This window comes from Dipteris shenzhenensis, chromosome 6 (assembly GCF_047967505.1).
Source record: "Dipteris shenzhenensis isolate YYH24624 ecotype China chromosome 6, Dip_SZ_1.0, whole genome shotgun sequence".
NCBI lineage: Eukaryota > Viridiplantae > Streptophyta > Polypodiopsida > Gleicheniales > Dipteridaceae > Dipteris > Dipteris shenzhenensis.
Window position 1 is genome coordinate 38635617 of NC_141601.1, and position 144179 is coordinate 38779795.

Below are 144179 nucleotides of genomic sequence, written 5' to 3' on the forward strand. Positions count from 1 at the left end.
CAATTACCACCATCGGGCATTTGCTGCATGATTACCAACTCGTTTGGGGTGGTGCCTAAGATTCCACCACAGTGGCCTGCAATTAATATGGATGGAACCCCAAGCCTCCGAGCCTCCAGCCACCACGATGGCTTGAACTTTATAATATATAAGATCCAAAAGCTACAGTAGCCAATTGAAGATCGCAAATGATGAAGCACAAAGCACAACACAAGAAGGTAGCAACTATAGGCTCTCTAAGGAAGCTCGGCCTTCTAAACATCAGGTGACGCACACTACAAAGGAAGACACAGCAACCAAGGCTATCACCTACTCATAGCTATCTATCCTTACGCTTCGAGATGTTTGACAAAGTCAAACTTTAATGGTAGAAAAAACACAACTAAAGGTGTAGTGAGGCTATAAAATCAATACTGAAGACATAATGTTTGGGAGACTCCCTGCTTTTTTCTGATGTTGGTCTATGAATCATTGTAGACTTGCATTAGTCAAGAGTTTGGAACGCCAGAAATTAGATGCTAATTTGCTAAAGAAGTATTGACATTGGCACAACAATCGAGAGCCTACATTGCAACTTGCTTGGTCCTTAGAAATTTGGTGTGTGTCAAACCCTCTCTATCACACGCTAAGTCTAAAGTCTCCTCTAAGTTCTACCATAGAGGAAAAATATATGCAAGCACTAGACTTGAGTCTCTTCCCTTCTTTCATTTTCTCTTTTAGCTTGACAGTCTCTCAAACTAATTTCATGAATCATAAGCAAATTACAAGAGACCATCTTTCCTATGGGAGTTTACCAAAACTTTGATACTGCTGTAATGAAAATTGAAATTCCAAGTCCACAAATTCAAGAGCCACTTAAATCATGATCCAAAGAACAAGAAAACCATAAACAAGGAAAGGGGAGGGAGACCCTTTTGAGTCTATGAAGGATGCCTATGCAAATGATTGAGACTTTTTAGAAATTTGGCATAAAATTAAGCAAGCCAATGGTACCCCTATGGCCCCATATTCCATTCATGATGACTAACTTTTCTATGAAAAGCACTTGTGCATCACTGCATCATTTCATCGTTTGGTACTAAAAGAGGTGCATCTACCACTCTACATGGGGCATAGAGGTATTGCTACAACGTATCAAACTGTAGTTAAAGATTTTTTTTTGCCCAAGCTTAAAGGGAAAGTACAATGCAATTGTAGTCTCCGTCAAGAATGAGATTATACCCTCAAATGGCTCGCCCGGTATCAGTGTAGTCGTAGCATTCATATGAAGTGAATAGCTCACTGTCCCACCCTCGTCGGTTGCTTTTGGAAAAATGGTCGCTCCCTTGATATGGTAAAATGATTCAACCTCTAGATAGTCCCTATATTGCTCCACAAAGGTGTGGGGCACAACTAAGGTTATTGTGTTATAGTTGCATCAGTCGTTTAGTCTGCATGAATGCACACAGTGGGATTGCGGGCTCGAAATGCACCATATTTTGCCAATAACTTGCACTCAAAAGAAAAATGGTGGCATATGGATTCAGAGTTAACATAAATGCAAATTGTGAGCAATGAGTCTCCTCTAGGCAAGCGATGGGCTGAGGTAGAATCCAAGTGATCTCGTGTACGCTCGGGCTACATAGAGATCGGGATGGTGCCATGAAAGGGAGTGCAGAGGGGTGCACCATAACTAACAAAGTTTTCACTTAAGGTAATAATAGGGCCCACACTATAATGACCACTATGGAGAGGTGGTGCATCGACCGTATACTTATCTCTCAGGGATGCATTTGAGGTTGCATCATCTTTCGAATCTATTTTAATACATGACCGCTTTGAGACTGAAAATTTGAGCAATTAAGCAAATAAGAATACTATACTAACACATCAAATAAAAACTAGATAATCATGTTTGTATAAAATGATGTTGCACTGTTATAAAGAGTGCAAAGCCACTGAATTAAAGTGAACATAAATTTTGAAATTATCACAAATTAATATTCAAGAAGAGACTCAATATCGGAGACTCACAGGAGAAGGATTGCATGTGAATTTTGTAAAGAGCTCCTCACAGGACATCACATAACTAGATAGGTAGCAAACAAACCATGGAAGAGAACTCGAAAACACGGGACGAAGCACATGTAAAGTGAACAAACACAGGAGGAGCCAAGCACTTCTCAATTCTTCAAAATAGTTTAGTATATAATTGAAGATAGTTTTGTTTGTATAGTCAACATCAATACAATAAATAAATAAGGTGGAGGGAAAGAGTTCTCCATGAGATGTCTGGTGGGTGTAAGCACCTCACATAGCAAAGCCGACTCTCAAAACAAAACAAAACACACCCTACAATCAGAATGAATTTTGGTCTCTTTTCTATAGAGAGTTGCCTATATAAGGTGTGGGGGTTAAAGGTCACTATGCCTTTACCCCGGTTATGTACAATACTCAAACACATATATAAATGAATGAAAAAGAAGATTAGGGTGGTTCTGCACCCACCAAAAACTTGTGTGGCTCTCTGTTTGTCTCTCTCCCTCTTCCGTTCTTGCTTCCATTGAGAGCACTCTCAATTGGTATCAGAGCCCAAGTGATCTAGCTAAGCGTGCATGAATGCCTGGAAGCTCAGCAACTCTATGGGAGGAAGGAGAAGCTTTATGAGAAGCTTTGTGGGTGACTTTACTTGCATCCGAGTGTGCAAAGACCTTGGAGGAACCTTTGGAAAAGTCACTTTGGTTTTGCGAAGTGGTTTTGAGAGCCTGTTAAGTGTTTTCAAAGAAAAAGTCATTTTTTAAGCTTTTCCCTATTTCGTTCGATGACAGAGACTCCGTATTAACTTGTAGAGGCAACTATTGCTTGCTTTTGGTGTCCACTTCACTTCAGAAGCTTAGAAACACCTTCATTCTTGAATCTGGGATCATTTCATTGGATTTCTGACTCACTGTGTCAGTTTTTGTGTTTTTCTGCCCGGGTGTTGGAACTCAAGTTTGGAGCAACCATTGGCAGATCTGTCAGTTTCGATGGACTCAGGAGGTCCTAAAACTTCTATGTTGCTCATCATTCGCACTCCGGTGGAGTTTACAAATAGCTCTGTTTCTAAAAACGTTTTTCAATCCGTGTGTTGGACCCAGTGATTGAGACCACGGTTTCCAAAACCGTCTATCCCATTGCGTTCCGGACACCCAAAAACCACTACCTGTCAGTTCTTACATGATTCGGTGGATGATTTTCAGAGTTATAGATCTCTGTGTATTCGATTTCGTCTCTTTGTTATGCATTTTTCATTCTAAGGTTTTGAAACCTTAGATTTATGCCACATGGCAGTGGATAAGTGTTGACTCCCATTTCTCACTCATCGGTTGGGATTTTGGAGTTCCGACAGAAGAGAGATATTTGCAGATTTTCTTGCTGAGTCTGATTATGCAATGGCGCCCATGTTTTGAGGCATCTCAAGTTCTATTTTCAGTAGTGGTCATTACCGTGGGACCATGATTTCTTGAGCATACCTTATGCAGATCACTCTGGTTGCAGTTTGAGCAGTGTGCACTCATTTGTGGTGTGCATTGGGTTGCAATGGATGATTTATAGGCCATTTGGATGCATTGCGATCCTTATTGGATGCGCTGATAGGCCTAAATTGCCTTGTGGAATGCTATTTTTTATGGACGCCTTGCACATGGATGCTATTTTATGCTAAGGGATAGCCTTGACACATTGCAGGTGATGCACTGATAGTGCTATGCTCTCTTGGATGAGATATTATTAATGCATATGCTAGTGGACGGTGTTTATGCTTGAGTCATTTGGGAATTATTGGCATTTTGGATTGCCATTGCACTTGGCATTTTCTTTTGGGCCGGATTTACTCATATGGATGCATAGTATACGCACATGAGTCAGATGCTTTGAGACATGAGTTTTGGTGATATTTCACTCTATTATGGCATACACATTTGGGTGCACTTGGTATTTGGTGTGATTCTCTCTTGTAGGCACTAGCATTTGGGATTTTTGCTTCATTTGCATCATGGCATCCTCTTCCATGTCTGAAAAGCAGTTTTTTAGCATTAAAAAGTTTGATGGGACAAACTTTTCTTTGTGGAAAGAACAGATAAGGGATGTGCTTATTCAAAAGAAGCAGATTAAACCCTTGGCAGGGATTGAAGCTAAGCCTGCAAATATGTCTGAGGATGATTGGAATGAGTTGGATGCATTAGCAAAGTCTACTATTAGACTTCATCTTGCAGAGTCAGTTTATTTCACAGTAGTAAATGAGCAGACTACGGAAGATTTGTGGAAGAAACTGTGTGCCACTTATGAGAAGGAAACTACCTCTAATAAAGTTTACCTCATGAAGAGGTTGTTTGAGTTGCAGATGAAGGAAGGGGTCTCCATTGCTTCTCACTTGAATGAATTCAATATTATTTTCAGCTAGCTTCAGGCTCAGAAGATGAATTTTGATGCAGAGACTAAGGCAACATTTCTCTTATGTTCATTGCCATCCTCATGGGATACCTTCCGTACAGCTGTTAGTAACTCTACACCTGGTGGAGTACTGAAATTTGATGATGTGGGAAGCTTGTTGGCCGAGGAGATTAGACGCAAGTCTATGGATGGCAAGAAGCAGGATGCAGCCTTAAATGTGCAAAGGGGTAGATCACAGTTCAGGGGGAAGTCCCAAGAAAGAGGGAAGTCTCGTAGCAAATCCAGGGCACGGAACATTGAGTGTTACCACTGTGGCAAGAAGGGCCATATGAAAAAGGATTGCTACAAGCTGAAAAGAGAGCAAAAGGATAAGAAAAAGAATGCAAATTGGGGTGCAAATCAAAAGGAAGAGAGTCCAAGGGAGGACAAAGGAAAAGTGAAGATCAAGGAGATCAATGCAGTCACACATGATAGTGACAATGACGTTCTCTTCATGTCTAGTTTATCTGCAGAGTTGCTTACCACTTCAGATGATGCATATTCCCAGGATTGGATTTTGGATTCTGGTGCTTCATTCCATGTTACTCCCCATAGGGAATGGTTCTCCACTTATGACAGTGGAAAGACAGGTTGTGTGCATCTTGGAAATGACTATGCATGTGACATAGTGGGAGTAGGTGACATAAAGTTTTCTTTTGCAAATGGGTCTGCATTTATTTTGAAACATGTGAGACATGTGCCTAAGTTGACCAGGAGTCTTATTTCAGTGGGTCAGCTAGATGATGCTAGTTTTCACACCACTTTTGGCTTTCAGAGTTGGAAAATTCAGAAGGGCACTATGCTTTTGGCCAAGGGTGCCAAGTGTGGGATTTCGTATCCCTTACATGTATCAGGGGTATTTGATCATGTTGTTGCAATAACCGAGCAGCCAAGCACTTCTTTGTGGCATTGCAAGTTGGGGCACATGAGCCAGAATGGAATGAAACTCTTATGCCATTTGGGTTATGTACCGCATTTGAGTTTCTCTGATTTTGAATCAGCACTATCTCTATGGGAAGTAGACTAAATCAGCCCATAAAAGAAGGGGAAAGAAAGACTTTGAAAAGCTTGATTTGGTGCATTTAGACGTATGTGGTCCCATGCCTACACGGTCATTAGGCGGGGCTGAATACTATGTGACATTCATTGATGATGCAACTCGGAAAGTGTGGGCTTATGCTATAGCTCGGAAGAGTGATGTGTTCCAGGTATTTCAGAAATGGCTGGCCTCGGTTGAGAATCAATCAGGTAGAATGCTTAAATGCCTATGGACTGACAATGGTGGAGAGTATCTCTCTCATGACTTTCAGCATTTTTGTGATACACGTGGGATTAAGAGGGAGTTCACATCCCCTCGTACTCTAGAGCAAAATCCAGTTGTAGAAAAGATGAACCGTACCATTCAAGAAAGGTTGCAATCCATGCTTTCCAATGCAAGTCTTTCTGGTGGTTTTTGGGCTGAGGCAATGAAGACTGCAGTGCATGTGGTCAATAGATCACCTAGTAAGAGTTTGGATGGTGGTATTCCTGAAGAGGCATGGAGTGGCAAGAAGCCCTCTTACTCTCATTTGCGTATATTTGGGTGTGAGGCATATGCACGTGCCAAAACAGCTTTGAAAGAAGCTAGATCCTAAGTCTAGGAAATGCATCTTTCTAGGTTATGGTGAAAGTGGAGAGATGGGCTATCGTCTCTAGGATCCAGAAGCAAAGAAGATCATACACAGCCATGATGTAGTCTTCAATGAGAAGAAGATGCATAAGGCACCCATGAGGGATGTGGAAATGAGGAGAATCACTTTCCAGGATGTGAATCCACCTACATATGTTGATAGACAACAAGCTGTCCATGCACCAAATGTGCAAGAAATGGTACCACCAAGTACTCCCACAGGTATACAATCAAGGGTAGATGATGGATCATCTATTGGTGGAAATGATGAGCCAAATGTGGCTAATATGCAGGTGGGACAGCAAGCTGAAATGCCCTTGAGAAGATCATCTAGATGTCTAGACCGCCTGACAGGTTTGTTCCAGGGGTAGACTATGTGATGCTTACTGATTGCGGGGAGCCTTCTTGCTACAGAGAGGCTATGATGCACGAGGATCAATGCAAGTGGGAGTATGCTATGCAATCAGAGATGAGTTCATTTATGAAGAATAAGACTTGGGACTTGGTTTCTTTGCCACACGGAAAGAAAGCATTGCCATGTAAATGGGTCTACAAAATGAAGGTCACAGGTGATGATGTGCCTAGGTACAAGGCCCGTTTAGTCACTAAAGGGTTCAAGCAAGAGAAGGGTGTGGACCTTGATGAGATATTCTCTCCGGTTGTGAAGATGCACTTAGATGCATGCTTGGACTAGTGGCATCAGAGGATATGGAGCTTATGCAGATGGATGTCAAGACAGCTTTCTTGCATGGGGATTTGCATGAGGAAATTTACATGGTGCAGCCGGAAGGCTTTGAAGAAAAGGGCAAAGAGCATTTAGTTTGCAAGCTGAAGAAGAGTCTCTATGGTCTTAAGCAAGCGCCTAGAGAATGGTATCAGAAGTTTGATGCTTTCATTCGGTCCTAGGGTTTTAGAAGGAGTGAAATTGATCACTGCCTCTACACTAAAAGGGATAAGGATAATAGCCTGATAATCCTGGCACTATATGTGGATGATATGCTATTGGCTAGCAAGAATACTTATGAGCTAGATGCATTAAAGGCCAAGTTGCATGAGGCCTTTGATATGAAGGATTTGGGACTTGCAGGTCATATTCTTGGTATGCGCATCACGCGTGATCAGAGTAGGAAACTCCTTTGGCTTTCACAGAAGGAGTATGTTACAAAAGTATTGCAACATTTCAATATGGAGGGGGGGAAGGCAGTGAGTACTCCATTGCCTCCATATGTGAAACTAAGTCATATAGATAGTCCCAAATCAGATGAGGAAAGGCCATGATGGCCAAGGTTCCTTATGCATTAGCAATTGGGAGTCTTATGTATGCTATGATAGCTACTAGACCAGATATTGCATTTGCAGTGGGAGTTGTTAGCCGATATATGGCTAATCCAGGAAAGAGGCATTGGGAGGCAGTTAAGTGCATCATGAGGTACATGAAGGGTACCAAGGAGATATGCATCTACTTTAGTAGAGGAGACATGCATGTACTTGGGTACATAGATTCAGACTATGCAGGGCATGTGGATAGTAGGAGATCCACTTCTGGTTATGTGTTCACCTTTGCAGGTGGTGCAGTGTCGTGGATGTCTCGCGCACAGAAGTGCATTGCTTTGTCTACCACAAAGGCTAAGTATGTTGCAGCCAAAGAGGGTTGCAAGGAGGCTATATGGCTTGATCGGCTAGTGGGCGATTTGGGGATTCATATAGGTGTACCGACATTGCATAATGATTCCATGAGTGCTATTTAGCTAGCACGGAATCTGGTCTTTCATGCAAAGACCAAACACATTGAGGTCAGGTACCATTTCATCAAGGAGGTACTTGAGGACAAGCGCATAGAGCTTGTCAAGGTTCATACAAATGATAACCCTATAGATATACTGATGAAGAGTCTACCTAGTCAGCGGTTTGAGTATTGTCATGTATTGATGGGCATTGGATAGTATGCTCACTAGTTGTTCTCCCTTAAAGGCACATTGTCCTTTTAGTGGGAGGTTGTGGGGGTTAAAGGTCACTATGCCTTTACCCCAGTTATGTACAATACTCAAACACATATATAAATGAATGAAAAAGAAGATTAGGGTGGTTCTGCACCCACCAAAAACTTGTGTGGCTCTCTGTTTCTCTCTTTCCCTCTTCCGTTCTTGCTTCCGTTGAGAGCACTCTCATAAGGGATCCATGTAACAAAGCCTGCAGGAAACACCAAGTCCCTAAACAATACATCGGTCAACAATGGGTTCTCAAAGTGAATTTAAATGGACAAATTATCTAAGAAGAGCCTGCGTACGTCATGCAATAGGCATACAATTGAGGATTCTTGAAAAAGTAGGTTGCATAGGAGGTGCCAGTCAACATTTGTTTTGCAAGGATGGTTGAAAGCTAAGCAAACACGAGAGGAAGAATTTGTGGACGGTAACAAAAGAGGGTAAAATAGAGCCTACCTTCTCCATATGGAAATTTGGCTGCATCTTGAAATGCTCTCTTCAATGGCTTTTTGAACTTCTCAATTGGTGAATGTTTTGGCACGGTTGTTTCCCTCACATGACGTGAACATGCAGCCACATTTGTAGATACAGTACCAACAGGTTGTTGATACCCGTTACCACCGATGTGCGGATGGGAGAGCCTGCTAGAATAGAAACTTATTATAAAAAATAGTCGACAGAAGATTGAAACAGCGAACATAGGTGCTCAATAGAATGGCACCACCAACACGCCTCCAAACCTTGTATGGTTGGAGTTCCCCCCTCCTTCAGTACAATCCCTGCTTGCATGCTCAACAAGTTGGGAGAGGCTGTGGTTGCTCAATCAGAAGAATCCTCATTATCGTTCGTTTGTCTTTTGTGGGAGCTGCTCGTTCATGGGTCCCTCCTTCTGTCAATGGGCCTGAGGATAATGGAGTTGCCACAACGGAAGATTGAAGGTGAATTCCACCACCACCCATTTACCCACAACCCGTTTTACCACAAGGTTACCTACTAGGTGCCAGGGATTTCGAAAATCCCACTGCTGCTCTCCATCGCTCCGTGTTGCTGCGCTCCCTTATCCGGTTGTGCTCCATCGTCCCTGCTATTGTGCTGTAATATCCTGCTTCGCTCCATCTCTCCCTTATCTTGTTGTGCTCCATTGTCCTTCCTCATAGCCACCGTTTGTTGCCTCTGCATTCTGTCCTAGTCCAACCACCGACCTTGGCAGCCGCACCCAGCCACAAGTTCGACTCCCTTCAGCTTTGAAGGAGAGTACAAACGAAGGGTTGAAGTTGGAAGTGGCGTGTCGAAACACCAACACTCCATTTGTCGCTCCACCAATACTCCATCTGTGGCAGGTAGGAAAATCATATTTATATTTTATACCTTCCTCCCCAAACAGTACTTCCCTCCATTAATCACCCCCTCCTTAGCCCTTATTTGTTAGCACCGCCCGGCTACGAGCAGGCTATAGCAACGAGAGAGTTGCCCTTTGAGGGCCTCTCTAAAGCGGACTTGCTAAGGTGGATTTTTGCATTGGAAAAGGAGACTTTCCACACAAAAAAAGGTTAGCTCTCTACTCCCTCTCTGCCTCTCTCGCTCCTCTTCTCCTCTCTGTTGGCTTCATATGCAACATGCAAACACCAAACAAGTAAGTCGTGTGTCGACCAGCTGTATTAGCATCCAAACATAGAAAAGTGGATTGCTTCCCTCTTTTCCATCAACACTGGAACATAGTAGCTTCTGGTCCGAATCTGTTTGGCTCGATCGGCCTAGTGTAAGCTATTTTGAATCTCTCCAAAAGATAAATTACTCGAGTTGACGTTTGGGAAAATACAAGTTTGAGAGGTACCCCTGTAAGTCCCACACCCAAAATGGCCTCATACTTATGTCAGCAGTAGTGCCAAAACTCGAAAGTTAGATGCTGTAGCGTGTTGATAAATACCTTTAAGAGCTGGAAGGTCTTTCTCTATGCTCTAGTTGGATGTGCAGCTGTGGAAACCTGCATTGAGTGCTCTTTCGCTTATCCGTTCTCTTTTGCGCTCAGTGGATTCTTCTTCGTATCACTTTAGAGTAGCTATATACGCCTTTCAACAACACGCTCAGTGATAAAATATTGCACAGATATTTATAGATCGAGAGAGAGAGAGAGAGAGAGAGAGAGAGAGAGAGAGAGAGGGAGGGAGGGAGAGAGAGAGAGAGAGAGAGAGAGAGGACTTTTTGGAAAGCGCTTTCTGCTAACATGAAGGCTTTTTCACTGTAGTATTGACATATTTTGTGTTCTTATGTGAAAATTTTCACCTCCAGCATTTGTCTTTTGTTTTATTTTGTTGACTGTCGAGAAAGGAATGTGCCTTTTGCCCTCTACTAGAGCATGGATATAGCTGCTAAGGGCTAGCAAGGATCTGTTGATGTTTGCACCCTCTAGTGACCTGACAGTGCACTGATCCGCTGCTAAAGCTCTCTTTGGACCAGCCAAGTCAATCAGCGATAGCTTTCCAACGCGAGATGCCAGAAGGGAGTCTTCTTGCAGTTGCATTATGTACTCTACACTAACCTGTGCCAGCCATGTTCAAGCAGAGTCTTTACCCCTAAATTCGAATTCAAAATTCACATCATGAGAACTCGTTTTGTGAGGCAAGTATACCTACAAGATCGCAGGGGAACAAGGTGAAGTCTCATTCACTCTTGTTGGTTCTATTTTGATTGCCCTGCTGAAGCAATGCCATTACCTATGTGCATCCATACCCTATGAGATCTTCTCTCTCTCTCTCTCTCTCTCTCCACATATGTAATTGTAGTAGTGTTGTGCTACAAGAGCACCAAACTCATCGGTGGAACAGGCTCGATATTGTGTGAGCGCTGCCGCAATAATGCCTTGCATAGCCTAAAACTTGCTAGTAGTAGTAGTTGTGTGCTAGTATGGTTTTATGCAAATGTTTCCTTATGCATAGCAAGGTGATGGGTCCAGCCGAAAAGAGAAGAATGGAGGAGGAGTTCTAGCGATTTGAAGCCTACAAAGACTCTTTTTGTGTGAATAAGCTCTTCCCACGGGACTTTGTTCTTGTGAGCCATCACGGCATGTGGTTTCGGAAGTTTGATCTTGTGCTTCAGGAGAGAAGCTAGGATTTGCTTGGATGCAATGCAGTGAAATGCAGGCTAGACTATCGGAAAGTGAACAGGCTCCTGTGCTGTAGAGCAGAAGGGGAGAACACTTAATGTTAATCAATAGGTTCCCTTGCTTTTGAAGAACCGGGAAATATGCTCTCTTTGGAAGGTGAACTTTCTTTTATATTTATTTATATTTTCTAATAGGGAAGGTTCCATGTGGCACTAAGAGGAGAGAGGTTCTAGGCAAAGGAGGACTCGAGGTGGCGAAGGAGAGAGAGAGACGAGAGAGAGGAAGCCCATCATAGACAGGTCGATTTGCTCGTTTGAAGAACTAGGAAATATGCTCTCTTTTGGCTATAGGGATTCAGGAAAGATAATGTTTTTATAGTGCATGGACCGCTATTCCATTTCATAGGTGCTTCTCTCATAAGAAACATCGTCTATCAAATCAAATTCATTTGTCCTTTATTAGCGCTGCTGCTCGCTAGGGGCAGGGCTCTAGCTACTAGAAAGTTTCTCATTTGAGGCCCTTTGAAAGTGGAACAACTCAGCCCACTGGGGGCAGTGCTCTAGGCAAGTGTGCCTCTTGTTCTATAATTACTTCAACTTCTTTCAATCTTGGTCTCCACGTTGCAACTTCTTCAATTTCTTCTCTATAGGTCCGAGGGGGTAGTTTAAGGTGGGCATCATGCAAAGAATTACAAAAGCATCTCTGTGAAGATTACCCTCCATTGTCGACCCCATGGCTTCCCTGCCAGTGATTGCATATGTTGTGCCTTTCTTTTTAACAATGGTGGTTGTGTTTTTAAAAAATCCTTTTTACCTCTTTCTAAACTTCTTCAATAATAGGCTTCAAGACATTGAGAAAAAATCAATTTTCTTGAAACCAACCTATTCCAGATACCATATTAACAAATTGTAGACACCTCCCATTGGGTTATTTCATGCGAGCAACTTGCATTGGGATCTTGTTGAAGACCTTGGATCTTGATACAAGGTTTGTCGCATAGCATACATCAGCATGGATCGTGTTGATGACTTCATTAAGGGAGAGAGCCAAAACTCGATGTTCCCTATGAGCTTTTGCATCCAAAAGATAGAACATAGAAAGGATGGTTGCCTTAGAAAGTCAAAAGACATTCTTGGTTACTTAAAAAAATGTAAGCTCTTATCAATTTATGTTGCTTTCGATCCTTTGTTGTTAATAGGTCCTCCCTCATTGCAATATGGGTATGGTGTAGGTATTGGTGCTCCTTTGGTCCCTTGGATGCTAGAAATACTCCGATACTCCCTGTCGATCCCAACAAAGTTCCAAAGTTAGGAAAAGGATCTAGGCCTCATGCAATGCATGAGTAGAATGCAATAGGATGCCAGTTCCATTTTGTGGTAAAGCAGTTGTAACATTAGGTTGATGTAGCATGCATTTCATACATTCACATGCATCACACTGACTTGGATGACATTATTTTCCATGGAAATTCTATGGATATTAGAAGTGATCCCAATCATACTTTTGCCCCATGGCTATCTTCAGACAGAAAACAATGGATATTCTATATGTTGTGTAAGGGGTTCACTCCCTCATAAGTTTTGGACAAGCACATTGCAATGGTGCATCAGAGGCAACAATTAAGCCCAGATTATGTTTATCAAAGAGGCAACTTTGTTTCCATTAGGGATGTACTCAATATTGTGAAGCATTTAGCTTCGAGTACTTATGAACTACATTCCAATGATGCCCAAAGCATACGAATGTGGACAATCAAGAATAGAGACCATGTCTTCCTATACCAAGAATAGGACAATCACCATGACTTCATCCTTGGTATCCAAATGCCTTGGCAACTATAGAAGATGAGTGAGTTTGGAATTTATAACTCGGTAGCATTAGACTCGACCTTTGGAACAAATGTGTATAAGGTAAGATTTTATATTTCTCTCCACCTTGTAACTACATATTTCATTCTCATTCTCATCCTATATTTCATTCATGTTCTGGTAATATAATGATAGCTACACTTTGGCTACCTTGTAGTTTCAATTGTACATTGTGCTGGTTTTTGATCCACATTGTAATGGAGTTCCAGTTGCTTGGGTGATCACCTCTAGCTCAACTATGGATGTGGCCAAATATTAATTGAGAGTGCTATGCAACCATGTCCTTGACTTTAACAAGTCGTGGGATATCAATGCCTTTATGGTAGATGAAGCAGTTGCAGAAATCCAAGCTTTGAGATATACATACATATTGGATAATGTCTATTGTCATTTAAAGTGAGCCTTCGACAAGAGCTCCCTTAGATGACTCTTATGAGCATTGGGGCTCCTCAATAAAAGGGAAGTCATTCGAGCGATCATCCCGGCCCCTTGGTTATGAAGCATGCCCATCATGGCATCAATGTGGACATCTTGGTCCTCATTATGCTTGTAGGCCTTTCCTTCAAGCTTCTATGTGGAGGGGCCAATATTCCTGCTAAGGAAGTGATAAAGGAGGGAAATATGGGAAATATGAGTTGGTTACTCATAATAAACACTTAGTGATGAGTGAAAATCCCTCTTCACAATAACCACCACTCTTTTCCCTCTTAATCCATAGACAAATACTTCTAACAAAAGAAACCCATGTGAACCTACTGAAATCATCAATCAGCAAGAGCTCCACTTGAGTCACGATCTACATAGGACCAGAAAGATATGTTTACATCATTTCTAGGGGTTTCTAAACCCGTATCAACCGGATTTAGAAAGGCTTCTTTGTGCTACTTCCTACTTCCCAAAGCAAGCAAACCATCAACCATGTGCTCCCAAGTAGCTCGCTATTAACACATCCATGTTAAGGAGACCATACTTGAAATGCCACAGTTCATCAAGAGGGGTTCAAGTGATGGAAGAGAGAGCCATGAGCTTGTGGAGGCCATTTTCCACCGAGCCATTTTACACAATTTTTAATCCCAAGTCTTCATCGACTTCCACACGAGTGCCAATCTTATAAACCTCATGAATGAAGAGCAAATGAAAGTCCAAGGATGGAACAAATAGTACCTTGGAGGAGTGCTTCCCCCCTCTACCATCCGGGATGATCTCAAGACTTCCCTCTACACAAACTTTGATTGTGGAATCGTCGTCCATGTATACATCACATGCCCCTCTACTAATCTAAGAATCCGAATAGCTTACTTACTTTTTTTCTGAATGCATGGAGACATGTCTTCAATGTACCTATATATTTTTTCCTTTGGCGTGTTCGACGCTGTTGGTTACAACATGTCATTAAAAAGGTCAACGACTGGCCCAAGCATGTTGAGATTTTTAAGAGGCTGGGATTAAACATGCATATGGGATGTGATAAATCATGGTATGACAAGCAATTGATGGTTGACGCTGAGATGGAGATTGACCAATTCATAGAAGACTTTGTCAAGGAATCGAAGTTCCTAGAGTATTTTCAAGACCGATGTACCCATCGCTTACGTAATTTCTCACATATCCATATACAAGGTGGTGTTTTTTCCCTACATGCTGACTTGTCTATTGGGTCTACAAATCTTGCGTAACCTCTCACATGCTTAGTTGTGCTACAGCTACGTGGGTTGGAGCAGCACGCACTCTCCCACATGCAAATCAAGACACGAACAGGGCAATTGAGTCACACCACGCAACGCTGAAGTTTAGATTGGCTGGTACATAAGCTTACATCAGCTTGCTCACCCTACTTAGAATGGTATATGGATATTCTTAAAGAGAAGGGATTTAAGCATAACTTTAATATTGAATAGCTAATAGAGCACTCTCTCACAAGATCCCTCAATATTAGCGATGCATCCGTTACATTTTCAAGGGATGGACGCATTGCATCATTTCTAATTGAAAGCAAACGCGAGCATTATTACACCATGTACAATGCCACCTCCGAATGGGTTTGCTACAATTGTAATTGGTCCAAGAAAAGGAATGTGTGCAATCATCAAATCAAAGTTATGCTTCTTCAAGGCTTAAAGGTCCTACAACTTGTACCAGGATGAGATTGGTGCTTCCTCTTCATCACATGCTCCAACAACAAGACCATGTACATGACTCGATGCTACATCCTAGATGAACATTTAGATAAAGGTACACATAATATATCCATGAAATTATGTCATTTTCTTTTGCAATGAGATGTACACTTGGTCCAACACCTAAACTTCAAGTCCACACATATGCTTGCATGTAGATACTTTGTACGAGGGTCGACACAAGAGAGAAATGTTATTGAAGTCACTTATGTCGGACTTGGATGAAGCAATCGAGATCATAGGTGATTTTTATGCATGCATGTGTGCCATTGCTCAAAGGAGTTTACATTCATGGGGGAAGGGTGTGAGCAAAGAACATTCTTTAATGGATTTGTGCATGCTTGTAGTAGACATGTTCTTTGAGGGGGCACCAAGATTAGTTATAGTAAAAGCTTGTGCCTGGATTTTCACCTTCAAGGAAAAGACAAGAAAGTTGCCTACCATTTCATCAAAGGAGTCACATGAGACTGATATGGCATTAAGCCCAGATGGACTTGAATTGCATAATTTTTCGGTTCATGCACTAGGTATTCTTTAGTAGGGTCAGAGCCAAGGTGTGGCAATGTGTAGAAAAATACATTCAAATGTGCTGACTTGTGTGCTTTTATGTACTTGTAGTAGATATGGAATCGACCTTGGAAGGGGAACCTGAGGAACACATAGCAATAGACCATATTGAAATTTCTATCTTCAAGCACTACATGGGAAAGTTACCTTCTAGCATCAAAACAAAAATATATGGGCTTGTCCAAGCCTAATCAAATTGGGAGTATGGTCTTCCATTATACTACATGCCAAAATCTCCATATACAAGGTGGGTTTACATCTTGGAAAAGAAGTTTCAATTTTATGAGCAAAGCATAGGACGTGTGGATCAAGATTCCTATGCTGGCACCACAAAGAAGATTGCGCATTGCCATGCTAGGGGATCCCAAAAGTCTAGGTACAATGTCCAAGAGAAGCTTGTCATAAATCATTGTGTGTCTATTTCACGAAAAAGGCTTACCTCTTGTATACAACGTGTGGCTAAGGCAACCCTATTTTGGCAGAGTTAGAGGTGAATTTGCAAGATTTCATTGATGGCATGGCTAGCATTCCCAAGCACATGCAAAAAATAATCTTTCACAAGCCAGATGAAAAAGTGCCATGGATGTATGGTTTCCCAATGACATACATGCCAAGTGATCCTCATACCAGTTGGGCTTTTTGGTTTGAATGTGACTTTTGTATTAGGCCACCCCAAAATTTGGGACATTTGCTCCCTCTTTGCTCTTATGGATGCTTTTAGGAAAGATTCAAGTAGCATGTTTTGTATTGTATGGAAGTGAAAATAGTCACTAGATTGAATGTCATATTAGGCAAAATATTCCAGGGCACTTCCTATGCTTCTTGCAAAACGGAGTGACCCACTTAGAAAATGGCGAGTATAGGTGAGTAGGGAATTGAAGTTCATTTGTATGTTAGTGTTGTCGTAAAAATTTGGAGAGTCTCTATTTGTTTTTTAAGAAAATGGTGAGCCTCTAATTTTTAAATTGACTACTTGGTGTTGACATGAGACTACTTCAGCATATGGCATCCCTAATGAGGTGAATGAAGCATAAATTTTGTGATGTAAAGGCTGCTAGCAAGGCGACAAATTGTGTACTTCAGTTTCAGGCTGTGGAAGATGGTTTTGATAATAGCATTGTTCGAAAGAAGCCATTTGTGGAACGGAGTCTTGCTAGGCAAAGAACACCACATGATAGTGCAAAGCCTTTCTAAAGGCCCAAGAAGAAGGCTCCTATAACCATGCAAAAAAAACTAGACAAGCAAGCTGCATCAAGACAACCTAATTGTTGATGTTACTATAAATCTTGAAACATTGAATTGATTGTCAATCTTATTGATGAATGTTAAATTCTCTTAAATTCATTTCTCCTATTTGATTAATCTTGTAGTGCTCTTATTTGAATAATCTAGAATGTGGTATTATAGTACAATGTGCTATTAAGTAGAGACCAAGGAGAATTCAGTGCCCACTTGCTATTTTCTCCTCTCTCTCTCTCTCTCTCTCTATATATATATATATATATATATATGGAATGTGATATTATAGTACAATGTGCTATTAAGTAGAGACCAAGGAGAATTCAATGCCCACTTTCTATTTTCTCCTTTGTCTCTCTCTCTCTCTCTCTCTCTCTCTCCCCCTCAGCTTTCAACTCATTATCTCTCGCAATTTCAGATTTATAATGGAATAAAAATCAAAATGGTTACATATAGAACTTGAGTTGCATAGCAATATTAAACTTGGAAGAAACATGATAAAGAGTAGAGACTAAGGAGAAAACACTACAAAATACTTATAAAGGTGGAGATGTTATAGCCATACTAACAATGTATCTACACCAAGGTGCAGATGCATTTTTTATGTATCTGCCTTAATGCAAAGCATTATATGATTAAAAAGATCAACATGGATAACAAAGGAAAGCCTTGCATTATGACTCATGATAAATAAGACGTACAATGTTGTTTTAAAATAGAGAAAATATTAGATAAATTTTGAATACGAAGCACAAGACACAAATAGGTCCTTAGTGACAAAATATGAAGAAAGGAGAGGAGAAGAGTGGAGATGAGGAGAGAGGGCATAGCTAGAGCAGACCACAAATGACTAACTGTACACTAGATTTAGTTGAAAAAATAGAATATATACAAACCCATTTAGGGTTAGGGTTAGGGGATCTAACCCTTTCCTTTATAGCACTCTATAAGGTTAGTGCTATGCACATATGGTCATGTGATGATGCTATGCACACATGATCACATGATGTTGAGCGTGAACTCTCAACACCTTCCCTCAAGATCAACATCATGAAGTAGGCCTTTCCTCAAGATGATGATTCAGGGGAATCGAAGAAGGACTGAGCATTACATTCCATCACACCCCTTTAATGGGAATGTCCTTCCTTTGCATCAAACCAAGAGCTAGTCGGTGTTTCTTGAATAGCTCTTTACCGAGTGGTTTGGTAAAGATGTTTGCAACATTTTCTTTACTATCACAATGCTACAGTGTGATGTCACCAAGTAACACTCTTTCTCTGATGAAGTGCTCTCTGACATCAATGTGCTTTGTCCTGGAGTGATATACTGGATTTCTGGCCAATGCTTGAGCCGATTGATTATCATAGTATATTGTTGTTGGCTTTGACTCATCAAAGTAATCTGTTTTTGACAATAGTCTTTTGAGCCATATAGCCTCACATGCACCTGTAGTGAGTGCTCTATATTCTACTTCAGTCGAAGATAAAGAAACATTTGGCTGTTTGTTTGACAACCATGATATAGCAACTTGACTAAGGAAAAATGCATATCCCTGTGTCGATCTCCTAGTCTCATGATCTTCGGCATAGTCACTGTCACTGACTTCCTCTGTATTCTATCCCAAACTATCTTATACCTCTGATGTATCTCAAGACTCTTTTGGCTGCATTCCAGTGAGACTGTTTTGGATTTGCCATAAACTGTGCTAGCGAGCTTATTGCATAACAAATATCTGGCCGTGTGATTGTCATGAAGGGCAGGAGACCTACATCTGAGTACATGGCAAAGAGGACTCGGTTCTATAGATGCTTGAAAGGTGTTGTAAGCAATACGCAAGGCATACCAAGTAATAAGGTTGAGGCAAAGGATTTGAACACCGCCGTTGCAAGATACAGGGATGTTACTTGCATTGTCTTATGTGAGGACTCAGTGTTTCAGAGCATGGTGGATGTTTGCCAAGCATATGAAATAGGTAAGATATCCTTTGAGGCACCAGAGCACACTGTAACTCAGATGAAAGAAATAAAGAAACCAATGTCTATTGTTTGGTGGAGAGCATTAAGGTTTGTTCCAGATGCAATAACAGAGAAGAAGTATGCAAGAAGTCCTAAGTGGTGACTGGTTCTTTGGAAAGAAGAGCAAGCATAGCAACTTGGATGAAGTGGTAACCCGAATGATTCAAAGTGAGGCTGCTCTCTCAGCACTATTGTTTTTATTGAAATCTGATGATGAGTTAGCTGGCAAGTCAATTGATGTGGATAAGAAGAAAGCACTTAGCCTAGGTCAACTCCTTGATAAGGCATGGGCTAGAAAGTGGTTGGCTTTAATGGATGCAGATGCCACACCAACAAAGGATCTAAGAGCTAAAATGCCAAAGGTTGTTGAGACAGAATATATGGACATCAAGAAAAAGGCCATGCAGTCCACTGCCCAAGGTAGAGCAATTGGTGGTTTAGATGATGGTTCTCCATTCAGCTTCTCCTATGATATCCTGCTATCAGAGAATGATACAAAATTTGCACACATCAATGGCATTGATACAGAGCATTTCATAACAATGAGCGGTCATGCTTGGGAGAAGCCATGCGTATTTTTCATAGATGAATTGCAAGACCTTGCAATGTTATGGATAGTTAAACTTGTGCAGTTTATCGTAGAAGGTCCTATGGCAAATAAGAAAAGATCAACATTGGTCCTATTCGTGACAGAATCACAAAGGGATGCCTTGTATGCGAGTTTGACATCTACATTAGGGTATTTACTTTCAAAAGTATACCATGGTATAGTCCTATGCAATCATATGACTGTCTTGGAAGGCACTGCCATTCAAGTCTTGCAGCCTTTCTTGATGTGCTTCTTATCCAAGGGTCGTGGCAATCTAATCAAAATTCCTTTAAGGACTCTCGAGCTTCATTACTTTGAGGACAATAAGGTTAAGCTTGATGCAGCAATGGTGGATTACAGAAAGCCGATGGATCCTGATGTGATACTAGAGATGACAAAGAATTTATTGAATGATGGGTGGGAAGTAGCATTGTATCGAATGGGTTTTGCTGCTGAGAAATTGCTATGCCAAGGTAGAAATGTAAATGTCATTGATACCCCCCATCAAATTGAGTTCTTTGACACATATTATAGTTGCATTACCTTCTTTGAAGAGGAAAATGTCAAAGAAGAGGGTAGTGAGAAAAATGTCGAAGACGAGGGTAGTGAGTCTGAGGGTGATGATTCTAGCTCAGGTGATAATGAGGATGAAAGCCCTAAATCCGATGACTTACGCTAAGAAGAAATCCGCACAAAGAATAAGGGTGATCAATTATCAACTAGAGTCAAGGAGGTTCCACTCATCATATGGGAAGGCTCGCAGTAGCAAGAAGTAGTAGTACAGCATGTCACAGGAAAAGGTAAGGCTAAAGAGGTGGAAGCACTTCCCTTGAAATTAAAAGTGAGGAAGGCACCCTTGATCTTGGGTGAAGGACATGCAAGTGGATCAAGAAAGGAAGCCTTACTCAAAGAAGGTATGGACGAGGCAAAGCATGATTAGGAGGAGTTACCAGGAGGCATAGATGGTTCTTCAACCATGACCTTACAGACTCCAAAGTAGCCTACTAGTCAGGAACCCAGTAGCCAGGTCCCTACTCACCAAGAACTTGGTCATGAGACTCTAGAGCAGCCTACTAGTCAGGTGCTTGGAACTGAAGAGCAAACTACTGAGGACCTTGCTACTGAGACTCTAGTCTTAGAGCAGCCTATTAGTTAGGACCCTGGTAGTTAAGGGCCTGGCATTGAGGACATTGGTACTGAGTAACATGATGGCTGACGGCTTTGTAATCACAAGTTTTGAACTTCTATGTAAACCGAATATCTAATAAAAACTTTACTACTTTTTTGATTTCTTTACTCTCATTATTGTGTATAAAGATTGTTTATGAGGTCCATTTATACTTAATGGTGTATTTTAAACTTTATGTCAAATGTATTTTTATAGTTAAGGGTGTTTTTTAATACCAAGTGAGGTGTATATATACACCACCTTTCTAAAAGAAATGGTCATAAAGGTGTGTGCACACCACTTATACATAAAGGTGTTTATTTACACCACCTTTCTAAGAGAATTGGTCATCTATTGATGTTCTTAGGTGATAGTAGCTCAATTCACAAGAAGTTATGACGATGTTTATGTAGACCACCTTTGTAAGAGATTTTTGTGAAGTTATGAAGATGTTTATGTAGACCACCTTTGTAAGAGATTTGGTTATGCATTGATGTTCTTAGTACTTAATCATCAAATCTTTTGTTTTGAGTCGTCAAATCTAGTTCAAAAAACAACATTACTAGTATATTCAAAATTTTTGGACTGTTTTTTAGTCCATTTCTCAAATTGGACTTTACACAAGTCCAAAAAATTTGAATAGTGTGTTAGATGCCCAATGTGTGGCTTGTGTCCAATGAATGCTTCATAAGGAGTCATACCCTGTATCCGTTTGGTAGGAAGCCGATTAAGCAAGTAGCTCGTTAAAGCTATTGCTTCTGCCCAATACTGATTTGGAAGATGATTTTCACTAAGCATTGCTCTAGCACTATCTGCTAAAGTCCCATTCTTCCTTTCAGCTCTTGCATTCTGCTGAGGAGTATTTGCACATGTGAATTGTCTTCGTATGCCGTGATTTTTGCAAAAATTCATGAATGCTGAAGACATATATTCACCTCCTCTATCTGATCTCATGACCTTGATCTTTCTGCGTGTTTGGTTTTCTACCATGGCTTTGAATTCTTGAAATCTGGAAAACACTTCAAATTTCTATTTCAGAAAGTAGACCCAACAATATCTGCTGTAGTCGTTGATGAAAGTCAAGTAATAAAGTGAACCATTAATGTTGCGGGTCTGGGCATAACCCCGTACATCTGTATGAATCAAATCAAGAATGCCTCATGCACGAGAGGTACTTCTGACAAAGTTGGTTTGCTTTTGTTTGCTGAAGCAGCATGCTTCACAAACTTTTCTAAGAAACTGTAGCTTCGGAATCCCAATTGCCATATTCTGATTCCTGAGATCTAACAAGTACTTGAAATTGACATGACCATATCTCTTGTGCCATTTTGCAGATAGTGGCATCTGTTGTGGTTGAGCTGACATGGCATGCTTATCTAGTACTATAGCTAGCATTCTGTATAAGCATCCCTCCTTGACACCTTTTACTACTAACTGACATCTTTTGGATTTGTCTCTGATAGTGCATTCATCACCTTCGAAGATGACTTTGCAATTGTGTTTCGTCATTTGACCTACTGACAAAAGGTTCTTATTGAGCTTCGGAACATATAGCACATCTTTCAGTAATCCTTTTGTACCAGTGAAATTGTTCATAGGGATAACACCTGTCCCTTGAACTAGATTCGGTGTATTATCTGCTGTGTAGATGACATTTTTCTGTCCTTCTAATGGCTTCATTTCTATGAACCATTCCTGATGATTTGTCATGTGAGATGATGCACCGCTGTCGATGTACCAAGGATCCTATTCCACTTGGTCGACTTGATCGCTGTAATCCTCTTTAGGATTGAAATTAGTGTGTCTAGGTACACTGTATCAGTTTGATGCAATTTCTTGCTTGCAAGAAACATATTTCCATGTTCATTTGCAAAATGACTGTGACTAGAATGTCCACCACTATGATTTCCTCTGCCTCGATAATTCCCTCGACTACCGTGCTAGATTGACCGCCTTGGTCGTACTGCTTCTTGCGGCAATCTCTTTCATAGTGTCCAAACTTGTGACAGTAGTTGCACTAAATGTTTGACATGTTGGTCGATGCATTCCCTCGTCCTTGGAATGATTTCCTCTTTGCTGATTTTGATGTTGCTAAGGATGATCCTGATGTTGATGCTGATGCTGACTTTGATTTTGTTGCTGATGATGACCACTTTTCTGATATGATCTACCTCTGCCTTTGCCTCTGCCTCTGCTTCTGTGTGAAGCTGTGAATGCCTGATCATTAGAATGACCTTTTCGAGCTTGAATAGCTTGAGTTCTGAGTTCTTCACCAAGTAGAACTGACTGAAGTTTTTCCAGTGTCGGAATTTGCCGTTGGATGGTAATACTCTAGACTAGATTCTCGTATCCCTCTCCTAGTCCATTCAGAATGACTTGAACCATTTCTGCGGTGTTCATAGTCTCTCCTGCTGCTGTAAGTTGATTGTTGTAGTCTTTTATGCGGAGTACATAAGCATAACCAGTTTCACTGCTATTGCGAAAAGTTTGGTTGATCTGGTTTCTCAGGGTGAGAATTTTGGATGTGTTCTTGGACTTGTAGAGAGCTACAAACATATCCCATGCCTCTTTTTATGTGTTGACTGTGTTGAGCTATCCTAGCATTACATCTTGCACATTCTGCTTGATCAGGTGATAGGCATACTTGTCTTTCTTATCCCATTCAGCCTAAGCTCGAGCAATGGCAGGATCAAGGCCTTGTGGCTCGTTGGAGCCGCTCAGGTGTTGTTTAGTAATGCTCGTGGTGCTATTGACTGTCGTTGGAGGTCGGTTGCAGGAGGTCGGCAAAGGCTTTGGAGCCTTCGGCTATTGAGTCATGCTGGATATGTAGAGCGCGTTGGAGTTTCGCTTGCTTTGGGCCTAAGCGTGGCTGTTTCTTTTGTCGATGGAGGTGCCTGGCTCAGAGGATCAATCGTCTTGGGCTTTGAGGACCTTGTTATAGAAGCAGAAGCTCAAAGGTTCGAGCACTACAGTCGCCTAGAGCAGGGAGCCGCGAATGGTGGAGTGTAGCTGGCAATGGCGGCTATTGGAAGCCCATTATGGAAGCTCGACTATTGAAAGCCCGTTATGGTTGAAAGGGAGAAGTCATGAGGGAGCCGGATGAGTTGTTTACTGAAGTCAAAGGAGCCTCTTGCACTTGGAGTAGAATTCCTCCTCTCACAATTGGAATAGAGCTTATGGCTAGCTACCTTTCACACAACTCAGAGATTTAGTCTCTCTCGAAAGCTCTCTTTCCCAATCTCTCAATGGTCTCTACCTCTTTCCCTATCACTCAAATTTACAAAGGAAGAAGAGCACTCTCTCTCACAATAGATCTCTCAAGAAACAATGAATCGAATGGAAGGAGATTAACGAGAATCTCTCAATCTCTCTCATGGATGAAAATTTCTCTTAAATGGACGGAATTTTCTCTATGGAAGTGAACTCTCACAAGAACACTCGAGAACTCACAATCTCTCTCACACTCTCAAGGATCGCAATGCCTCAGCGGAAGGCAAGGGAGCTCTGATACCATGATAAAATATGAAGAGGGCAGAGGCAAGGGAGCTCTGATACCATGACAAAATATGACGAGGGCAGAGGAAAAGAGTGGAGATGAGGAGAGAGGGCACAGCTAGAGAGCACACCACAAATGACTAACTGTACACTAGATTTAGTTGAAAAATTAGAATATATACAAACCCATTTAGGATTAGGGTTAGGGGATCTAACCCTTTCCTTTATAGCACTCTATAAGGTTAGTGCTATGCACATATGATCACGTGATGGTGCTATGCACACATGATCACATGCTGTTGAGCATGAACTCTCAACACTTAGTCCTCCTCCAAGGAATCATCAACGAAAGGGTTATCATAGTTTGACTCTGGGACAAGGGATGTAGACATAGAGGCCTAACGGGCTTGTTTCTTTCCAAGAAACTTCTCGAAAGTTTGAGACAAATGCTTCTCCTTACGAGCTGGAGCGTCCTAGGTAGCCATGATACCTTAAACATGCTCCTCAATCCACTATGCTTCATCTATCCCTTCTTTGCAAGGCAAGGTCTTCCATAAATTTTTAGCACTAAGCTTTGCCCTGTATTTTGCTTGAGCCCTGCAATTGGCATACCTCTCTTCAACCGAAAATGAGCACTTTATAGAATGTTGTAGGTGGCGGGCGAGAAGCACATGATGCATCTTCACTTTTCTTGTCTTTTCATACTTGTTTATCTTCGGACCATGCTTCAAGCGTGGAATAGGAGACATGTTGTGTATAATTCGCCTATGGTTGTTAAACATCCCCAGAGCTGTAAACTTCTTGCATTGAAGTGAGCATTTTTTAACCAAGCAAACAAACCAATAGCACCCTTCATCCTTCACTCCACGCTTGAAATTTTTATCGGCCATGGCGGACGTTGTTGGCTAAGATAAACTCATACACATCTCCACACCAAATTCACATGGGTGTGTGATCTGTTATGGAAAAAAAAAAAGTTCTTAACGCAAAAATTATATTCACACATCATGCTATTACATGCAACATTGAGAGAGTGGCCAACAAAAGGTAAAAGAGATTGGGGATTTTAAAATTTTTGACATTTAAAAGAAAACCCCATGAATAACATAGACAAAGAGATTATATTCATAGAGTGCGTGATTACATTCATGAGTGCGTGATTACATTCATGAGTAAATCTCTCCCTCAGACTAAACAAACGGGTTAGCAGAGTGTTTACAATTTTGGCACCAATAGTAGGGTAAGCAGGCTGAGTTGCTTACTTAGTTGGAGGTGCGTGTTCTCCAAAAGCTTTCCTTTTGCTTGGATGTCGGGCCAGCGAGCCTTAGGAGCCATTGCTCAGCGAAGCTTGGAGCGAATGAAGGGTGAACCTTGGAGGTGGTGCAGCCAACGCGCACCTTGGAGGTCAAGCAGCCAGCGAACCTTGGAGCAAACGTTGGAGGTCAAGCAGCCAAGCGCACCTGGTAGGGAGGCCTCAGGCTGGATGCAGCTAGCTGGATAAGGGAGCGCAGCAACAGGGAGCAATGGAGCGCAGCAACAGTAGAGAGCGATGGATAAAGGAGCGCAGCAGCAGCGAGCGATGGAGCGCAATAGCAACAGGGAGCAATGGATAAGGGAGCGTAGCAGCAGGGATTTCGAAATCCCTGACGCCTGGCAGGTAAGCCTATGGCCAGGTTAAGAGCGCGGCCACGTGCAAGGCGATAGAGACGAATAATAACGGTTTAGGAGTTCAAAATCTGGCCACGTGCAAAAAATTGGAAGAGATCAAGCCCTGCCAAACACAGATCAAACCGGAGGTTTTGGAGGTGTCAAAAGTGCACGCTTGACACAGTACTATGCCTTGAACTCCACCCTGTTGAAGAACAACGGTATGGATGCTCAATGGAGGTGCCAAAACCCCCCGCCGTTGGACCTCCATACCTCTGTTGAGACTTTGTGGCTGGAAATCAAGGTAACGTACCGTCCATTTTGAAGCTTTATGGGCAGGTGTCATGTGCTCCTCATCTCTGCCTTGTTCTCTGCCAAACCGAGACCAGTGTGCTCGACCAGGCTCCCCTTGCTCCATCATTGTTTGATCACTGCTCTTTTGCATCTGGTCAGATCCGTTTCACAACTGTTTGCGATGTGTTTGGAGGTCTACCGCTGTTCAGATCCGTTATCAGCGGTTTAGAGGGCTACATGTGGCCGCGCTCTAAACGGGTGGAAGTCACCTTCAACCTTCTGTTGTGGCGACTCCGTTATCCTCAGGCCCGTTGACGGAAGGAGGGACCCTTGAACGAGCAGCTCCCACAAAAGACAAACTAAGGACGATGAGGATTATCTTGAGGCGCGGTTACTAAAGCTCTTGCATCGCGCAGTCAGAGGTCTCCACCTCCTCTTTTATTTTCACAGAAGGGTCATCACCTGGCAAGAAACAAGAATAGTTTGTGAGGTGACGATAATTGAAGGAAGTAGCTTACATGCACAGTTAGAAGTGCATGAACTCGTACCGATTATGTCTTCGTCGTTTGCATGAGTACTAGGTGATACGAAAGTGGGATCACAGAGCTTCTCCAATTCTATACAATGGAGAAATTTTCATCAGGATATAAAGTGAAACAAGGAAGGAAGGAAGATATCGCGCCACAATAAGAAACTGAGAAACACAAATACCCCTGTCAAAGGTCTTGCTATCACTTTCCATGAAATCGGTGGGAAGATCTCCATAGGAAGCCATTGCTACAATAACAAGCAGAATATACAGTTTGCAGAAGGCTGAAACCAAAATGATATGGATGACGGAAAGACATGCTGTGCTTATATAGGCACCCAGAGCAGTGGAACCGCCTACAAGCAAACACACAAATTTGGAAGCCTCTGCGAGTGAGTGGAGAAGTGGCGTCGTAAGGAGAGCAAGCTCAGCAGTTGGAAATCCGTTAACAATTGTTGCTGAGTTGCGCTCTTCACCCTCACCGCTTCAAATACAAACAGAATGTCTGATGTGTTGCTCTCTTCCACTGCCATGTACATTGTGATGCAACAAAAATGCAGTTTCTTACGGTCGTACACAGAGGTCACTACGCAAGGGGTGTGACCAAACGAGATCCATTGAAAGGTTCCATGCGAAAAGGAAGTAAACGAAAGTAGAGGAAGCGCAACGTAGATCATGCATTAGAGAGCCCCATGCAATCCGAGACAACCATATTGCCACATCCACGAGATGCCACATGAAATTGCGAATTAAAAACCACCAAACATTTAATTTTCCTTTCACCACACGGGAGGCCCTTCACTTAAGCCTACCCCTAGGGTAGCCAATAATAATAATAATAAAGGTTGACTTTAAGTGTTGTTGATCAAAGAAGGGATCATGGGACACAACATAAGGATGTCATCTATTATAAACCTAACGTAGCACGCCCAATCGAGTTGTATGCATGATGGCACATGCTCCAAAAGACAAAAGAGATAAGTTTGATGCCAAAATAAAGACATGTGTTATGATTGGTATGCAAAAGGAATAACAATACAATCTTCACAATTCAAGGACCTATAAATAATAAGATGTTTGCTTTCAAGATGTTGTGATTTGTGAGATGGTAGGGTATGCTACTTACTACCATGGCTTTGAATAGTTAGATTGTTGGAGAAGAATAGTGGAAGGAAGGCCAAGCATCCTTATGACAGACCTTGGCTAAAACCCATTATGTTGCATCCAAGAGGGTGATTGACTCACCCACTTTCGATGAGGCTTAAGATAGGGAAGATGGAATGTATCATATCTCAAAGATCTCTTGATTGATAGGTCAAAGTGGGATACTAAGAAGAGGGATAGAGGCCATGCATTTATGCATTGATAAGGCCATTCTAAGGCCTCAAGCAACTCCTTATTGTGAATGACACCTCCAAATAAGCTCATCATGCTCTTCAAAAGACCACTGTTGGGGAGCCAGGCCCAAATATCCTCCCAAGTTATCCTTACCTTGAAGGTGGGGACCGGACCTTCCCTGAACTATTTCCTATAAAAGGATGTAGCCATCTATAGGATTTCTTCAAGAAACCAAGTGTATATGATCCTTGTGGATCTAGACCCTATGGTCTAAAAACCTTGTGGCTCCCAAAGCTTTGGTGAAGCCACTCCTTTGCATGTCCCAATTACCAATACAAAATGAACCTAATCACTTTAATAGGCCATTGATGTCTGAAGGAAAAACTAAACTTTGAGTTGAGATTGTTGAGAGAACTCTAGCTCGCACCATAGACCCTACTACTAAAGAAGAAAGTAAGTTGCTCCCATGGGACCCTCTCCAATTGGAGACCATGTGCCCCCTAGATTCTCTTATGCAAACTCTAGGCATACATTTGACGATGGAGGAATGAAGTCAACTCTTTGCGAAATTTTCATGTTTGGACTAAAGAAGAGTTGAAGGTGGTATATCATGAGGAGAGGGATACCTAAAGGAGAAGTGATTCTAGATATTAGAGACACATTTTGACTTGTATTGATGAGGGATTATCAATAGCTTTTTCCATCAAATGAATTATTGAACTAGATCCCTGAGACTGTAAAGGAGAATGTAAATTGCTCCCATGAGACCCTCTCCAATTGAGGATCTTTGAGGAGGATGTGTCCCCTAGCTTATCTTATGCAAACTCTAGGCCAGGTCATACATCCGATAGGGACAAACGTAGCCAAATCTTTGGGATGATCTCATATTTGGACTAAAGACTAGCTAGAGGTGGTATAGCATGAGGAAAGGGATACGTGAAGGAGAAGTGATTCCAGATATATTTTCATTCATAGCAAACACATTTTGACTTCTATTGGTGATAGTTTTTTCCATCAAATAAATTATTGAATCAGATCCAAGAAACGGCAAAGATTGGGGATGAGCATATGTTGTGAGGTGGAACAACGAGGATTGAGAAGCACCAATATATCAAGCTATCATCTATAATTCAAGAGTCCACATCTCACAACAACCTATGAGCTGAAATGAAAAGGAACCCCTCTACTATTGTAGATAGAACTTTCAATATTCAAATACTAATCCAAAGGTCTCCACCTCATAAGTGCATCCACACAGCATGACCTCTCACAAAATCACGCTCATCAAAGACCTCAAGACCAACAATTGGCCTATTGAAAGGCAAACCCCTTGCTATGACCAACTATTAGGGACCACCATATCCTAACAGAAGTTGTGTTCTCTTGCATATGTGTACCACTAAGAACATGTGCTCCTCAAGCATAAGAACATTCATGAAGTTAACAAAGGCTCTTTATGAAACTTGTGCACATTCCAACGCACTTCTATCCAACTTAGGGTAGCAAACACGGCCACCGTGGAGCTCAATGCCTAATGGGAATATTCCAATCTAATAACCAAAAAGTGTTTTAAGAGTGAGTAATCCATGTCTGTGTACTACCATGCACAAGGCATCAACGATTCCACACTTAGCTTAGGAAATAATTCATCAACATGATATAGCTAGGGCATTGGCAAGACCAAATGGGGAGCGAATCTACTTCTAAAATAGTTTTATGGACATCCTGTGCACGAACTCTAACCTGATGGCAGCCATACTTAAGGTCAATCTTGCCAAAAATACAGCACCATACAATTCATTCATGACATCATCAATTCTTGCCATGGGATATCTATGCTTAACAGTAATATTGCTCGACCCTTGATAGTTGATAGCAACCAAGAAGTATCAGATTCCTTTTTCTTCGATGGCTAATGAGGCCATCTCCCATCTTGGGTGCAAGATTCAATACGTGCATGACGAAGAAGAAAAAACTTACCTGAAGTAGTTTGAACTTCCATAGTCAAGATCATAGGACCTTGAGGAAGATCCTCCTCACTTCCAAGAATATACAATCTGTCTAGTTCGAATTTGTAGATGTGCTTCTCACATAAGGTTTTCCTTGTCACTCTTCCCTCCATTATCATTACTTTCTCCCTCCTTTCCCCCCCCTTCGAGCTCCTTAGAATCCCCTAGTCTTTGTTCTTACTGCTTCCTCTGTCTCTCTCCAATAGTAGATTTTAATTTTCAAATTCAAGAAAGTGCTTTCAAATGGTGAACCTCCACATTTGACTAAAGGAGCCCAAATGGCAACTTCCTCATATCTTTATCTTCTAAATCACTTTATCACCAGAGGATAAAAAGTAAGATGAGCAAGTAGTTTAGGAGCTTATGTACAAGGTTGAGTGGGGTAGAGGGTATTCACCGGGGGAACGTGCGGGGTGGAGGGTATTCAATGTGTGGACACTTGACAAGTTATCAAGTTTGTGTGGGGCGTCTAGGGGTTCTTGCCTTAAATTGGGAAAAGATAGAGAGGATTCTTGTTGAGCATTAGCATGAGGTTTGGATGGAGAGAGACTATTTCTCCGACCTCGGTAGTGAGTAGGTTGTGTTATTTCTACTTTGTATTAGTTCAGACTAAATGATGTGAATTGGCTAAAATGGGGCTTTGTGGGCTCAAATCATCACACTTTTATTTTGCTTGGTGCACATTTCAATCAGGAAGGACATAGTATGGAATGTTCAAATATTCTTCAAGCCCGGAAAGAACAAATGAGTTATCATAGGCAAGATATTCGCAGCATCATTCCATTAGAATTTGCATTAGTTGGGTTAGTTTAGGCGATGTTGGAGTACGCACAAGACGAGTGTGAGGTTGATATAGGCTCTATAGAATTTTGTGAATGAAGTCTAAGTGCAAAGAGACAACTGTCATTGTTAACAAGCAAACAACTCAAACACTACCTCAACTTCCGTCAAACCACCACACACATCAGTGATCTTTTGGCAAACATATCAAAAACACCAATCAAGGACACAATCAAAGAAAATTAGATTTGCCTAAGAGTCAGAGAGAGAGATCAAAGGTGCAACGGCAACAACACTTGGAACAAAAACTAGGAGGGATTTGATTTTTGGATTCATTTGTGCCTCGGTGAAGAGAACTTTACCAATTGTGGTTCATATTCAGAGTCTTTTTATGAGTCGTCAAATTTCGAACAATTGTTTGCTTTATCGGCCAAACATCAATTCTAGAGTGCTTTTTGGTTTCTCAACCTTCATTGATTCAAAGTTGCAGTCCGTTTGATTTGTCGGCTTGAGATATCTTTGAATTGGTGCCATTTGCATGGAGAACAAAATCAAGAGGGGATATAGGGTGATGTGGTAGGCAAGACCCGACACCTTCCTTGCAACCTCTTTTGCATACAATCTAAACAAGCAAAGGATTCTGGAATTTGAAATGGTCTAGAACTTGTGGAATCCTTCACGACCTTATTTGTCAAGTGTTTTGAAGAATTCTTTCCTTTTGCTTCTTGTTTTCTTCCCTTAGGAGCACAAGGGGGTCAAACAACTCTTGCATGCATTAAAAGCGCATTGGGTTTAGGAGCCCACTTATCCGAGCTATTGCATGGCACAAGAAGCATTGTATCTTCAAAGATCAAACAACTCTTGCATGCATTAAAAGCGCATTACTTATCCGAGCTATTGCATGGCACAAGAAGCATTGTATCTTCAAAGGATTAGTAAAAATGATACTGTAGAGAGTGTGTCAACCCCTGCACGAGTAGAGTGGAGTGCTCGAGCCCAAATAAGACACTTATTGAATCCTTGATCATTGATGGATATGTGATTTAGTCTACAAAGTAGATCAAGGTCATCTTGGACAAGGGACCTTCCTTTCTTCCATTTCAAATTCAGCTTTGATTAGACCTTAGCTATTTTATTTTTTAAAATCACATTTATTCTGATTGCAGTTTGTTTCCCTGGTGTACCGGAAGCACACTTGGTTTTATTTTAGAGGGAATTTGTTTTTTAATTTTAGTAGACCAATCAAAATCAGAAAGGGAAAACCCTATAAATATGGAGAGCAATAATCAGGAGGAAATGAAAATTGAGGATGATACCTCGTGTGTGGCTCCTAGTGTTAGGACTTCAGCCAATACAAAAGGTACTGCACCCTAAGGCACAAGAATCTCCTCCGATTAGAAGGAGAAGGCAAGAAAATAAGGTTTGTATTTGGATGCCTTCAAACTCATTTATGGAATAGCTGTTCGAAAAATAAGAGCCGTCGCATGGCTGAATTAGAAACTGTTTATGTATTTTTGTTCCTAAAACCTTAAGAATGCACCTGATAATATCCTCTCTAAACGAGCAACAACGGAGTATTCATATTTTTCCATAAAAGAATTGACAAAGACGGATGGGGCAAACTGCAGGGCACAATGTCGTTGTTCTGTTTGACTCAGCATCAACACATAACGTTATTAATTCCAAAATGGTAAAAAGACTAAATTAAAAACCACTCCATTCGACTATATAGTCCAAATGGCAGATGGGAGGGAGTCCAACTGATGTGTTGGACCAAAGGGTTACACATTTGGAGCTATGCATCCAAGACTATGTGGAGAAACTGGATTTTGAAATTAGGGAGGAAGAGGCCGCACATAGAAGAGCAAAAGGGATGGACAGGAAAACCAGCAATTAGGGGAGGGATGAAGAGCCCATACACTAAGGATGGAACAACGAAAAAGGAATGGGATACAATACGGGAAGGGAGAGCATTATAAAAATTTCAGAATGCCAAAGTTTCATTGGACAAACAGAAATCGGTATTATCAGTTAGCATCGTACTGAAAAAAGTTAGTTTCAGTTTCGCAAATGGCATCTTCTTTGTATTCTGGTCATGCAATGCAAATCCATAATGAGAATTAAGGTTGATCTAAGAAGTGGTATCCCAAAGTTCTCTTATCAGAAGAGCTATCAGAAGTGATGGGGTCACGAAGGGTACTAGTAGCCCACATCAAAGTAGACAGCTATATTACTACTATTACAAAAGGCCACAGCTTACAAGGTTTACTATTATGAAAGTACTATCCCACACAACCAAGGAAAACACCAATTTAAAATAGACAGGATGCAGAAAATGTATAATACATTCAGAGGGCACATCTGAGTGACTATTCCACAATGCATGTAATATTTCTTGAATATATGTACAATTTCTCTACGGAATTATTTACAAATACAGCTTCTTTTTCAGCGGGGTAGGCATCCTTGATAAGTGACACTATTTTGAAGCCAATAGAGTTGCTATTGTCTCACCTCCAAAACTGGAGACAGAAACTGCAGGGACTCCACAGTGCTTCTTGATGTTCTAGTATTGTTCTTCCCAGTGAACCAAAGGGGTGAAAGTATCCACTGAACTTCTAATTGTGGCCGAGTGAGCTGTAATTCAGGAACCGATTTCTGCATATTTGCCCTCACTTCCTCTGCTATTTTTTTGGAAACAAATAGTGGTGCATGGCATCGTAAAGCCAAAGCAATGCCATCAGAAGGCCGTACATCAACACTTTTCCCATCTGAAATTGAAGATTGCATCATGGATGATTTTGTTGTTGGTGATAAAACTACTCGACTGTAAAAAATGTCACGCTGAAGGCTGGTAATGGCAACTCTATCAACCTGAACATCACAGGCAACACAAAAGAAATGTGAAATTTTATATGCAGGAGCAGAAAATAAGCTTTTGGCCTGAACAGCACTCCCCCAATGTAAGAAAGGAAACCAATTAAATGGAGGAAACACAAAGCAGTTATCTTGTCTGCTAGTGACAACTTGTTGTATTAAGATCTTTTCCAGACTTGGAAATCATGTTTTATCAAGATCTTTTCCAGCCTTACCTTCCAACCAACGGCAGCAAGACTTGAGCCCCAAGCCTCGTGAGTAACTGGCCTAAGGGAAACACGTTCCTGAGCAGCTGTTAACACAGCCATGGCTTCAGCTGCACCAACAACCATTTGCAAAGGTTTTTCATACCCATCAATCCTGGAGCAATTCAAACAAGGTACAATCCCCCTTACTCATAAGAATGGATGGGAAGAGATCAATAGATTTGACTTGGCACAAAGCTCAAAAGAAGAAAAAATCAAATTGCAAAACAACTTTCTTTCCTTCTGCAAAAAAATAAATTCTATTAAGTATGACCAAAATACGGAAATCCAGGATCATCTTCTGTGAGAACCTCATACAGAAATCATGCAGAAAAGAAATGAGGTTCTTGCAACCAATATAGAGAATGGAAGTGCCACAAGGGGATTGTGGGACTATGCATGAAGAATAATCCATGGTTCCATTCCTTGATAAAAGATGCCCTCCTGGCCTCCGCGGTACAACAGAAACCTTGAATTCTGCGCCAAGTTGCCATGCCTGCCAAATAATACAGAGATATTGCAAAATAAAGGTTTGAGTGTCATCTAGAGTCCCTATACATTTAGACCACCGTGGGAGATAACCACATAGCACCTCACCCAGTGGATAAGGCCACGTCAACACGCCATGTCATCATGTACATGGACAAGGAAATGCTATACCACATCCTCTAGGCCTCTCATGGGATTGACGTCTGATGATCCCGTGAGGGTCCTAGCTTGTGGTCTGATGTTTAAAAATTCGTCGTCTTCTTCTTCTACAACCCCAAATGCAATATTGGATGGACTTTGTTGCTGTGAAACATTGTGGGCATCAGGGATCTGCACCAAATGTCTGTCTTTAGCGCGGTTGACTGGGAGTCCGCCCTGCCGGAAGAGCTAAAAGAACATGGAAATTCGCCTCTTCTAGTAGGATCTACACAGCCATCTCTAGAATGGGCGAGGCGATGCCAAAGCTCTCCTAGTGTGCTTTCTAAGTAGGTATCCCTCTAAGCTTTGTATCTGGTGCTGTAAGCGTGAGCTGAATACCCACGATGAATTAGTTCTGGGCCAATTCGTAAGTAAATTCCTTTTGGCACATAGTTCTCCAATCTTAGTAAAGAAGTCCAGTTTGGCTGACCAACTTGATTACCAAATTAAACCTAAATTTGCAAAGCGTGCAGGTTCAGATGCTTTCCAATGGAGGCACCCAATCGACCATAGCAAATCTTGCATAATTCAATTTGGGTGAGGGAACATACTTCTTGCTATCTACATCCAAGTAAAGAGTGCTCAAGACGCAGGGCAGAAAATTAGTCATCCCACTAGATGATAATGTATGCATTCATGTAATCAGAATGAGGATCCTCTAACTGTTGCAGGTGATCACCAAGTGTAAGACCTATCACACAAAGTCTCTCACATACGTGTGTATCAATACATGTGTAAAATAAAAATGATAGAAAATAAAAGTATTACCAAGGTAATCCAATGCAAATAACTATAGGGTTTTTCATTCTCCAACATCCAATTGTAGGCAAGGAATACACTAGCAATTCTTGAATCCATATCCCTAACTAGATATGATACCTTACTCTCGCCTTCAAGCATCTCGCCATCCACAGCTTTGGAGATAAATACATATCTTGCAAATAATTGATAATGCTATCTTGCAAACAATTGATAATGCTATGATGGGGTTACTTTCTAGGCACCAAATCTCAACGAAGCTCAAGATTGGGCCAAGGTAAAGCTACTCCACAATAACCATGTAGTTCCACATCAAATCATGTAGACAAATTCTGGAGCATCACCGTTGTAGTTGGACATAGTTTCTTCCCAGCTCGCCGAGACACAAGATGGTTCATGAGGATGGACAACTTGTCCCTAATATAGTGCATTCTCGATCCCAAACCATGCACCTGGCTCAATCTTCAATGCCTTCGAAACCTTAACTCAGTTCCCACGATCAAAACACACCTCCCTTGGAATTTGCACTTAAGGGAACAAGGCCAAGACTGGCTAGGAACCAAATCGCTCCAAGGGAAGTCAATTTGCAGCACTCAAGAACAAATCGCACTTGAAGGAGGGATCCATTTGGAAGCCCGAGACTCTAAACTGTGAGCAAAGAAACAATTCGTTGTAGGGAGAGAATGAGGGAGTAGAGGGGAGAGAGAGAAAACATAGCACTCGGGGCTAGAAAGAAGGGCTGCCCCCCCCCCCCCAAAAAAAGGTTTTTATGGCAATAGAATAACTTTGTATAACTGGCTCACAGAGGGAGCATGAAGCTAAGTACAATTCTCAATACTACCTGGAGCTCAAGGGATCTTCTTTGATAGACTAGGCCTAGCTTGTGCTTTTCCAAAAGGTAAACCTACTTTCTAGCCTAGAATAGGCTACTTTTTACAAAAGCTAGCTTTAACTTCTTTTCTCTATAAAGAAAATGCTCTTCTCCAGTGGGACACTTTTTATGGGCTTTTGACTCTAGTGGGCCCTCCATGAAGTGAGGCACCACTTATTCTTGTGCTTTGGCTCTTGTGGGGCCTACTTTTTGGCAATTGGTTTGGGCTTTTTTGCACTCTTCTTGGTCCAACACATTCAATCAACATTTTCCAGCACTTCATCAAATTAGAGGTTAGTCAAATGCACTAATTCTAGTTCTTGGACTAATCCTAGTCCCTTGTGGGTGTCCCCATAGTTCTCTTTTACCAGTGCAAAGCAAAGTAAATAAAACTTATTATAGTTAACCAAAGTCGACTTTCTTTGACGGAAGTCAATATAATAAAGATTTCTCCTTATTTCTTGGGAGAAGTACCCATTAGGGACATCTCCTCGGATTCTAATTAGTTGCCCTCAACTGAAAAGCTTCTTGATACAATTGTAAAACTTGACAATACTCCGAAAAGAACTCCTCAGCTACCCACTTGGCATCAAGTGCCAAATAGTTCTTGAACTTGACAAGGTACCTGCGGGCAACCTTGGCTATGGGTCCTTTCTTCTCCAAGTGATATACAATTTGTTCTGATTGGAGGATCTCCTCCATCTCTTTCACCTCTGGTGGCTCTTCTTGAATTGGTTCTGTGGGTTTTGGTCCTTGGTACTTCTTTAGAACACTCACATGAAAAGCATTGTGAATCTTCCAAGTCTCTGGTAGCTCTAGTCGATATGCGACTTCATTTATGGGCTCACTAACTCAGAATGGCCCATAGTATCTAGGAGACATTTTCTTTTCCTTTCATCTTTGTAAGTCTCGCTTTCTTGAACTTAAGAAGTACCCAATCTCCTTCTTGGAGGTTCATCTCCCTCCTATGCTTATCTGCAGCTTTCTTTTGCTTTTGATTTGACCTTTCTATTGCTGTCCAAACCAAAGAGAAGGTTGTATCGAGGTCTCGAACATATTGGTCATCAGCAAATATCTGATCCTTGGTTTGTAGAATAGGTGGTGAAACCACCTTCCCATATATTACTTCAAAAGGGGCTTTTCCTGTAGAGTTGTGCGTGGTGTTATTGTATGCAAATTCCACTAGTTGAAGGTACTTTTCCCACTCAAATTTCTATTCAGACACATAATGTAACCCAGACCAGATGAAATCACAATTCACTTTGGTTCCGTGGGACAGTTCGCAATCAACGCGGGACTCTTCTAAAGCAAATCGCGATATTGATGATCATCTTTCATGAGAAATCCTTCTTTCAGTGTATACTGGCTGGATGATACTCTCTACTGAATATTTCTCATGGTCTCTCCGAAATCTGGATCTTGTAAATAAAGCTCTTTCATGGCCTCCAAGTCCCGGTGATATGCTATGGTGACATTATTCACTTTAGGCCTTCTAGATAAAGCATCCACAACTCTGTTCCGAGCTCCTGGAGTATAAACAATCTGAAAATGAAACATGGACAGAAAATTTGCCCACTTCATTTGCTTTTCAGAGATCTTGGTCTGAGTCCCTTCCTTGGAAATAATGTCTCCAAGATAATGAATCTCATCAAGAAAGAATTCACTCTTTTTGGCATTAATAAAAAGCTTATGATTTCTGAGTTCTTGAAACACAGTAGCCGAGTGTTCTTTGTGCTCTTCTCCTGTCTTAGAAAAGACCAAAATATCATCAAAGGAAGTGCCTGTAGGATCTGAAAACTCTGTCCATCATACGATTGAAAGTGGTTGGTGCATTGGTAAGACCAAAAGGCATCACCAAAAACTCATAAAGTCCAAAAGTGGTCCGAAAAGCTGTCTTATGGACATCTTGTGGGTGGAACCTTATCTGATGATATCCACTTTTTAAGTCAATACGACTGAAAATCGTGGCCCCTTTCAATCTGTCCAAAATATCACCTACGCGAGGATTGGAAACATGTTCTTGACTGTCATTTTATTAAGAGCTCTATAATCCACACACATACGATAAGAGCCATCCTTCTTTTGAACTAAGAGCACGGGGGTGAGGAACTGGGCTTGATAAGTCCTTTGGAGAGCAAATCTTGTACCTGTGCGAGGCTGTGCCATAATTTCTTTAGCCTGGGCTGCGCTCACACGATAAGGCGGCCGATTCGGGGGCTCACTTACTTTACCCCCATGTGAGGCAAAGTTTTTGGTTTCCTGGTTCTGTGGTTCCGCCCAACATATCTGGGACTCCTCCCGCCACAAGCTTTGGCGGTTCTCTTGGTGTTTTCTGCTCCCTTGGACCCACAGGCCTTTCGAGGCACTGGGCAGCCACATGCCCTTTTTTTTCCACAATGAAAACACTTACCCTCCTTTCGGAAGGTTTCAATCTGTTCTGGAGTAAACTTTGACTTCCCTTTGAAAGGCTCCTCCGCTTCTGAGGCTGAAATCTCTGTGAAACTTGGGTTGGTGCCACAACCCTCTTGCTAGTATCCACACCCTTCCTTTTTTCTGCCATCGTGTGAACGAGGTCTTCCCTTAACAGTTCAACCACATAAGTTGAATGCATCAAATCTCGAAGCTTCATTTTCTTTTAATCAATGCTTACTTGAGTTCCTATGTTGGGAAGCAATCCCACTCGATACTTCCTAAGCTTCGTCTTTTCTTTGAAGGGTGTGATATGAAGATAAGCTGTCCAAAATTTTTGATTATATGTCTCCATGGTGTCAGAGACTGCCATGCACACACTTCCCAGGTTGTATGAACATCATCAAAGAAATTCTTGGGCAAAAATTGCTCACAAAACTGCTTCTTAAAGTCTTTCCATGTCTTTGGAGTCTCTTCCGCAACTAGAAGAGCTCCCCACCAAGCACTGGCACTGTTTGTCAGGTGAAGACTTACAATCTTTAACTCGTACTTCTCGCCATAGTGCCCTGTTTTGAAGGCTATATCAAACTGACGAATGAATTGCAAAGCATTTTGAGTGGCTCCATACTTTCCATTAAAAGTAGAGAACTTGACCGACTTACCACCTCCCTTGAAGTCTCTGCTTCGAGATCTGGATCTCCTTCTTCTGCGCCTATGACAAGAGCATCCCTACGATAGAGAAGAAGATAAGGAAGAGGAAGAAGAAAAAGAAGAAGAAGAAGAACTAGAAGAGGATGGGCTTGAGCTTGGAGATCTACTTCCATGCTTTCGGCTTCATCTCCCGTGAGGCTTCGAGCTCCTCCCTCTTTTTCTTGAAGTATGACGCTTTTGGTACAATGTAGGACTCTGGGAACACTTCCTTGAAGTATATGAATGCACAGAGAGGTCTTTTGATGGAGAAGTAAGAGAAAGCTCTTGATCTCCTTTTTCTTTTGGTGATATTGAAACTTGCTTGGTCATCATCTCCTCAAATAGATGCTGAAATCGAGGCTTTCGCTTCAGAGACTGAAACTCCCTGATCTTTGCTGTCACAAATCCTTCACTAAGGTTGTCTTCAGATCCCTTAGAATGCTTCTTACTGGATTGTCTAAAGGCTGAGCTGGGCCTTATGGCAGCGGAACTCCCGTGCTCCGAAACCATGATGTGGGAGATGGAGAATTTAACCCACCGAATCGACTTGACTAGGCCTAAAGCAATCATCTGCAAAGCCCCTACTCCTTTCAAGGAGGTAAACGCTTACGGGTGAAGACGGGAGCCGACCCGATGCGCAATGAAGTATGGGTCGGTGTGGCTCTTGGTTGTATGGTTCAACCACTAGTCCGGAGTATGGCCCAAAAAACAGAATAATATAATATGTGAATTCTATTCCTGCGTCTACAAGGCGTCTGAATATGTGCGAATATGCGAACTCTGTTTGCTTGCACAATCCCACGCACTTAGCCTCTGTCCGCAAGCCCACTGAGTGCCGTCGTCGTGCAAAAGCCTTTACCAAGGTCTCCCGATATGCGCATGTCGGACATCTTTATCGAGGTTTGTGGACTGTTTCTACCAAGGAAAGTAGCAAAACCGCACTCTAATACCACTGTAACCCCGATTGGATGAAATCGCAATTCACTTTGGCTCCATGGGACAGTTCACAATCAACGCGGGACTCTTCTTAAGCAAATCGCGGTACCTGAGGCAAGATGCCTAGCGTTGGAAATTCCGTACACTCCTAGGGAAACGTGATGAAACAGTAGAAATCGGATTGGGCATGTTATGTCGAAGATTTATGCGGCAGCACTTGACACTCGTGTTACCCGAGAGGTGAAGTGTGATGGATTCAAAGTGATGGGGCACGTAGGCTTTCGGGCAGATCATGCTACACGAGACCACATCTTTACACTAAGAGTTGTCATTGCGGAGGCTCAAGCACAAAATCATAGAGTTTATTATTGCCTTGTGGACATTCGCAAAGCCTTTGACACTGTACCATCAGCCCGACCATTTAGACAACTACTTGATCTAGGATACAGTCAAGACATCGTTTCGTTACTTTATTAGGCAGAGTCAAGACTTTGATGGAGTGGACAGAGAAGATCATAAGCATGATTGGGGTTAAACAAGGTTGTCCATTATCATCGACCTTGTATCAGTGAGCTCGAGCCCTTCATCACGACTCTGCCTTGATTTCAGTGACTCATTTTCCTCTTGAAGCTTTTGGAGGTGTTCTTGTAATTCATGTATAAGGAGTGCAAGTTCCCCCCTAGCTGGCTCCTTGATCGCGATTCTACTATAAACAGATGGCGTGGTCCTACTCTCTGTTAGCACCTATGTGTTGGGAGTGTAGGGTGACACCTTAGGTGTAGGCCCGGGGCACTTTTTACTCCAACTAGTGGAGGTTTTTTCCCTCGAGCTTGGCAGGCACACTTCCATGTGACCTGCAGGGTGTGCTTAGTAAGCACAACCCTATCCATGTATATGATGTGACTTTAGTCACATCTTCTCTATCATTCATTCCAATCATTGCTATTGCACTTGCTTACTCCTTGTGTGTCTTGTCTCTGCACCAACAAATGGTATCAGAGCATTCTCTGTGACGTGACATCCTAACGTGCAGCCACCATCTTCCAGCCGCCATCCCCCCATCGCCTACTCGTGGTGTAGCTGATATCGTGGAGTAGCCTGTTGCTGTTCGAGAGGAGCACTCTGTTGTTGTTCGTGTTCTGCCGCCCTGCGCCGTGGAGCTAGTCGTGGAGAGCTGCTGCCGTATCTGCTCTGCCCTGGTCGCTGAGTGCTGCTACCTACACCTGGCCGTCGCCCCTATGCGTGGAGCTGCTCCAGCCTAGTGGACGTGCTGTCCATCAAGCTCAGGCTCCCGCTCAAGCCCGTGGACGTGAGCCTGCTGCAGGCCCCCGCTTTGGCCCGTGGACGTGAACCTGCCTATGGTGGCCGACGCCTGCTCGTGCAAGCTGTTGCTGCCTTGCGCCGTCGCCCTGCTCGTGCAAGCCACTGCTGCCTTGCACCGTCGCCCTGCCTGTGGAGGCCGTCGCCTAGCTCGTGGAGAGTTGCTACTGATAGCTGCTGCCATCATCCTACGTGGAGCTAACGCTTCATCTTCCAGCCTCTCCAGCCTAGTGGTCGTACTGCCCACCGACTAGCTCAGGCCCCCGTTGCACGTAACTTGCGCCTACCCAAGACCTGCGCCGTGTTGCTGTTCGTGACGTGCAGCTTGTTGCCGTTCTTGAGGTGCGGCCTGCTCCTATTGAGGTGCGGCTGGATCTGGTGCGGGTAGCCCTGTGCTACTGTGGAGTGGCCTGCTTCTAAGGAGCGGCCGGAGGTGGTGAACACAAGCATCGTCTTGACCCTGTGAGGCTTATTTTTGTGCGGCCCTGCGACTCAGCCAGTACTCGTGCTGTCCTGTTTTGGTGCGGGCAGCCTTCTATCCACGTCCTGTTACTGGTTTGTAGCATCTTGCTTGACGTGCTGGTGGTTTTGGCCCGTGTGCCTCGGGGTATTTCTTTATTTTTAGGTACACAATCATTCAGGGCAGAATCAGAGGGATTTTTGCATTTTGGGAAAATTCTGTGCAATTGCAATGGTAGAAAGGGATGTTTTTGGATTGCTCTCTGTAGAAGATAGTTGGATGGCACCAACTATCCTCTCTCGTCGCACATGATGCGACATGTGCTTGTGGCCAAAGGCTTTTGGGGCATTGTGGATGGCACTCAGTTGCGTCCACATGCACCAACAACCGCTCCTTCACCCAGTTCAGAGGGTGAGTCATCTCGGATTACAGAGATATCACATGCACCTACTCTAGAGCAGAGTCGATGGGATGGCCGAGATGCCAATGCACATGCCTTGATTGCATTATCTGTTAAAAGAAGCATTATTCCTCACATCCGGTCATGCAAAACAGCAAGGGCAGCTTGGGAAAGTTTGGCAAACTTGTACCAAGTCAAGAATGAAGCTCGTGTGGCATACTTGAAGAAGAAATTGGAGACTCTTCCTATGCTTGATGGTGATTCCATGGATGATTATCTCACGAAGGTAAAGGATTTACGGGAGCAATTAGCATCTGTGAATGAGATTATTCCTAATGCCTCGTTGGTTTCTACAGTGTTGCAGGCCATCCCCGACACGTATCAGAATGTGTCCACTACTATGCGGCTTATGATGAAGGGTAATCCCAATTCAATTACCTTCGATGAGCTTGTTTCTGTACTCTTGCAAGAGGAGCAGTCCAGACATAATAGGACCGTGATGCGTGTGGCTCATCAGGCTTTTATTGCCAGCCAGAAAGGCAAAGGTAAGCCTAGTTTTAGGGGGGCAGCAAGCCCAAGAAAGATGCAGGCCAGCCATCTGGAAAGTATGAAAAAGAGGGTGATAAACCCAAGAAAAAGGGGAAGTGCAACTATTGCAAGAAGCCAGGACATTACATTAATGAATGTCGCAAGAGGCTTGAGAAGGAAAAGAGCAAAGAGGCCAGCATGGCAGTGACGGATAATGTCCCCAAGTCGGATAACAAAGAGGCTGCAAATTACACTTATACATCCTCCCATGATGGGGAATGGGCATCTACACTGTTATGCAGTTACAATCCGTCTGTTTATGATGCATGCCTATCTGTGAGTGACGCCAATGTATGGTATTTTGACAGTGGTGCTAGCAAGCACATTACCTCACAGAAGGATTTGTTTACATCTTATGCAGCTGGTTCTCATGGAGGCACGGTGACATGTGCCAACAACTCCTCCCATCCTGTGTAAGGAGTGGGAAAGATTGTACTTACCGCAGCAAATGGTAGTGCATTTACACTCTTTGATGTGCTATGGGTGCCTGGTATCAAAAAGAATTTGCTTTCAGTTTCAGCCATTGCCCGTGGTGGCTTAATGGTGAAGTTTTTGGATGACAGATGCACCGTACATGACATTAGTGATGGTGATACAATTGTGGCTTCTGAACTTTATGCCATGGTCTTTACAGACTTGATCACTATGAGAGTGCTTTGCATGATGCTTTATTCACCACCACCCCATCACAGTTGGCAAATGCTGAATTATGGCATGCTCGATTTGGCCATCTCAATTTCAGAAGTTTGCTGCGTTTACACAACCATGAAATGGTGTCCGAGATGCCACACATACATACTCCGACTCGCCATGTATGCGAGGGATGTATCTTGGGGAAGATGCATCGCACACCGATTCCCAAAGATGGGACTGTCAGAGCTGTCCGGAGATTACAGCTTATACACAGTGATGTTTGTGGTCCTATGAGGACTCCATCTATTGGGGGATATCTGTATTTTGTCACTTTCATTGATGATTTCTCTCGTTTCACGTGGCTCTACCCATTGAAGGAGAAGTCAGAGGTGTTTACAAAATTCAGACATTTTATTACTCAGGCTGAGAATTATGCCTAAGAAAAAGTGGGGACACTTCACACTGATCGAGGGGGGGAATACATGTCCAAGGAATTTCATGCATATCTTGCAGAGAGAGGCATCATCCATCAGTGTACCACTCCATACACCCCAGAGCAAAATGGGCTGGCTGAAAGGAAAAACAGGTCGGAAATGGAGATGGGTAGATGTATGCTCAAAGGCAAAGGTTTGCCAAACAGGTTCTGGATGGAAGCTCTCATGTGTGCAAATTATGTGCTTAACAGATGTCCCACAAAGGCCTTACAAAATCTCACCCCGTATGAGGCATGGCATGGTAGAAAGCCTTCTGTTGCTCATCTCAGAGTATTTGATTGCTTGGCCTATGCACATGTGCCACAGCAACATCGTATGATAAGGCTCTCAAATGCATTTTCGTGGGGTACAGTGTTGAAAGCAAAGGGTATCGGCTGTATCATCCATCCAGCAGGAGGATTATTACAAGCAGAGATGTCATTTTTGCTGAGGATTCCACTCAGCCATTGCTGTCCTGTCAAAAACAGCCTGATGTCTACTCCAGGGATGTGTTTGAACAAATGCTGCCCATGACAACTGAAGGTCCCTCATTTTCAGAACATTCCAGTTTGATTCCCCATGCTGTTACGCAGGCCGGTACAGCACCTAATAGCCTATTGTGGCTGAACCACATATGCCTATGGATGAGGCAAATATTGACCAGGCGGTTGATGAGGAAATGACAGCCATTCAGTCATCCAAACGACAGCCATTCAGTCATCCAAACGGGTGCCCAGGTGGCTGATTGAAACATTACGGGACAGCAGGTTACATACTCCTTTACCTGCGAGGACTCGTGCAAAATCTCATCATGCATCTGGGTTGTTTACTGATTATGCCTTTCAGAGCACATGCAGTGTAGAAAAACCTCTGACATTTGAGGATGCTGCAGAGGACAGTAATTGGATGGCAGCCATGCATTCAGAATATGATTCTATCATGCAAAATGAAACATGGCACTTGGCTGAATTGCCTCCAGGCAAAAAGGCCATTGGTACTAAGTGGGTTTACAAGATTAAGCGGAAGGCTGATGGTTCAGTACACCGCTTCAAAACAAGACTCGTTGCGAAAGGGTATGCTCAGCAAAAGGGTATTGATTTTGATGAAACCTTTGCCCCTACCTCTCGCATGACCACTATCAGATGCATGATTGCCATGGCAGCCCATCATGGATGGCAAGTACGTCAGTTGGACATCAAAACAGCGTTCCTACATGGAGACTTGCATGAGGAGGTTTATGTTACAAGCCTCGTGGATTTGTGCAGGATGGTCAGGAACACTTGGTGTGCAGGCTTCGCAAAGCTCTGTATGGCCTTAAGCAGGCACCTAGAGCTTGGTATGAGAAGATACACACTTATTTGGTTGCCCAGGGATTCCGCAACAGTCCAACTGAGAGTACCCTCTATGTTAAGAGGACTCAGGATATTGTTTTGGTCATTGTTTTATATGTTGATGACATGCTGCTCACAGGCCCCAATGAGCAAGATATTGCAGCCTTCAAGGCTGAATTACATTCCTCATTTGAGATGAGTGATCTGGGCCCTTTGCATTTTTATTTGGGCATTCAGTTTATACAGCAGGATGATGGTATTGTTCTGAAACAAACTAAATATATCCAGAAGTTGCTTCAACGGTTCTCTTTCCAGGATTGCAAGCCAGTTGCAACTCCTGTGGAGCCTGGCATGAAATTCAGCATTGAAGATTCTGGAGATGCCTTTGATCAGACATTGTACCAGCAGGCTGTGGGCTGTTTGATTTATTTGTGCAATACACGGCCAGATATTCAGTTTGTGGTCTCCTTATTGAGCAGATTCATGCATTGCCCAGGAACTAAGCATTGGCAAGCTGTTAAGCGGGTGTTCCGCTATTTGCACGGTACTATGCACCTTGGTTTATTCTTTCCCAGGGGGCCTGATCCACAGCTGCATGCTTTCTGTGACTCCGATTGGGCAGGATGCTTTGACACAAGAGTGTCCACCTCAGGTTTTTGCTTCTACTTTGGGCAGTCATGCATCTCTTGGTTGAGTAAGAAGCAACCCTTCGTGGCCACTTCCAATTGTGAAGCTGAGTACAGGGCAGCTTTCACAACCACCGTTGAGTGTATTTGGCTCAGGCAATTATTTGCTGATTTGGGTATGAGACAGGAGTCTGCTACTTCTATTTTTACAAACAGTCAGACTGCTTTGGCAGTTGCGAAGAATCCCGTCTTCCATGCACGCACAAAGCATATTGAGGTTCATTATCATTATGTCAAAGAGAGATTGTTTGCCTCAGAAATCAGCATGATCTATGTGCCTACACATGACAATGTGGCAGATATATTCACCAAAGCATTGTCTCGTGAGAAGTTCGAAGGCTTTCGCAAGCTTCTGAACTTACTTCCTTTTGGTGATTGATATCACATTTGTCTTGTACATTGTCACCACTTCACTCCAGGGGGGGTTTGTTAGCACCTATGTGTTGGGAGTGTAGGGTGATACCTTAGGTGTAGGCCCGGGGCACTTTTTACTCCAACTAGTGGAGGTTTTTTCCCCCGAGCTTGGAAGGCACACTTCCATGTGACCTGCAGGGTGTGCTTAGCAAGCACAACCCTATCCATGTATATGATGTGACTTTAGTCACATCTTCTCTATCATTCATTCCAATCATTGCTATTGCACTTGCTTACTCCTTGTGTGTCTTGTCTCTGCACCAACACTCTCCTTCTTGGTTAAGAGTCTCCAGTGGCATTTGAACGCACTCCAGTCTTTTTGCAAGACACATGATTTGAAGGTCAACTTGGGTAAAACTAAGCTCATGATCTTCAACGCATCCTAAGTATCCATGCACAAAGAGCAATTCCATTGATGGGGCTCTAGGAGGAGATTGTTGCATCTTATAGATACCTGGGGGACTCTTTTGCAGGACCGATCCTCACGATGCAACCAGCCATTTGAATAGGGGATATGCCGCACTAGCCAGACTCGAGCATCAGTGCTTTCACTCACATTTTCGGGAACCCCTCATTCGTTTACCCAAGGGGATGTTTGGTAGTCTCTTTTGGAGGACAAACTTATCGAAGACTGACTAGTCCTACATAGAGAGACTTCAAGTGCTCGATGATCTACAGCAAGCCATCGATCCCACATCAGATCACACTAGTAGAGTTTGGGGCTATGCCTCTGCAGCTTGATGTAGTCTTTCAAGTGGTCACTTATCTCCATAGGGTCGCAGATTGCCATGGCTAGCCCTAACTTCATCTATTGCATTGGAAGCAGAGGGGTATCAGAGGAACTGGTATGCTCGGACACACAGATGGTTTGTAGGCTTGGGACTACAGATGGACAGACTGCCACAGTTTCAGTTTAGCCTTGAGGCTCCATCCATTCCGCCCAGGTGTCACGAGGTGAACCAGATCGTCAGAGGGGATCTCTTGCAGCTTCACACATACTGGACCTAGTTAGTACCTACTGAGCTTCGAGTTAAACTCAGCTTCTATAGAGATCACTATTCACGATCTCATAGGAGAGGTTAACCAAACCTCGGCCTACACCCAGATTCATCTCCCCATGCACTCAGGATCTCTATTGGTCAGTTTCAGGTATCTTCACATAGACTACGCGTTGAGACAGGACGGACAGAGAGCATCCCACGTGAGATGGATCTTTACTTTATGTGATATGCACGAGACCAAGACTGAGGATCACTTTGCATTCAGATGCCCTGTGTACTATGAGATCCATAGACGACATCATTGTCTTTTCAGTAGCAATTTTGATGTCCAATACAGCATTCCCTCGGGGCTCTTCCAGATCAGGACACCTTGAGCATGTTGACTGGTCAACAGCATCCTTCCAAAGTACAAGGAGACCAGGTGACTTTGCTACCACACGTGCAGGTGAAGCAAGCTTTTCAGATTCAGGGAAACCAGGACTTAGGCTGGTTGAAGGAAGGACCATCAAAAGGATTTGGGTTTGGGAAAGGAATTGCACCGTTCATCTGAGCCACATAAGCTGCAATATCCCTGCTAGCCAGGCTTATCTACTGATCAACAAGCAGAGCACTGTGAACATACTTGTCAAGCTTACAATGCTGATACAAGCAATCAGAAGTTGTCAGTAATGATGAGAGTTTGGCATCAGCGCAAGCAATAGGGCAGGCAGCTCAATTGATTTGTAATTAGTGAATAAGGCATAATGGACCATAGTCATATCCTGAACTTGATGGAACCCACGAGAAGGGTTGTACATGATGATTTACTACCAGGTCTGCAATTGAGGGAAGGTGAGCCTTAATATCTGACTCCATTGGAGATGAAGTTCTAAGCAGTAAAGGAGAATTTTCCTTTGCAATATGTAGCTCAGATTGTGCAAGCTTATCCACCTAGGAGGTTTGAAAACTTCTATCCATCTTCTGTTAAAGAAGGGGTGGGTGGAATTAGTCACTGTTAAAGAAGGTGAGCCTTGTGGATGAATATCTGACTCCATTGGAGATAAGTTCTAAGTGCAGTAAAGGAGAATTTTCCTTTGCAATAAGTAGCTCAGATTGTGCAAGCTTATCCACCTTGGAGGTTTGAAAACTTCTATTCATCTTCTGTTAAAGAAGGGTTGGAATTACTCACTAAATAATAATCAGCCCGGTAGGAGATAGGGGTTGTCTTGGACAATGCTCTCTGGCTGCCATGAGTTCTCATCTTTAGGGAGTCCTTGCCACTTGATAAGATACTCGGTGTAGACTTTGTTTCGGAGTACGTGATCCTTGAAACCCATGATGCGCTCCGGAACATAGAGTATGTGGCCCTCCTCATCCATAGGTGGTAGCTTAGGAAGGACTTGGACATGTTGTCCGACATGTGGCTTCAGCAAGGACACATGGAAAACATTATGAATCTTGGAGGTCTTGGGTAGCTCCAACTCATACGCCACCTCGCCAACTTTGCGGATGATCCTATAGGGACCGTAATACCTGTGAGCAAGCTTCGTGTTGGTGTAAGAAAGGAGAGAAGGGATGGGAAGGGGGGGGGGGGTTGGCAGCGTTGCGCAACGGCGGGGAGGGGGAGGAAGGGGGCGGGGGGGTGGTAGCGCAACGCGAGGGGAGGGAGGCGGGGAGAGGACGGAGGGGCGGAGAAGGAAGGAGAGGGGGGGGGGTGGCGGGCGGAGAAGGAAGAGAGGTGGACGGAGGAGACGCGGAGGGCGGATGCGAGCTGGGAGGCGGCGGAGAGAGAGGAGGGGGAGGGGAGAGGGGGCCGCGCAGCGCGAGGGGGGGGTAGACTGGAGCGAGGGAGGGGTGGGAGCATTCGCAGGAGCTGCGTAATCCTAAAGCTTTGTGAGGTGAGTATTCATAGAATCTCCCTCATCCATATGTGTAGGAGAAAGCTCTCTCTTACAGAAGGAAACTCTGGCATCATTTTGTTGGAATGGTCACCTCCCAGGCTGCTACATGGGCAGCACACAACAAAAGGTAAAGGTTGCCACATGGGCAGCACACAGGCCGCCATGTGGGCAGCTATCTAGACGTGGCCATGGGGTAGCAAGAAGGGTACCTGGCAAGTCGTGGAGCTCCTGATGTACAGGGCAGACATGTGGACATCAGGGACCTGCAGCAGACTGATTGCGGAGGGATTTCCAGCAAGGACAGATGGCGCTTCAGTACGGAGAAGGTACGGAATGCATACGTGGCTGTACTGGGCTGGTATAGGCCTGGCAGGAGGCAAGGATGCTGCAGCAGGAAGGCGCCTGCATGTAGAAAGATGCGGGGCAGATGGCAGAGGCTATGGGCAGCTGTGAGGCCTGCAAAAGGCCCTGAATCTAGGGCAGTAGGGCCCTGGCCAGTGGCGCAATGCCATGTGGCAGGTCGGCCCTGCAAATGGCCCTGAAGGGGCCTAGTTTTGTGAGCCCATGGGGAGGGCTGCTGGGTCGGCCAGTGGACCCCACAATGGGTCAGTTTTGAGCAGACTGGTCGGCCACTAAGGGGCTGCCAGTCAGTTACTTCAGGGGGCCCTTGAGGGCCTATAAAAGGAGAGGCCTCAGGCCTCATTTCACATCCAACAGTTCGGCAAAAGCAGGAGCAGACAGGAGCAGCCAGGAGCCACTCCGTTGGGCCTCACACTAGGGGTGAAGGAGAGTTGAAGGTGTGCTGCAGACTGAGTTCCCTAGAGGCTGGACCTTGGCTGTCTTCTAGGGCAGCAAGGTGTTGTAATGGTAGCTAGTTGGTTGATCCTAGAAGCTAAGGAGAAAATGATGCACTCAATGCCAAGTATATCCTTGTTGAGCTTGCAAAACTGGCGTATTATCACAACAGGTTATGCTTTCAGTGCCTGCTTATGAGGGGGAGCTTCTGACCTCAGAGTCCACAAAACAGTTGATGCAGTCCAAGCTGATGTTTTGGACCAGATATGATCATTTTCCAGCTATGTGGAGCTGCAGAGACTGTCTATTCCACCCATTGATCTACCTACTGCTCCAACACCGTTCTTGCTGTTGGAAAGGTCACCTCCCCATCTCTAAGCCCCCAAATGAGGAGAGAGTGGGGGAGGGAGACCTAGGGCAGGATGTGCCCAAAGAGAGAATACCTGGATGTGTGGATCTGGGACAGATCTGGAGCATTCATGGTTGGTGGGGTATCCCAAGGAGGGAGGGTACCTGGCTGATCTGCAGGAGCATAAGGTGGAGCAGAGGACAGCAGTAGGGACCCAAGAGAAGAGGCCATGAGCTCATGGATGACGTCAGCAACAGTACGGAACAGTACGGAGCTGAGACGCACACGTGTGGGCAGATCAGGGAGCCAAGAAATAGCGCAGCATAGTGGGGGTCTATGGGCAGGTATACAGCCTGCAGCAGGGTCTCCAGCAGCAGCAAAGGGGAGCCTAGCAGCAGCCCAAAAAGGGCCTGGCTAGGCCCTTATATAGGGCTGGTTGGGCTGAGCCAACCAGGTCGGTTGGGCCAGCCAACCAGGTCTGTCCAGTCGGCCCATTTAGGGCTGGCTGGTCGGTCCATTTGAAAGGGCCTTGAGGCCTATAAAAGGAGAGACACTTGCCTCATTTCATTATCCAGCAGCCAGCAGCTCCAGGGCAGAAAGGAGCAGCAGGAAGCCTACTCTCTGGGCCTATCTACAGTAGGTGAGAGAGTGCAACAAGGGCTGCAGACTGTGAGAGAGTGCAACAAGGGCTGCAGACTGAGCCAGGAAGGGCTGGACCTTGGCTGTCTTCTAGGGCAGCAAGGTGCTGAGATCATCATCACTTGCAGCAGCAAACAGCCAGCAGATAGGAGCAGCAAAGGAGCTTCCCTTGGGCCTATGTTCAGGAGGTGAAGGGAGCACAAGGAGCTGCAGACTAAGAGCTGAGAGAGCTGCCCACCTAGGCTGGTGCAAAGACAGCAAGGTGGAAGGGATCTGGACCGATAGTCTATAGAAGCTCGAGGTGGAGCACGCGGACTCGAGTCTAGAGATAACTGGCTGATAGGAGAAGGACCTTGTGGTAAGATCAGAGGACCACACCATTGGTGGGACTCTGGATCTATATCTTTTGTATTGTGTCCATAGTTTTGGACGGAAATATTATTTGGTGGTTTCTCTATCTGGCTGGTTCATTGTCTATTGATGAGTCTGCACATCTATGTGATGCACATTAAGTAAAGAAGTTTGTGATTCCACACCCCACACCACACTGTGTGAGCTCCTGGGCATTACTATAAGTCTTCCGCTGTGTGTACCCTCTGTTGGGTCATTTCTAACACTTGCTGCAGTTCAGCATATTTTGGAGGGGTTTGTTGACAGCTGGACTCATTGCAACTTACACGCTATACCCAGATATGATCTTCTCTTTTCATGCTATGGATGTAATTCCTTGTTACAGCTCCCTTGCAAATTTGAGGGCAAATTTCTTATGGGCAGAGTGGGCTATAATAAAGGTCAATTTTCTTTAGTTAATTTCTAGTTTAGTCAGCCTTGTATGGCTTATAAACTAGTAGTACTTTTAGTAAGGAAGCCTTAAGTTTCCATGTGGCATCTTAGGGTGGCTATCCCATAAGCACTATGGTATTTTTGCCCAGTCCTATGCCTATATAAGGGGGCCCTGCTGTACCTCATCTCATACATTCATTCTTGAAGTGCAATCTAATTCTCATCCATTTCCAGCTGAACCTCATTGCTCTTGGCTGAACTGAACTGAACTGAACTAGGACTACCACTACACGACTAGAAATTCCTTCGTAGCATGCAGCCCCTCACAAGCTGTGGATTCCACAAGGATTCCAGGTACTTTTGCTGATTAAGCACATGGATTCAAATGTTTTCTTGCTGTCCTATCCATCTACTGCTGTCATTTCTGTTAGCCTAGACTATGAAATTAGGGTTGAACTAGCATGTTGTAGGCTGGTTTAGCTACATAAAGCTCCACAGTGAATAGTTGGTGCCATCCAGAGTGAGGAATCCAAACATCACCAAGAGTTTGAGCCATCTCAGATAGATGCACAACTATATGACCTCTAGCAAATTCAAATGCTGTGAATTAAATTGCACCAACAAGATTCGTTGCTCGAGCCTGCTCCAAAAGCCAATGCTTGACCAAAGTTTGCACAACCTGGCTGAAATCTGACTTACCTGCAAATAAAAATCCCCTTGTCACGAGGGGCAGCAAATACAAGCAATGGAGAGTAAAAGACCAAATTTTTTTAGGGCAAAGGGCACTCCAAATGCAAGCAGATATGAGGCAAAGCTGAGCACGAAAGTTGCAGCTCTAGAGCATCCAAACAAACAACAGTAATCTCCTCCAAAGCAGCTCCATAACAAGTCGAAACTGTTCAGAACAGCAGCATGTATTGTTTTCAGATTAGGCTTCACCGAAGGAACTTCAAAACAGGAGGCAGCCTATATGAAACCCCAACAAAAAGATCAAAAACCCTGAGAACCGGTTTGGAACAGATTGAAACTCCTAAAACAGGTTTGTAATCATTTCAAAACAATAAAATAAATGCTCCCATGTACGGGCAAGTACACAAATCTCTGAAAACCAATCGCCAACTGATGGAAATCTGTCAGCAAAATCGGATTGCCCAGGTAAAGACAGTTGCAGCTCAGTAAAACAGTCCCGAAACTGCTCGAAACTGTCTACTAAGACAGGTGATATTCTGCAAATCAACTCAAATCTTCCTCGACAGAAAAAAAGGGTCACACTAGGGGGCCAGTTGATGGTTTTCTCCAAACCAGGGGCGACTTGCTCTGGAACACCTCCAAGAGCACTTCAAACACCAAAAAAGCTGGAAAAACGTTCTCCAGCAGGGTTTCTTGCGACGAAATCGACGGTTTTCATGACATAAGTGCTTCCCAAGGGTGCGAGAGGCAACCTGCTCTGATACCACTTTGTGAGAAATGGAAGCAAGGTGCACAACAGTGGAGGATTGAAGTGTTGTATTGAGAGTGAGAGGAATTGGGGCTTAGGCCCCATACTAACACGCCACTAACCATAGTAGAGGGAAAAAGACCACAATGAGGGAAAAAGTGCCCTAACCTTCCTACTAATCTAATATTGACCATTGCCTTGATATTTCCAACAATAGGTGCATTTGCCCATCATAGAATCCTGCCAAAGCGATGTCTTGGTCTTTTTGAGAGGATGAGAAGGCATACCCAAGAGTCCGATCAGATTCCTTTTCCCTTAATACTAGCGGCACTCGAAAATTATCACCTCAGTCTTCTTTTTCGACCATTCGAAAATTCATGAAGTAGCCATTGCCAGCTCTAGGGTGTGTCTTGTGTTGCATGTTGGAAGCATAATTTTCCCTCTTGATATAGCCTAGTTTAAAGTGGTTTTTTTTTGCAGGAGAGGTAGAAAAAAATCTAGACTTTCATGAGCATCGGTTGAGAATCATCTGTGTTACCTAAGAACCTGATTAAATGGAAAGATTTACGAGTGTTAGATCACAGTCCAAAAAGTTTTCCCAATTGCAAAGAGGATGTTGATCTCTCTTAAGGGGATGTTAATGTTATACCTAGAGTCTCAATGATGTATTGGGAACAATAACGAGGGTTTTAAATCTGTTAGAGTCAACCTCTCTAGAGTGTATAGGGATATCAATTAGTGAAACTTGAAGATCTAGGTTGGTGCTAATGGAATAGTGAGGAACAAGCACAGCAATGAGGTGTTGTAATAGTCGTCACAAATTATCATGGGCAAGGGCTGCCATTGGCCATTCTTTCTTGCCTCATAAACTTGGCTCATGAATTTTTTAGCTGCATCTTTGTTAAGTCTTCCCTTCAGCATAGCTTTCTTGCTGAGAGATCCCTCTGCCTAGCCCCGACTGTGTCAATTGGACAATTGCATAACATAAATGCAGGAGAAACTTGACTATTGCTATTGCAAAGACACTCAATTTAGATTGCGAACCCGCTACTTGTTGACATAATCCTCAGCCTTCTCTAGAACAAATTCAGAAAGATAGATGGCATGCAAACCAGTTTGTTCATCACAAAAAGCTTGCTCAGAGATACCCTATGTGATACTCACCCCAAAAACAGCACAGCACCCTCTCCAGCTTGTGCCAGAGCAATAACTTTTGCAAGTGCATATTGCCCAGCATTTTCCCCTAACCCATCGAATCCAAAAGCATCAGTCTCATGCACAACTTTTTTTTGTTGCTCCATACCTGCCAGAACAAAACAATCTAATGTTAGGTAAAATATTATTTGGTATCCTCAAACTTACATTGAATTTTGCAAAAGATGGTCCTAACAAGGCTATCCAGAATTAATAAAAACCCATGCTTCTCCTTGGACAGTAGCTTCTTTTATGTAAACAACACCTGTACATCGAATAAAAAATTGTCCATCAATACAGAGGCAGAATGCACTCAACATTTCCATCACCTAGGAACATTTGCGCCATAATTACAGGAAATGGCACAAAGGTAGTTAAAAGTGTGCGCCTCCTCCCAAGATTATTGGGCAAGTTCTTGGCTCTGCATAATGGTTGTCTGCTCTCAGTTTGGTGCTGCTTTCTAATGCACAAATCCACGTGAACTGTTGGAATATGAAAACTGCAACTGCATGTTGGTGAGGTAAAGAGCTCATTGTAATTTTTGTGTTTTCCTCTCTGTAACCTTCTATCAAGGGTAGAAGGCTCATATAGTGAGGTAAACCTGCTGGCAAACAAAGTGTGTCATGAATTCATTCTAAGTAACACATATCCAACATGGAGTATGAATGTTGCAAAGATGTTTCAAAAACCATCAAGCGAAGTCACTGGTAGAAATGCAGAATGACTTCTGTAGAAAACAGCTGAGCCGCTTAGAGAAGACATGAATATGCAGTGTGCACAACAAATATCCATCCAGATATAGCAGTCACTTCCAATTTATAGAATCAAATAAAAAATTAGCTCGTGGTAGTTAGAGAAGGCTCATGTCACATTCAAGTCGTGAGTTAGTGATATGCTCAAACTGGTGGCCAAAAATTGAGCCTAATAGCTTGATAATCTTGGTATTCTTAACATTACTTCAGGAAATGTCAAAGGGTGAAAGCATTGCGTATATGACCCTCTTAGAATTTAAAAAGATGGAAATAATATCATCATGCAAAACATGAATCAACAGGAGTGTAGAGAAGGGAGAGTGCCAAACTTTTGGGTTTACCTAGACTTTCTTAAGGCTTAAAGCCTAGGCTAGAGGGCTCAGAATTAACCAAAATTTCCCCAATAGATTCCTAATGCATGCTAGCATGCACTCAACCAAATGTCCCAAAGACCATGTTCATGAAAACTCCCATACACTATTGGTCTCAAGTTCCCTTGTAGAATTTGTATCTCCCCCACTTGTGGAGGGTGATTGGGCTATGATCTTTGTATGACCAAAATCAAGTCTTTGTACAAATCCTGAGCCTCCACATGCTTCTAAATCCCTCGGCAAGGTATCCACCACGTGCACGAGCCTAAATCTCACTACTGGTCATCAAATATCTTTGATCTTCATACTGAAAGTTAAGAGAGAACTTAAAACCAAAGTTGTAAACCATGGTCATGTAGAGTCTTGCCAAAAAAGGAAACCTCCACACAATATCAATAGCATGTGAACAAAATAAAATAAATGTAGAAACTGAGATATGGAAGTATCAAAACAAAATGGTGGATGTATAAATAATGGTGTACGAGATGCTGCACAAAATTGCTCCATAATAAGCATTCATCATAGTAAAGCATGCCTTTCAATGCTAATACTGGCAACATCCTCTAAATGCTCGACAAATGCTGAGTCCACATAGACCTCTTGATACACTCAAATTGGTGATCTCTTTGATCAGGTAAAGCAACCAATTTAAAATAAATAGAATGCTCGAGCCCCATTTAATCATGATATGTTTGACAAACTTGTCCTTTCCGTATACACACACTGAACACAAAGCAAATGGCAATTATGAGCCACAAAGCAATGGCTACATCAAGTCCCCATCCAAGTATTAGGGTTTGGACACTAGAGATAGAAATGATATGGTACTTGATAGAAGATTGCCACTACTTTTTGAAGCCGGCTAGGCACATGGTGACTGAATGGCCCAAACATTGACTTCTATAGAAAAACCCTTTTGCCTACAAAATTTGGGCATGTGTGTCCCGATTTTAGCAAAGCGCCAGCAATTCTAGGGGTCTCTAGAATACTAAGGGGAGGAGTTGGTCCAATGCCCGGCCTCTAAACCACAAGCCTCTTCAGACTATCTAAGAACAATTACCCAAATCATTGCTTCTCTCTAGGGAACTCTTTGCTTTCAACTCGATGGGCTGCAGATGGGTGGTGGATCCAAACTTTAAAGAGCAGTTTGTAGATCAACTCCAAGCTTCTTTAAAGATACAACCTCAAAAGGTTGGAGGATCCATCATTGCATGCTTGGGACGTTTACCAAGGCAGCTCTTAAGAAGAACCCCGATATATCAAAGCATTCACCTCTTGCTTTTAAGCACATGATTGAAGAGAAAGTTCCCCCCACACAATCTGCTGCTACTTTTGGCTCCTACCCCATGAGAATTCTCTACATAACTTGGCTCAACACTGCCTTTGGGATTGCCAACGGTTGATTTGAATGGGAGTCATCAAGTCTTCATAGCTTCACAAGTGCATCCTTTCCCTATTGTAGGACATAATGGAATGGTTGCACAAACCCTTCATGGTTGTTACCCATAAGGAGTCCAATGGACTAGAGGCCCAAGGATCTTACTTCTTTCCATCACAAGCAACTAAGGTATGAAATCAAGAGACATGGCAAACGATGTGCGTATTTTCACCAAAAAAGAAAATGGTCAACCAAAGTTCCAATGGCAAAGACAACATGTCTAGAGGTACAATGCTAAGTGCTATCCTCAATGGCAAAAGAGAAAACCCATACACAAACAGGATCCCTCTTTACCTTAATCTCCTCTTAGTTGAAACTCAATATCAAACATGTAGGACATCCACATCTAAATCTCCATGTATGTGCATTCAAATGAACGAAAAGCTCAACCAATAAGCATTTGCTCGAACTCTTCCAGATGTTAGCTACATCTTGCCCCCCCTCCCCCCCCCCCCCCAACAAAACTCTTCCCACTTCTCTTTTAGGGGCCTTTCATAGCCCCATTTGGAGTCATTTTGGCTCCATTTTGAAGCCTCTTCATCGATCTTCCTCTCGAGTTCTCCATTGGCCTTTTTCGTGGTTCTACACGCTATATCAGATGCCAATTACAATAGGGTTTTGCTATCCTGTGGCAATCACCATGCCACCCAAGCATGCCCCTGGAGATACATTGCATGATAGTGATGAGGCTGCTCAGCATGAGCAATTGCCTTCCACAGTGGGTGCATCCACTTGTGGTACAGAGATCCCTACAACTCAGCCTCTATCTCTTGCATCATGAGAGGCGCAGGCAACGCGGACACAGTTTTTGGATACCCTTGCTTCTATGCTCCAAGGTGCTTTCCGCCGGATGGGACAAGAGTTCAGCCAACAACTTACCACGGCCATGGCTATGCAGGACACGACTCTTGCCCAGATTGGACATCAGCTTGAGCAGCAGATTGGCCAGGCTATGTAAGACACGGGCAAGCAACCCGCACCCCAGCAAGGGGACCACTCAAACAGTCAGGACGTTTTGTCTGCTCCACGCAAGGGTTTTATGGCAGATGCCCACCGTGCCTATGAGCATCAGTCTTTTGGACCGTTGCATGTACCCCAGCATGGGGATTATCTAGATTTGGATGATGCATTCTCTGTGCCGCAGAGCGCCTTCTTGCAGGATGTCAAGCCATCTTTTGGCTCACAGTTTTTTGCATCTATGCAAGCCAAGCCATCTCTTTTGGGCAGACCCGTTGGTATGCATCCAGTTAGTGCTCCTTTCACCCCACTAGCGAGTATACATGGCATTGGTTTTGGTTTATATGGCAACCCACACCCTAGGAGAGAGGCCGGTCCTCTTCTTAGCCCTTTGGCATGCCATCATTCCGGAGAGATGCATTTGGCAGAGAGTCCCAGCCAGGGGTTCATGCACCTATCGCTCCGCCAGTGAGCACATACAGCCAGACGCAGTCAGTGCATTAGATGGCAGTAGCTACTACGCAACAGGGGGTTAATGGTGGGCAGCAAGCCACTTTTGATGAGATGTTGGCAGATTCCTTGCATTCATATAAGGTCCTACCTGAGGCCATCAAACTTAAGATGTCTTTCTCCGATTATGTGAACCTCAAGCGTGATGATGCCCGCACTTCTGGAGGTTACGCACACAGGAATTATCCAGCCAAGGATGTTAAGGACAAACTCACAGTGCATTAGTTCAAAGGGGACACTCACACACCTAATGAACTTGAGGAGTGGCTTACGAAGCTGGAAGATTATTTTCTCTTGTACCCTAAGCAGGATGAGGACGGCATAATCTTTGGGTATGCACATGCAAGACTATGCAAATACTTGGTGGCGTTATATGAGGGACTCGCCTCAGAGGCCAGCCACATGGAAGGAGTTCAAGGAGCTGATGATCACCACGTTTGTATCCCCGCTCATGCTGGAGCAATATCTGGCTGAATTCTATGCAGTGCCGCAGACTGGCACCGTCCAAGAGTACTTGCAGCGCTTTTGGAGACTTTCCTTGTTTGTACAGGTCGTATCTGAGAGAGGGAAGTTGCTGTGTTTGAAGGGGAAGAAGGGGGAAGAAGAGCAAGAGAGTGAGAGTGAGAGAGAGTGACACTCAAGTGTGGGTGTGAAGAATGATAAGCCACACCACAAACTCACTTGTGTTTTATTAGGATTAGGTTTACCCTATGACTGTTTTAAGACAGTCATAGGTGTCCTATCTTTTAATGAAGGGTTGGCAATGTGCCTTTACCCCAACAACCTCCCACCTAAAGGCCAATGTGCCTAAAGGGGAGAAAAGAATAAAATTACAGCAATATACAGTTACTGTATACAAGACCATAAAGTAAGAATGGTCTCATCCTAATCCCATGATGTGGCGGCAATGTGCAAACCGCTCTGTAGGCAAGCTCTTAGTGAGCAAATCTGCAGGATTATCATCAGTATGCACTTTCACAAGCTCAAGTCGCTTGCCTTCCAGTACCTCCCTGATGAAATGATATTTCACTTCTATGTGCTTGGTCTTCTAATGAAAGACCGGATTCTTTGCCAACATGATAGCACTCTGACTATCACAATGCAAAACTGGCATATCTCCTGTAATGCCCAAATCTCCCACCAGCCGAGTAAGCCATATTGCTTCCTTGCAGGCCTCAGTGGCTGCAACATATTCAGCTTCAGTGGTTGACAGTGCAACGCATTTCTGCAACCGAGACACCCATGATATAGCACCTCCTGCAAATGTGAAAATATAACCGGTAGTAGACTTCCGGTTATCTGCATTCCCTGCATAGTCTGAATCTGTAAAACCATGCACCAATGCATCCTGCCTACCATAGCATATGCACAAGTCTTTGGTACCCTTGAGATACCTCAAGACACCTTTCACTGCCTCCCAGTGCCGCTTGCCTGGATTTGCCATATACCTGCTGATGACTCCCACCGCAAAAGCAATATCCGGACGAGTGGCAACCATGGCATACATCAAAGATCCAACTGCAGATGCATACGGAACCTTGGCCATTTCAGCCTTATCATCATCTGATCTGGGGCTGTCCTTACTGCTGAGTTTTAAATGTGGAGGCAACGGGGTACTAATGGACTTCCCCCCCTCCATTTTAAACCTCTGCAGTACTTTGTCAATATACTCTTTCTGTGACAGAAACAAAAGTCCCTTGGACCTGTCACGAGTAATACGCATGCCAAGAATATGATTTGCATCACCCAAGTCTTTCATGTCAAAAGACTTATGCAGTTGTTTCTTCAAAGCACTAATCTCATGCTGAGATTTACTGGCAATAAGCATGTCATCCACATATAGAATGAGTAGCATCAAACTGCCATCCTTTGCCCGTTTGGTGTACAAGCAATGATCGGTCTCACACCGATGATACCCTTGGGACTGCATAAAGGCATCAAACTTCTTGTACCATTCCCTTGGCGCCTGCTTGAGTCCATACAAGCTCCTCTTGAGCTTACACACAAGCTGCTCTTTCCCTTTAACAGCATATCCCTCTGGCTGACTCATATAGATCTCATCATGAAGATCTCCGTGAAGAAAGGCTGTCTTCACATCCATCTGACATAAATCCATGTCGTCATGAGCAACAAGAGCTAACACTACTCTCAAAGTAGTCATCTTGACTACAGGGGAAAATATCTCATCAAAGTCAATGCCCTTTTCCTGCTTAAATCCCTTGGCAACCAATCTGGCCTTATACCGAGGTAAAGCATTTGAATCCACTTTGACTTTGTAAACCCACTTGCATGGCAAAACCTTTCTGCCTGCAGGTAACTGCACCAAGTCCCATGTATCATTCTGAAGTAGGGAGTCCATTTCTGACTGCATGGCTTTCTCCCACTTCTTTTTCTATGTTCTTCCCATAGCTTCCTTGAAGCTGGAAGGCTCACCACAATCTGTCAGCATGATAAAATCAGCCACATTATTGGCTCCTGGAACAAATCTGGCAGGAGGCCGTTGTGTACGGGTGCTTCTCCTAACAAAATGTTCCGGATTAGGCTGCTGTCCAGCCTGTTCTTCATGCATGACGGGTGGCTGTACCACCATATCTGGCTGATCTACAGCCCCATCTGTTGGCATATCCAGTGGTACATCATTGGCAAAATTATCTGGCTGATTTTCAGCCTGTATACCCTCTTGCACAGGGTTATCTGCAGCAGCCTGCTGCTGCATATGAATGGGCATTCTTTGCTGTCCAACATCATCATAAATAACCCTCCTGTATTCCACAAGTTGCACGGGTTCCTTGTGTACACTATCTTCTTTAAAGATGACATCATTGCTGCGTATAATCTTCCGTTTAACGGGATCCCATAACCTGTACCCCATTTCACCTTCGTCACCATAACCCATAAAGATGCATCTGATAGACTTTGGATCCAGTTTGGTGCGCAGTTCTTTGCGTACATGAGCAAAGCACTCGTAGCCAAATACACGTAAGTGCTTATATGAAGGTGGCTTGCCAGACCACACCTCCTCTGGCACTTTCAACTCCAAAGCCTTATTTGGTAACCTGTTAATAATGTGAACTGATGTTTGCACGGCTTCTACCCAAAAGCCATGGGGTAATGCAGCATAAGACAACATACATCGAACCTTCTCCTGAATAGTTCGATTCATACGCTCACTTGCACCATTTTGAGATGCATTATGAGGGGCTGTGAGTTCCTGTTTGATGCCCTTAGCTTGGCAAAACTGCACAAAAGCATGTGACACATACTCACCCCCATTATCGGATCTGAGGCATTTCAGCCTGCGACCTGTCCGATTCTCAACCTAAGCGACAAACTTCCTGAAAGCATCTAAGGCATCTCCCTTATGCTTCAAGAAATAGACCCACACCTTACGTGTGGCATCATCAATGAAAGTAATAAAATATTTTGCACCCCCTAGTGATAACTGTGGCATCTCACACAAATCAGTGTGCACTAGATCAAGTGGTGCTCTATTCTGGGGAGTTCTCCTCTTATGAGGAGTGACAGAGTGCTTGCCAAATATACAATGATCACAAGTAGGCAAATCTGAAAAAGAAAGAGGCGGCAGATAACCCAAACGTGACAATTCTTGCATTCCTTTAACAGACATGTGTCCCAACCGGCTATGCCACAATGAAACCTTTGGCAGCTCGGTTATGGCAACAACATGATTACCCACACTGGAAACATAAAGAGGGTACAAGGTATCACTCTTAAAACCCTCAGCCACTACAGTCTAGCCATCAGTAATCACCCATTTGGAATCCCCAAATGTGGTGTGGTAACCACTGTCATCCAATAAGCCAGTGCTAATCAGATTTTTCTTGATTTGCGGCACATGGCGAACACCATCAAGCATAAATGACCGTCCATCAAGAAATACTATCTGTATACTGCCAATCCCTGCAATCTGACATGCATAGTTGTTCCCAAGATGAACAACTCCATGAGTACCTGTGTAGGAAGTAAACCACTCCCTATGAGGAGTAACATGAAAAGAGGCACCTGAATCCAAGAGCCAGGTGTGCATGTCATGGCCATCAATAACCAAAGCATGTGCTATTACAGCAGAAGAGCATAAAACATCATGTATGTCACTGTCACTGTCCTCTGCTGCAACATTCACTGCATCCAAGTCATCTGCCTTGGCCTTGCCTTTGCCTTTGCCTTTGCCTTTGCTTGTATTTCCTGCATCCTTTGTTTCAGCCTTCTTGGCTTTCTGATCCCGTATGAACTTGAAGCACTTAGACTTCACATGCCCCTTCTTGCCACAATAAAAGCATTCAATGTCCTTTTTGCCACGGGACTGACTGCGGGATTTGGACTTACTAGCAGATCTCCCCTTCTGCTGAGTCCTGCCTCTGTCCTGTACCTGCAAAGCATTTGAAGACTTGCTGCCCCCATTATTCTTCCTGCTCATCTCCTCCATAAGGAGAGAGCTCTCTACATCAGCATAAATAAGAGTGGCATTCGAGTTTGACAGGGTGGTCTTGAAAGTGTCCCAACTCTCGGGGAGGGTACACAGCAAGAAAGTAGCCTTGAACTCCTCATCAAGGTTCAACCCCTGTGCAATCAGCTGTGTAAAGATGGCATTGAACTCACTCAAGTGTGAGGTCATAGCTGTACCTTCCTTCATGCGAAGATTGACCAGCTTCTTCAGCCAATAAACCTTATTGGCTGAGCTCTTTTGGGCATACAATTCTTCTAGTCTTTGCCATAGACCATAAGAGGTCTTTTCAGCCTGTACATTGAACACAAGAGTGTCTGAAATAGTGAGCATGATAGCTGCCCTCGCAGACAAATCAAGCTCTTCCCAGTCATCAGCTGCCATGCTAGATGGCTTGACACCCTTCACCCTTATGGGCTTAGCAATCTTCTTTAACAGAAGTACATTCAAGCACTGTTCTGCCCATGATGCATAGTTGTGTGCTCCTTCCAGTTTCTTTATGTTCAGAATTGAAGAATCACTTCCCCCTGATGCCATATCAGATGAGGAAAGTACCTGACTCCCTGGAAGTAAAAAGACTGAATAAAAATTCTGATTTCTCAGAAAGACCTGCTCTATTCAAGAGCCAGAAGCACTCTCAATGGTGCTGTTTTTACTGTCAGGAAAATCTGCAGCAAAACAGTAAATGACCCTGCAAATACTGTACCTTCTGACACACTGTACTGTGCTCAAAGAGGCATAAAAACAGTAATTTCAGACTGCTGCAGCTGCTCAACAAGTGCTTAATAGTGCATAATCATCTGACAAACCACAAACACTGCTGTAAACACTGCTGTACTGACTGTACTGATCACTTCTCCCACCTCAGATGAGGTATTGCACTGAGTTAAATTGCAGAAACCACTTGACAAACACCCAAAAAACAGTAAATGACCCTTCAGCCTGTCACAAAACCTGCAACAGTAAATGGGATAAATCCCTGGCAATCACCCTTATACCAAGGGGAGAAAATGCATCTGAAGATCTCTGTCGGTAACCCAAGTGCTATCAAACAAAGTCTGGGCAAAGGCCCCTTGATCTGACACCTGAATCAAGTGGAGAACACCTCAACACTGAGGTAGCATGCAATATGAAAATCTCTCTGACACTTTTACCTGACAATGTGCAATGCATAGACTGCCCCTGTGTACTCAGTAACAACACAAATCACAAAGTACAAACACCAAGAAGAAAATCTTTTGAGCACTGTCAACGATGGGCAGTTAGGGACCGAGTAAACTCGATGCGCCCTGACCAAGCGTGGCTCAACTGAGATTTTCAAAGTGCGTACAAAGAATGTGACCTGCAACAAATGTCACCAAATGCACTGTGGAAACAAAGCAAATGTGTGCTCCCTGGCTACACACTGCCTCAAGGCATATACTGCAAACACTTCCAGGCAAAAGCCCTTTGAAATGGTCACCCAAAACTGAGTATTGCACTCAGTAAATGCATAGAAGCTTCTGCAAAACAAGCATCTGACCTTCCTGAAAGACAAGTAACTGCTCAAACACCACCACTGTGGCACAAGTCACCTCAAGCGTGAGTGACACGAGAGTACCTGCTGTACCTCAACAAATGCACAGTATACAGCTGAAATGCTTCAGGAATGCTTCATGTACTGCGCGTACATGCATGTACCACGCACAAAACAGAGTGCTTCAGCACTATTCCTCTTCCAAAAAAAAATTTGTGTGCCTGCTATACTTTTCTGTACCTGCAGAGTACCTGCTGTACTTTTTGTCCCTGCAGTAGGCACGCTTCCCCAAAAAAAAATTGTCGAGTCTTTTCAGCAAAAAAAAATCGAATGCCCTGATGGAACTCCCTGCAGGTGGGAGAAGGAGTCGTCCGTACAGTTGTACGGCAGTCCGTACGACTGTACGACAGTCCGTACGATTGCCTTGGAGTAGCTGCGCTGCTGCACAGCGCCGCTTAGCAGCTATGCAGCTGCTCTGCAACTATAGCAACTGCTGTGCAGCTGCCTGATGCAGCTCCGCCCTGCTGCGTACAGCAGCTGCTGTACAGCCGCGACTCGCCTCGCGTCGTCGCCCGTGCCCACGCCACAGCTTGCGTCCACGCCCGCGCCCGTGACCACGCCCCAGCCCGCGCCCGCGCTGTCGCCCTGCAGGCGAAATGCGCCGCCGTACCCTGGTCCGCTGACCTGCGCAGATTTGGCCGCTCGAGGTCCGTCCGTACGGTTGTACGGACGACGTATGGCCGTACGGCTCTGTCCGTACGTCCGTACGGGAAGGGTTGGGTAGGCTAGGGAGAGGAGGCTAGGTAGGCTAGGGAGGCTAGGTAGGCTCTGATACCAATTGAAGGGGAAGAAGGGGAAAGAAGAGCAAGAGAGTGAGAGTGAGAGAGAGTGACACTCAAGTGTGGGTGTGAAGAATGATAAGCCACACCACAAACTCACTTGTGTTTTATTAGGATTAGGTTTACCCTATGACTGTCTTAAGACAGTCATAGGTGTCCTATCTTTTAATGAAGGGTTGGCAATGTGCCTTTACCCCAACAGTGTTTCTTCCAGGGATTGAATCCTTCTATACTACAGATGTGAAGACACATAACCCTCAAACAACTGAGTGTGCAGCCCAATTGGCGGAGGTGTTTGAGCCCAAATATGCCAGCAAGTATAAGATTCGCAACGGGCAGTGCATATGGGAATGCAAATGAGGCTGAGAAGAAGCCTAAGGTGACTGATTGGCATGATAGGAAATCAGCAGTAGCACCATTTCCAAGGATTCCCACTGTTACAGGCAGCAAGATGCCATATGCTAAGCCATACAAGTCATTTGATGCTAAGCCAAGAGCTAAGCCAAATGTTGGAAATGAAAAATCAGAATTTAAACAATACACCAGGGCTATTACTGACAGCAGAAAGCAGGCAAACTTATGCTTTAAGTGTGGTGAGAAGTGGACTCCTGAGCATCGGGAAGTTTGCAAAATGTGTAACAGTGGCACTGCAAAATTCAGCATGATTATTGAGATATCGGATGATGAGGATTTAATGGATGCTTCTGAGACTTTGGATGCCACTCATGATGATTCAGAGGGTGCACAGGACATGGAAGAAGCTCCAAAAACTGGAGCCACGAAGGGGGCTGATTTCCCCTTTGATCCCAGTGGTACTATTGAACATAATATGCATGGTATACAATCCAATGACACTCAACCCACCTGTGGCATGCGAGGCCGTTGGCCTACAGCCTTTCATGTGGAGTATCACGTTGCTATGCCTTTTCACACGCGAGAGGATGCAAGTGGAAATGCTCCTGTGGATGAGGAGATCTATTGGGATGCGCAGAAAATAATTTATGCTATCTCTTTTCATGCCTTGATGGGCGCCAAAAGTGGTGAAACTATTAGATTTAAAGGGCAAATTAATGGCAAGACTGTTCACATGCTTGTGGATAGTGGTAGCACTCATAGTTTCATCAATTCTAAGACCTTACAAAAGGTGGGACTGGTCGCTACTGAGATTGATCATGGGCTGAGAGTAGAGGTGGCAAATGGAAAGCATTTGATCGGTAAATTTTGTTGCCAAGATGCAAGGATCAAGCTCTCTGGGGATTATGAATTTGCTGGGGATCTCTTGGCACTGGACATGGGCCCAATCGATGCTGTCCTAGGTTGCAATTGGCTAAAATCTTTGGGTAAAATCAGCATGGATTTAAATGCCCTATCACTCAGCTTTGTCCACAAGGGTAGAATTGTAGCATTGGATGGCATTGCCACTCCTAAATTGCAGGTCATTTCAGCAAGGCAGTTGGCCAAAGAGCTCAGGAAGGAGCATTCCCTCTATGCATTGAAAGTGTCGGTATCTCAGGGGGGTAGCATTTCCCGTGTTGAGGATTGTGATATGCAACAGTTGCTCTCGGAGTTTGCTGATGCATTTGCTGATATGCCATCCCAATTTCCTCCCAAGAGGGATGTGGATCATGCCATTGTTCTAGAACCTAGCAGTAAGCCCATAAACAAAGCCCCATACCGTCTCTCTAAGGTTGAGCAGGAGGAAATGGCAGTACATGTGCGGGAATTGTTTATGAAGGACTTCATCTCTCATAGCACTACTCGTTTTTCCTCCCTAGCGCTTCTGGTGAAGAAGAAAGATGGATCGTATCGCATGTGCATTGATTACAGGGATCTAAATAAGGCCTCTATCAAGAACAGGTTTCCAATCCTCAGGATAGATGACCTGTTGGATGAACTCAAGGGTGCTCAGTTTTTTACGAAAATAGATTTGAGGTCTGGTTATCATCAAATCAGGGTGAAAGAAGTAGATGAGCACAAGACGGCCTTCCGCACGGGGCTTGTATGAATTCAAGGTGATGCCTTTTGGATTGACTAATGCACCGGCCACCTTCCAGGCGTTGATGAACAAGATATTGCAGCCACTTCTTTTCAGATGCGTGTTGGTTTTCTTTTATGATATCCTCATTTACAGCAAGGATAGACAGGAGCACATTAAGCATGTGAAGCAGGTGCTGGAAATTTTCAGGATGCATCAGCTTTATGCAAAAGCCAGCAAATGCACTTTTATGGCAAAGGAGGTTGAGTACCTGGGGCATATTGTGAGTAGACGTGGCATTCGGGTGGATCCTACAAAGGTGAAATGCATCAAAGATTGGCAACAGCCACAAAATCCCACCCGGTTGAGAGGATTTTTAGGTCTTGCTTTTCTTCTACATGCGCTTTATTCACAAATTTGCCAAGAGGGCTGTCATGTGCACGGATTGGTATCTGACATGTACTGGGTACACAAGACTAGCTCAAGTAGCCTGGGGAGGCTTGGAGCTAGGCAGGCTTGATTCTCGGGTTGAGTGGCAGGGGTCTTCGCTATTTTTGGCGCTTGGGGCCCGAGTCTATAAAAGGGGCCCAGGGGTTCAGTTCTCACAGAGCCGATGGGAGCAAGTTTCGTTCCCAGGTGCTAGGTCTCATCCTGGATTGAGTCGCGGACGCGCGCCTGCATCATAGCGTAGCCCAAGGCCCAGTAGCAGATCCCAGGCTTCACAGCGCCACCTGGTGGTATGGGACACCAGGCTGGTTTGGATCTGGTTGGGAGTTCGTGCCAGTAGCTCAGCTCGTGGCTCGGAGGGGACATCTCTTGATTCGGGATCACATCCCGTAGATGTCATGGTTGGGTGGTGAGCAGCCTGCTCAGTTTCTCACGTTGTGTGTGTTCTTGTGTTTGCTTGCAGATCAGAGGTTTCAGGAGTGCTGGGACGTGTCAGTTGGTATCAGAGCTAGCTCTTGAGGTAGGAACTTCTGTTCCAAGAATTTTGGACGATTTGTTCCTCCAAGTATTCCCTAATCTCGAAATTTGTGCTGCAAGTTCTTGTTTGGTCCATCGGTTATGGGAAGTGGTCAAGATTTAGGGAAAAGGTCGGAAGAAGAGAGTGAGTGATGAATTCGAGATTGCTGAAGAGTTTAGGTGAGAGAGGGTGTGAGGTGTAGCTAGGAGAGAGTGGAGAGGATTGGAGGAGAGGTGTGAGAGGGGCTGTTGGGTAGACGAAGGGTTGACGGGAACCCTAGGGGATCCCGTGCTTTGGTCAGGGCTGCGCAGAGGTTAGGTGACGCAAGTAGGTGAGGCTGAGTGGTGCGCCATAGGCTGGAGCGTGATTCGGCCAGGCAGGGGGGTGCGCCATAGGCTGGAGCAGGATGCGGCCAGGCTGCTCGGGGAGGTTGATGCGAGAAAAGCACCACCCTCCAAGTTGGGAGGGTGGGGCGAGAAAAGCATCGACCCTCCAAGTTTGGAAGGGTGTGCATGCTAAAAAAAGCATCAACCCTCCAAGTTTGGGAGGGTGGGCTTTTCTAGAAAGCATAGCTTCCTAGAATAGCTGCACCGTCTCCTTTATAGCCTGGCGAGATCCCAAGCTCAGTCACAGCTTATGCTAGTGTGCGCAAGAAGATCCCTCCACACCCCTAGCCGATTTTCGTCACCTAGGTACGGCTTGCAGCAGATTACCGTACGGTACAGCCAGCAGCAGAACCAGCAGGGGGAGTCTCCGGGTTCACCTACTCGAGCTGATCGTCAGCTTTGTACCCCTTCTCTTCAGCCAGCTTCTCTTCTTTCGTCACCTCCTCTTGGGACAGTTTTTCTCTCTGCTCCACTCTCCTTCAAGCTTCGATTCCACCAGTCACTTCTCTCAGTTCACTACTCTTTTCAGATCAGATTTCAGACATGGCTGATTCTGTAAATCCTGAGTTTGCGATGGGTGACCAGGATTTGGACTACCCTGCGGAGGAAGACCAAGGTCTCTACAACGATCTGATTACGAAGAAAGCCTTCAGTGAATTCACCACTGCTCTTGATGGAAAGTTTGAGCAAGTTAATGCGAATCAAACGGGGTTGACACAGCAACTCCAAGGGATTCAGTCTACCCTTACACTTTTGACTAGCACTGTTCAGGCGCTCACGCATGTGGATGCCATGGCTTCAATGTTAGGTCCGAACATCACTCCAGATCCTTTTCCCGAAGATCAGAAGTCCCGTACCAAGGAGGTTGTTGACACTTGGTTGCACAAGTGGCAAGTACACTTCCAGTTTCACCCGAATCCAGATGACAAGAAAATACAGCTTGCAGTCGAGTTCATGTCAAGAAAGGCTTTATTGTGGTGGAAGGAACTCCAACCCAAGCCTGCAACATGGATAGATTTCGAAGGGGTCTTCAGGAAAGAGTTTCTGAAGACGGAGGAAGATTATGATATCGTAGGCAAGCTCAAAGCCCTCGATATGTCCAAGCTGAACTTGACTTTTGAGGTTTATCTTAAGAGGTTTCAGGATTTGCAGACCAGAGCTACAAAGATGGATCCAGTGACCTTGTTAGGTTTCTTTGTGGATGGTTTGCCTGACTCGTACAAGTTGCAGATCAAGAACAACAAGTGTACCACATTGCAAGAGGCCATATATTACGCGCGTATTTATGATGATACCATGGCCAGTGCAAAGGGAACCACAGTTTCCGACACGAGTGGGAAGAACAAACGGAAGTTCTTCCAGTCTACCACTGGTACCAGGGAGACGAAGTCTATAGACAACGCCTCCAAGAAACACTTAACTCAGGCGAAGAATGGTCGTGCCCATTTCCTTCGTACCTTGAAGCTAAAGAAGGAAGGACGTTGCTTCTTTTGCGAGGAGCGGGGCCACACTAAGAATGATTGTCCTAAGCGCAAGAACCAAAAGCAAGCGTTGGGACCGAAGCTCCAGGCAGGTCCGGGTACCAAAGCCAAGGGAGCGAACCAAGTTTCGATGACAGGTATTTCTGCCCACTTTCTTGTAATTGCACTTTTAATACTTCGTTATTTGGTTCCCATGATCTTTTCCGAGTTTATGGAGAAGTTAGGGACCAAAGAATTCACATTCTCTTTGACCCGGGCAGCTCTCACAACTTTGTTAATTACAAACTTGTGCAGAAGATGGGGCTGTCCACGATACCTAGCGATCACACCTATGAGGTGCAGCTTCCAGCTGGGAAGCAGTTTTGGGATCGTAAGATTGAAGCGCTTTCTATCCGGATTCAAGAATACACAGCGGCTTTTACGTGCTATGTTATGCACTTGGAGCATGTGGACTTGTTAATCGGAATAGAGTGGTTTAAAACCCACGATATTCGGATTGGATGGAAGGAACATACCCTTTCTTTTTTGGATAAGGACACCCAATTTTGTATTCAGTGTGATAATATTCCCTCTTCTCAGGGACCTATTGTATCTGCGATGCAGCTTCGGAATATATTAAACACTTCTCATTATGATGTCTATCAGTGTGTTTTGATTCCGCTTTCTTCATTTGTTGTCTCTGTAAATAACAAGAATGATTTAAGTGTGTTTGAACACCGTGAATTGAGAATGTTGTTAGATGGTTTCAAGGATGTATTCCCTGCTCAACTGCCGGAAGGTTTACCTCCAGAATGGGCAGTAGATCATCGCATACACTTAGTGGATGAGCCAGCTTGAGGAGGATGAGCTAGCTTCACAGCTACAAGATTACTTGAATATGGGCTATATTCGCCCAAGTAAATCACCTTGGGGAGCACATGTCCTCTTAAGAAAGAAGAAAGATTCTACATGGAGAATGTGTATAGATTATAAACAATTGAATAAAGTGACAATTAAGAATCGATACCCTCTACCTCGTTTCGATGATCTAATAGACTGTTTGGCCGGAGCGAAGTATTTCACTAAGATTGATTTGCGTACGGGTTATCACCAAATCCGTATCTATGCTAAACACATAGATAGAACCGTATTCTGAACTAGGTATGGCCAATACGAGTTTCTTGTATTACCTTTTGGTTTGACCAATGCTCCTGCCACCTTCCAGCAAATGATGAACAATTTGTTCCGAGATTTTCTCGGCAAATTCGTTGTAGTGTTCTTAGATGACATCTTTGTATATAGCCGAACGCTAGAGGATCACATAGGACACCTCTGGATTGTCTTAGTTATTCTAAGACAGCATAAGCTCTATGCCAAGATGAGTAAATGTGACTTCTTTATGAAGGAGATCATTTACTTAGGACACAAGATTTCTTCTGAAGGTATTAGCATTGATCTGGATCGTATCCAGAAGGTTTTAGAATGGCCTATCCCTCAGACTGTGAAACAACTTCGTTCTTTCCTAGGATTTACGGTATTTCTACGGAAGTCTGTGCGTGATTATTCACATATCACAGCACCCCTGACAAACATATTGAAAGGTCGTGGACGCATGTCTACCCAGCCGATCTCTTGGAATGATGCATTGAACAAGGCTTTTGAAACCTTGAAGTTTTCTATCAAGGAAGCATCCGTTCTTGCATTACCCGATCCTACCCGGCCTTATGTTTTAGAGGCCGATGCGAGTGATTTTGCGATTGGGGCAGCTCTTTTCCAAGAGGGCAGACCTGTAGCTTTTGAGAGTAAGAAGCTAGACGACACCCAATATCGTTGGCCCACACTAGAAAAGGAACTCTATGCTATAGTGTATGCCCTTAAGGTTTGGAGACACTACTTGTATGGTTCGAAGTTTCTTGTATTGACTGATCATCAGTCAATTAAGTATGTGTGTGATGGGTCTGAATTGAGGGGACGGAAAGCTAGATGGGCAGAATTAATGCAAGATTTTGATTTTGAAATACGTTATCGAAAGGGTTCGTTGAATAGTGTGGCGGATGCCTTAAGTCGAGTCAAGTTTGTAAATGCTATGTCATTTACGGAAATATCCTCAGACCTATTTCAATCCTTAAGAGGGCATTGCGCAACTGATAGTCATTTCAGTTCTTATTGACAGAGAGTCCAGGATGGGAGCTCCATGATTGACCAGGACTCAGGGATTGTGCCACCTACGGTACAGGCGGCGGGAGGTCAGTGGATGATTAGGAACGGCTTGCTGTTTCGGAATGGAAAGATTTGTGTGCCAGATGTTCTGAAACTTAGATCCAAGATTCTCTGGGAGTGTCATGATGCTCCTAGTGCTGGACATCCGGGTATACATCGGACTCTGTCTCTTGTGAAGCATACCTTTTATTGGCCTAAGATGCGTGCATTTATTGAAAACTATGTAGTAGGTTGCCGGGTTTGTCAGGTTACTAAGGCAAAACGCCTTAGAAGCGCCGGTTTATTACAGCCATTACAGATTCCAGGTAATAAATGGGAAAGTATTTCCATGGATTTTATTACTGGTTTGCCTCAAACGCGCAAGGGTCATGACTCCATTTGGGTCATAGTCGACCGTCTGACAAAAATGGCTAGATTCTTACCTACTAGAACAACTATTTCAGCTGTTCAGCTAGCTCACGAGTTTGTGGATCACTTGTTTGAGCTGTATGGTTTACCCTCTGACATAGTCAGTGACAGGGACTCAAAGTTTACAAGTAACTTTTGGACACTTGTTTTTGAGAAGTTAGAAACTACTCTAAGTATGAGTTCCTCAAATCATGCACAATCCGATGGCAGTACATAGAAGGTTAACCAATTGGTTGAAGATATGCTTCGGGCATATGTATCTAAGAGACAGTCTTCATGGGAAGATTATCTACCTATGATAGAATTTGTTTATAATAATACAAAGCATTCGAGTACTGGTTACAGTCCTTTTATGCTTATGTACGGGTTTCAACCTAAGTCACCAGTTATGGTTGGGTTGAAAGGGATTCAAAGTGATGCTGCACAGACCTTCTTGCAAGACATGCAGGAAATGTTGCAGTTTGCCAAGGAGTCTATTAGAAGTGCCCAAGATCGGGACAGATTTTATGCTAATAGACATCGTTCACCTAGAGAGTTCTCTGAAGGAACGATGGTATATTTGCGAATTCCCAAGGAATCCAAGAGCCTAAGTACTGGTTTGGTTCCGAAATTATCCCCCAGATACTGTGGTCCATTCAAGGTTATTAAAAGAATTGGACCAGTTGCATATCGACTAGAATTGCCTCCTGATGTTAAAGTACATCCAGTCTTTCATGTCAGTAGACTGAAAGAAGTATTGGGTGCGGACGATCAACTTGTTTCTCCTCAAGAAATAATAGAAGTTACCGATTTGACTTTTATTCCACACGAACCTGAGTGTATTCTTGAATTTCGTGAAAGACAGATTCGAAATAAAACTATCACGGAATACAAGATCAAGTGGAAGGATCGTGTTGAGGAGGATGCAACATGGGAGACATTACAAAACCTCCAGAGAACATTTCCGGGTTTTTTAGCGAACTCAGGAGTGAGTTCTTAGAGGAGGGGAAGTATGTCATGTGCACGGATTGGTATCTGACGTGTACTGGGTACACAAGACTAGCTCAGGTAGCCTGGGGAGGCTTAGAGCTAGGCACGCTTGATTCTTGGGTTGAGTGGCAAGGGTCTTCGCTATTTTTGGCGCTTGGGGCCCGAGTCTATAAAAGGGGCCCAGGGGTTCAGTTCTCACAGAGCCGATGGGAGCAAGTTTCGTTCCCAGGTGCTAGGTCTGATCCTGGATTGAGTCGCGGACGCGCGCGTGCATCATAGCGTAGCCCAAGGCCCAGTAGCAGATCCCAAGCTTCACAGCGCCACCTAGTGGTATGGGACACCAAGCTGGTTTGGCTCTGGTTGGGAGTTCGTGCCAGTAGCTCAGCTCGTGGCTCGGAGGGGACATCTCCTGATTCGGGATCACATCCCATAGATGTCATGGTTGGGTGGTGAGCAGCCTGCTCAGTTTCTCACGTTGTGTGTGTTCTTGTGTTTGCTTGCAGATCAGAGGTTTCAAGAGTGCTGGGACGTGTCAAGGGCAGCTCCTCTTACTGACCTCTTGAAGAAGGATGCTTTTCGGTGGTCAAGGGAAGCACAACGCAGCTTTGAAGACCTGAAATTTGCTCTCACTCATGCACCTGTCTTGGTATGCCCTGATTTTTCACGTCCTTTCATTGTGGAGGGAAATGCCAATGGCAAAGGATTGGGGGCTGTTCTGAGGCAGGAACATGGGGTAATAGCCTTTGAAAGCAGGAAGTTTGATGCCAAAGAGCTCAATTACCATGTTTATGATCAGGAGATGTTGCCTATCTTGCATGCTTTCAAGAAATGGCACGACTATCTATACAGGAGTAAAATTAAGGTGAAAACAGATCAAAGGACACTCAGATTCTTCCTCACCCATACAAATTTCTCATATAAGCAGAAGAGGTGGTTGGCTGCAGTCCAATCCTATAATTTTGACATTGAGTATAGAAAAGAAAGGAAAATGTGGTTGCACATGCCTTGCCCAGGATGTGGGCTTGCAATTTGTCTGCTATCTCCACCATATATCAGGAGTGGATTCATGGCATTCAGGAAGAGTATATGCAGAATTCTAAGGCAGCTCCCATATTTTCAGATTTGCAGAAGCCTTCTAGTCAGGGTCATCCGGTAATGGGCTGTTGTGGTGCCAGGACAGGATTTATTTAGTGCCAGTCTCAAAATATAGGCAGTTGGTTTTGCAAGAAATGCACTCCTCTCCCATGGCTGGACATACGGGTATCACTAAAACATATGAAAGAATCAAGCAGAGCTTTACCTGGGAAGGCATGTGGAGAGATGTGGTTAAATACGTGGCTGAATGCTTGCCTTGCCAACATAATAAAGTGGACAGCAAATTACCCGCAGGTCTCCATTCCAGAGGGCAAATGGACGCACATAGGAATGGATTTCATCACAGGATTTCCTTCTACAGAGAGGGGATGGGACAGCATCTTTGTTGTGGTGGATAGAATGACAAAACAGGCCCACTTCATACCCACTAAGACCCGGTATTGAGCATCACAAGTTGCTTGGCAATTCATTGAGCATGTCTTTAAGCATCATGGTTTCCCTGAAGAAATTGTCACTGACAAAGATGCAAAACTTATGGGTCACTTCTAGCAGGAGATATTTACAGCAGTGGGTACTTTACTCACACCTAGTACTACTTACCATCCTGAGACTAATGGACAGTCGGAAAGGGTGAACAAATGGGTCAAGGAATATTTGAGGCACTTTTGCCATGATAATCAAAAGTCTTGGGATAAACGGTTGGCACTCGCTGAATTTTGCTACAACGGTACCAAGCATCTCTCCATTGGCATGAGCCCGTTTGAGGCAATGTACGGATGCAAGGTCGGGATGCCTTCTTCAATTGCTGACATGGCTGTGAAAAATCAGCAAGCACGGAATGACTTGGAGAGGATGGATGCCCTTCTGCAGTTTGCAAAAAAGAATATGCAGGATGCCCAAGCCAAGCAGAAGAAATATGTGGATGAACGCAGGAGATATTTATCTTTCAAAGAGGGAGATTATGTGCATTTGCGTCTCCATAAGAACCGTTATGCCTCACTGAAAGGTAACACCAACACAAAGCTTGCTCATAGGTATTACGGTCCTTACAAGATCATCCGCAAGGTTGGAGAGGTAGCATATTAGTTGGAGCTACCCAGTACCTCCAAGATCCATGGCGTTTTCCATGTGTCTTTGCTGAATCCACAGCATGTCCATGTTCTTCCTGAGTTGTCACCTATGGATGAGGAGGGCCACATCCTCTATGTTCAAGAACGCATCGTCGGTTTCAAAGACCATGTACTTCGCAACAAGGTCTACATAGAGTATCTTATCAAGTGGCGGGGACTCCCTAAGGATGAAAATTCATGGCAGCCAGAAAAGCATTGTCCAAGACCACCCTATCTCCTACCGGGCTGATTAGCAGTTGCTGTTTGGTTGCACCTTTTGGACAGCCATGCTGTGAAATCTTGAGGGCAAAATTCTATGGGAAGGGAAGGCTGTAATGAAGGGGGGAAATGGGCAATTTAGAGAACCTTTAGAGGCCTCCTAGGTGGGAAATGTGGAAGGACTATATAAGTCCCCATCCACCCCTATCTATACACCTTTTGATGTGACATGTAATCCTATCTACTCCTACCTCCTTCCTCCTATGTGCTGCCTACACGAAAAATAATATATCATGTCATGTCATATCATGTGCTATCTAAAGTGGGAAGAACAGAGCTGGAGCTAGAACTGGAACTGGAACTCAGAATCCGAAACCCGGCACTTTGGTGGCTTGTCTATGAGCAACGAAGATATCTCAGCTGTCTCGCCATCTCACACTATGGTGGCATAGAATGGCATGGTCTCCTCGATCTCTGAACCCACTAAGCTATGTTCAGAGTGACCCCTCGTCTCGGGCGATCTCCTCTAAGGAAATCTGTGATAGGTCGGACATCAATCAAGTGTGCTTGGATCACTCTCCGTGTCACGGGTAACCTCTACAATCCTCTCTCAGCAATCCATACCGCCCGCATATCAGCTAGCTCATCCTCCTCCACCCCACTGTGTCCTGGAGCTGCCCCAAAAGCATAGAAATTTGTGACATCCCACTGTGTCTGATCAATCTCTGTATCTTGTGGTCTAGTCCCCTCCTGCTGCTCCCTGATCTGTCGTAGCAAGGTCTCCCTGTGGCGGCGCATCTCAAGTAGATAGAGCCCAATGCAGACCTGGTCATGGAAGTGGCAATCGCGATAGTGGGCCGAACCCAATCCCGTCCTAATAAAGACAGTGGTATCGCCCCCGAATCTCGTAGTAGGCTAGACAGGCGTAGAGAAAATGCTCCTCTGTCTCAATCTCTCCTAGTGTGCATAAAATGCAAATCCGTTGCTCTCTGGGTATACGTGCTGCTCTCCCTGTCTCAATCCTCAGCTAATGGGATGAAACCCGCATCTGCCCAATGGCAATCCTCAGTGCGTGTGAGACTCCCCTGTCCTCGAGATACTAGGGTCTAATGATCAAGCCCTCCTCCGAGACTCTTAGGAAATGGTTGCGGTAGAACTGGGTCTTGGTGGGGAGCTCCTGATCTCCCCCCCAAGCCCAAGATGTATGGACTTGACCGTATGATACGGTTAATCTCATCTCATGTAATCGACTCAGGGGGTGCATCCATACTGTACTGAAAGGGAGGGAGCCTAACCATCTGAATCCCGTGTATGAAAAACCATGTGGATATACGTGCATACCATGTGTCCGCCCCGCTCTCAGCTAGTCATCTGGATGATTCCAGAGCCAGCCTCGGTAGTCTCCACTGGGGTAAGTCCCAGACTCTGTGAATGAAAGTCACTGTTTGGAAGATGGCATCAGTCTGTAGTGGTGTCATGGCAAACTCTGCCTGTACTATCTCATGCAGGACTGAGGGCTTGCTCCGAATCATCCTAGATCCCATAGTCACCTGTAGCCGCTCAAATCTTCTCCACTCTGCTATCGGTAGGTCACATCCCCATGAGAGTGCTACGCACATGGCAGCCGGCTGCATTAGCGTATCGAAGAGCCAACACTTCATTGAAGGATCCTGAAAGTGTGCCTTGAAGCATTGTCTCTCTAATCGGGCTAGAGCACCTCATCCCCGTGTGAGCCGTGCATGGGCTGTATGTGTCATAGTGAAAAGGGATCCTGTGACGACTGCTCCTAAATAGGTGCAAGACTGCACAATCTCCACTGGCTCATCTCAATAAATGAAGCTGAGTCGACAGAGCATTGTAGTGTGAGGTGTTGAAGACCATAACCTTGGTCTTCCCAAGGTTGACTGTCAGGTCTCTCTCTCTGCAGAACACCTCTAGGGCCTCCAAGTGTCTCTATAGCCCCTCTGCTGAGGATGAGATAAGGACTATATCATCAGCGTATAGCAATATCTATATCATGATATTGGCCAATAGTGATCCTTCGCCTCCCAGGTGGTCTATGAAGGAAGTGATCTCATCAATGTAAAGCCCAAAGAGGGTCGGTGAGAGGGGGCAGCCCTGCTTCACTTCGATCGTGCTCTCGACCTAATTCAATAGACCACCTGGGTGCGAACCCTGCCTGTGACTGACTCATACAGGTTCATCACGTCCCATATCAGTATCTCTGGAATCTGTAACCCCTATAGTCTCCTGATCACGCGGGATCGTAGGTCCCGAATGAGACAATGTCAAAAGCCTTCCGAACGTCTACAAAGCATGTGTAGACCTTTTGGTGTCTGGACCTCGCCTCCTCAATAATAGCCCTCACAGTGAAAATGTGGTCTACGGTAAAGTGTTGTCTCCGGAATCCTGCTTGCCCTAGTGCCCGCTATCCTCGAGCCTCCGTGTGGCTGCTGAGCTCCCTCTCTAAGACTGATCCATAAATCTTGGCTAGAGTTCTGATGTCACCTAGAGAGAGAGGGCCTTGCTTGTGGGTGTGCCCGACCTGTGTGAGGTTAGGGTAGATGAGTGAGGGCATATGTTGTGGGTGTGCCCACCCCCTGTGAGGGTAGTGTAGGATAGGTCACTGCAGCAGATCTTCTTGAGGTTCTCTTGGAGGCCCATGTTAGGGCAGCAGGGTCGGCCCTAGGAGAGGGGCAGACTGGCTATGTGGCAGGGCCTATAGCCCTCATATGGGGCTGCGCAGCAGCCTTTATAGAAGCCAGAGGGGGTCGGCCCCCTAGCTGCTAGGTCAGCTCCCTAGGCTGTGAGAGGCGTCCCTATTGCAGCCCCTTTGTAGGCTGGAGGGGTGTCGGCCAAATGGCCTCGTGGGTCGGCCACTATGTAGGCTGGTCGGCCAGCCTGCTCTAGCCGACTAGGGAGGGTCTGGGGGGCTATATATAGGCCTCCCCCCTCAGCCCTCATTGATGCATCAACTGGAGCAGTTCTTCCAGCCTGTAGTGCACCAGTTGGAGCAGCCCTTCCAGTCCTGGTTGTGCATCTTGTGGAGCTGGTTGTGGAGCAGTTCTTCCACACCAGTGTGCCGCTCCTTGTGGAGGTGGTTGAGCGGTTGTGTTCAGCTCTAGAACAACCTGTTGTGCAGAGGTTTTCCCCCCAAGTGTAGCGGGGCTTTTTCCAAAGATCACTTGCAGTTCTCTTGTTTCCTTCTCTCCCTCTCACTATGGTGTGTGTGACGCATGCTCGCTCTCTCTCCATTTCTGTTCATTTCCGCTGCACTTCTCACATGTTATCAGAGCCATGGTTGGATTGAGACCCGAGGAGCAAAGAGAGTGTTGAGCCAGCATGCAGAGAGGAGATTTAGGGTGCTGTTCGGAGGTGTCTTTGAGGAGGAGTGAGTGCAAAGAGTGGACTGTTTGGGTGGCCAGCAAGGGGTGACTTTGAAGAGTGTTTTAAGATCAGAAAGGTGTTCCCGAGGGACAGATAGCAAGGAGTGAAGGTAGATTGGGCTGTCGGCCCCTTCATCCTCTTCTCCATCCCTCTCCTTTCTTCAACCTTCTGTTCCCTTCCATCTCATTCAGCTCAGCTCTATCCCCGAGATGGCAGAGAACAAGACTAGAATTCCAGTGTTGCCCACGTTCCCGGTTGACCACCAGCTGGATGGGTTCAATTACGGCGTCTGGCGGGTGATGATGGAGTCTTTGTTTCAGTCATACGATTTGGCAGATCTCATCTTGATAGGTGTTGCCAGACCAAATCCCCTTGCGAAGGACCTTGGCATGCTGGAGCAGAAGGAGACCCAGACCCTGTCTCAGCTCTAGGAACGCATCAATGCAAGGGTAAGATCATTCATTTTCCTTAACTTTACTCCTCATGTGATTAATCACGTGAAGCACATGACAGTGGCCAAGGGTATATGGGAGCATTTGGTGTCCATGTTTAATCGAACCTCTCCCATGAAGAGGGTTTCCCTAGAGGTCCAAATGCGGATGTTGGATCCCAAGAAGTCTTCATTAAGCAGGACCACATCAACAAGTTATAGGAACTTCAATAGGAGATCCTCCAAGCAGGGAAATAGATATCGTCCAAGAACATGGCCATAACTCTACTATCCCAATTATCCTCTCGGTATGGGGCCTTCTTCATCCTTGATCACAAGTGGAAGGATGAATGAGTTAACGAGAAATTGGTCCCGATGGTGCTTGACTAGGAGGAGCACTTCGTAGACCGTTCCTATGAGAGTCAACCTGAGGCTTTGGCAGCTGAGCAGAAAGGCAAAAAGCAGTTGACAGCAATTGGATTGTTGTACTAGATGACGTATATTACCAATACTGGACCAAAGGAGTGAACCTAGCACCTGTGGCTTGGGAGCACCAATTACATGTTTCCAGTGATCGTGCTGAGGCGGTTCGTGCCAAGAGGGGGCTTCATCGACAGTACTTATGGTGGTCTTCAGCGGTGGAGTATCACACAATAGATTCCTCCAATTGTTCCAATGGCAGACCTAACTCCCTGGCATCTCTGTTCCATCCAGGAGTTGAGAGGGGGTCTTGGAGGTCAACATTTCTTGATGTCACCTAGAGAGAGAGGGCCTTGCTTGTGGGTGTGCCCGCCCTGTGTGAGGTTAGGATAGATGAGTGAGGGCCTGTATTGTGGGTGTGCCCCCCCCTGTGAGGGTAGTGTAGGATAGGCCATTGTGGTAGATCTTCTTGAGGGCCTGTGCTAGGGCAACAGGGTCGGCCCTAGGAGAGGGGCAGAGTTGCTATATGGCAGGGCCTACAGCCCTCATATTGGGCTGTGCAGCAGCCTTTATAGAGGCTAGAGGGGGTCGCCCCCCTAGCTGCTAGGTCGGCTCCCTAGGCCGCGCCCCTATATAGGCTGGAGGGGGGTTAGCCAGATGGCCTGGTGGGTCGGCCACTACGTAGGCTGGTCGGCCAGCCTGCTCTACCTGACTAGGGAGGGGCCGGGGGGCTACATATAGGCCCCCCCCTCAGCCCTCATTGATGCATCAGCTGGAGCAGTTCTTCCAGCCTGTAATGCACGAGTTGGAGCAGTCCTTCCATCCCTGGTTGAGCATCTTGTGGAGCTGGTTGTGGAGCAGTTCTTCCACACCAATGTGCAGCTCCTTGTGGAGGATGTTGAGCGGTTGTGTTCAGCTCTAGGGCAGCCTGTTGTTCAGAGGTTTTCCCCCAGGTGTAGCGGGGATTTTTCCAGAGATCACTTGCGTTCTCCTGTTTCCTTCTCTCCCTCTCAATGTGGTGTGTGTGAGGCATGCACTCTCTCTCTCCATTTCTGTTCATTTCCGCTGCATTTCTCAGAAGAAGATCGTACAAGTGACCACAAACAACTATACTTGAGGAAGGATGTGTAGGCATACATGTGTACAATGATAACCCCGCACATATGAAATAGTTGGAGCTCCCCTTCATGGATGAGGAGGTGTTAGAGGCCTTCAATACTCTCCTGGTTCAAAAATTTCTGGGAGAAGATCGTTTTGACAATATTGGGTCTGATTAGCACCCCTCTCTGTTTGGCTTTCAAAGAGGACAAGGCTAGATGTGTGGAAGCCAAGATCGGATTCGCCTAAGCCCCAAAGGGGTGGAGAGGACTAATATTCATCAATGGAGGACAATCAACTTACTTGGCGTACCTACAAGCGTTAGAAAAATGTGTTAGAAATGGCCCAACAGAGGGTACACACAGCGGAAGACTTATAGTAATACCCAGGAGCTCACACAGTGTGCATGTGGGGTGTGGAATCACAAACTTCTTTACTTAATGTGTGTCACATAGATGTGCAGACTCATCAATAGACAATGAACCAGCCAGATAGAGAAACCACCAAAATATATTTCCGTCCAAAACTATGGACACAATACAAAAGATATAGATCCAGAGTCCCACCAACGGTGTGGTCCTCTGATCTAACCACAAGGTCCTTCTCCTATCTACTGGCTATCTCTAGACTCGAGCCCGCGTGCTCCACCTCGAGCGTCTGTAGACTTTCCATCCAGTGTGTTCTTCTCCACCTTACTGCCTGTGAACCAGCCTAGGTGGGCAGCCCCTGCCAAGCTTTGTCTGCAGCACACAGGTCCCTGTTCCACTGCTCCAACCTGCTTGTGAATGGCTGCTCCAGAAGGTATGATGATCTCAGCACCTTGCTGCCCTAGAAGACAGCCAAGGTCCAGCCTCTCCCTAGAGCTAAGTCTACAGCACCTGTTGCATTCTCTCACTTCCTGTAGATAGGCCCAGAGAGTAGGCTTCCTGCTGCTCCTTTCTGCCCTGGAACTGCTGGCTGCTGGATAATGAAATGAGGCCCAAGGCCTCTCCTTTTATAGGGCTCAAGGCCCTTTCAAATGGACCAACCAGCCAGCACTAAATGGGCCGACTGGACAGACCTGGTTGGCTGGCCCAACCGACCTGGTTGGCTCAGCCCAACCAGCCCTATATAAGGGCCCTAATATAAGGGCCCTAGCCAGGCCCTTTTGGGCTGCTGCTAGGCTCCCCTTTGCTGCTGTTGGAGACCCCGCTGCAGGCTGTATACCTGCCCATAGACCCCCACTATGCTGCGCTATTTCTTGGCTCCCTGATCTGCCCACACGTGTGCACCTCAGCTCTGTACTGTTCCGTACTGTTGCTGACATCATCCGTGAGCTCATGGCCTCTTCTCTTGGGTCCCTACTGCTGTCCTCTGCTTTGCCTTATGCTCCTGCAGATCAGCCACGTACCCTCCTCTCTTCTTTTGGGGCACATCCTGCCCTAGGTCTCCCTCCCCCACGCTCTCCTCATATGGGGGCCTACAGATGGGGAGGTGACCATTCCAACAAAATGGCATCCCACCAAAGGGGGGATGCCAAAGGGTATCCCGCAGCTGAAGACTAGTAGATGAGCCCAGGAATTACACACAGAAGTGTTTCACTACGGAAGCAAACTTCTTAAGCATGTGTACTTCACAACCATTCATGTGTGTGCAGCAAGCCAGCAAATAGAATGTGCATCAAGGCAAATATAGAAGGAACACTTATATATTTCCGTCCGTCCACATACTGGACACAATACAATACCAAAATGTTCTCCTACTATATGCCTGGCACCTCTAGATCTTTGAACCCGCGTGCTCCATTGAGATTATGTAGACTCTCTGTCCAAAGATTCCTTCCACCTTGCTGTCTAGATACCAGCCTAGTTGGGCTGCCACTTTGAGCTAAGTCTGCAACACTTGTTTCTGAACTTGAGCTCTCTAGGTACCAGCATCCTCTAACTGTCCCCCTCATGATAGGTGTGTGAAGTTCAGCGGAAATGAACGGAAGAGAGAGAGAGAGAGAGAGAGAGAGAGAGAGAGCACGCCTCACACACACACACTGAGAAGGAGGGAAAGGAGAGAGGAAGGCACAAGAGAACTACAAGTGATCTCTAGAGAAAACACCGCTACATCTGGGGGGGAAATCTTGGAAACAACGGGCTGCTCAAGAGCTCGGAACACACAGCTCAACAACCAAGTGAAGGGAGCACTCGGCAGTGGATGAACTGCTCCACTACCCTACTCCTCTCATGCACAACAGGGCTGGCTCTACTCCTCTGCCAGGCCCTCCAAGAGATAATACAAACAAGAGATGAGGGGAAGGGGCCCTATATATAGGGTCAGCCCCTGCCTCATACAACCGACCAGTAGGGAGGCTCATGGCCGACCCCCTGCCTTAGGCCACCGACCAGCAATGGGGGGGTGGACCGACCCACATCTGCCCCTACATAAAGGGCTGGCCTCTGCTCCTATCAACCCGACTGGCAGGGCACTAGGCCGACTGCCTCAGGCCCTATAAAAGGGCTGCACAAGCCCTATAAAGAGGGCTGTGCCCTCTACCCTCAGCCGACCAGCAGGCGGTGTTGGAAAGGTCACCTCCCCATCTGTAAGCCGCCATATGAGGAGAGCATGGGGGAGGGAGACCTAGGGCAGTACCCAACAGGAAAAGAGAGAAAGGGGCTGGCACAAAGACAGCATCATGGCTGGCACAAGGGCAGCACATCTAGAACAAGCCCGGAGCAGAAGCAAGACAGTCTGGGACAGATTGCGAAGGATCTAGGACATGGAGGCGCACTTTTTGCAGAGGCGCAGACATGGCAGGGAGTGCAGGCTCAGATCTGCAGCAAGGAATGTGACTGTCAGTGGGCAGGTGGCAGGCCTTTTATAGGCTGCATATTTGCCTTGAATGGAGGGCCAAAAGCCCTGGAAATTTGGGCCATAAAAGGCCTGACTTGTGAGCCCTTTAAGGGCGGTTTTTTCCAAGCAGTCTGGTCGGTTTTTGTACAGACTGAGTCGGTTTTTTGGTGCAGGCCCTGGGGCCTATATAAGGAGGCCATTCAGGCCTCATTTCAACATCACTTGCAGCAGCAGATCCAGAGCAGAAAGGAGCAGCAGGTAGCCACCCTCTGGACCTACATTCAGGAGGATAGAGAGGTGCTAGCAGGGCTGCAGACTTAGCCAGGAAGCTGCCCACCTAGACTGGTTTCCAGACAGCAAGGTGGAGAGGATCATTCTGGACGGAAAGTCTACTTACGCTCGAGGTGGAGCACGCGGACTCTAGTCTAGAGATAGCCAGCAGATAGGAGAAGGACTTTGTGGTAAGATCACAGGACCACACCATTGGTGGGACTCTGGATCTGTCTCTTTTGTATTGTGTCCATAGTTGTGGACGGAAATATATTATTTGGTGGTTTCTCTATCTAGTTTGGTTCATTGTCTATTGATGAGTCTGCACACCTATTGAATGCACATAAGTAAAGAAGTTTGTGATTCCACACCCACACCGCATACTCTGTGAGCTCCTGGGCATTATTTCCGCTGCATGTACCCTCTGTTGGGTATTTTCTAACATGGTATCAGAGCCCAAGTAGGAGGCTCACAGGTGTGGGAGCCTGAAGGCAGGGACCTTGCTGAAGGACGACCCTGATTCAGAAGCTCTAGGGAATCGACTTCCACGACTGGAGGATTGTGCCCTTGCGAGAAGGAGGGTGACTCAGGTTCAGTCAGGTGCGTTCAGAGTTCTGGTTTACTGAATTTGAGTTTGGTTGACTTTGCTGAGTGGTATATACAGCAGAGATGTCGACAGCCTCTTCAGCCCCTGCTATCCCTTCCTCCTCCTCCAGTTTTCTCTCTTTCACTATCCCTAACTTTGGAGAGTCTGGGAACCTGGACGGGACTAATTACCCGATCTGGAAAGTGAAGATCCGGAGTCATTTAGTGGCTCGGAAGTTGTGGAAGCTGACCATGGGAGAGGAGTCGAAGCCGGAAGACATGGTGGACAGTAAAGGGAAGGTACTCATGGCAATAGACAGAGAGGAGCTTGAAGCTTGGGAAGAAAGAGATGCCCATGCCTTGGCAATAATCATAGGGACTACGGCGGACTCTGTTCTTCCGCATATCCAGCTGGCCGAGACGTCAGTAGAGGCGTGGGCCACCCTGAAGGATCTGTACGAGATAGATAATACCTCCCGGATCGTGCTTCTTCAGCATCAACTCTACAATCTTGATATGGAAGAAGGCGATACGGTACATAGCCATTTGACGAAGGTCAAGGTGGTGCGGGATCAGCTGGCAGCAATTGGTCAGAAGACGGACTCATGTCATCTAGCCTTGATGGTACTGAGGAGATTGCCTCGGAGTTTCAAGAGCTTTGTTACAGCTGTGACAGCAGGACAGAGGACCAAACCTCTGACATTTGAGGAGTTGTGTCCATTACTGCTACAGGAGGAAGCTCGGGAGAAGCTCTACAACGAGGACAAAGACGACAAGGCGATGCTGGTAAAGGATTCCGCAGGTAAGGGAAAGGGCAAGCCTAACAGTGGCAAGTCCAATAAAGATGACTCTGATGACGAGGGGACTTCGAAGAGGAAGCACAAGAAGAAGTGTTTCTATTGTGATACGCCCGGAGATTTTGCAAAGGACTGCAGAAAGAAAAAGGCGGATCTGAAAAACAAACAGGAGTCTGACCCAGATTCAGAGGGAAAGGCCAAAGCTAATGTGGTAATCGAAGAATTGTTCCTGGTGACATCACCGAGTGTTACCGAGGTCAGGTATGTTGATCCCGAAATCACAGTAAGGATGTCTGACATAGAGAGTTGGGTCGACGAGGAGTCAGATGCCTTTGTGAAGGTGAAGGACAGTATGGAGCGCTTGGTACCTTCCAAGTGTGTAGCTGTTGACACTGACACGAGGGTGGATTCCATGGAAAGCCCTGGGGTCTCATGGTCAGATGGATGCTGGACTTCAGAAGGGAGGTCATAACGTCCAAACAAAATAGAAATTGGCAACATACTGCCACCTGAGTCAACGGGAACAACTCCTTCGGGCTCGAGGTCTGCCTAAAAGCCTGCCTCGATAAATGACTCCCTGCTCATTGCACCTGATCGGCAGGTCCAGCTGCCACAGACAAGCAATCAATCCTCCATTTGGATCCGGAAAGCCTGTTGGCAGCGCCTGCCTCATGCTACTAGAAGGCTGGAGTAGACGTGGTCGCAGCAGTCACACTATTGGCCACCTGGTTACTGGACCCCTCTATGTTCCTTTGGGGACACTGACGCCAATAATGACCTTTCTAGCCACATCGGTTACACGCATGGGATGCCTTTAGAGCTTCTCGTTCCTCAGCTGTCAACTCCTTTCTACCTTTTTGATCAGCTGTCAAAGCCTCAGGCTGACTGTCGTAGGTACGATCACCGAAGCGCTCCTCCTGGTCAAGCACCATGGGGACCGATTCCTCCCAGGTCAACTCATTCACCCTACAACTAGTGATCAAGGATGAATAGAAGGCCCCGTACTGAGAGGATAACTGGGAAAGTAGAGTAATGGCCATGTCCTCTGATGAATTCTGCTTCGCCACCTGGAGGATCTCCTGCTGAAGTTCCTGTAACTTGTTGATGTGTCCCGCATTGATGAAGACTTCTTGGGATCCAACAACCTCATCTGGAACTCCAATGAGACCCTCTTCATGGGAGAGGTGCGGTTATACATGGACGCCAAATGCTCCCCTATACTTTTGGCCACTATCATGTGCTTCACGTGATTAATCACCTAAGGAGTACAGTTAAGAAATATAAATGATCTTACCCTGACATTAACACGGTCCCACAACTGTGGGGCAGAGTCTCGGCCTCCTTTCGAGCCAGGGGATCTAGTCGGGCAACACCTATCAAGACGAAAATGTTGACCTCTAACAGGGTGAAGTCCTCCAAGCACCAAGCTCCCAGGGTTTGTTTCAGCCCATCCTCCGTCTGGCTAGGTCTACAACCAAACAGCATATCCGAGACATCATATGCCAAGCACAAATCCAAATTACCTGGACCGTGAAGCTCCATCTGTGATTCTTTGTTGTTGTCTCCCTCTAAGTCACAGCCACCGTCTGACCCTGAGTCCTCAGGTCCTGCCGAAGAATCCCCCTCCACTTCACTAGTCAAGCACCAAGATGACTCCGGGCACTCATCACTGTCCATCACCTTCACAAAGTTTTTGGACTCCTCTCTTAACCAATCCTCAATGTCGGGCATCCTGATAGTAACACCGGGGTCCATATACCTAATCTCAGTAGCACTTGGAGTTGCTACCAAGAAAAAATCCTCTATCACCACCAACTGAGCTGACTCCCTTTTTCTTTTTGCAAAAAAGAGCTAACTCCCTTTTTTTTTTGGGAAAAAAGACCGGACTCCTTTGACTCTGAGCTGGCCCCCTTCTTCTTTTGATCAGCCTTCTTCTTTTTGCAATGCTTCACAAAATGCCCTGGCTCATCACAATAGAGGAACTTCTTTTCTTTCTGTTTCTTCTTCTTGTTGTCTTCATCTAAAGAGTCCGCTCCTTTTTGTCTTTGCGCTTGCCTTTGCAGGCTTACTCTTGTCCTTGCCTTTACTCCTATCCTGAGCTATTAGGGCCTTGTCATCCTTATCCGTACCATCGTACTTCTTTTCCAGAGCTTCTTGCTGCAACAACAGTGGAACCAGCTCCTCGAAAGTCACTAGCGCCGCCCCTACCCTGCAATCATTGTAGTCACAAAACTACTATAGCTCCGAGGGAGCATTCCCAGCAATAGCCTTGCCATCCTAGTCGAGCTCGTCCTTTTACCAAATGTTGCTAGTTGATCCCGCACCACCTACATCTTGGTGATGTGTTCCTATACCGATTCCCCTTCATTCATCCTCATGCCGTATAGCTCTGTCTGGAGGTCCAAGATTCTCGCCTCGTTGTTGAGCTCATACATATACCCTCAATGTTGTCCAAGCCTCGAAAGAAGAGTTTGGAATTTGAATGTGCGGTACACCATATTGATAGCCAAGGCTTCCACATCACGAATCTGCCATGCTCTCACTCATACAGGGTCCGCTGGCATATCACTACAGCCGAAGTTGTTGTGGTTGGGGTAGTCATGGAGGCTTGAGGCAATGGCTTTGTCCCCGTCGCAATCCCCCACAACTCTCTCAACACACTAAGTGGCTCCGAACCTTCATTTTCCACAATGCGTAATTGGTCCCGTCAAGCTTGCCTGTCTCACCAAAATTTGGGACATGAAATCTATAGGCCATGATAATGAGCTGAAAGAGGTAAAGAGTTTAGAGTGTCGTACACATGTCCAAACCTGAGCCTCCCACCTGGGTACAATCCTTCAGACACCTACCTGAACCTGAGCCTCCCGCCTCGGTACAATCCTTCAAACACTGAAGCTAATTCCTACGAGCAATGAACCAAGGTCGTCCTTCAACAAGGTCCTTGCCTTCAAGCTCCACTTCCCGAGAAAACCATGTTAGAAAAATGAAATCCCACAAGAGGGTATCCCACAGCGCACGACTGATAGATGAGCCCAGGAATTACATGCAAAAGTGTTTCACTATGGAATCAAACTTCTTGAGCATGTGTGTACTTCACAACCATTCATGTGTGTGCAAGCCAGCAAGTAGACTGTGCATCAATACAAATATAGAAGCAACACTTACATATCCTCCGTCCACAAATTGGACACAATACAATACCAAAATGTTCTCCTACTATATGCGTGGCACCTCTAGATCTCTAAGCCCGCATGCTCCACTGAGCTTATGTAGACTCTCTCTCCAAAGATCCCTTCCACCTTGCTGTCTGGATACCAGCCTAGGAGGGCTGCCACTCTGAGCTAAGTCTACGGCACTTGTAGGTCTCCTTCACCTTCTGGATATAGACCCAAGGAAGCCCTCCTGCTGCTCCTTCCTGCTCCTGAACTGGCTGCTCCAAATGATAGGGAATGGAGGCCCAAATGCCCCCTTTTATAGGGCTCGAGGCCCTGCCAAAATGGCTGACTTTTACAGACCCTACAGCCAACTGGAGGGTGGGGGCTATAAAGTGCCTCCTTGAGCCCTTTCTCTCAGGCAATTGCTGCCTTGCCTGGCCACGTGGCTTCGAGCCACTGGCCCAGGCAGTTGCAGCCTTGTGTACCTGTCCATAAGCCTTCCAAACCCTGCTGAACCTGTGTGCCTTCTTCCTGCCTTTGTTACATATCATTCCACCCTTGTTCCGCGTCCTGGATCGCCTCCAGACAGTCCATACACATGCTGGCATCAGCGCCTTGTCCATGTAGTCATATCTTGCTGGGAACCCTGCCCAGATCTGCCCTTTCCACCTGTGGACAGCCTCTGGAAATGTGTCTCCCAGATCTGCCCTCCATGGAGGCACTCCTCTGCCAAGGATATCCCTTCTCTCTTTGGTACCCACATGGCAGCCCATGTGCTGCCGATGTGGCAGCCCCATGCCTACTCCTATCGATCTATGGTCCATCCCGATGCACTCCTCATATGGGGGCTCACAGGTGGTGAGGTGTTCCAACAACCAGATCTTAGTTAACAATCATAACCATGATGTAAATCCTCTGCCTTTGCCATCTTTATGACCCTAGATTACAATCTGTCTTTGACTTAAGCTGTCAATTCATCTTCAAGGGTATAAAAGTTTTCTATGAGGACTGTTACATCATTGTAAGCCTCCTTTCCATGCCTGTCTCTTCAAGCTTACTACCTTTATGCCTTTCAAAATGGTGACTTGAAGGCCATCTTGGCTCACTACACTCTCCTGTAAGATCTTCATGCTTATGTTAGCACATATTAGCTCATATACAACCTGCTCCATATGGCCTCTAGTAAACTTTGGCATTACAGGATCAAGTTCCTCACGTACAGATATATTACCATTCTTTTTGCTTCCACGATGTGGTGGGCCATTGGGAAGAGCCTTGCAATTCTTCAAATTCCTTACATCACAAACATCCTTCAGCATATTGTACAGTGGTTCAAGGACTCTGCTACTTCCACTGGCTATTAAGGTAATGGGTGCAGTAGTCGAACAGTAAATTCAACCCAAACACCCTGTGGAACAGCAAGGTACTAGCAGCCAAACGATGATTGTGAAGAAAACTAAGGACTATAAGATGAAGCTTTATGGTCCACACGAATAAGGATATACTCGTGGACTCCAATCCAATGCAAGGCTTTGGATAATATGCTTGCACAAAATAAACCTTTTATTTTGTGGCGTTCGTCTACCGGTGCACAAGTGTATGGGTGTTCATCTACTAGGGGACCCTGTAAAGAGGTGTTCGTGTACTGCACCCCTTACCTCAGTGATGTTCGTGTATTGCACCCGTTACCTTAATGACTGCTCCAGGGATACCTTAGGCAGTGCACGAGAACCCAGAGAAGAAAATTACAGACAAATTGTTGAAACATTGTGCTCCAGCGGAAGTGTGGCTCATGTGTCTTGCCTAGAGCATTTTAAGCGAGCTTTTCCATTATGTATCTACAAGGCCATTTTAGAGGATTCGATAAACAGCTTGAGGTTAGGTGTTCTACGGGATTCTCGATCGCGACTGTTCCTGAGGATATTAGAAAAAAGGTGCAGCAAAATGCCGGAGCAACTGGCCAACTTTTCAAAAGGCTTATTTATGTCTTTCGTTCCATATGCCACAACACCGTGGCCACAACTGAATATCATGTTTTCCACCTTATACATACTCAGCAGCTCGGCTGAAACGAAAAGTAAGGGGAGGAGATACCTGCAAAGATAGTGGGCAAAGGTACTGGGGGCAGATGCTAACGCCATAGCTGAAGCTCCTTCCTTCACTGCCGGAGTTCCTCTGCTTATATAATCCTCCTGCCAGGTGGCATACGTTTAGTCATACACGGCTTTCGCGTGCCACGTGACAATGCCCGTGTATGGTTTTTGGCCTGCCATATATGGAGGCCTAACTAAAGCCGATGGGCATTTGAAAAGCTTTTTTTTTTAAGGGATTCCAGCTGCTAGGAGCCACACCAATGCTTCAAATCCTCTCTTTTTCTCCCTCTCTCATTGCTAGTTTCTTCCCCCTCTCTCTCTCTCAGCTTTCAGCCAATTGTTTCTCCCCCTTTCTCTCCTCTCTTCTTCTTCTTCTTCTCTCTCAGCTTCCAGGGCAGGCCTTTTGAATGTATTCAACTTGTTTTTTTTTCAAGAGTTTTTTGTCTCAATATTCGTGCTAGTGCCATTCATTTTATATTTCGTGCTATGCTATGAGCATAGACTCACAGCTATCCCGAGAGTGTTATTTCAAAAATGAATCATGGACTCAAGCCATTGATTTGTTCATTTGCAACAAAACGGTTTTAAATGACCCTTTTGATCATTGTTTTTAGTGTGTGTCCACATGCCATTGTCTATACCATGGCCCAAACATTGGTAAAAACAAGAAGGCCCAAGTGCAAAAAGCACTGGTTCTAGTTCATGAGGCATGAGAACTATCCACCAGGTACTCCCCATTCACTTGAATACCTCTTTATCCCCTTCAAGACCTATCCCCTCCAGCCAAGCTCTAACATCCTGCAAAGTTTATCTACAACGAGTTACACTGATAAAATCAGAAAAGCTTGCGATACCACCTTTGTAGATCAGGACGCCAGGGCTAAATACAAATCCAGTGTAGTAGCCTGCTTCAATTCTTTGCTAAATAAATACCCACCATGACCCTGGGAACTCGCAACCTCCTTCCCCCCCTCCCTCCCCACGCTACTTCAACCTCCCGCAACTTGCTTCCCCTTCCCACAGCCTTTTAGTCACTCGTACGAGAATAGACGTCAATTAGCGTACAAATAATCCACCTAGATCATATAGAAAATACTCAAATTCCCTGAGGTCACTTCGTATCATGCTGCAAGAACTCGCAGAGGCAAGCTAGAAGATTAATGACCGTACGAGGCTTGTGCATGCATCAGAGTCATGGAAATAGAGCAACACAGGACTTAAGCAGTGCTTCTGGCGAATCATCAATAAACATCATCATCTACACGCACAACAAGCAACAAGATAGACCTACGATGCAAGTACACTATGAAATAATAGTGGACTATGGCTCAATGCAAAAAGAGGGTGAAGCACAGAAGGTGAAATTACAATGGCTATCAATAGAGATACCAGTGCCCAAAGAGATCACCTTTGAATTTTCGAAGCGGCCGTGCATCAAAAGCGAAAGAAATATGTGAATCAGATGTAGATTTTCAACTCTTCCTATGAAAATCATCCTCGTCGGAATCCGGAGCCTCACGAAACGAAAGATACCAACAGAAATCTACGAATGAGATGAAAATGCCAAAGTTGTCTACAAATCATCATTGCACAACCAATGCCTTCAAACAAACAATGTACAAGGAATCTACAAACGAAATCATTTCAAAATCTTACGACAAATCATTGCTCATAAGAACCAGGGCCAACGACTTCCCAACAAAGACTATGATTGCAAGCGTTGTGGGCCTTGTCGCACTCATTTTCCTATATTCTCTCTATATCTTGTGGTCTGGCGGCATTTCCCAACCATGGTATATGGACAAACTATTGAGTGAACAAGTGTCGAAAAAGCTAGGAAAAACTTCCAAAGCACTACTTTGAGAACCTCAGTTCTATTGTGAAGATCAAGAGTGTCATGAACAAATGCTTCATGAGTAAACATCAAGCCTATTGAGAATGGGGAGGACAAAACCTAACATAATGCCATGTAGAATACAGTTACTCATTTGTGTGTTCACTCTCTCTCTCAGTCCAACCTTCTTCAACATGCCTATGGTGCTCCATCCTCTTTGTGAGAGTCAAGCCCTTACTTTTATCAAGGCACAAGCCCTCATCGTCACCTTTCATTTTGCCCCCATTTTGCTCATCTTGTAGAGCTCCATCTTCTCTCTATTTTGAGTTTAAAAACTCTTCATTTTGCCTTATGGAGCTTGATTCAAGTCCTCTTCAGAGATTGAGTGTTCTCTTGAGTGTTTTTGAGAGAGAGAGATGGTTTAGAAAGCCTTGTAATGTTTTTGGGACTTTTGGTAAGGATTTTGAGTGTTTGAGGCTCCCTATGTGAGTTCTTGAGAGTACTTTGTGAAGGTTTTCTTCAAAGGAAGGTATGTTCATCATTATCTTTCGATTTGGGAAGTACATGAAGAAATCTTTCCAATCTCAAAGTCGACTTTACCAATGATCATTATTGAAATCATAATTGTCACAATCGTGTGTGTTCTCCAAGCTCACATTGACGACTATGATTATTGAGATCATCGTCATCAATCGTGTGTGTCCTCCAAGCTCACATTGGAGCTTTCAAAGTCCTCATGAGAACTAGGGCCAATGACTTCTCAACAAAGACTATGATTGCAAGCGTTGTGGGCCTTGCCGTACTCATTTTCCTATATTCTCTCTATATCATGTGGTCTGACGACGTTTCCCACCCACGGTATATGGACGGACTATTGCAGTTTATCTCCTCGGCCAAGACAAGTGTCCAAAAAGCTAGGGAAAACTTCGAAAGCACTACTTTGAGAACCTCAGTCCCATTGTGAAGATGAAGAGTGTCATGAACAAATGCTTCATGAGTAAGCATCAAGCCTATTGAGAATGGGGACGACAAAACCTAACATAACGCCATGTAGAATACAGTTACTCATTTGTGTGTTCACTCTCACTCTCAGTCCAACCTTCTTCAACATGCCTATGGTGCTCCATCCTCTTTGTGAGAGTTAAGCCCTTACTTTTATCAAGGCACAAGCCCTCATCGTCACCTTTCATTTTGCCCCCATTTTGCTCATCTTGTAGAGCTCCATCTTCTCTCTCTTTTGAGTTTAAAAACTCTTCATTTTGCCTTATGGAGCTTGATTCAAGTCCTCTTCAGAGATTGAGTGTTCTCTTGAGTGTTTTTGAGAGAGAGAGAGAGAGAGAGGGAGAGAGGGTTTAGAAAGCCTTGTAATGTTTTTGGGACTTTTGGTAAGGATTTTGAGTGTTTGAGGCTCCCTATGTGAGTTCTTGAGAGTACTTTGTGAAGGTTTTCTTCAAAGGAAGGTATGTTCATCATTATCTTTCGATTTGGGAAGTACATAGAGAAATCTTTCCAATCTCAAAGTCAAGTTTACCAATGATCATTATTGAAGTCATAATCATCACAATCGTGTGTGTTCTCCAAGCTCACATTGACGACTATGATTGTTGAGATCATCGTCATCAATCGTGTGTGTCCTCCAAGCTCACATTGGAGCTTTCAAAGTCCTCATGAGAACCAGGGCCAATGACTTCTCAACAAAGACTATTATTGCGAGCGTTGTGGGCCTTCCCGCACTCATTTTCATGTATTCTCTCTATATCGTGTGGTCTGGCAACATTTCCCAACCACGGTATATGGACGGACTATTGCAGCTTATCTCCTCGGCCAAGACAAGTGTCAAAAAAGCTAGGAAAAACTTTGAAAGCACTACTTTGAGAACCTCAGTCCCATTGTGAAGATGAAGAGTGTCATGAACAAATGCTTCATGAGTAAGCATCAAGCCTATTAAGAATGGGGAGGACAAAACCTAACATAATGCCATGTAGAATACAATTACTCATTTGTGTGTTTACTCTCTCTCTCAGTCCAACCTTCTTCAACATGCCTATGGTGCTCCATCCTCTTTGTGAGAGTCAAGCCCTTACTTTTATCAAGGCACAAGCCCTCATCATCACCTTTCATTTTGCCCCCATTTTGCTCATCTTGTAGAGCTCCATCTTCTCTCTGTTTTGAGTTTAAAAACTCTCCATTTTGACTTACGGAGCTTGATACAAGTCCTCTTCAGAGATTGAGTGTTTTTGAGAGAGAGAGAGAGAGAGAGAGAGAGAGGGTTTAGAAAGCCTTGCAATGTTTTTGGGACTTTTGGTAAGGTTTTTGAGTGTTTGAGGCTCCCTATGTGAGTTCTTGAGAGTACTTTGTGAAGATTTTCTTCAAAGGAAGGTATGTTCATCATTATCTTTCGATTTGGGAAGTACATGAAGAAATCTTTCCAATCTCAAAGTCGAGTTTACCAATGATCATTATTGAAGTCATAATTGTCACAATTGTGTGTGTTCTCCAAGCTCACATTGACGACTATGATTATTGAGATTGTGTGTGTCCTCCAAGCTCACATTGGAGCTTTCAAAGTCCTTTGAAGTACCACCTAAGGGTGTGGCTCTACACATGGCCCCCAAGGTAGCATTGAAATGCTTTATTAACCTTGTTGCTTGGACTAACGGCTCCCCAAGAAGCTATCCATATGTAGTTGCATTGGTATAGACTATCATGGATAGCTAGTCTGAGCTTAGAAAGAGCTCTACTAAACATAGCCACCCTATTGTTGACCTAACAAACAATGCAAGCTCTTCTTTTGAGCACAGTGCCACTAATGCCATCGATGATTCACTAAGCCATTTCCCTTATCTACCACATTAGCAAACACATGATAATGCCACATCATCATTGCTAGGGCATTGCTACATCAATAAGACACGACATTCATGCCACCTTAGCATCCAACATGTCACATAATTCCCACCATCCCTTTGCTATCCAAGCACACTTGCACATGAATGTTAACTCACTATCATGTCGTCACCTAGTGCCAACTCAAGCACCACACCCTTGCAGATCCACCTAAGGATACATGTCATTTGCAGATTCGACTATGTTGCAACATCAATTTACAGCAATTTTTGAATTTGTCTAATGCATGTACTAGTGGATGGTTCGACAAGCTAATCCTCTAGGTAAGTCCAAAAATCTAACTCTAGAAATCCAATCAACTGAGGGTTATTGTACTTGATCACTTAAAGTAGGTTCTCTAACTGTATTTACCTTAGACGGCCCACTTACCCATACCCAAAATTGCATAGGTTTGGAAGTCTTGTATCTAAGCCTTTGTATCTAAATTGAACCCAATCTGAGCCATAGTTTCAGGCACTAAAATAGCATAAGTTTGAACCTATTTTTGCTATTTATGTGCATAGTTACTCACAATAATCATTGCACCAGACGATGCAGCCTTTTTAGTAGTTTTAGCTATATTTGGTTAGATTTTGTGTAGTCTTGATCAACATATTTGGCATATCAAATGCCACCCTTGTAAAGCCATTTAAACTATCTTTGGCATATTATGAAGAACTACACCTCATTTAACAATTCCAATCACTGTTTCTATTTTGACCCTTCTTCATACTATTTTCACGAACATCCTACTTTTCAATGAAAGTAACAACTTTGTAAAATCAAAGGCATTATTTGCAACTGTTTTATACTATTTGTGTAAGCATGGAAAAATCACATGATGAGATCATCTTTTTGGACCATAATGTAAATTGGAGGATAACAATTATGGTGATTAGAAGTTTGAACTTGTGAACATCTTTCAAACAAAAAAGTGGTGGGATATTATTACAAAGCAAAAGACCAAAAGCCCTAACATCATCTTCTTCTTCAACAACAATATTGATAAGAAATCAATTTCAAGACCTTATAGACAAAATGAGTGGGATGCAAAAGAAAAATTGGCATTCAATCATTATGATCCCAATTATTAGTGACAAGAAGTCAGTTGTAGATGCATGGAAATCTTTAGAGAATTAGTTCATGACAAACAAAATGTCTAGCATCATCATGATAAAGAATCAATTGAATAATGCAACCAAAGATAGGTCTTGATTATTGGTCAATCAAGGGACATAGTAGATTTATCTATTGACCAAGAGACCAATATTGTAAGATTAGTGCAGATTACACCCATTTGTCTTGGCAAAGACTATGATTAGTTTGCGACAACAATAATCACTAGATATGCACCACAAAATCTTTTAAAATTATGTCAAACGCGTTTATGCAAGAACAGTTAAGAAGAGGTGCAAACACTAGCACTAAAAGTCATGAACATAGTTTCTTCACAAGAAGAGAGGATTTGATAGAGGAAAAGCAAGAAACGCATGTAAATTTAATAATCAAGCCAAAGTAACTATTGCTAGTTTCTTCCCCTAGTGCTAGTATTAGGGTTAGGGTGCCAATCCTTAGTTTGGTTGTATTAGGAGGCTTTTCTTCCCCTTGTGCTAGTATTAGGGTTAGGGTGCCAATCCTCATTTTTCTCTTTCATGGTTTTAACACATACTCTTGCAATATAGATCATTATTTTGTGTGCTCACCAACATTTGGTATCATAGTAGAAGATGTTCACCTGTTACTTTAATGTCAATACTCCCATGCTTAGATTTTTGGAAGCATCACTTGGTTAGGAGAAGGCTACCTATGTCATAGGGCTAGACTTACCTCTAGTTAGGTCATCTTCAACCTCAACTCGTTTTCACTTAGCGTCGAAATTTTAAGCAAATTTACAACCCCTTCCAATGTCATTTTACTTCTCTATACGGCCATTATTATTTTGCAACACTTTTTGGAGGTGTAATCCTATTGTGCCCTACCTTCTACCTTTGTACTTTGGAGATGTTTTCCTGCTAGGTCACCCACTTCTTGAAGGAGGAGACTCTATTTTAAGACATGATATCTTTTATTTTTTCTTGATACCACTAAAAAAGGTAAAATAAGTGTTGTTTTAGGCCTTTCTCTACTTGGCTACCATCCAAAGAACTATATTCTGAAGTGATTTCATTAGTTCTGAAGGTGACATCCCAAGTTAAGAGGTGAAAATTATTGGTAGTCACTCCTACACAAAGATTTCATTCAAGGGATGTCTTGCTCCTTTTGCTAGTTGTTAATGTAGGTCAATGCAAAACTATTCTAAGGGATTTTGCTCTAGTTTTTATGTGAGTACAGGCTTGGCCTATTTTACTTCTTACAAAGGGTGCACTTCAAGCCCCAAAACTAGAACTTATTTTTTGTCACTTTTGGGGTTGCCACAACTTAGTTATAGATTTTGGTTGACCATCTCTAGAAAAACTTGGTTTCTTATGTGTGCCATCACACAATGCAAGCAAAGCTCTTAGAGAATTGCCTTGAATTATAATCAAAATCTTGGACCTAGATTTTGTCCCAAATTACCGTGAATTTCCTTAGATCCTATTCAAAATCTTGGATATATATTTTGTCTCAAAATAGCCTAAATTATTCCTTAGATCCTATCTTGCTTTGGATCCTATCTCAGATTCTGCCGAAATCCTATTTTACTTTGGAACCCATCCTGCATTAGATCTTGTCCTACTCTTCCAATCCTATTCAGCCCTTAGATGTTTTCCTCCTGGGATACCATCGAAATCCCAAACTTTGTCATGCTCTCAATTTCTATCTCACTCTCAAATCAAGTAGTTAAGCATGTGTTCCATTATTTGAGGGCACATAGTCGTATGGATTGCTATCCCAAGGGGTTGACTTGTTGTTCCATGCTTACAATGATTTAGGTTGGGGTGAAAACTTAGGTGCATGATAGTCCACTAGTGGCAATTGTTACTTTCAAGGAAACTCATGGATTTCTTGGTTGAGTAAGAAATAGTATATCATGCCTACCTTGTCCTATGAAGCTTAAGATAGGGTAGCTTTCACTACGATAGTGGAATGTGTATGGCTTAAGAGATTGCTTGCATATCTTCGTGGCAAGTTGGAGACACTAACTCCAATTCTCATTAACAGTCATAGTGCTATTGTAGGAGCACGAAATCATATCTTTCATGCTTTAATGAAAGACATTGAGGTACATTATCATTATGCGGATATAAATTTCATATGTAGGAGAGGTCAACTTGATCTATTGTTCTACACATCTAAACATGGTAGATCTTTTCACCAAGGCACTACCTAGAGAAAATTTTGACGCTCTTTGCAAAGATTTAGTCTTACTTCCTTTTAGTGATTGATTCATTTCTCTATACATGCTCACGATACCACTATAGGGGTGAGTACTATGGTGTGAACCTATTCTTAGGGAAATTTTCTCTCCATTTAGGTGGTTTTTCCCCTAGGGTTAGGGTGCCAGTATACAGAGGATATATATCCTCATTGATGATTGATCCATTTCTCTATACATGTTCACACAACAACTCTAGGGGGATTTTGTATGAGTAATGTGGTGCATTTTTCTCCTCCACTTAGGAGGTTTTCCCCCTAGGGTTAGGGTGCGAATGTACAAGGATATGTATCTTCATTTTGGCTTTTAAATATAGTCACACACACTCTTGCAAATACAAATCATTTATTTCTACATTCACCAACAGGACCCTCACACAATATGGCTTCAATGTAGGAGCTCTCAAGTTTTATGAGAGACTATAAATATGATTTTCAAGAATATATCAAACCCAAGATTTGAGGTGCCATTCTTAAATCCTATTTCAATTCCAAAATGCTTTTAACTTACTCTTTGTAGTGTAGATATGTAATAGTGAAAGTAATACCGGATAAGTAAAGTGTGTGTAAGTGAGATTGGAACAAATAGGAGGTTTGTATAATACCAATCTATTGATATCATTGAGTAGAAAAATGACCAAAACAAGGATGTTCTTGTTTTGTTTTAGCTTGTACTCAAAATTATCCCATTTGTGAGTGCTATGCATCCATTGTTTGGAAAGCTCATATTTTTTAGATGGGCATAAAATTTTATGGACTTTTTTTGCTAAAATTTTGCCACTTTCTTTTGGGGGGCTTGATATTGTATCACCATCTTTCTAAAATAACAAAAAAGTGCAATTTTTATTGTTAAAAAGAGAATATTCCATTTAGTGCTCCTTTGCATGCAATGTTACCCACTATAGCCAAACCTACCACTACCCATGTTCAAGCATAAAAATTGCATAGACATTGCGAAAAGGGCCTCACAAAATCATCACCCAAACCCCAAATGGTGTAATCAGGGATGGCATGGAAGAAGGGAAGAAGCTTAATATTTATTTATTTGACAATGATATTATGGCCTTATCAGTTGTTGCCAACCACCATGATAAGGTAAAGAGCTTCTTTGAGATTCTGTTTTATGATGCCTCAGGTTCTCTCTGTAGTTGGCTATATACTTTTGCTTTATGGACAATGTTTGGTGCAAATTGAGTAGGCTAAGGAGTTGCCTGTCCATTGGATTGGTCGGGGTGTTGTTATTAGATACTTGGATACTCCCTTGGGGTTGGAGCTTACCTTAGGTAGAAATTTGAGCAGTCTTGAAATAAGCTTAGGGATTTTTTTTGGGTTTGGCATTGCCAATATTTGTGATGGAATGCACTGGTTCTCATTATCCAACATGTACTTACATCCAACAGCACCACCTATGTACCGTCAGTCTATAACTTCAAAATGAGTCACTGCCTGGGAGCTCAAGATGTTAAGAAGATTTATTTAGGCTAAAGAGGGTGGGAAGAAGAGACTACACTTTATCCTTAAGGAAGTTCTATAGGTATCTCATTGCTGAGCAAGTGGTTGCTGCGGATATTTGAATGCCATGCACCTTGGGTGGAAATCACTAAACGGGTTGTTGTTAGAGGCATGGGCCTTTGTGTGGGGTTCTAGAGATTCATGGACTGTATGACAACTTGATATCTATTTTCTCATTAAAGGTTTTTGGTTCTGATCTACTATCTAGACTAGTTTGGACTTGGAAAGTGTTGGGTTCTTTATTGTTATGGAAAGGTAGGAAAAGGTTGAGGGGTGATTGCAGTGTAATGGGGTAGAGTGTTGAGCAAGAGGGAAATATTTTAGCTTTAAATGAACTTCCACACACAAGATGGATCCAAAGGAAAAGGTTACATGCTGTTGGGAATAGATATGGGATGGTAGGACTGGAAGCCTTTAGAATAGCTTAGGAACTAATTCCAATCAAATGCACGCAAGTGGATATATGTACAAAGCTTGGTGAATTATGCTTGGCCTAAGTTGGAGACTCAATCAATGTTCTATAGCTATTGGAGAGTCATAAATGGTTTATACCTAACTATAGAGAGATCTCTTGTTGCAGGATTGAACACTAAATGGTAACTAAGAAGAAGAAACAAGTGGTGGAGGAATAAGTTATGCAACATCTAGAAACTTTGCTATGTTGGTAGAGCAATATTTTTTCTATAAAAGGTGTTATGCAAATGGTTTCAGTGAGAGGTAGGTTATCGAGGTGGTTGGACATGAACCCCTTGTGTCTATTGTGTAAGCATTCTAAAGAGAATGTACGACACCTATTTTGGTTCTATCTAGTAGTTGTAGGTTTGTGGCTTTCATTGGATGGTGTCATAAAGAAGGTGGATTTGATCTCTAGGTTTTCTTGCAAAGGCTATAGGACTTCCAAGGGTATACTTCTAGAGTTGTGCTATATGCCCATCCCTAGCTATTTAGAGTCTAAAAGTTAAGCTAGTTTTTTATGAGGATGCAAGATTTGGTTATGGTGGAAATTTTATTTTGGTGTGTATGAAGAAGGTTTTGTTGGATATGAGCACGGTGTTGTGGATTAGAGATCTACTATTTAGTAATCATGTCCTTAAAGATATTAATTCTTACCTTTAATGGTGTAGGTATCTTGCTGCATTGCAGTGCAAGCCATGGGTAGCATGTCCTCCTTCCAATTGGCCACCATTTTGTAAGTCTGTTCTCTTTTTTGTTGGGTATGACGAGTTTGATAATAAAACAAACTTTTTATGCAAGAAAAAAAAGCTGCCCATTCTGTAACTAGTATACTAGTTTTTGGTTATAATTACTATCATTCAAATTTTGTGTTTCTTCCTTTTTATTTACATGCACATGACATGTTAGAAATAAAGAAACTTAGGGTTATCATTGATTACATATAAGGACAATGGCAAAGCATGAGGAAAAAAAAAGTATAGGTATGAGGAAAGGATAAGCATAATAAGAGGATTTTTAGGACCTTAATAACTTGAAAAAGGATGAGCAAGAGGAGCCCAATGATGTTCGATAAATTTTGTTTTGATAACAATATTTCATTATTTACTTCAAGAGAATTTTGCATAAGATTCTATGAGATCGAGTAGAAGAAGATGGAGAGATTATAGGAGATGGAGAGATTATAGGGAGGGGGAGGAACGTCTCTCCCCTCTCCATTTATGTAGTACAAGGTAATCCCATCCTTTCACCACAAGATAATTGCACTCCCACTTCTATTTTCACCTCTTGTGAGCTAGTTAATGGAGGGAATGTGGGAGAATTTATTTGTAGAATACTTTGGCACACATATTGTGACCATCATTTATGTTTGTAAGTCTCATATTGTATATGCACTTGATATGATGGTTGATGCAATACAACACCATAACTATTAGCAAAATTATAGAATTTTGAATATTATTATAGGATTATATAGGATACCTTCTCCTACACAGTAGAAAGGGAGTTGAAGGCATATCACTTTATAGTAAAATTTAAGTCTTTCCACATTTGTTGGTACAAAGTTGTTGGAGGTTGATTTTGAATACACTCAATAGCTAATAAAGAATTAGTTAGAGTATGCAGTTTGTCCAGCTTGGTGCTTATTACATAATAATACTATCATGAAAATGGGCTGAAAGGAAATCATGTATGGCAAAAATTCTTCTTAATCCATTTAAGTATGTTCACACAATTTTCAATTAAAGTCCATATGTCATGATCATCATAGAATGTAAAAATTAGCATCGTGAGGGACAAAGAGACAGTGCTTGTAAAAGCATAAAGCACATAAGAAGTATTCCTCAACAAATACTTTCCAAAGAGGTGTTGATTTACAATCCTCATAGTATGGGAGGTATAATTTTTTACAATGTCAGGTCAAGGATAACAGTATTGAAGAGCTATTAAGATACGTTATTATTCAAAATTTTGTATAGCATTGCATTTAAAATTTGTATAGTTACATGCCTTACCATATAAATTGAGCCAAAATTTTATGGTACTAAGTGCTTCATGTTGTTCATTATTATATGATACAAAGGTTAGGTTATGCTTAAAAGAAGCTTGGGTAAGTGAAGCACTATGCAATTCTTACCATAGTGATGCTTTGATATTTTCCAATTTTAGTAGGTGGTTTTTTAATGAATGGCCATATTTCTAAAGTCATGATAGTACATGATCTAATCTTTTAGTCCTTTTTATATAATCTCATCTTCATGCCCTATTAGCATTTTTGTTGCATTAGGACAACCTTCTTTTGTGGTGATAGTGATGAGAAAATTGTGGTGCTCAATGTTTTGTCAGAATAGAATAGTTGTATGCATGGAAACATGTTTTCTTCTATGTTTATCAAATTATCCAACTATTTTTGTAGCTAGGGATAAAGCATGGATACATTTTTGAGTCCTTTTGTTTAAGGAAAGTGTGAAAAGTAATTGGCCTTCTTACTCTATGGTTCCACTTCTAATTAGTAAATTTATTAGTCTCAATTTCCAAGAACAACCTTGTATAGGACTTTGTGTATTGATTGCGGTTGCTTTGCACCATAGATCATTCTCAGTAAAAAACATCCTCCTTGAAAAAAGGTGTCACTTGTACATAAACGAATTCTTGTAAGAATGATTTGCAAGCTCCATAACATCAATCTCAAAAGCATGTAGTATTGTTGCACACAGCGCAGGTCTAGGGCGGCTAGCCCACTCATGGACCAAGTTTTGTAACCCTTTTTTGTCCTTTTAATACAATCGGCCGTTTTATTTACAAATAAATAAAAATCTCAAAAGCATGTAGTATTGTGCAAAGGCACCTTGATTTGTGTTCCTACAAAAGAAATTGTCTAATATAAGACTTCACATTCAATGTTTCATGATCTACTTAAGTGCTTACATATAGATTCCATCCAAGGACCATATTAGTATATTTTGGACACCCTTTTCTAGATCATATTAAAAAAATCTCCTCGATGGGACCATATGCCATGTGACAACTTGCATTATGAAGGTTATGGTTATATATATGAACTCAAGCACAACAACCTATCGAGAATATCCCTTGTTGTATCTTAAATCACTTGTTAGATCCTACAATGGAAAAACCCACAAAATAAATATTATAAGATGTGCATGGTTTGGAGCGCAGGAATAAAGAGGGTCTAATTATAACCTCCCTTGTATGATAAACAAGAGAAATATCTATGCAAATTTGTCGTTCTTGATCATAGAAAATTGCTTGTGGTGAATAAATGCATTTTTTTGCCACTTTAAGTCCTTTCCTCCATGTTATGACATTGAGTCAAATTTTACGTTTGGGTCCTCTAATTATTACGTTTGATTTTTTGTCTTGTTCACATATAGATGCATGAAGTACAATCCTACCATGTCACTGCAAAGATAGTATTTTATTGCTCAAAAGCAAGTGGTTTGCATCTTTATAAAAGGTCCATATCTAATGTAATCGTTCAATTGATATGTTGGGTTAAATCTCATCTTAACGTCAAGGAACATGCTTGACTTCATGATAATTTCAACTATTATAAAAAGACATAAATTGTAGACAAACTTAGATGGGCGATCGGTGGAGTTACTTGAAGAATGGAATCAGAATCCCAGACAAATCTATGAAAATATATCTTTTTGAAATTTAGCTAAGATCAAGTCCCTCATATCTAGGATTTTGGCCCGCTCAACTCTTGAAGTCATGCTTCTAATCAATATTGATGCGATCATCCAAGTAGTCCATGTAGCCAAAGAATCATAATGCTATTTTCAACTTACTTTGTCTTCCTTATGGATAATAGAATTTGACTTTTACACCAAGCAGCTAAATTAGTAGATTGTAGGGGTGGATTGATAGCAACTTGTTAGGTGAATGGCAATGGTTGGTCATAAGGATTTGAAGAAACTACTAGTGAATGTAACAAATGAAAGTACTAGTGAATGTCATAAGGATTTGAAGAAACTACTAGTAAATGGTTGGTCATAAGGATTTGAAGAAACTACTAGTGAATGTAACAAATGAAAGCCCTAAGTTGTGATTGGAACATAAAGAGTAGCCATTGAGGTGAAGGAGAAGTTGTTGAATGCTAGGAGGTGACTAAAGACTAATTTTTGTCCATTGATAGCATAAGTCTTGGTAAAATAGCACTAATTGGTTTACAACAAGAGGTTGAATATCTAGCACATATGAAAGTATGAATTTAAACAATGTGAGAGTTAAGATATTAGGCCCGTGTCACATGAGATGGGTTTAATAATGAATTTCAACAATATGAGGGTTAAGATGGTGAGCCCATGTCACATGAGATGGGTTTAATAAAGAACTTAAGAAATATGAGGGTTAAGATGGTAGGCCCATGAAAGTGTGAATATAAATAATATGACGTTAAGATGGTAGGCCCATGTCACATGAGATGGGTTTAATAATGGGAAGGCTGCATATAAACAAACCATCGGGTACCTATATATTGCCAACAGGGTTTTCAAACCTAAAGATCTCATGAAGAAAGGAGAAGTTTTGGATGGAGGCAAAAGGTAAAGGAATCAAACAACACAAGAAGAAAATGGTTGCGTTGTGTGGAAAGATAAAGGTATGAGCTATCAATGTCTGCTTTAGGAGACAAAGGAGTGTGGAAAGATAGAGATATGTATGGTTTTCGAAAGAGGTGTGGGTGGTAGGAGCTCTTCATCCTTTTCCTTTCGAGTGTTCCTATGGGCCCATCTAACTAGCTTGTTGAAGGGAACTAGGGCCATGGTTTTAAGACAGTTGCCCTTCACCATAAAATGTGTTCCTATGGACCGATCTATCTAACCTGTTTAAGGGGAAACTAAGAGAATTACCTTGACTAAGGGATTATAATGTGATGTTGGGTTTGCTTAAGCTAAGAGTTAATCATGCTCAGGAGTGGATTTGCGTGAAAAACGTTCCTCAAAGTATGGCTGACAGGCAGCATGGGCACTAGTGGCCAATTCCAAACTTCATTTTAAGACTAATACATCCCTAGCTTGTTGAGTGGATACCATGATACAAGGTCACAAGCCTTGGTGTACCATCGTGCCTATGGTAAAAGATTGACCATGTGGAGACTAGATAATGTTGACTTGTGGGGAGGCACCCACCAACATAGTCTATTCCATCTAACATAAATAGACAAAGTCGTAAGAGGTTACATTGCATGATGGAGTTCCCTTCCTTCAACCAAGGATAAGGTGAGAACGCGAAATTGTTGAGATATCTGGACTGGTAATGGCTCCCTAATTGATCACTTTCTAATCAATATTTGTAATCGGCCGGTGTGTTGTTAGATTCTTTGCAATTTGAGATTTTTCTGTGTGTGAGTGCCCTTGCAGGAGGAATGGACTTCTACTAAGACATCTCATCAAAACCATTGAGGCTAACCTGTACTCTCCGTGAGACTAGTTTCTGAAAGCCGACACTTGAGAAATAAAGGTTATGACATGCTCTTTTCGAGGATAAGAAGCCTTGGTTCATGCACTGACTGTGACGCTATGGGAGGGGAGATAGCAATGCATGAGGAGTGCTGTAGATGGAGATAAGATGAAGAGAGATACCATGAATGTGGCCTGGTGTGAGAAATGGTGTGCTTGGATGGTGAAATCCTGTGGGGAGGGCCTCATTTTTCCCATTAAAGTCAATCGAAGATAGCAGATTGCCATTGGCCCAAAATTTTCTATGATCCATCTCTCTCTCTCTCTCTCTCTCTCTATCTATATATGTGTGTGTGTGTGTGTGTGTGTGTGTGTGTGTATCATTTCACCCAAAAAAAGTGTGTATCTATCAAAACACACACACACACACATCTATATACCTCTCTCTCTCTCTCTCTCTCTCTCTCTCTCTCTCTCTCTCTCCATATATGTAAATGCAAGCACTCGTGGGGAGGGGAATGGATGGACTAAAATTGAAGGAGGCCTCATTTTTCCCATTAAATTCAATCGAAGATAGCAAATTGCCATTGGCCCAAAATTCTCTATAATCCATCTCTCTCTCTCTCTGTCTCTATCCATCTATCTATCTCTCTCCCTATATATGTGTGAGTGTATCATTTCACCCAAAAAAAAGTGTGTATTTATCAAAACACACACACACACACACACATCTATATACATCTATGCGTGTGTGTGTGTGTATCATTTCACCCAAAAAAAGTGTCACACACATCTATATACACACTTCTCTCTCTCTCTCTGTCTCTGTCTCTCTCTCTCTCTCCATATATGTAAATGCAAGCACTCACACACATATATATGCATATAAAAACATACACATGTATGATATAAATGTCACCCATTTGTTGATAAAATTTGTGCCAAATTTGAAGATATCTTAGTGAAATTTGGAGGGTGTGGATGGATGGCACGGGGGGATGGTGAGGGAGATCACATGATGGGGGTGAAGGAGGAGAGAAAGAAGGGAAGGAAAGAAGAAAGGGGCAAGAAAACGTGAAGGCTTGGCCAAGAAAACCACAAACAAATTAAAATTACTAATCAAAAGGGGCACGGGAAGGATCATAATCATTTTGCATTGATTAAGATAGAACGAAATTTAATTAATCATGGTAAAAAGGAATGCTTCGGAATTAAATAAAACAAAAGGGACGACTTTCCTTTTTATTCCTCCAATTTTAATTGGTTATTTAAATTTCTTTTTTTTTTTCGTACGGTGGCCTGAGTTGACTGGTTGGTTGGTTGGTGGGGCGACCGCTGCTATATTTCGCACAATCTTCTCTTGCTAAATTTGGTAGCGAATCATCCTTCCGATCGATTTATCCCCAATCCTTTTCTTCTTCCTCCTCGTCGTCTATCAATCGATCCTCCCGTTTCTGCCCCTCTGCATCCCGCCTCGCGCTTCAGTAAGTCCCCCCTCACCCTCTTCCTTTTTCCCCCTCCCTTCGATTGCTTCATTGCTTTATCTCACAATCGGAATCCCTCGGTGCCAATTTTATTGTCATTCTGTTTTGGTTTTGATGCTTGTCCCCCTTCCATCGATTGCTTCATTGCTTTCTCACGATCGGAGCCCCTCTTTGTGCGAATTTTATGCGATTTTGTGAGTCGACGCATTTCTGTTTCATTTCATTTGTTTTGTGGCGATCGGAGTCGTGGCGATCAAAGTCCCTCTGTATGTATCGTTGATAAACGAGGAGACTGGTGTGTCTAGGGGGAGGCAATCTGTTTTATGTTCCGCTAAAGTGGATCCGGAGGGAGCAGGGAGGGGTGGAAATTCATGAAACAAGGGGAGAAAGGAGTCGCGAAAAGCACGAGACTCCTGGTTTTGCGGGCTGCGGGAGAGGGGTTCCACGAGAAAGGAGGTAGCGGCGGGGGAGCAGCTGAGGGTGGAATGGATGAAACGAGGCAGGTGTCGGGCGGATGTCAAAGCAAGGGCGGTATGAGCGGAAACAATGGGGTGAAAAGGTTGAACGAAAAGGAGGAAGGAGGGGTGAAAGGGTTCAAGGAAGGGGAATTGAGAGATGGATTGATGTGCAAAAGAGAGCTGTGAGGAAACGGGGGAGAAAAGAGGACTCAGGAGATGGCGTGTTCGTAAAGAAGGGGAAAGAAATCGGAGCGGGAACAACGGGAAGAAGGAAGAGGAAGAAGAAGAAGAAGAAGAGGAAGAAGAAGAAGAAGATTGATCAGATGGAAAGGAGGAGAGAGGAGGAGTGCGGATGTTGTTTTCCGTTGCTGTTTGTGCTGTTTGCTGTTGCTGTGGGGTGTGATGTTGCCGATCGGAGCAGCGATCCGCAGACGAACAGGGAAAAGCTTCCTTTTCAGTTTGTTGCGATGGCTTGAGCTTCACGGCAGCGCGGATTTCTCTCTTTAAAGTTGTCGATCATCATCTCCATCTTCATCATCATCTCCATCTTCATCTTCATTCGAATCGCCTTGTTCCTTTTCCGTTTCAGAATCCATGGCGGAGTACTAGCTCTGTACTTCTTCGGTAGTAGCTCCATCCTCTTCCTGCAATTCCTCCGAATCTCCCCTCTTTACCCCTCCATAACGTTTCTCTGTCGATTTGCAGCAATTTTTGCCAGCCTTTCCTGACTTCCCCCCTTGGTTTCCCTCCTTTGCCTTTTGCAGTTTGCAGGTCCCCGACCGAGAGAGACATCTGTGGCTCGCACACATCCATTTGAGATTCTGCCGCGCCGATTTCTGTAGCTTTCGGTACAATCTCCGTTTAACAACAACAATCCATCTTTGCCGTCCTCCTCGTCGTCGGTTTTCCGCAAAGAACTAACAATTTTGAAGTTCTCTTCGCCTGCTACTTATAAGACGCGCTGCCCTGCCCTGTCTCCCCGTTCCCACGCCTTTACCCCTTCTCTTTAGGCTCTCGGCATGCCCGGACTCCCCTTCCCCGGCGCCGAAGACACCAGCGATGCCGATTCTGCCAACCGTGCCCTGGACCTCTCGCAAAATCTCCTGTCCTCGACGGTTCTCCCCCTAACCGCTGAACATAATCGTCCGCCTCTCCACCAAATTGCGGTGACAAACCATTTGAATAATGCGGTGGAGGATCCAAATGATAATCAACGCGCCGGTGGGGTGGATTTGCCTAAAGATCTGAACTGCGATCAGGGCTTTGCTGAGCGTTTCCCTTCCCATCTTGGGTCTGGTTTGCATGGGAGCACCGATAGTGAACATGATTTGGCAGCAATGGTGCACGATTTTATGGAAAATGGCAGTTACGGATCGGATTTTCCTGAGAGCAGCGATGGGGAGAACGGCGTTTCCAACGGGCCTAAACTTTTCGAGACCCTCCAGGTGCTCTTTTTCTGAAGGGACTCAACTCCTGTTCGGTCTTCGTAGCAGCGATGGTGCCCTGTTTGTCTTCTTTCTTCTTGCAAGCTTCCGAAGCACACTAATTACAGATTATTCCTTATTGCACTCGTAGGCTCTGAAATACTATGCCACTCCCATCGAGAAGGATCTGCTGTCTACTCTCACCTTGCTCTCTCTATCTATCAAAGAGATAGATTTAGTCTGCTTAAAGGCTAGCGCAGAATGCAAAGGAGGATGTATTCGTCGATTATTTGTAAAGCATCTCCGCCTTTCTGGTTATGACGCGGCCTTGTGCACTTCAAAGTGGCAGAACTCTGGCAAATTGCCTGGAGGTAAAGAGCGCACCCTTCCGACGGTTTTCGTTTCTCCTTATTAAATTTTTTCCTATTTCAGTGTTTTCCTTGACCGTTGTATGTCTGAGCTTTGAATTGATCGCTTTCTTTTGATGGAATTCAGCGCTGCTAAACGAGTCCTGCATGATTGATGTTTCAGGAGAGTATGAATACATTGATATTACGTTCGACGGCGGCACAGTAGCGGGAGATCGGTTGATTGTGGACATCGATTTTCAAAGTCAGTTTGAAATTGCCCGACCAACTCACACGTATCTGGCTGCCCTGAAATTTCTGCCGGTCATCTTCGTTGGCTGTTCCGACAAGCTTGGACAGATCTTGCAAGTAATGGCCGAAGCTGCGAAGTTATCTTTGAGACAGAACTCTATGCCGCTTCCTCCTTGGAGAACCGTTGATTACATGACTGCAAAGTGGATGTCCCCGTTTGAGAGGAACTTAATTGATACTCAAAGCGGCGCACATAAGGGCCCAGGCAATTCCCTGTGGAGAGAGCGCACAAGAACCAAGCAGTGCGTGGAGCAGTTGAGGCATTTGAAAGCGTGCATTGCTTCTGAGACTGATAAAAACCATGTAGGCAAGGCCGCTGGATCCGACAGAAACAGAGTCAAGGGATTGACCAAAAGCCGTATATCCATTACTGGTTCTCTCTACTCTGAAAAGAACCATTTTATGAAAGCCTCCTTAGTTGAAAATGACTGATCTGGTCAAGGGGTGTCTATTATCGGAAACAACCTTTTTATATATACATATATATATATATGAAAATACATAAACATATACATATCTCGGCTTCCTGGCAGTGTTTCTATACATGTAAGACCAGTGTATAGAGATGAGATTGTGTGTCTGCAGCTATACACCGAAATGGGATGTGGGCAGACTTCCGGATCTTTTTGTGATTCTCTTTTTATCCCTACAGAATTGTGAATCAAAGAAGTTGATATACAAAAAAAATACAGGATCACTGGCTTTGTTCTGTGGACATACGAAGCAGAAAATTTGTTTAAATAGCTCCGACTCAAGTTCAGAGAGAATAAGATTTCTGAGTGAAGCTTCTATTTACAGAGATAATCTCTCTAGAAATGTTCCTTATCAGATGTAACTTCTGGAAATTAGCAATAAAGCAATAAAGAAAGTTATTTTGCGGCATCTCTTTTTGGCACATTTTGTAATGTGTCTTAAGTCTTGTATTTCACATCGTGGTTATCATTTTTACTCTTAGAGCAGTGCAGCTTACACAAGTCTTCTTTTGGCGTAGTGGAGTATGCTAGTCCCAAGTAATCTATTTAATCTCAAGAGGTCTATTTTTATCCTCTAGAGATAACACACGGTGAGGTCTAGTAATATGGCTTCTTTGGGTCTTTCTGCTGTCCTGAGAAGAGCCATCATTCTCCCATGTATATGTAAAGTCCAGGACACAAGCATCTTGTACATTGTATTACCTAGGAGGAGTGCATTGGCGCATGTAAAATTCAGCCTCAGAGCTTGATCATACGCTCCCCTCTGCAGTCTGAGGCATGGCAGCTGTCAGGGGGAGGGCCGCTGTGGCAGCTGTAAGGCCATGTGCATTAGCAGATGTCATTATGCACAGTCAACATTGGTAACTAGTGTATGACAGAGGTAACTAATAAGAGAACCTGAAGCCTCTCTACTCGAGCCCATGACACTCGTATAAAAGTTGGTGCCTGTTGTCTTTATTATCCAAGATACACAGGTTAGGCGGACTCAGACCAGGAGGATGAAAGGATGATGGGGTGAAGCAGGGATCCCTGCACACATGCAGGGAGGATGATGAAATGAGGACTGCTAGCAGCTGGTTGAATGGGTTGGAAGTGGCTGTGGCTGGCTAAAGCTCAGTGCAAAGGCAGAGGCTAGATACCGCACTCCATCACAATTAGGGCTGAGGATTGCAAATTTTAGCTTTTGTCAGAGCTAAATCAGTCCCTACCTCAGTTGGCAAACATTCTGTGCGTGGCTGTGATTTTGACGGCCATTATGGATCTCGTGTAGGTGGATTCCACCCTGATATGGGCTGTGTGAAAAACCTGCAGGTCATACCGACAAAGATGAAGTCTAGTCAGAGAAAATATACTCTGTACAAAGTTCCAGAGGAAAGTGATTGGATCAGGTCAACTCTCTCTCCAGTTACGCTCAGTTACTCTGTCGTTTGTTGTTGGAAGAGAGAGAGAGAGAGAGAATGTGTGTGTGTGTGTTATTTTTGGGGGTGGGGATGGGGGGGGGGGGCGGAGGGGGGGCTGTGTTTGTATGCTTGAGGCAATCCAAATGCAGCAGAAGCCACAAACTAAGGCTATGAGAAAGACTCTGGGGAAGCAAAATTTGTTTAGCGCCAGCTAGTGAAATCTATACAAAAGAGCAGCAGTACTGTAGTTTTAGCTGCCAAAAACATCTGCGACTTCAAGGGATTTTGCTGAGATGGATGTGGGTTTGGAACAGCATCCTCACTATCTAGGAAACAATCTACTGCCATAATCTGTGGTCTGAACTCTAGTATGTGACGTCGTATTAACCTCACTCTTGACGATTCAGCCTCTGCTGTGTACGTACTACACACCTCCCTCCACTCAGATGGAGTTGCTGTGTGCTTTTAAATGTAGAAACAGGCCATAGCATGGCTAATATACTTTTCAGAGTGAAGCTTTCTTGGTGTTACAAGGTCTGCAGTGGTTGACATGGGGTCTTTCGCCGGACTAACCAGACCATCCCTTTGGAGGGTACTGCCCGTCTTAACCTAAATTTTTTTAAATTTACAAAGTTAACATTCATAAGACTGACATGGTTTGTGGAGCCAGAAACGGATGCATGTAAACCTCCTTGTCCAGATGTGCAATTAGTGCAGACTCAAAGGAATTGTAACCACACCCAATTGAAGTTACCCCAAAGCAACTGCAAGGAATGTTATTAGGGTCGCCCTGCAAAGTTCTAAAGGAAGTTCTGAACTGACTTCAGAAGAAATTATTAATTACAAAGACACCTCAAGTATGTCCCTCTTAACACTGAAAAACAAGAAATTCCCATTGATTAGTTGTGGAGAAGAGAAGAGGGGTGAAAAGGAAGAGGGAAAGGGCATGGTTAAACTAAGGGAGGGGGCATTAAAGAAGAAGGCACGGGCTAAAGGGGGAGGGGGAATAGGGACCATGTGAAGGGGGCTTTAAAGTACTAAAGGGAGAGGGGGAAGAGGGACCATTTATAATATTTTACTTAACTGTAGGTATGCTCTTCCACTCTATAGCTTAGTGGTAGGGCTCACATGTGGGAAATACAACATTGTGGGTTCGAATCCTACCCTCTTGAATAATGTGCACTCTTCTTCGACATGGCTTAAATAAATAAATAAACCCAAATAAATTAGTTAATCCATGGACAAACATAAGTGAATTAGCTTCCATGGCCCAAAACAAATAGGAATAAAATAAAGTTGAGTATGTCCCCCATAGATCTTTGTTGTATAGACCTTCTCTCGTCAACTACACTCTGGTTATTTTCTATCACGGAAGCCAAAGATGAGCATGCAATGCAAATACCACCTTAGTGGATATATAAAGATTGGCTATTACTTTCATTTAAAAAAAATCTATAGTGCATTAGTGTTCAACCTTTGTAATTTAGTTGCATAGCAACTTAAAAATTCTCACAAGCAACTTTTTAAAGATGACCACATTGCCTATGTAGTCAATATGGACCCCAACTCCAATTGGTGGTTCATTCTTAGACATAGTTGTTCAAACTCGGACTTAATCAAGGTAAAGATTATGATTCCATCTCAAAAGCCCAATAGACCACAGCACTTTGGACAAAATTACTAGACGTCCCATTAAAAGCACAAGCTAATGGAGCCACAAAAAACTACGACCAGGTTTAATAACTCATGCATGTTATTGAAATGTTTCCAATCCTCTATTTTGCTCTGGGTTCTTCATATTGATTTTTGTGCATTAAGATAGAGTGTGCTTGGCATCCTTCAAAATTCTTGCGATTGTAGAAAATGGAAAATTGCACTAGCTATAGTCAAGTGATGCGATGTAGGACCATGTGCTGCTCTTTTGTATCTCCCTTGTGGGGTATATTGTTGCAGATTTTTGCGTCTCTTGCAGCCCTATATCTTTCCACCTCTTGGTCATGGGAGCTAGTCCTTATTTTGCAAATTAAATGCCTTTTGAACATTGATATTCCTCCCCAAGGTATTTTAGCATTTCATATTTGTCCATTGGATTAGTCTATTGTTTGTAGAACTGCTCTTTCGCCCCTGGGCCTTGCCATAGTTTTTGCAGCATTTTTTGCGTGGCCAAGTTTATGATTTCCCCCATATCCTTTGCCATAGTTTTCTTAGCATTTTCTACACGACTAGATTTATGATTTCCTCCATATCTACAGCAAGTATGCCTCATAAGTCCATCCATTTCCCCCACTCCCTGGGCCATCCAGTCGTCTTTGTAGCCTCCATTGCTTTGCATGGGATCTTGCTTGCATCCATCTTCTCAAGCTTTTTGAGGTAGAGCATGTATTGGCATAATGCTTCCCCTTTGAGAGCTATCATACTAGTCTCAATAGGAGGGGTCTGGGTGTTTGTACCTTTGCCCCTAGTTTTCCTATGAGAAAGCATTTATGAAATGCCTATTTTCTTCTCCAATAATCTCTAGAGAGCCAAGGTGGCCAAGCTGGGCATCCATAGACGATCACTATTTGCACAAGCATGGTGTACAATAACTTTCTCATTTCCCATTTCCATAGGTGTGCATTCTTACCATTATTTTGGAAGCTATATAGAGCTTTCAAACATCTCACTATTCTCCTTTCCACGCATGCATTAAAATTGTAAAATTTCCAACCCTAGGTATTTACTCCCTCTTGTCTTTTGCAAAGAAGATGAAGTAAGCTATGTAAATGAGCAGTAGTAGGCCATACCTCGCCACCCAAACTCCCTCTCTTCTATTCAATCTTCCAGTTCATCACTGAAAAGACCAAAGAGAGTTGGTGAGAGTAGATAGCCTTGCTTGACCCCTATGCCACTACTTATGATGACCTTTTTCCTGGAGCGTGAATCATCTACTAGTGGTTATGCTAGCTTGGCCAACACCCTCTCATAGATTCAAAATGTGGCTTCTTTGAGTGCTTGGGGGACTTGAAGCTTTTTTAGTCTCTCCCAGAGCTTTTTACGCTAGACTGTCTTGAAAACTTTCTTGAAACATACAAAGCAGCAGTAGAAAACTCTTTTCTTACTCTTGGCTCCCAAGGACGGAACTCTGCTTGGGATGGCACGCTAATTTCTTGCTACTCTACCCATCTACTCATTTTTTTGCTTTGCGATAGTGTCGTCCAGTTTGTCCATTAGGTTGCTTACCATGATTGTTTTGTAGTTTTTTCCCAAATTCTTGTCCCCTCATTTGTGGATGGTGGATTGGTACAATCCTGTTGAGCTATCGTTCAGAGGGTAATTCCTCCTCTAAAGCTTTATTCATGAGCATGGTTAGCATTCCCTCTATCTTGGGACTCGACCACTAGTCATTGTGTGTCTAGGCCCTTCCCATTTGCTAGCTTCTTCAGACCTCCCCCCACATTGCCTTTAGTGATGGTGTGACATGTCATTCATTTTCTTCATAGAGTTTTCATGATTATCCCTCTCTTCTCAATCTCTTTCATAAAGGCCATTAACAAACTATATTATATTTTCCAAGGATGCTTTCCCTCCCTGATATTTGTTCTCCTTGCTTTTTTGTCAAGCATTTTGTGGAACCTTTCTTGTAGTGTTGTTGTCATGCATTTATTCATTGCTTGGCATGTAGAAGGCATGTCGAGGTAACTACAAACAACAATGTGATGTAGTTGTTTCTCGTTACCTCTCTCATATGTCCACCTTTTAATAATGCATTCTTAGTCGTTACAGGTTCTTTTTTTAAGTAAATGATGTTCCTAGTCCTAATGATATTGCTTTGAGGTTGAACTCTAGGGTCTCTTCATTAATATTGAGGTATTCCATTGTGTGCTTTGTAGCCATGCTTATGATCCTGTGTGCTTATGATCCTAGTGACATTTATTAGGAAAAAAGGAAACTCATTTTGGGGCCTTTTGGCCAAAATGAAAAGTCCCTCTCCACCAATCACAATAGGGCCAACATAACATTGAGAAAAAAGAGAAAATACAAATTAGTTTCACATAATAAGAGAAAGAGACAAAACTTTACGGATGTACAATTGTATAAACCTGACGAGGAGTCATTTTCAAAAAAGATCATGTACTCAAATATGATTTCCCTTCTAAACAAGTTTTCCCGCTCGTACAAATCAAAGATTCAAATGTGCTTTCTTGAGTCTACGATTGGGCATGTTTTCCCCCCTAGTTCTCCTGCTCGCACTTTCCATCCATGGAAATATGCAACCCAGGGCGTCTTTCTTTCCTAAACGGGCTTTGTTGCTTGCGTTCCTACTTTTCCTTCTAGTTCTCTCGCTTGCATTTCACCCATTTGTAAGTTTGGTTCTCTTTCACGAATCATCCATGGCAACAGGCAACCCAAGGTGTCCCAATGCGAAGTGGTGTGTAACTCAGAATGCAGAAGACTAAGACATAGGGGTGAGAGTTGTTTCTTGGCGACCTACAACGTGCATATCATCTATAGAGTTTGCCAATAGGGTGAATGCAGATGGTGACTGGCAAAAGATGGTTGCGTCGAAAGGAATTTGGGTGCTAATGCAGCCAACGAGGAGGAAAAAACCAAGATCGAATAATATATTTCTAGCCTCTTGGAAAGGCAGGGTCAAAGATTTCAGAATAATATATGGTAAGAAAGGTATTAAAGAAATACTAGTCGAGCATGTATATATGCACAATGAACTTGTGTTGTGTGATTATCCCGATGATCCTCCGCGGCACAGACCCAATTGTGAGTTTTTAACTGTTTTAGTTTTCAGATCTGTACCCATCATCATATGAAGAATGGCAGCTAGTGGAGTGCATTTTGAAATTCTTGGATGTCTTGCATGGAGCAATAGAAGAATTACAATATTAAGGTAGATTTGCAACTCAATTGGCATAGACAGGTATCTTCTTCTATGACCATTTTTATGAATTGTTGGACAAGTAAACACTCACGGTGTGTTGATCTTTTGCCATGGAATACATTAGACTGGTCAGTGCCCCCTAGTAGTGTGACAGCGACATACATGACTAAGCTATTTGTAGAAGTTCAACGATCTTTACATCCAGGCATTGCTACAAGAATCATAAAAATCAATGTATGCATGCCAATCACTGTTTTTGTTGACCTGTTTAACAAGTATAAAGTCAAGGTGTTCAAAACAATGCTCACCTACAAAGCAAGTGGAAATGAAGAGAACCTTGACTTCTTGGATGATGTTGGGATAAATCAATATCGAACAAGGTCTACTGTGAGGTAGTGCCAAGTACGGCTACCATTATGTATATGATTGCAAGCCATAATTTTATATTTTCTTTTTACTACAAACGTAGTAGGTTCATTGCAGATAAATTAGTTCCAATGGACCAAGACATTAACTTGTTTGGCCCTGAAAACAAAGTATTGGAGATCAAGGTCTATGAAGATGGAATATTGGTAAGTGTAATCTCAATTGGACAATGTTGTATGCTAGCCCAATTGCGTCATGACATTCGTGTGGAGATATTTCAAAAGGATTCTCATTCATTATCAACAACAAAAAGGTGGATAGAATGTTTACAAATCGGTTCTTTATTATCTTCATTTGTTATAATTACATGATTCATTCATTGTCTTCATTTGTTACTAACAAAACATTACAACAACTATTGCGTAGGAGGGAGAGCACAATTCAATGCAAAAGCATTGTTGGAGAGACTGTTTATATAACTCAATAATAATGTATATGATTTCTCATGATTTTTGTACATGTATAGTACTTCTCAATGATTTAGTGACCAACAGCCACACTGATCTTAAAGATTGTATACATGTGTAGATATCTACCACGGTCCAACTCATAGAGAAGGTTGATCCTCATTCGCAGGCTGTTGCTTTTTTGGATCTTGTTTTAAATGCAAATTCTATTGCTGGCGACGGTGGAGACTTTTAGCTTCCACAATACTTGGATGCTCCTTAGGAGGACTCTGATGTAGTTGGAGCTTGTGATGCACCTGCATGATCCTCTATCTTCTCCTCATACACCAGCTCCTCCTATACCATTTGCTCCTCTAACGTCTGCTCCAACATCTCATCGTCATCTCTTCTTGAGCTATTGGAGAAGCAACTAGAGAACCTCTGCTACTAGTCTAGCTCTGTACTCTCAATTATTGGGGAAACATACTAGAGAAGCTATGCTACTAGTCTAGCTCTAAAGCTATATACATACTTGGAGTTACAACATTCCTCATTCAGTTGTAACAAGTAGTATTGCAAACTGAATTTTTTAATCCTATATGAAACTTTTGTACATGAATTATTCACAATGGAAAGCTTATGTTTTTTACAAGTGATAAGGTCTCGATCTTTGTTAATTTTTACCGATTTTCCAGATGCTATCTTTAAAGCCTTGTAAGAAGGTACACTTGAGTCTTGATTTGAATTCAATATTTCTACCATATGCTAATGCTACATGTTATACACATTGCAAATAAGAGAAATAATAATTCTATGTAAAGACATCCCAAATGGGATTAATCGTTGAGAGAAATCAAAACTCATATTACATGTCAATTGTAGCAATACAAAAATTAGTGATACATAAGTAGAGACATCCCAAACGGGATTGTTGAGATAAATAAAAACTCATATTACAAGTATTGTATCAATACAATGAGTGAGTCATAATCAAAATCTAAAGTCCAACTATGATGACTATATCTACTCCTATGCAGATGAAGTCAGAGGCTACTATGAAGGCTGCTCATCAGGCTGTTGTGAAGGAGACTGCTGATCAGGCTGAGGTTGCTCATCAAGTTGCTGATCAGGTTGAGGCTGCTCATCAGGTTGCTATGGATCCTCTGTATGTCAATGATGGCCCTCACTGGAAAGCTTCTCTTCCACTTTGGGACTATCCTCAGCTATGATGGTTTCCTCACCCCTCTGCTTCTTCATACCACTTGTGTTGGTAGGCTCCTTCCCTTCAGCCAACAACAGGCTCCTTGGTTTGGAAAGCACTAGCTCTAGATCTCTCTCTACGTCTCCCTTGGGATAATTTATGAGCATAACTTAGGAGCTTTTCTATGACCATGGATCTATATCCATCCACATACACTGATGTAAAGTTATCCTCTAAAACCTGCAATCAGGAACAATAATAAGAAATATTAGATTATATTTTGTTTCACAATGGCATTTGTACAAGAGTCATTATGAATATATAAATTTATTTTAATAACCTATCTGGTTCTCTACAAAGTAAGTATCTAACAAATACTTGGCATGGATCATTGTCCTCTACCCATATGAATGAACATCATCCTTTTGTGGCGCCTGCACAAACTTAACAACCTTAAGATATGGTTTATGATTGAGGAGGCCAAAAACATCATTGAACATCTAGAAATATCCTTACCTTTAAGTCAACAATCTGAACACTATCTAGCAAGTCCACATTTGGAGGACAATGATCCAAGACATTCGATAACCTTTTTAGGCCTTTGTAAGATAAAATCCTATTGTTAACAATGGTGAAGTATCAACTCAGAGCTTTATTTATATAGGGATATATTAAAGAAAGGAAACATATAGATCAAGCTCTCTATGTGTTCCATAGAGAGAATTCATATGAAAGGCTTGTTTTTGTTGAAGATCAATACACACTAGGCTCCAATGGTTGCTGCAAAAAAAAGACAGATACATCAGTCAACATTACAATAACAAATGATAGAAGAAATGAAGTAAAATGTATTATTCACTTAGTTAGAATGATAAGGTAAGAGGATGAGAGTGATCAAGATGAAGTAACAGTGTTTAAACCACTTGACAAGATCACTTGTAGGAAACTTTGGATTTCTTAGTAAGGGAGACGTGCATGGATCAAGTACATGAACCTCAATTTGTTGCTGCTCTCTTAACCCTAGTCTGTACATGTTGGTAAAAATATTGTTATCAGTGCATTGTATAAGAAACTCAGTCCATATCATCAATTAATCAAGAAACTCAACCCATATTCATCACTTAAGCATGAAGATCAATTACCTGAGAGCAAAAAAAGAATTGTATCAGTCACCCACTCTCCTCGTGACCTCTGAGCTCGCAAACAGTCTTGGGTCACTGTTATATCTCTCACAGAAGTGGCATCTTGAAACTTGAGGATAATATTTGATCCCAACTCAGTTATCCTTTGATTATTTCTAAGGTCCCTTAGGGCAGTCTCTTGGATGAGTTGCCTGTTGGAAGCATCCCTCTGCTCTATCATGGCCTGTTCATAAGCAGCCTTGCCCCTTGTGTTACCTCCTCTATATGGCCTGCTCATAAGCAGCCTTGTGTCCTTACTTTGTGTTACCTCCTCTATATGTATCCCTTCATCCTTTGGTATCCTTGCTAGTGGCACAAATTGAATATCCCTCATTTTCAAGTCCCCTTAATCACAAGGATGAAGGAGTCTACAATATCTATAATGAAGTCTCTTAAGTGTCTCAAAATACTTTACCATCAAGGTGACCCTATGAGTATGAGCATCAACAATCATGCTATCTTGGAAGAATTCTATCATCCAATCTTCAGCTGACTCTTGGAGGGCAAACATTGCAGACCTATGCCATCTATAACCTAACTAATTCTCATCACAGATCTCCCTCACAAGCCTTTGAAAGGGAGCCTTTAGTATTGCATATCCCATGGCCTTTTGTCCTTCCTTATCTCCATAAGCACTGACACCTTTTGGGAAAACCTCCTCTTCTTTGCCTATTTGAGGATATGCACGGGGTTCCCTTTCCTCTTATGAGATCCTCTGACATTGGCACTAGCAACAGTGGCACTGGGAGCTTGAGCAATGGGAGGCCCCTTACCAACCACCCTGGCTATCTGCTTTGTCCTTGCCATGATGGTCTTCCAGTCTGCATGTAAGAGCTTCATTAGAGAAGTAGTCCCTATTGGCCCTGTAGAGGAAGAAGAGAAAGACAAAACATGCAGCAAGAACATATGCAAAAATGTGCTTTAAGAAAGCGATTTGGTGGCTTGGAATTAGTCCAACAGGCCAAATCGATTTCTCAAGCACATTATTGAAAAACTATCCCAAACAACCTGCTTGTCTCTCACATTCCACTAAATTGATCAGAATTCCAACATAGCTGAAAGATAACACAATCAGCAATGTTTAAAATCAAAAGTCCCTATTGACCCTATAAAGGAAGAAGAGTAAGACAAAACATGCAACAAGAACATATGCAAAAATGTGCTTAAGAAAGTGATTTGGAGGGTTGGGAATTGTCCAACAGGCCAAATCGCTTTCTTAAGCACATTCTTGAAAAACTATCCCACACAATTTGTTTGTCTCTCACATTCCACTAAATTGACCAACATAGCTAAAAGATAACACAACCAGCAAGGTAGAAAATCAAAAGTAGTCCCTATTGGCCCTGTAGAGGAAGAAGAGCAAGACAAAAACTGCAACAAGAAACATATGCAAAAGTGTGCTTAAGAGAGCGATTTGGAGGGTTGGGAGTTGTCCAACAGGCCAAATCACTTTCTTAAGCACATTACTGAAATTATGTCCCACACAATCTGTTTATCTCTCACATTCCAATAAATTGATACGAAGGCCAACACAATTGACAGATGACACAACCAGCAATGTAGAAAATCAACACTATTTAAGCACATTTCAAAACATTGATTAACACAATCATATATGCTTCCAACATAAATAAATAGGAAGAAATTGATGCCCCTACTTCAAACTACCCTCATAACACACTTTATACATGTGCCTAAGAAAGCGATTCTAAGGTTTGGGAGGATGCCCAACATCCCAAATTGCTTTCTTGATCACATTATACCTATTACTCCCTAGTGTTTCAATTGCCAATTACCTTCTAGAAATCTGAAGAGAATAGCCTCACCAAAATTCCAAATGAAAAAGCAACTGATGCTCCTACTTCAAAACAAACTACCCTTGGAACAAACTTCATACATGTGCCTAAGAAAGCGATTTTCAGTGTCAAGGGGATGCCCAAGATCTCAAATCACTTTCTTGAGCACACTAGAGCTATGTCTCCAAATTTTCACAAAATGTTGCAATTTCCAAATACATTCAGAAGACTGCAGAGAATATCACTCGCAAGAATCCAAAACAAAATCCTTCTGTAGAAGTGTGCCTAAGAAAGCGATTTACAGCGTTGGTAACAGGACCAACAGACCAAATTGCTTTCTTGAGCACATTTCCAATATAACCTACGAGATTCCAAACACGTGCATTTTGTGATCTTTCCAAAGAAATTTATGATATGTGCTTAAGAAAGCAATTTGGAGTGTTGGAGCCTGGCCCAATACCTCAAAGAACACTTTACTCTCTGATGGATACAAAAACAAAGTAGATTTAGAATAGGGATGAACTTCATCATACCAAGCTCTAGGTGTGATAGATCCTTTGCCTGCAAGTTGGTTTCTGTAGCATGGTGATGGCGGATCCTAGATCATGGTTGACAGATGTGGAGCGCATGCGACAGAACGAGATAGTAGAGAGCGGATTGGATGGTATGAGACAGCAGAGAGTTCGAGTAAGCAAACGACCGAGGTACCTGGAGAGGTATATGCACCTACCTCCAAAAACGATCAAGCCATGTTGGAATGTGTATACACATGTGTGCCATAATAGAAGGACTTACCATTTAGGCCCCAAGTACGACCACTGTACATTCCATAAATAGAAGCATGTCATAATAAAGGCATCATCATCGAGAATCGTGCCCATCAATAGCTATAGTACCAGCATTGGGAGTCATGTCCATGGGTATACAAGGCTAGAAAGGCTTACTTCACGCCTCCTACTCTCTAATTCTCGCTTGCCCTCTTGCGTTCTCCCTTTTGACCTCATACAGTATCGTCGTAATCCCCTCTTCTCCACGATGTACTTTGCTCTTTCCAATCGCCTACAGGACCGCCGTGCTCTGCTCTTCTTCCATCTCGATTCTTAGACTGTAGTAGCAATAGCTTTGGCCGTGCTGGGAATGGGAGCAGCACCCAGGAGGTATGCACTTACCAAATGGTTGGAAGAGTGCAATTTAAAAAACAAATGCCTGGCCAATAGGCCAAACCTTATTTTTAGCACAATCTTGGGATTGTGCTTAAGAAAGCGATTTCAGGAAGTGGAGGCCTGGCCAACAGGCCAAAGCTGAATTATGCTTAAGAAAGCATAATTCAGATTTGGCCTATTGGCCAGGCCTCCAAGCATAATTCAGATTTGGCCTGTTGGCCAGACCTCCACTTCCTGAAATTGCTTTCTTAAGCACAATCCCAAGATTGTGCTAAAAATAAATTATGCTTAAGAAAGTGATTTGGCCTGTTGGCCAAGCCTCCACTTCCTGAAATCGCTTTCTTAAGCACAATCTTGAAAATGTGGTGAAGAAGGCAATTTCGACCTCTGTAGACATGGCTAACAAGCAAAATCGCTTTGTTAAGCACATTCTTGAGTTTCCCTTGGGTTAGATTATTTCTTAGGCTCAGCAGTATAAACTATTATATTTCCATTCAGATGAAAGGGATCTAGGCAGAGTATCCCAAAAAAGGTGGCTGGACTTCACCTCCCAGATTGTGTCCAACCAAAATCCTATACCAGGTAGAATAATCACTTTTTGTGTCAGGAGTCCTATTCCTTTACTGGTTTTATTTTGACTGAATGTAGATACTATGTAAAGCAATGTAGTCGCTTTCTTGAGCTCAATTACTGAAGCGTGTTAAATTTCTCCTTGAAACACAATTTCTATTGTAATTCTGCTCTCTATTTTGTTTATGCTTTTGAAATATGTTTGCTAGATCCAAAAGATAAGGGTAAAGGGCAACAAGAAAAGACAATGGAGTTGACTATTGGGGTTGTGGTCAAGGACCATCCTAAACCTGGTATGTGCATAATTCAATGTGTGGTTTTCAATGTCATATGTCCTTAAGAAGTATGGGGCCTTTATCAAATGTGGATGCAAAGCAATGTTAAAATGTGCCTAAGAAAGAAATTTTGGCTCTTGGAGTACTGTCCAACAGTCCAAATCACTTTCTTGGGCACACATCTTGAATTTGTTCTTTCTTAAGCAAATGTTTGCATTTGTTTTAGCTATGTAACAACTCTATCTGCTCTTTAAGTGTGCCGGTTTCTCTTTCAAGGACATATTTTGGTCAAGTTCTCCTCCTTTTTTGGTGTGTCATGCCATTGAAATACCTTTTTATTGTTTGATCTAATAGACAAAGGTAAGTGCTTCCAGAAGGAGAACAAGGTAACAACTTTTTATTTTGGGGTCAAGGACCATCCTATTCTAGGTATATATATTTTTAAAAGCCAATTTATTGAAGTGATGCTTTAGAATGTGCTCAACATGTTAAAATATCACTTGAGATAATTATTAAGAAATGTGCTTAACAAAGCGATTTAGCCTGTTGAGCAAACCTCAACAGGCTAAATCGCTTTGTTAAGCACATTTCTTAATAATTATCTCAAGTGATATTTTAACATGTTGAGCACATTCTAAAGCATCACTTCAAGAAATTTTCTCAAAATGATGCCTCATATCAAGTTGAATTTCTATTTGTCTTTAGCTAAATGTGTAAGTTTTTAATAATTACAGGTATTTCTGTGCATTGGAATACCCAATCAAGAGTTTGGTGGTCCTATGTTTTAACCTGCCATTGAAAATACAATTGAAGATTTAGACATTAATAAATACATTATTCTTCTAGTAAATCCACTTTCAATCGAAGTGTGTGCTTACCTCAAATGTGCCTAGCCACCAAATGTGCTTTTGTGATTGCACATTGAAGTGTTTTGAGTCCGCTATTGTAATTGAGGGATCAAGACCTCTGTTCATCAAAGCGATTGTAACTTTATTCAATCTTTTTCTCCTTGACAATTTCACATTCATCTAGCTTTATAACAAATTTCAATAGCCCCTGTCACTCTTCAAATGTCATATCATAAAACTCAACCATTCTCCTTTGCACGTGTTGAAGGTCGACAAAAATGTTGTTAAAAGAGTTATATATAATGGTCCCCTTGTCAATTTTGTACACTCCTTCAATATGCATACAATTTCCAATATGATCATCTACTTGTTGGTTGAGTAGGCCTCTTAACTTCCACACTTTCACAGGCTTTGGTAAGAGCACCATTTCCATAGACTTTGGTAAGAGCACACATTTTATCCTTTGATTTTTCAAGGTTGTTGATACTGCATTGAAAATGGAAGTGTAACCTTTCTTGCTCACTCCACTCTCATCGAGTGTCCCTTGGATTATGTTCACATCAACTTTGTTTGTATCTAGAAATTGTTGCACAACACTGTGTTTGATTGTTTTGAATTTTTTCTCCTCTAGCATACTTTTTGCAATTGTAGTTGACACTAAACCTTTCATTTGTTTTACTAGATGGGCATTAGGATCAACATTTTCTTTTTGAGGCTCAAGAATTTTCTACAACAAGCACAAACAAAAGAGTTTTTCAAAGCTCAATTGCTATTATCATCATCGAGTAATCATTGTCTTTGTGTTGCATTCAAAATCATAAAAGCAAAGAAGACTTACCTTGCTTCTTGAACTCTGCGCTTTTTTTACGCTACCAGCTTTCAAATTCGCAACAAGGTTACATATTTTTCTATTTCTAAGTCTATCTCCTAAGAGTGTGGCTTTTCTTCTAGCTTTCCTCCACATCTTCTTTGTCATCATTGAAGGACAAATTGATGTAATGGGATCATACCTAGGGTCATAAGGTCTATGGTTGTGAGTGTGTGAACACATGGTGTGTGTAGGTGTGACTAATGATGTGTCAGTTAGTAGGTGTGAATGAGTGAATCTAGGAGTGTGGTGTGTGATTTAGAGATAATTGTGGATCTAGAGATGCTCTCTTGAGCTCACATATGATGTCACTCTTGGATGTAACTTGTGCCTATATATTGGGCATAGCTCTCATGAATAAACCTTCCCTTTCCATCATCTTGGTCTCTCCATCTTGTCTCCATGCTACTCCAACATGTGGTATTAGAGCCTTTCCACCCTCCTTGAGCCTCCACCCACGTCCTAGTGCCACCTCCTCATCATCTTCTTCAACCTTCTTCCACCTCTTCCAAGTCTATCCCAGTTTTCCCAATTCTGCCAGAATCTTGCAACATCGATTTTACCACATTCGACCATTAACTTTCACTAGGGCTCACCTTTCCACCGTTGGGATCGACAAAATTGTACTTTGAGCTACCATGCCACATTGTTCTTTGGTCGCCAAACTTCCTTAAAATTCTGTCTCTACAGTCACAATTTTGACTTGCCCTATTAGGTGCACACTTGGACAACACTTAGGGCTAGTTGCTATTGAAATTTGAGCTCAATCTGACCACGGACAAGGGAGATATCACTGTTTCTTTGGCCGACTTTCTTGATGTAATGCCGGATTACTGTGCACACTATTTCGCCCATCCTTTGTGCTGCTAGTATGCCTTAGTAAGGGCTTTTATTGCCACCCAAAATCCCCTTGGTTGCTGCTCAAGATAGGTAAATTTGATCCTCTAGTCTCTGTTTGCTCGATTTGGGGGTTTCTCTCAAATCTCCTTCATGGCTGAAGCATTGCAAGTGGTTAGATGCTCAAAAGTTTCCTTGTTTATCATTTTTCACTTTTGCTTTTGGTCATCTGCCCATATAATGTCTGATGCTTGAAGGTGACTTAGTGATGAATGTAGTTTCTATCATGATAGTTGAAGTGTATTTACATTTGGATGATTGCATTATGCCATGCATTCATGAGCTTTTATGTACAAGAGTAGACACTGCCCTTGTTTTACTAACAAGTGGTAAGACCCTCTTCATATTTGATTTATGTGAAGGCATATGGGATGCAAGAAATATCAAAGGGAAAAGGAGTTACAAGGAGGGCTACACCAAGAACCTTTCCAATGACAATGTACCTCACACTATGGTAGCTTGGAAGAGAAGGAGGAAAAGGACAAGATATGCCACCAAAGGGGGGAATTTCCCCACATTGTCAAAGTAGATTTGTATGTGTGGTCAATAAGGGTTCTCTGCCTTGGGATGTCCCTCTCAAACGACTTTAAGTCTTATGTTTTACCTTGTTGGATCTAAGGGTATTCCCATGCATAGTCATTGTCTATCTCCCAATTGTAAACCAAGAGTCCTAGGAGTGAGTCACAGGTTAGGGTCATGTGTGTTGCCACATGATGGTGGGCAAGCCATGGAGCATCCCATGTACTACTACGATGAGGTCATCAATTTGTGGGGGGGAATGAAGGACAAATTGATGTAATGGGATCATACCTAGGGTCATAAGGTCTATGGTTGTGAGTGTGTGAACACATGGTGTGTGTAGGTGTGCCTGAGTTAGGTGTGACTGATGATGTGTCAGTTAGTAGGTGTGAATGAGTGAATCTAGGAGTGTGGTGTGTGATTAAGAGATAATTGTGGATCTAGAGATGCTCTCTTGAGCTCACATATGATGTCACTCTTGGATGTAACTTGTGCCTATATTTTGGGCATATCTCTCATGAATAGACCCTCCCTTTCTATCATCTTGGTCTCTCCATCTTGTCTCCATGCTACTCCAACAATCATGTGTTCTTCAGTTTCTTTTTGTAGTTGCTCTTTCAATTTAGAGCTTTCTGCCACCTGTTGCAATTTCATTCCCATCTCTTGTTGGTAAGAGCCTTTGTATCTTTCCACAGCCTTAGATTGAGCTTTGACATATCCAAGTAGGCCCTTATTGCCATCACCCACAAACTTTGGTAGTGTTGTTGGATTGGAAAATGGAGGAGTAAAGTTACTGATTGGACATTTTAGGTATATGCTTGCATCACATCATAAATCAATATGCTGTAAGCCTTCTATCCTCATGTTCTCTCTTTGCATCGCACCTACTTGTGGACTCTTCCATCGTTTTTGCACAAGTGCATACTCTTCTTCTAAAACAATGTGGAGGTGGTAAAGTCTCTTCTTGTTGGATTGTTCTTCAGTGGCATGGTTGCATGTTGCCTTTTTTTTAGCAACATTGTTCCATTGCTTCACACGCTTGTCACCTTTTATAAAACAAAGTGTTAGCAATGGACTTACCGCGATAAATCCATGTTAATATTTTGTGGGGATGTTTAAAAATTTAAGAAACAAAGATTCTTAAAGGTTAGTTATGAGTTTTTGACCACAGAATCTTGTGGCCTACATAAGTCCATATTTACTGAGCGATAAGTCCATGTTTATCTTTCATGTGAAGGTTTAAAATTTTGAAAACCAAAGATTCTTAATTATTAATTATGGGATTTTAACACGAAAATCTACTGCCAGCATGAGTGAGGATGATGCGAAACCCACTTCAAAGAGAGAATATGATAGGAGCATTTAATGCCACTTCATTTTTGTAGATTTTGGAGCAAAGAAAAATGAGAAAATAGCGAATTTCTTACAGGGTCCCAAAATGAGTTCCATTTTTTCCTAGAATGTGATTTGGTACCCTCTAACCCAAAGCACACAAGAGTTAGCATGTATTCTTTGGCAGTGATCGAGAACTAGTGTACAGTGGGCCAATAGCAATGACATGAGCTTCATGAATGACAATTGGAACAAATGATCTGATGTGGAAATTCAACATGAAGATGCTACTTGTTAGTAAGGGGGATTGAAAATTTTCATGTATTCTTTGTCAATGATAGAGAGTGTGAAATGGCCAACAATAATGACATAAGATTCATAAATGATGATTGGAAACTTTCTAATTTGGAATTTCAAGATGAAAATGCTACTTGCTAGTTATGCAGATTGCAAAAATCTGTTGATGATAGAGGTAAGGCTAGTGGATTCATCTTTAATTGGAGAGAAAGATGACAAGGGAAAATGCAATGCAACCTATACTTGATTAATTGATTGATGAATGGGAAACATGGGATGTTGATGCCATTTCCACCATTACCATGGTAGTCAAGGGTCATCTTGTCCATCATATTATGAATGATGATACCATACAACATGCATGGGATATCCTCAATTATACGATTGTTTTGAATTAGTTCCATTCCTTGCTTATGATAAATGGTGAATCCATGAGTTCTCTCTTGTTATTGGTAAAGGAAATTAGAGAACAATTAGCCTCAATCAATGAAATCGTTGCAAAGAAAGAGCTCATTTTTCATCCTAGACATTATACATCTAAGATAGGGTGGTTGCAACACCTCTATTATTTGCCCTACCTTAGTAGTCTAAATCAATAATTTTTCTTATAAGATAACTTTTTCCTGTTAGTTTTGAATTTTCAAGTTCCAGTATAAATGAAAGCTTTACATCTAGACCCTTCCCCTTCCCTTTTTTAAAATTGTTTTCATTTTTGTTATTTTATATTTCTACCTTGTTTTATTTTTCAAAATCCTTACTCTATTTTAATGTTATATTTATGGTGAATTAACCTCTAGAATCACCTTTCTTCCTTTCCTTTTTCTTTAAGTCTAGATACGATCGCATGTAAGGCAAAGCAATTAGGAGACCTCAATTGTTGAAACCGAATAAGCAATGTAATTGGTCACAAGTAGAGATAAAGAATCAATGTGAGAGTGGTACCTAAGATGGCATTATTGACAAGGATCCACGTCAAAAAGTGCCTTTGGAATAATAAGAATGAACTTGTTGAAAACCCCTAGCTAGAAAAAATAACTCACGGTCAAGATTGTGAAAAGTAGCCATACAAATTGACAATAGAGTCAACCATAATTTGAGGCACAAAATAGAGAAAAAAAAATTCACTTAGAAAATGAGGGGAGGAGCTTATTGTCCCCATTACAAAGAATACGTGGATTTAGGTATGATCAAAGGCTCAATCACACTCTAACTACCAGTGGTCATATTCTAGTTGAGAGAGGCAAGGCTACAAGTACATTGGAAATTGTTCCACATATGAAATATGATATGCTCTAATCTGTGATCCACAATACAGTCTCCACAAATAATAATTATGTGTTCAAGTAAATACACCCTAAGTTTGACTTATATAGGTCCACAACCTCAACAATTATTACAAAAAGCCCCAAAATGATGCTACAAGAAGGGAGAATAAGTTTTTGTAATTGTCAATAAAAACGTCAAGTCATATGGAGTGCACATGGTGCATTTGATTAGCGTGAAGTAATTGTGGTGAGGATAAAATATAAAAAGAGTGGTTTCATTGGCTTCTAGAAGAATCCACAATGTATATTTTGTGAGAGTATTTTAGGAGTATGATATTGTTGGGGATACATGCTATTGTTGATGGAGGCTACATTCCTATTCTAAGCTCATCGAAAGCCTTTATAAGAGAGGCTCATGTACACACTCAAATCAGTCTTGACTTTTATATTAGTTATCTAGATTCACTTGTGTTCATCCCTTGTATATATTGTTTCCACCATAGCCGTCCCTCCTAGGCTTGGGCCCTCACCTTCCCCATTCATTTGGGTATCACAGCTAGTTTGGTTGCTTCACCTTTACCTAGAGATCCTCAAGTGTTGAGATTAGGTGAATCCATGTTCCAATTATGCTCCATTGCATCTATATTATCTTGAGCTCTAAATTATTACTTTCTAGTAGACACTTGTCATCTTGAGAGCTTTCAGAAAAAGGTTTAAATTTGCACCAGCACATTGGTTGAGGACACATGCTTGATGATTGATTTTGTACAATATGAGGTTGAAAATTTGTCAAAATTTTGCATTATTTCTATTTAGGTAGGCTAGATAGTTTTCAACATATAGCAAGTGTTATGTCCCTATAAGTCATAACTGTTGGAGCTGTAGAAGATGTCACATGTCAAAATTGGGTGCATTGGGGTACGAGGGGTCCCATACCCTTGCCCCATAGCCATGCATGCCCTCTCTCATTCCCAAAAAGGCCTGCGGGATATGGGAGAGGGGTCTATTGCCCTATTATGTCCAAATAACACTAGAATCTCACATTGCATATGGGATAACTCCACCAATGATAGGTGCTCATCAGTGCCACAAGGACACCAATACCCTTCACTTAGTCAAGCCACACAAGAGGGTACCAAGGGTGTTTGGCCCAAATTCAATACCCCACATGGGCCACTTGTCATCATAATAGGTGAGCTTGACCAAACCACAGGATAGCCCAGCAAAAAAACCAAGGGTGACATGACAAATTGCACAGGGTGTACACGCAAATCAAAGCCATCCCCGATGTGACTCCAAAGTCCACATCATACCAAACTAGCGGATAGAGCCATTGGTGCAAATGACCACCATTGAAATTATCACACTTAATGCTGCCACGTAGATCGTGACACCTCCACGTGTAGATACAGCTTGTCATAAATCATTCCGCATGAGCCACATCTCGTGTCATACCAAATATCAGTCACAAAAGAAGCTAGAGACATCTGCCGCACGATAGCTACATGACAACCGCCAAAATAGTCCACTGGAGTAGATTGGCTCTGATGCCATTTGTTGGAGCTTAAGAAGGCACCACGTGTCCAAACTAGGTAATTTGGTAGAGGGGTCCCGCACTTTTGTCCCATAGCCATGCAGGTCCTCTCTTATTCCTTTGGCCCAATCCAACAACAAGTGTTGGTTTTATGCTAGGGCTAGTTCCATGTATAAGGCTATCTTTTTTGTTTTTATTTTTTATTTTTCCTAGTTCCATGCATAAGGGTGTCTTCGCATTAGGACACTAAGTATGGATGCGCCTGTGCCCAATAGGACATTAGTGCAAGACTCTACTTGTAGGGTACATTATTTATAGCGAAGTGAGCCAAGGTGCTCATTATCATGGGGTCCCCCGTGGTTCCTGTGGTTTTCCTCAGAGGATAAGACCTAGATTACGTTGATGCATAGTCATGCCGAGCAATTGGATGGGTGGATTCAGGTTAAGGACTAGCGTAGTGATTGGGTAGCCTTGCGCTCCGAGCTATCTACTATCAACTAAAAAAAGCATAGTGTCTTTTGTGATTTATCTATTTATAGCTTTATTAGCACTGCCCCGCTAAGGGTAGGCTATAGCTGTCTACAGTGGGGATACCATGTCTTTTCCTCGCTTTGTAAAAGAAATTTCTAATTTTGTTAGCACTGAAGATCAACCAAAACTGTCTTTTCGTACCTTCTCTACTTTGCCCGTGGATTTGAGCCTTCTCGCACCCCTCGGTGCACTGATCGTTTGATTGCTAGTCGTTTGGCTTTTCCGTAAGACTGCTTCAAATATTGCAGGTACTTGTATGTTTGATGTGAGATCTTTTCTCTGTGAATGCTTTTTTGTTTTGAACGCTGCCAGCAGAACTGCAATAATAGATAATTCTATTTGGTTTTTGTTGCTTTGAGCAATGAAATGGCTCTCTTTCAAGAGGCCATTCCCCCAATCTATAGAACGACTCGAATCAACAAGCATAGATCGAGCAACGAAAGGGGAAGAGGGGCTCTCTAGGATTTCGTCAGAATCGACGTTTACTGAGATGCTTTGGCGGAGCGAGAAATCCATCTCCGAGGCATCAGTTGCGGGGCATCAGCACATTAGGAAAAAAGGGAGCTCATTTTGGGGCCTTTTACGGTTTGGAAAAATAAGCTCTCAACCAATCAATAGAGGGCCAACATAACGTTGGAAATTCACGAAAATAAGAGAAAATAGAAAAAAGAAACAATACTTTATGTAGGTACAAGCGTGCTACATTAATGTGGAGATTGGTCTTTTATTCTCACAAGATCTTTGGACAAGAAGATAGAATCTAAACTGACATTTTATCTGACAAGGGCCTTCCCGCTTCCACCTTCCTTTGAACTTTGAAATGTTGTGCTGCCTTTCCTTTGAAAGGTCTACCATTCTACACCACTGCCTCATTGTGCAGCCGCCTCTTCTTTTCCAAAACTTCTCCCTTGATCTTGTTTGGCGTAGAGTAAGATGTTTCTTGTCAATTGTTTGTCTGCCCACTTTCTCTTTCTTGAAACTTCAATTTGTTATCTTATTTACATTACTTTGCTATTGTTACAGATTCAGAAAATCTCCATGGTGAATAAAAACCATGGCCGTTCTTATGGAAGACGCTCTGTGGATGATAATGCTATGAAGGCAGAATTATACCACACATCCTTACCCCGTTGATCTGCTTCTTCTATTTCTTCGGTAGAGAATTCAAGTACAGTCAAAACGGAAGGAACTTGGGAAAGGTTTAGTGTTTCGAAAGGAGCATGGGTGCTCATGCAACCTAGCAAAAGAAAAAGACCCCAGACAAAAAACATTTTCTTGGCATCATGGAAGGGAAGAGTACAAGATTTTAAAATCACCAGAGGGAAGATATCGGTGAAAGAAGTTTTGATTCAGCATGTGTACATGCATAAAGAACTTGTCTTGCGAGAGATCTTCCACAACACAGGCCTAATTGTATATTTTTCTATTGTGGTTTTTTTCTTTACGAGGTGTATGGATTTTTAAGATGAAGCTTTCTCTCTTTGCTTATTGACATTCTTGTGTTGTTTTATTTCAGATTTATATCCTTCATCATATGAGACATGGCAAAACATCGATTGTATTCTGGGATTTATAGATGTTCTGCATGGATCGATAGGAGAACAACAATACCAAGGTCGATGTGCAACAGAGCTAGCTCAATTGGGTATATTTTTTACTGATCATTTTTATCAGTTGCTGGACAATGCTAACACACATGGTGTGTTAATAAAACAAGACCTTCCGGCATGGAATTCAGTGGATTGGCCTCACCCACATTCTAGTGTTACAGAGGCATATAGGGCCAAGCTTTTCAAAGAAGTACAGAAAGCTCTGAGGCCCAATATTGCCACAAGGATAATAAAAATTTCTTTATGCATGCCTCTCACAGTTTTTGTGGACTTGTTTAATACCTTTCCAGTGAAGGTTTCAAAAACAATGTTCACAGTTAAAGCAACAAGTTCGGCATGCATGCCACAATTTTTGGATAAAGGTTGGGATAAGAAGACATGTAGTTCAGTGTTTTGTGAGGTTGTCCAACCTTCTATGCAACTGAAGTACATGGTTGCATCACAAAATTTTATTTTCTCTTTTTATTATAAGCGCAATCGAATGCTAGGCACAAAACTAGTCCCAATGGATCAAGATAAAGATTCTTTTAGTGCAGAACATAAACTTCTTGATATTGATGTTGTTGAGAATGGTGATGTGCTAGTCAATATCTCATTAAGAGAATGTTGCTCACATTAGCTTCATCTGTGGCATCAAGGTGTATGACACCTTCTTGTACTTTAGAGCTCTCACCCAACTCGACAGTAGCTGGTACAATAAGTTTGGGAGAGGCATAGCTCAAAAACCTCCAAATTGTATGAGCTCTAAAATTATATACATAGTTTGAGCTGAAGCTATCTTCTTTCATTTGCAATGGCATATGATAATTTAGAACACTTTGTATCATTATGAATTATCTTCAAGCTAAATGAAAATTATTTTTTCTTACAAGGTCTGGTTGTTCTTTCTCAAAATAGCTTGAAAGTAGATATTTGGCACTGATCAGTACTCTCCATCCATAGCTACTAGAATCATCTTGTTGTGGTGTCTGTACAGTTGGAAAGATATGTTAGAAATTGTTAACATCTGAACAAAACAAAATCATTCAATAAGTTCAAAGGCATAGCATGAAATAGACATCAGTAGAGGGAACGACTTTTTACCTCTAGATTTATTGGCTCTATTGAATCCAAAAGAGAGACATTAGGAGGACAGTGATCCAATGCATCTAGAAGCCTTCTAATACAACTGCAATATATATAATTTAGTTAGTATGATATCAAAATAATGAAGTTTTAAGTTCAAAAAGCACACACAGCACTTACAATTTCAGCTCTCTGTGTGTGTTTTTAAGAGAGTTGAATATAAAGCATTGCTTCTGCTGGATGTCAATAGAAACAAAACTCCAGTGGTCACTGCATAAGGAAAAAAGCATTAGGAAATCAAAGGCTACAAGAGTTCTCAATCTTAAAGAAGAATCTTAAAAGAAGTAGTCACCCACATACCTGTTATGGTATGGAAGTAGCAAAACATCAATCACTTCAAAATTGCAGTGTCTGAACCAGTTGAACCAGCTGGAAATACTGATGGGAGTTTCCTTTGCATCTCTTAACTTAGAAGAAATGGCAAGATCAATAATATGGACTGTATGCTATACGGAGGGGTGAAGCCAGCTTCTCATCATGCTGCATAGGACCAAAAAATAATTAGGGTAGGTTATAAAGGAGGTACAAGGAGGATTGTTTTGCAAAAAATGTAAAATAATAGACACTTACTAGAGCATTGCAAGAATGATAGTATCTGAGCAATACTCATTCTTATGAGCCAATGCTGCCAAGCATGGTTTTGTCAAGTCAAAATCATTCACTGAAAATTCATCCTCAATATGGACAACTATATTAGGGCCTAGCTCCTGCAACCTTCTATGTATCTGCAGCTCCCTCTTTCCAGTCTCCACATCTATAACAGATTTTGTTTCTTTTATTTGCTGCTTCAGTGACTCCTCATAAGCAGTCTTCCCTCTGGTGTTCTTTGAGTGGGTTACTTCAACAACCTTAACCTTATCTACCTTCAACTTCCTTGTAGGTGGAATTAATAATATGTCTCTCATCTTTATGTCCTGCCATTCCATAGGATGAACAAGCTTGTCATACCTCCATCTCACTCTGGACAAAGTGTTGAAGTCTTTGGCCATCAAAGTCACCCTGTGAGCATGGGCTACTACCAGCATTGCATCTTCAAAATATTTTTCCAAGTAATCCTCTGCCATTTCCTGTAAGGAAAGAATGGCAGTCCTGCTCCACCTGAACCCAAGGTGCCAACTATCACATATTTCTCTCACCAGTTTTTGAAAAGGTCCCTTGGGGATTGCAAAGCCTATAGCTTTCTGTTGCTTCCTGATCTCCCTTAGCACGCCACCATGATTCAATCTCTTGGCCTTTTGCTTGAGCAAGCTCATTGGCTTACCCTTCCTGCCATGTGCAGCTCTTCCCTTTAAATTTCTTGGTACCTGCCCCAGCTGCTGTTGCTGCAAGCCCTGGCCCTTTGCCAGCTTTCCTTGCAATTGACTTGGTTCTTGCCATCACTCTGACAAACTGCATACAAAGCAATGGAAAGAGATTACAGCAATGGAGAACATGTTTTGACAAAAAAAAGGCAATCACAGGGGTGGATGAAGCAACATTGAAAAATTTGCAATAAAACGCGATACGAGGAGTTTGAAATTCCTAACAGGTCCAAATCGCGTTTTCCTGCAAATTCCTGAAATGACATGATGGTGCATTCCTACAGTGATTTCTCTGTCTTTACAACTAAATACAGTATGAATGGAGTTTATGCAAGAAGAGTACAGCCATGGATAGCTATGGAAGTCTCAAAACCAGAATGACAGGGGTGGATGAAGCAACATTTCAATATTTGCAACAAAACGCGATTTCGGCTGTTTGAAATTCCTAAGGCCTTCTCCTCGCGTTTTCCTGCAAATTCATGAGGCAGCATGCTGGAATATGCCTTCAGTCATTTGAAGGTGTTTGCATGTCCATGCAGGATGGATTGAGTCTATGGAAGGCAATAAATGTGCACAGACTGAAGGAAGAACCCGTAAGTACAGTTTTACCCTCACATGTAAATATCACACTTGAAGATTTGCATTCCTACAGTGATTTCTCTGTCTTGACAACTAAATAAAATATGGACTGTGTCTATGCATTTCCATGCAGGATGGATTGTTTCTATGGTAGGCAAGAAGATTGCAGAGACTAAGGGAAGAACCCATTATTACTGACCTGAAATCTATCTGTGGATGTGCTGTGCTGCTGATGAGTACCCTGTGCTGGGGATGAACCTGTGCTGCTGGTCAGGATGTTGATGTTGCAGAGTATGGAGGTAGGGAGGCAAGAGAGCAGAGACTGGAGGGCAAGAGGGCTGAGACAGGATACCACAAATAAGTGCAAAATACAAATAAGGCAGCTACTAAATCCCACACGTGTGGAATGTAGTCGTTTTTCACACGTGTGGATGGGACCCAGATCTCTTGGAGTTTGAAATTTGGCATGTGTGAAAGGTACACTTTATGCCTTGGAACTTGTGCCATTCATGATTTCATAATCAATTCCACAACCACTCTTCCCTCCCCTGCCTCCCAATCTTTCATCCCTGCCAGGACCCTCGCATCTTCCATTTCCTTCTCTCTCTGATCCTTTCCTATCCAGCACACTCCATCCAGACTGCAACCTACCTGAAGAGTACTACCACTGCCAGATCTCCAGGTTACCTAGAGTGCAGAGTTCAAGCTAGTGAAAGAGCAAGAGATTCACCAATGCAACTCCAACAGCATGGAAAAGGAAAAAAAAGGTCAGAATTCTAGATTGTTTTCAATGTTTTTTGACATATATTTCTTCCATCCATTGGATTTTTGATGTCCAAATGTCTTCACTCAGCTCCACCCTTCTTGTTACATATTCAATTGATACTGTCCAAGAATGTGGTAAATCACCCAGGAATTTGATTGGAGATGGATATGAATAGAACCTAGAAATTTGCAACAAAATGCGAGGAGAGTGGTTTATACATCTCTAAGTAGCCCATATCGCATTTTGCTGCAAATTCCTGTTGTTGACACATTCCTCATGAAAAGCTTCACTCAGCTCCAACCTTTCTCTTGCATATCAAATCATACTCTCCAGGAATCAATGAGATGAACCTAGTGTTTGATTTGACATGCATATGAACAGAATTGGAGAATTTGCAACAAAATGCGAGGAGAGTGCTTTATATTTTCCAAATGGTCCCCCATCGCGTTTTGTTGCAAATTCCTGTGTCTGATTTGGTTCTCACTTCTACCTCATTGTTTTGCTATCTTTGGCCCTGTGGAATTCTTCCTTGATGATGAGAAATGTTTTTGCTTTGGAATAGTTGACTCCCAGGCCCCACCTTTCAAGAGGAAGCTGGACTTTTCTGCTGCTATTATTAGACCACAGCAATCACCAGGTGAGTCATGAGAGCTCATGAAGGAATTATCTAGTGATATCTTATGCATTCACTGATTGCATATGTCAGCATATAGAATTCAAAGTATATAAGTTTTTGAACAGGCAAAAGGAAGAGACTGGAGCAGAATGCTGATTCTTCCATCACAAAACAAAAGGAACCAGAAGAGGACAAGTCTCCAGATTTGCTCCTATTTGAGTTTCTTCACAAATGCAAGGCTCAGAGTAACTTCCACATATACCACAGTATTTTCAACATGGAGTTCACAATGAGCTCTATACTGGAGCATCACAAAGATTTTCTTTCAGACTATTGGGATACCTTCAAAGAACTGACAGAGGCAGGAAGAATTGTGGAAGGAGAAAAGGTTTTTGTGTATATAAATCATATTGTCTCCATTGACAGGCTGAGGTACCATGTGAACAAAAGATTTGACAGCCTGCCTGACCAATATAAATTCAACTGTAACTTGCACACCAGAAAGTGCAGAGTGCTTGAGGAAACCATGGCATTCCTTATGTACATTGTCTTCAGTCAGGAGTCTTTGGATGAACAAGGGCAGGAGACTAAAGAAGAAGACACATCTGAAGCAGAGGAAAAAGAGGATGTTTCTTTGGTAACAGAAATGGCAGAGCAAGAAGAAGATATCAACCTTCAAGATGAGGGGCTGCAAGTGGCTGCTCTTGACCTTGTTCAACTGAGGACAAATACTCTTAGGGGAGCAGAGCTAGTTGAAGATTTTGATGTTCAGAGCAGCAACTATGCAGTGCCCATGCTTCCAGGTGTCTTGATTGGTGGAAAAGATTATGTTTTCCTCCATGATATAGAGTGTATGTTCAATTTAAGGGAGGACTATGCCATTTCCCTTATTGCCCAGGCTTCAAGGCTTGATAAGGAGGTTGGCATAGAGGATGACCATTCACTACTAGCTTTGGAAACAATTTTTGATCCTGCAAAGGCCCTTACTTTTTGTTTCAAAGAGGCTGAAAAGTTCCAAGAGCCAGATGAAGTTGCCTTCCAGCTCATACAGGAAGCTATGAATCTCTCAGCACTATACACAGAAAAGCTTAAAGAAGAGGCTGGACAAGAGGGGAGAGGAATAAATCTTTGGAAAGATGAACTCCTTGTTGCTAATGAAAATGAGAAGGTACTTCAAATCAAATACTTTGTCTTCTACTTAACTTTGTTTTGTAGGTTGTGTATTGTCTCACTCCAATCTTTTGATATGTGGCAGCTACAAATTGAGGATGACACATTCCTCCAGAGATCAAGTGGAAGCAGGCCGGTTGGGTTTCACAAAATGTCAGGCCTAGCTCATTATATTCATGATCTAGGCAGTGCTAAGATCTTGATTTACCATAGGTAGTTGAGCAACAGTGGAGAAGCCATTGTTTACTTCTTAAAATGTTTGTCCAGGGTTTTAGGTGGACATGATCTTTCATGGCAAAAGGAAAAGATCATTTTGATAGAGAGGTTGTCTGCCATAGATATATTTGGAGATTATGTGAATAAGCAGGCCTCTAAGACCGCTTACTTCTTGTCTTACACTTCTTATGCATTAGCATGTGGTGTTAAGGAGCCCAAATGTCTGGAGGGCTATGGAAAACACAAGCTCATAAGGTTTTGAGAGCCACCCATGATTGCATCAGGCCACACAATCCAAGAAGAAGAACAGGTGGAGACACCTGAAGAAAAGGATACCCCTCCCAGACAAGCAACAGAGGCAAGCATTGATAAACAGACAGTCGACATCAAGCCAATAAAGAAGAAAAAGACTCCAATCAAGATCAAAAAGAGAGTTCCGATCAGCAGGCCCTGGGAGAAATAGGATTTAGTCATCAAATATAGCACAAACATTATATTAAAGTTGAACTGATTTGTACAAAGTCTTTGATGTCTGGTATGATCTTGTATAAATGAACAATAAGTTGAAGATGAAATGATTTGTACATTTAGATAGAGTGGTGTCGTTAAATATTAAACAAACAATATATTGAAATTGTGAACAAATTGTATTACGTTTAGATCATATGTTTCACAAAAGAAATACTTTTGATGCATAACACCAAGAGTCACTTGTTCCACAAAAAAAAATTCTATTGATTGAGTTTGAAAACATGTGGACATAATACCAATAAGTTACAAATGAGTCCTATTCATGTTTACTTGTCCATTTATGGTTTCTAAATATCTTCGATTCCCTCCATTGTCTATGTCTCTCTGCTGCCATTGAATTGTCTAGAGTTTGTCTTTGTCTTTGCTTTTGGGCTAGAAGAAAAGCAAGCTTGATTTTGGAGCTAGTAACTTTTCTTTTAGCATGCAGCCTCTGTAGTATGCCTCGGTAAAACCATTGGAAGGCTTCCTTCAAACGATTTGCCTTCTGACTCCCTCCATAGTGTTGTGTGAGTCTGAAAAATGCATTACGTGCCATGTAGTAAGACTTCTCCATGCCTTGGGTAGACTAAATTGCTAGGCATCCATACTTTTTGACAAAATAGGGAAGGTGGTTGTAGATGATATGCTATAAGACATAAGAATGCATAGTAAGTAATAAAAAAAAGAGGATCACACTTAAGTAAAAGAAGAAGACAGAACCTTACCATGTAGTGAGTTATATTACAGGCTGTCCATGCGTCTTTCATTGACTTCCCAAAATGTTTAATTGCCTCCTCAAAGTTCTTGTAATCACTCTTTGTCCATGTTACTTTGTCACAGAACATGAAGAGTTGATCAAGAGACCTCCACATCTCTGCCTTCCTATTTCGTGCTTCCCCATCTGCCTCATGATCTTTCACAGCATTATGGACTTGCTTCCACAATCCATAATTAATCTTTGAAACTGTTCTACCTTGCCTTACTTGCTTACTGTGTTTGGGTCGAGACAAGAATCTTCTTGCCTTAACACCACCAATAGAGGGCTTGATTGGTATCTCCTTGCCATTGGTAGACTTTTTAAAATCCTTTGTGATTTAAACATCTCCTCCATGCAGACCTATATCGGATAACACTTTTTCCAATGCTTGAAGAGCATCCTTTCTATTTTTTTTGGGACGGAGTTTCCAAGCAAATCCAATATATAAAAATACCAATTTATCAATAATTCGACATAGACCATGCAATGTGCAGATGTGAACATTACATAGTGGAATGTCCAGAATGGCCTTGAAGTCAGGGTCAACTTTATCTCTATTAGGTGCTCTCTTCCACCATTTTGAATCCATTACTTGAGCTGATTCTTTGCAGTAAAGACAAGGAGACTTTGAGTTGCCTCCTTTACTAATGTTATACATGCACTTAAGTGTTTTAAGATCCCTGGCCATGTGCCACTCTACTTGAAAATCACCTTTTCCTACAACATGGAGATTCTCGCCTTGCACTTGTCTTTTGATTATTCTTGGTATTTCCGTGTGGTGAAACACCCAATCTAGTGTTTCATGGTCTTCTGTCTTCACCTGCCAAATTATAGAAAACAAAAGTTTTACTATAACAGATTTGAAAACAATGACCAAAATCAAGTACAAAACAAAAAATGATCATACCTGGCCTAACCACCATATGTGTTTCTCTAACTGCACACTAAAATACTTCGAACTCACTTCAGTCAATGATGTATCAAATGCTCCATTCATCAATGTAATAGTAACTCTTTCCATTTTCTTTTCCTTTACAACCTCACACTCATCCAGTTTGATAACAAATTTCAAAATGCCTTTGCACTCCTCAAATGTTATTCCATAAAACTCGACCATTCTTCTTTGAAGTTGTTGTAGATCTACAAATATATTGTTCCAAGGATCATACACAGTGGTTCCTTTACCATCATGAAATATTTCTTCAATATGGATATATTGCCCAATAAATTCATCTATATTTTCATTCAAATGACCTCTTATCCTCCACACGGTTGCTGGATTTGGCAGTAAAACTCGTTTAATCCTTTGATCTTTCAAAGTTGAGGATATCGCATGGAAAATCGAACTATATCCCTTCCTGCTAACTCCACTAACATCAAGAGCCTCTTGGATTATAGTGCCATCAACTTGATTATTAGATACAAAGTCCTCTACAACATTGCGTTTGACTGTTTTGTATTTTTTTTCCTCAATCAAACCTTTTGCTACATTGCAATGTTTTTAATCTTCTAGCTACGTAGTCTGTCTCCAAGCACGGTTCTCTTCTTTCTTGCTCTTGTCAACTCTTTTTTACTCTTTGAATGCTCCTCAATTTCATTCTGCAACTGCTGCTCCAATTTTGCACGAATGGCTATCTCCTGCATCTTGGCCCCCTTTTCTTGTAGGTACATCATTTTATACATTTCCGCAAATGCAAACTACGCTGAAATATAACCAAGAAGTCCATTTTGTCCATCGCCGGCAAACCTCAGTAATGTGGTGGGATTGACAAATGGAGGTGTAGAGTTTTTTACTTGACATTTTGGATATATGCTTCCATCGCACCATAAGTCAATATGTTGAAGCCCTTCTCTTCTCATATTTTCCCGCTGTTGAGCATTCAGCATCGTATCCTTTCGTCTTTTTTGTGCTGGAGCATATTGTTCTTCTAAGTCGATGTGAAGATGGTGTCGTGTTAGTCAGACAAAAGATTATCTTATTCCTTTTTGAATTGACAGTTCTGTAGTCCTTACTGACAGTTCTGAGCCACGTTTCCGTATTTTACTATTTTTGAGGTCTTTTAGGAGAGAAATAAATAAAAAAATAGTGAATTTCTTAGAGGGCCCGAAAATGAGTTCCCTTTTTCCCTAATGGCAGCACCTCCACAACTCTCGAGTAACCCATCCCGGCCAAATCCTTGAATCCAGTACTCGTAGCACCTCTGATGCCCTGCTCATTCAGGAATCTCTTCAATGGCAACTCTCCCCTTCTCCTCACCAACTCTTTCCAAACTCTCTCGCCCCATAGATACTCCTTCCAGCCCCTCTCACTACCTGAGGCCTCACGCAAGAATCCAAATCCTGTTCTATCCAGTCTCAACAACTGCAAAGCACATGCATCTGCAATAGCTGCTGCTGCATCTCCATGCACCTGCTCATACCTGTTGCTGCTTAACGTGCATATCAGTTGAGTTTGTCCATATTTGTTGTAGTTGTTTATCCACTTCGCTACCCCATCACGTCTCATCAACTCTCGAAATATCGTATCTTCAGCTATCCCACCCTCGCCGTAGCAATGGAGAACACTGTTTCCAGTAGAATCTACATCGCTTGCTAGATCGGTTTCAGCTTGTAACAGCACTCTGCAAGCCTCGATGCATCCCTTCTTCAGTTCAGTGCACACATGAGGGGTGTTTCTCCACTGCGGTTGCGCTCTTTGATGTACTTGCTCACCCCTT

The 144179-nt window shown here is 42.9% G+C and overlaps 2 protein-coding genes, 1 long non-coding RNA gene and 2 pseudogenes across 7 annotated transcripts; 4 read left to right on the forward strand and 1 right to left on the reverse strand.

Moving 5' to 3' along the window:
* Positions 1-8918: 8918 nt before the first annotated feature.
* On the forward strand, positions 8919-16390 carry LOC147901150 (uncharacterized). 2 transcript variants are annotated; one of them, XR_015541235.1, is made up of 4 exons: positions 8919-9443; positions 15214-15306; positions 15410-15493; positions 15873-16390. It is a non-coding gene; the product is annotated as an uncharacterized LOC147901150 (long non-coding RNA). The 2 variants fall into 2 exon arrangements; XR_015541236.1 differs by lacking the exon at positions 15873-16390 and adding an exon at positions 15602-15741.
* Positions 16391-33176: 16786 nt separating this feature from the next.
* LOC147901151 (uncharacterized) lies at positions 33177-91645 on the reverse strand. 2 transcript variants are annotated; one of them, XM_087376244.1, is made up of 5 exons: positions 91489-91645; positions 55109-55380; positions 54750-54888; positions 34014-34158; positions 33177-33795 (listed from the first exon to the last, which is right to left on the reverse strand). In XM_087376244.1, exons 1-5 carry the CDS (start codon positions 91533-91535, stop codon positions 33424-33426), a joined length of 975 nt encoding a protein of 324 aa, XP_087232370.1. In that variant the 5' UTR covers positions 91536-91645; the 3' UTR covers positions 33177-33423. The 2 variants fall into 2 exon arrangements, with proteins under 2 accessions (XP_087232370.1, XP_087232369.1); XM_087376243.1 differs by having other exon boundaries at positions 55109-55383.
* LOC147901152 (secreted RxLR effector protein 161 pseudogene) lies at positions 45946-46665 on the forward strand (annotated as a pseudogene).
* A 16692-nt stretch (positions 91646-108337) lies between the features above and the next one.
* LOC147901153 (cruciferin (DUF506)) lies at positions 108338-111747 on the forward strand. 3 transcript variants are annotated; one of them, XM_087375475.1, is made up of 5 exons: positions 108338-108440; positions 108748-109518; positions 109659-110339; positions 110470-110689; positions 110850-111747. In XM_087375475.1, the coding sequence occupies exons 3-5, from the start codon at positions 109914-109916 to the stop codon at positions 111407-111409; spliced, it is 1206 nt and encodes a 401-aa protein (XP_087231601.1). In that variant the 5' UTR covers positions 108338-108440; positions 108748-109518; positions 109659-109913; the 3' UTR covers positions 111410-111747. The 3 variants fall into 3 exon arrangements, with proteins under 3 accessions (XP_087231601.1, XP_087231602.1, XP_087231600.1); XM_087375476.1 differs by having other exon boundaries at positions 108344-109518; positions 109659-109742; positions 109905-110339; XM_087375474.1 differs by having other exon boundaries at positions 108344-109518.
* Positions 111748-117220: 5473 nt separating this feature from the next.
* LOC147901154 (uncharacterized) overlaps positions 117221-144179 on the forward strand; it is a 33673-nt pseudogene continuing 6714 nt past the window's right edge.

Bases quoted from the DNA above. Each gene is read 5' to 3' on its own strand.
- LOC147901153 (XM_087375475.1), top strand. From the start codon at position 109,914: ATGCCCGGACTCCCCTTCCCCGGCGCCGAAGACACCAGCGATGCCGAT. The intron at 110,340-110,469 runs GTGCTCTTTTTC...TTGCACTCGTAG, and splicing joins AACTTTTCGAGACCCTCCAG to GCTCTGAAATACTATGCCAC. The intron at 110,690-110,849 runs GTAAAGAGCGCA...TTGATGTTTCAG, and splicing joins CTCTGGCAAATTGCCTGGAG to GAGAGTATGAATACATTGAT.
- LOC147901151 (XM_087376243.1), bottom strand. From the start codon at position 91,535: ATGGCGTTAGCATCTGCCCCCAGTACCTTTGCCCACTATCTTTGCAG. The intron at 54,889-55,108 runs GTGATGGAAATG...TTGTTCTGGCAG, and splicing joins TATGGCGCAAATGTTCCTAG to GTATGGAGCAACAAAAAAAA. The intron at 33,796-34,013 runs GTAAGGCTGGAA...TGTGATGTTCAG, and splicing joins TTGCTGCCGTTGGTTGGAAG to GTTGATAGAGTTGCCATTAC.